Here is a 141263-nt window from a genome sequence, read left to right as displayed (position 1 = left end):
TAAGAGGTGGACTTGGAAAAAGGAAGGACAAACTTGCAGACAGGTTTACGCTAAGTAAAAAACAAAGCAGATTCATTTCAACAAGCCGAGGTCCTGCAGACGGGCATCTTAGGAGACTAAGCAAAGTCATCGCCAGCAATTTCAAACTCGACCGACAGACATGTATGGAATATCACTATTTTCACGGTGCTGGTGATTTCAGACACATCCCACTTTATCCTCACTACAGTGCCTTCCAGTAAGAATTCCTACCCCTCAACTCTAGGTAAAGAAACTGGGGGCAAAAGTCACATGACAGAAGTGGCACAGCTGGGCCTGAAGTCCTAGTGTGTCCTCCCCACGGCCGCCTTCCCAGGTGGGGAGAGACAAAACCCCGGGAGAGCCGGCCTAGACCCTGGGCCAGATTCAAGTTGGCAGATACTGGGGGGTAGGTAATATGTTAACTGCGGGCGGAGACAGTAAAGCTGAAAATTCACTGGGCCGTAAATCAGATGTAGGTCCTGCCCCAACTCTGCGGCCTACTAGGTTAGCTGTGTGACCTTGAGAAAGTGAATCTCCTGCTCTGGGCCTCGGTTTCTTACTAAAATGAGGAGATTGATCCAGATGGCTTTTTCCATTGCTTCAAATTCTAAGTCTATGATCCTGGCTAAGACTCAAAAATTCATAGACAGATTCTGAGAAAGTTTATCAAGCCTGAGAAAGACAATAGTTTTCCATTTATAGAGCAAATACATATTTATCTGGGTTTTGATGCTTTGTCCAGGATCCCCTTCATCTTCTTTCTGAGGATAACGCCCTGCTCTCACCTTCCTGTCCCTCCTCTGATGCGCTATCCTTCCCACGTTCCATAGGATTCTGAAAGGCTGCCATTCCCAGCCCTGAGCCCCACCCATAGACATAGTGACTGGCCCAAAGGTTGGGCTTCTGACCCAAGAAGACCAATCAGAATCGCTCCCTGAATGTTTATATGCGGGTACAAGGTGGAAAAGGCACTCCATTTGGGGGTTGTAGGACTGATATACACCTGGAAATACTTCCCCTCATCCTCATCCCTATACCACCACCCTTCCACTCGGGCATTTCCTCACTTTTCCACCTCATCGAGGAGGCTGTCCAGGGTAGAAGAGAGGAACAAAAGCAGGAGACAGCTGGCAGACGGGAGGGCAGGCACTGTGGGGCCACATTGCTTGAGCACCTCAGATGCCAGCTCCATTCAAGGCTCCTTATCACACGAACCCGCAAATTCTACACATTTGGGGGGATATTCATTTCCTATGGCTGCTGTAAAAAATTACCACAAATGTGTTGGCTTGAAACAACAAAAATGTATTCTCTTACAGTTATGGAAGCCGGAAGTCTGAACTCAGGGTCACTGGGTCAAAGTCACGGAGTCAGCAGGGCAGGGCTCCCTTGAGAGGCTCCAGGGGACAATCTGTGCCTTGCTCCTGCTGGCTCCTGGTGGCTGCCGGCGTTCCCTGACTGGTGGTCACATCACTCCAGTCTCTGCCTCTGCACTCACACTGCCCCCGCTTCTGTCTGCATCAGACCTGCCCCTGCCCTCTCTTAAAAGAACACTTACAACGGCAGTTAGGGCTCACCTGGACAATCTCCATCACGGGATCCTAAATTTAAGCACATCTGCAACGGCCCTTTTCCCAAATAAGGTAGCATTTATGAGTTCCAGAGATTAGGACCTGATACACTCAGGGGACCATTATTCAACGTTACCATTACTGGGTGAGCACACACAGAAGTCCTGGACCAGGTGGCTTCACAGGTGAATTCCACCAAACGGGCAAAGAAGAAATAACACCCGTCCTTTCCAAGCTATTCCAAAAAATTAAAGAGGAGAGAAACTTCCCCAACTCCTGTTATGAAGCCATCATCACCCTGATACCAAAACCAGACAAAGACACTACAAGAAAAGAAAATTATAGGCAAATATCCCCAATGAACATGGATGCAAAAATCCTCAAAAATATTAGCAAATACAATTCAGCAATACTTTAAAAAAAATCACACACCATGATCAACTGGGATTCATTCCAAAGATGCATGTTATTGGCTCAATATCTGCAAATTAATTAAAGTGATAGATCACATAAACAAAATGAAGGATAAAAATCATATAATCATGTCAATAAATGCAAAAAAGCATTTGACAAAATTCAACATCCATTTATGATAAAAACTCTCAGCAAAGTGGGACTAGAGGGACCATATCTCAACATAATAAAGGTCATATATGACAAGCCCACAGTTAACATCACACTCAGTGATGAAAAACTAAAAGTATTTTCTTAAGATCAGGAACAAGACAAAGATATCTACTCTCACCCCCTTTATTCTACATAGTATTGGAAGTCCTAACAACAGTAATCAAAAAAGAAACAGAGCCCTGGCTGGTGTGGCTCAGTGGATTGAGTGTCGGCCTATGAATCAGAGGATCACCAGTTCGATTCCCAGTGAGGGCACATGCCTGGGTTGCAGGCCAGGTCTCCAGTGGGGGGTGTGCAAGAGGCAACCACATACTGATGTTTCTCTCCCTCTCTTTCTCCCTCCCTTGCCCTCTCCCTAAAAATAAATTTTAAAAAAATTTTTAAAAAGAAAGAAAAAATAAGAAACAAGACACATCCAAATTGGAAAGACAGAAGTGAAACTGTCATTATTTGTAGATGATATAAAAGAAAACTCTAAAGATTCCACCAAAAGAAACCTATTAGAACTAATAAATGAACTCAGGAAAGAAGCAGGATACAAAATTAATATTCAGAAATTGGTTGCATTTTTATTCACCAATAACGAACTATCAGAACGACAAATTAAGAAGACAATCCCATTTACAACTGCACCAGAAAGAATAATGTTTGGAAAACTGTAAGACATTGAAGAAGGAAATGGAAGATGACAAAAATAAATGGAAGGATATACCATGCTCATGGATTGGAAAAACTAACATCACTAAAATGTTTGTACTACCCAAAGCAGTCCACAGATTCAATGCAATCTCTATCAAAATGCCAAAGGCATTTTTCACAGAACTAGAACAAATAATTCTAAACTTCATATGGGCCCACAAAAATCCCAAATAGCCAAAGCAATACTGAGAAAGAACGAAGCTGGAGGTATCACACTGCCTGATATCAAACTGTACCACAAGACTACAGCAACCAAAACAGTATGGTACTAGCATAAACGCATACACACAGGTCAATGAAACATAATCCAGAGCCTAGAAATAAACTCCTGCCTATATGGTCAATTAACCTATGACAAAGGAGATAAGAATACACAATTGGGTAAAGACAGCCTCTTCAATAAATGAGGTTGGGAAAACGGGACAGATACACACATTAAAAAAATGAAACTAGACCATATAGAAAAATAAACTCAAAATGGATGAAAGACTTAAATGTACGACTCCAAACCATAAAACTCCTAGAAGAAAACATAGGTAATAACCTCTTCGACACTGGTCTTAGCAATATTTTTTGGGATATGTCTTCTAGGGCAAAGACAACAAAGGCAAAAATAAACAAATGGGACTACATCAAACTAAAAAGCTCTTGTGCTGCAAAGAAAAAAATCAACAAAACAAAAAGGCAACCTACTGAATGGTAGGAGACATTTGCAAGTGATATGTCTGATAGACGGTTAATATCCAAAATATATAAAGAACGTATACAGTTCAATATAAAAAAAACAAAAAAGACAACAGCAGGTAGTGCTGAATGTGGGAGGTGGGGATGGGTCGGGCAAGGGAGAGTAATGGGAGGGGGAATGGGAACAACTGTAACTGAACAATAATTTTTAAAAATGGACAGAAAGCATGAACAGGCATTTCTCCAAAGAGGACATAGAGATGGCCATTAGACATGTGAAAAGATGCTCAACATCATTCATCAGCAGGGAAATGTAAATTAATACCACAACGAGATATCACCTCACACCTGTGGGAATGCCTATTATCAACCAATCAACAAACAAGTGTTGTCAAGGATATGGAGAAAAGGAAACCTCCATGCACTGTTGGTGGGACTGTAAATCGGTGCAGCCGCTGTGGAAAACAGCATAGCATTTCCTCAAAAAAATTAAAAATGGAACTACTATGGGATGCAGCAATTCCACTTCTGGGCCCTTTCCTGAATAAATCCAAAACACTAATTTAGAAAGATACACGCACCCCTATATTCACCACAGCACTAGTTACAACCGCCAAGATATGGAAGCTACCTCAGTGTTCATCAGCACACAAATGGATAAAGAAGATATCCACACACAATGGACTATTACTCCGCCATAAAAAAAGATGAAACCTTGCCATTTGCAACAACATGGATGAACGTGGAGGGTATTACGCTAACTGAAATGTGAGACAAACACCATATGATTTCACTTATATGTGTAAAATCTAAAAAGCAAAATAAACAAAAGTAACAAAGCAGAAACAAACTCCTAGATACAGAGAACAAACGGATGCTCTCCAGATGGGAGGAGCTTTGGGGGAGAGGGTGAAAGGTGAAAAGGATTAGGAAGTACCAATTGCAAGTTAAAAAACAGTCACAGGGATATAAAGTACAGCAAAGAAAACAGAGTCAGTAATATTGTAATAACTAGGTGTGGTGTCCAGTGGGTACCAGACTTAGCAGGATAATCACTTCGTAAGAGGTATAAATGTCTAACCCCTGNTATCCACACACAATGGACTATTACTCCGCCATAGAAAAAGATGAAACCTTGCCATTTGCAACAACATGGATGAACGTGGAGGGTATTACGCTAACTGAAATGTGAGACAAAGACAAACACCATACGATTTCACTTATATGTGTAAAATCTAAAAAGCAAAATATACAAAAGTAACAAAGCAGAAACAAACTCCTAGATACAGAGAACAAACAGATGCTCTCCAGATGGGAGGAGCTTTGGGGGAGAGGGTGAAAGGTGAAAAGGATTAGAAAGTACCAATTGCAAGTTAAAAAACAGTCACAGGGATATAAAGTACAGCAAAGAAAACAGAGTCAGTAATATTGTAATAACTAGGTGTGGTGTCCAGTGGGTACCAGACTTAGCAGGATAATCACTTCGTAAGAGGTATAAATGTCTAACCCCTGTGTTACATACCTGAAACTAATATCATATTGTGCATCAACTATAACTGAAAAATGCATTTCAAAAAATCCTGTAAAACAAAAAAGACTAGAAGGATTTAGACCAAAAGGTTAAAAATGGTAGTCTCGGTAAAGTAGGACTGTGGGCCATGTGGGAATGTGGGAACACGGCCTGTTTTTGTTTTTCACGTTTTCCAAATTTCCCCTGTGTGTGATGCAGTCGGTGGGTATGGGGAACTGAGGGGGAGATGTCTTTTTCTCAAATTCCCAATTCGGGAAATCATCAATGTGCACAGAGAATATTTTTAAAGTCTCAAAGGTGAGTATACAATGTGTTTATAGAGATAGCCATGTGGAACTTATTAAACTATCATAGCTGCCAATTAATTAATGGTAATAAAATAGATTTTAAAATTCATAATTAACAAGCGGGTGGCTTTGAAAAGAGTCCTTCTAAAATTCTTGAACTTCTTTCAGATGGACTAATCACTTCCCATATAATCCTGCTTATATTCCACACCGTGTTGCCGCTGCTTTCACAGCTCAAAAGGAAACCCCGCCCAGTCCTTACCTAAGTTATCACAAACCCACGGAACCCCCGCACACCTGGCCTGACTGAGCCCTCCACCCTGGCCTGTAGCAAAGAGGAGACTGCCTGGAAGGAAAAGGCCAGGAGGCTCTCACCCCAGCTGTCCCCGATTCCTTGGGACTTTGTTGGGGGTCAGTCCCCATCCTGACACAGTTTCCTGACCTGTAAAATGAGGAGTTCAGCCCAGAGGTATCAAAGGCCTCTCTCTCCGTGTCACTCATTCACTCATTTTTACTTAGTGGTGTTTGCTCCTCTTCCCACGCACAGGCAGCTCTGATCTCTAACCCCTGGAACAGGCCGGGCTGCTTTCTGCATGTAATCACACACCGCCTTGTGTCCTGTGAGTTTAACTGGCCTGCCAACCTGATTATGGGCCTCAGGGGAGCAGAGACCAGGACTGCCTCTACTCTATTACCTGAACCTTAACACAGCCCTAGGCATCCTGAACTTTTAGATAGGAAAGCGTAGTACCTACACACGGTGAGCACTTGGTGAATCTTTGTTGAGTGACTAATAAAGATCATACAATATGTGGGACATTTACAGACATTATCTACTATAATTTTCATAATAGTCCTAAAAGGTGGCAATTTACAAACCAGGAACAAGAGGTTAAGTGATCTGCCCAAGACACAAAGCTAAGAACTGGTGGATCCTGAATGCAAGCCCCAGTCTCTGCATTCGTGAAATGCAATGCAGTACAAAACAAGGCAGGTTCTGAGGCATGTCACACTCGAGGTGGGGACAGTGAGTTCTGCAGAGAAGGGGAGGATCTGTAAGGGCAGAGTGGGCAGGGGAGAAATTACGGCCGAAGTGGGGCCTCAGTTGGATGGACTTTGAAGGATGGAGGAGAGAAGGCTGGCAAAAATAACACAGCATGAATCCCCGAGGCTGACTCAAAGCGCCTTACCCAACCCATCAGTCTGACGCGTGTTTCTCTAACAGCTGGAAAGTGATGAGAAAATAATTGTTCAGTATGTGCAAAAGATCACTAGCCTAACCAAGCATGCGGACGAGCTTGAAAAGAAGCCAGATGCCCTTCCTGGCTCGAACTCCAGACTGCAGGGCTGAGCTGACGGTGCTGCGATGCTCGGGCCTGCCCCAGAGCCAGGTGCTATGGAGGGCCCAGGTCGCCCACACGGATTCTTCAGTGAGGTAAGGGGTCCCCTGCTTCTGCATGGCCTTGACCTCTGCTTCGTACCCTCTGACCCAGGAAGAGGTTATTTCACAGATGCCAAGGCACACCCACAGGCCTCGCAGGCTGACTTCCATTCTGGCGACAGGGCTCCCGAGCTGGCTCTGCCATGGATGCACATGTGACTTTGAACAATTCACACCACTGCTCGGGCCTCTCAGTAGCAGCCTGGAGCAGCGTAGCGCCTGCCTCATGGGGTGCAGGGCCCTCATCTGAGCTCAGACCAACTTGATGCATCGAGGTCAGTCCTCCTGGGAACAGTATGAAATAGAGCAGACTGAAAATATCTACCTGTATCGCCTGCTTGCTGAAACTGACATTTCCATTATGTACATGTAGTGGGCGGTCACATCAAAATTATCTCCCATTGTGTGCATTGCTCAAAAATTCTGAAAGCGCCTGGCACAGTTTGAGGGTGAAAGGTCAGAGCCTGAGATTGAATCTGGCTCAGCCACTTGCCAGCTGTGTGACTTCGGGTAAGTCATTTCATATCATTCAGCCTCTGTTTCAACACCTGTAAAATCAGGAAAACACTACTGCAACTTCCTAAGGTTGTAGGGAGAATGAGATCACTCATTCCATAAATCAATGTGTATAAAGTCCTTAGGTCAGTGACCAGCCTTCAGTAAGTGAACGCTGGCTGCTGCCATTTACATGTCTGTCACTGAGGCAGCTGGACCAGAAAACAACTAAGGCCCCTCAGTTCTAACCACGGGCCCTGCTTTGGGGAAGGAGAGAGGCCCCATTCAGCTGTTGCTCAGTTCAAAGAGCCCTGTGTCGCTTTCCTGAAGGCTTCACTGTGGTTGAGGCAGGCACGGCGGGCAGAGCAAGGAGGCATGTTTCTGAGAGGACTCCGGTTTCCTGGGTCGGAGCCCTGAGATTTCTCCCCAAACTGTCCTTCACTCAGAGGTGAGAAGCACTGGGCCGCTCTGACAGCAAGTGTGTGCTGGAGCTTCAAAACGAAGGAACTAAACTGGGACAGAATCTGGTGGGCGGCCCAAAACCACGCCCCAGGACCGGGGACCCCATGGTGGGAAGGAAGACGGCCAGCAGCCTGTGTTTTCATGTTTGCTTATCTGTTCCTTCGAGGTAACTCGCAGATTTTACAAAAAATAAAAACACAGATCACAGTGTATCAACAGTCTTATAGCATTGCTGTATATTGTTAAATTATTCTTCTAAAGGATAACACTCACTAGTGTATCATATGAACAGTATCAAATGCATATAAATATTCAGTACAAATGTGACATACATGAATTTGTAAGCACTGTGAGTAAACCTATTTCCTTACAGCTTTGCCAGCAATGGGTTTTACTATTTTACGTTTGCAAATGTAACAGGGATACCTACTCTGATTTACTTGTCCTTAAATCCAGTACAATGAAGCGGACCTTCCTGCTTTCCGCAGGTGTTTACCTCCCTCTCTTCTTGCTTCCTAACGTGTAATCCTGACCTTTCAGTCAGCGATGCTGATTAGAGAAACCAAGCCAACCAACACTTGGTCTCGGGCTTCTAGCATGCAGAACTATGAGAAAATAAATTTCTCTTGTTTAAGCACCACACCCAAGGCTGCCGTAGTTTGTTATGGCAGACTAACACACTGACCCAATGGGAAGCCAAGGTTTGGGGACCCCAAAGAATGGGCACCCGGAAAATAGAGTTTTGGGGTTCCCCCTCAATGCTTTCTCCACCCAAGATAGAACAGTCACTGGTCAGCTTCCTCCCTTCCAGCATCCTGTCCCCAGCAGCGAGAATACCTGCTCTGGACCAGCCCTGTGTGCGGCCGCGCACCGAGCCTATGAATCCTGAGGCCACTCCCTTCACACCCCTCAGGGTTCTGTGCCAACAGGGCATCACCCACCTCGGCCAGCCTTCTGTTCCGCATGCCATCCCATCATAAATGGTGGGTGGGGGAAGGACCCCCACCTGGCACCAGGCCATAGTGTCTCATGTTAGAGCATCGTACATTCCTCCCCTACCATCCTCAGCAGTTCTACCACACACAGACTATGGCAAGTTAAAATAGTTCACCGCTGTCCTTTCCACAGGCCTGCTAATCCAGGGACATGGCTCTGGGATGGTCATGACAAGAACCTGCCTTAATATAACTCTGTCACTTCTAACAAGGTCCAAGCCAGCCTACTTCTAACAATCACTTCGCCTACAGTTCCCCAGCCAGGAGGTCACCAAGGTCCTGAGAATCATCAGAGCCCTTCGCTCCAGGAGTCTAGGGCTCCCTGGAGCTGTGCTCCCTGAGCAGGCCTGGCCATCTCAGTACTCGCTCCACTCCTTCCATTTCTCTCTGGCTCCCTAGTTCAGCCCGCCATCCTCTGAGTCCAGAGTTATTACAGTGGCCTTCCAGCTGGCTTCCCTTTACCTCCCTCTTTCCCTTCCTGGGCCCTTGTGCAGTCTGGCCAGCACCCCACAGCCAGAGTGAGCTTTCACCCTGCAAGTCTGATCATGGCCCTCTCCATTCCCACTCTTCTGAGGGTAAAGGAACAAGCCTGTGCGAGCTGGCCCCTGCCTGCTCTCCCACTTCATCTCATCCACTCTCCGGCCCTCTCGGGAAGAGCCAACCAGCTTTCAGGTCCCTGGATGCATCTTGCCCCTTCCTGTCTCTGCAGTTTTTCACCCACTTTTGTTTTTGCCTGGGACTTCGCACACATGTGCACACGCACTGCACAAATACATTCTCTCTCTCTCTCTCTCTGGCTCTGTCTCTCTTTCTCTCTTTCTCCCTCCCTCCCTCCCTCCCTCTCTCCGTAACTCATATGTATCAATACTGCCATCAACTTCCCAGATGTATTTGTTGTTACAGTCTGTTGAATCAGCTCCAAGTCCTGGTGGCCCAGTGAGTGAGTGGGGGCCACAGTGTCCTGGCCTCACCAGCCCATCTCTGCTCCTGTGGTCTCCTGCTGATGGCTCCTTTCGTGGAGTCAATCCAGCTCATGTTTGCTCTTTTCCTGCTGCCTTCTGTTTTCCCTGAGAATTGCTGTCTTTTCCCAAAGACCCCTGCCTGCTCGTGATGTGCCCGAAGTGGGTCAGCTTCAGTTCTGCCACTCTCGCCTCCAGCGATGTTTCAGGTTTAGTTTGCTCTAGGACCGGCTTGTGTGTCTCCCTGGCGGTCCAGAGAATCCATAGAGCTCTCCTCCAACACCGTATTTCAAATGAATCATTTATTTTTCCTATCTGCCTTCTTCACTATACAGCTTTTACATTTGCACACGGTAATTGGGAATACGAGGGCGAACAATTTAGGCTTCGGCCCTAACGACACGTTTTTGCTCTCAGTGATCTTCCCTAATTCTTCTATGGCTGCCCTTCCGAGTCTCAGCCTTCTCTTGATTCCTCGGCTGCCGTGACCATTCAAACTGATGGCTGAGCCAACGGAAGAAAATCCGTAACAACTTCCATGTCTTCACTGTCTGGGTTAAAGTTGCGTATTTCTTCCGTAGCCATGACTTTTGTCTTCTTGATGTCCAAACGCGGTCCTGCTTCAGTACTTTGTTCTTTCACTTTCATCAGAAGTCCTTTCAAATCAGGTGTATACTGGGCACTGTCTTCATCTCTAGATTGTAACGTACCAGGGTAGCGACTGTGTGTTTCCACCACCCCAACCCCAGCACCCAGCACGGGGCCTGGCTTCTAGGAAATGCTCAATACTCATTTTAAGTTCATAATGAGTTGGATCAGTGGTGGTTATCAGCCTTTCATATTTCATAACTACCAATTCTTGTTTTCCCCTCCTAAGAGGTTAGGTGGACATAAAAGTGCCTTTCATTCTTATTTTAAAGAATATTTTTGGGGCGGGCACATCGTATTACAGGCTGGTTTCTTTCTAGTCACGCAGCTAGTGCCACACTCCTCAGTTTCCTGTAGGCTACCAGCCAGAAATAGGTCCTCTGCTCAGATTTTATCCCCTCCCCGATCCACCGCAGCCAGGCTAGTGTGGAGACACATGAAGGAGACATAGCTCTCCAGATGCACAGGACGTCCGAGCTGGTGCCCCAGTCTCTGCACTCACTCGGCTCCAGCAGCCCAGCCACTTCTTCCCTTGAAACCCAGCCCTCAGTGCTGCTCCCCGACTCTGACCCCCTCCCATGCCCAGAGCCTCTGCCCAGGCTTTTGTTCTTTATTGTATTGTACCTACTGAGTACACACACCCAAGCATCAATGAGCTGGGAGCACAGCACCAACAACCTCCCTTTTAAAGATATGCTGTAAGATAGAACTCCAGCTGGCATCTCTCCCTGGAGCCTGAAGTCTTGAGGCAGAGACAGTATGGGTGCTTACCATTGAGCCTTCCTGTTAGTCTGCCCAAGGGCACGCTGAGGGCATGGCAAAGTCTGCAAGGCAGAGGTTTGCAGCAATAAACTACGAATGCAAGGCACTTCCTCTCTCATGTGGTCAGCAGAACCACAAGTGTATTCATTTCACTCATCGTAATGTAACTAAGACAATGAAGTATTGCAACTGTGGCACAATTAGAACCCTTGTAATTAAGAAAGCTCAGCCTCAGGTTGAGCAAAAGAGCAATGTATACACATTCACCACTAGATGGCAGGCTTCCTGCTTTATTCTCTACAGGTTCAATTTTAAATCTAGAAATGATCCAAAGTACTCCAAAGTACTCAAACACAAAGAGGGTCACAGAATGTTAAGGGTGGACAAAAATTTGGTTAAAAACTATTTTTTGTGCCAAACTTCCATTTATGAAAAAAGAAAGAGAGCTTAAGAGGTCAGGAAACCCAGGTTGACACATTCTCCCAGGCAAGCTTATTTTCTATTTTTAATTATATTTTATTGATTATGCTGTTACAGTTGTCCTAATTTTCCCTCCTTTTCCCCCCTCTACCCAGTAACTCCCACACCCTCAGGCAATCCCCCCACCATTGTTCATGTCCGTGGGTCATGAATATAAGTTATTTGGCTTCTCCATTTCCTACGCTGTACTTTACATCCCCATGGCTATTCTGTAACTACCTATTTGTACTTCTTAGTCCCCTCACCTCTTCTCCCATTCCCCCACACCCTCTCCCCTCCAGCAACCACCCAAACCCTCACCACATCCATGATTCTGTCTCTGCTCTTCTTGTTTGCTTAGTTTGTTTTTTAGATTCAATTACTGACAGATATGTATTTATGGTATTTTAATATTCATAGTTTTTATCTTATTTTTCTTAAATAAGTCTCTTTAACATTTCATATAATAATGGTTTGGTGGTGATGAACTCCTTTAGTATTTTTCTTGTCTGGGAAACTCTTTATCTGAACTTCCATTCTAAGTGACAGCTTTACTGAGTTATCTTGGTTGTAAGCCCACACTTTTCATGACTTTGAATATTTTTTGCTAATCCCTGCTAGTCTGTAAAGTCTCTTTTAAGAAATCAGCTAACTGTTCTATGGGAACTCCCCTGTAGGTACCTAACAGCTTTTCTCTTGCTGCTTTTAAGATTCTCTCTTTGTCTTTAAACTTTGGCGTTTTAATCATGATGTGTCTTGGAGTGGGCCTTTTGCATCCATCTGGTTTGGGACTCCCTGTGCTTCTTGAACTTGCATGTCTATTTCCTTTGCCAAATTAAAGAAATTTTCTTGCATTATTTTTTGAAATAGATTTCCAATTTCTTGCTCTTTTTTTCTCTTTCTGGCACCCTGATGATGCAAATGTTGGAACATTTGAAGTTGTCCCAGAGGCTCCTCACACTATCTTTTTTGGGGAGGATTTTTCTTGTTGTTTTGACTGGTTGTTTTTTGCTTCCTTATGTCCCAAATCATTGATTTGATTCTTGGCTTCATCCACTCTACTGTTGTTTCCCTGTAAATTGTTCTTTATTTCAGTTAGTGAATCCTTCATTTCTAACTGGATCTTTTTTTATGATGCTGAGGTCCTCACTAAGTTCCTTGAGCAGCCTTATAACCAGTGTTTTGAACTCTGCATCTGACAGGTGGCTTATCTCCATTTCATTTAGCTCTTTTTCTGGAGCTTTGATCTGTCCCTTCATTTGGGTCATGTTTCTGTGTCTCCTCATTTTGGCAGCCTCCCTGTGTTGTTTCTATGTGTTAGGTAGAGCTGCCTTGACTCCCTATCTTGGTAATTGCCCTAATGTAGTAGGTGTCCTGTAGGGCCCAGTGGCACAGCCTCCTCTATCACCCAAGCTGGGTACTCGAGGTACACCCGTGGTGTGGGCTGAGTGCTCCCTCCTCTTGTAGTTGAGGCTTAATTACTGCTGTCAGGTGAGTGGGAAGGATTTATCCAGGCCAGTCAGCTAAAAGGATTGTCTGTGACCACTAACCACCAGCCTCCAGCCTCCGTGGACCATCAGCTGTGCAGGGGTGGAGTGGTGGTGCTCCGACATGTTCTGTAACTGTCCCCTGAGTGCACAAGCTCTGGGGTTTCCCAGGTGGTATAGGCCAAGGTCAGCCCCATCCTGTGTTTTGCCTGGGGCTGCATGAGCAATCTGAATGGATGTGGTTTCTTTAATGCCATAGCTGTCAAACTTCCATTCAATTCTATTTCTGATGGTTCTGAGTGATGGTTGTTTTATATTTTAGTTATAATTTTGATGTGGTTGTGTGGGAAGGCAAGATGTGTTTACCTATGCCACCATCTTGACCAGAAGTCCCCTTTTCACTTCAAAGTTAGTAGTAAATCTTGCTTTTGAGTCCAACTTGGTGTTCTCTCACAACCTAAAAGTACAATCCTGTTGATCCACCTCCTACATAAAAGTCTCAGAAATTCGGTTGTAATCAGTACTACAGGACATTCAGATTTGAAAGCGAACCGCTGGGCCCGGCCTCCTGGTGCCCCTGTGCCTCTGAGCCGTCTGCCCCTCGCCTTCCTTCTGCTCACTCGCTCATACACACACCGAACTCGCCCACAAAGTCGCGGGCTGGGGCAGCGCCACACTTGGCCATCCCATCCCCCTCCCCGCCCTGCTGCCTTCACAATCTCCTTCCCCCAGCTGATTTTCTATTATTCCACGTTGCCTCTGAACAAAAAGCCATTCAAAAGTCTCCTTAAAAAGAGATATGGTATGGGCACTTTCCTGTGTTTATATAATACTGAGAAATAGAGCGAGAATGACCGAAAAAGAAAGAGAAAGAACCACTCCACCACAAAAGGAGTAAGAGGTTTATCTCCTTTTGGATTTATAATTATTTGTGAGCTTGGCTAGTCCTTGGCTGGCGAGCAATCTACAATGGCAAAGAAAAAAAGAGAGAGAGACAAGCTGAATGGCTAATATCAGGGGACAGGTTTAACAGTAATAAATATGCTCCACTAACCCAACGGAATTCTATATTATAGGATTATATAACAACAAAATGACTATATGACATAATGTTTAGTAAAAAGATATAAATTGGTACTGCTACTAATTGTAAAATGTGAGATTAGGACCTATTAAAATGAAAACATTAAACACCTATTATATTATGTTTGGATGTGGAGATTATGGGTAGTGTTTGCCTTTCATTGAACTACATATTTTTTTAACCACTTCATTACATGCTTATTTTTAAAGATTTTATTTATTATTTTTAGAGAGAGGGGGAGGGAGGGATTAAGCCAGCTCGAGAAACATCAATGGATTGCCTCTCACACACCCCCAACTGGGAACCTGGCCCACAGCCGAAGCGCGTGCCCTAACCAAGTCGAACCAGTGACCTTTCGGTTTGCAGGATGACACCCAACCCACTGACCCACACCAGTCACTTTCAAAGCAGCATTTTTAAGTTAGCATTTTAGGACCTGGCTCCCCCAGGTCTCACACACTAGAGCCAAGAGGCCAAACTGTCTATTTCCATTCAACAAGCCAAAAAGCTTTCTGGTTTTGAAAGGCCAACTCCCTCCAGCAGACCCCCAACAAAAGTCATCATTTCACAGGTCTTGGGGAATAATTCCCTGCCAAAGGCAAATCTGCATAAACACAGGACCAGCACTTGAGAGAGCTGACACTGGTCAGCGCTTTCACCTTGTCAGCAAGTTCTAGGAGGCCTTTTGGGGGGGGAACAGAACTGCACCTCTCCCTGGTCAGGAGGACTTCAGGCACCCCACCTCCCCCCCACCCTGACCCTCCCCCCACACAAAGAGTGTGTGGGTTTACCTTTTGCTTCCTAGGCATATCATCAATTCACTCTTAGGCTAACTGCTTCTGAGGTTTTGAGGTGAAAAACACGGCCAGACGGAGGACGCATGCTTGAAGGACTCCTTACCTTCAGTCCATTACCTAGTCCTAAGGGCATCTTTCCCAGGACCGTACAGGGTAATCCCCTTTGTTGCTACACTTGATCTTGGCCAAAAGGCTGAGAAGGCATAGCTCCCCTTCTGGACTCCAAACACGCTATGGTACTGTTTCAGAGACCCCAGACGCACAACACAGTGTGAAAGAAACGCACTGGATAACTGGAGAGATGACTTTGTGCAGGCTGTTGCCACAGGGAGGACATTCGTTCGTGCGGAGGAACAGCTACACGGAAAGGAAGGGGGGCCTGGGGCTATAGCAGCAAGGAGCGTGGGCAAGTCTTATTTGAGAGTGGGATGGGTCTTGTTTGAAGCGGGGATAGGAGTACGTTGAATACGGGAAGGCAGGGTGTTCCTTTGCAGACTCAACCATCCCGGCTCTCCAGCTCTCTGGGAGCACAGGTCTTAGAAGAACTTCAATGTGGTCAACAGCACCAAAAATCTGGCCTCCCTTGTAGGTAAGACAGGAGGAAATCAGTGGCAAGAGTGAGGTCCCAGAAGCATCCAGAGGAGATGGGCGGGGCACTGTGGGCGGAGAATGAAGGGTGGCAGATACATGTCCGGGAGCTTAGGCTGGTGCAGCTGAATTTCGCAATTCCTCCAAATGAGAAATCCTCTCCCATGCAATTCTCTCCCTCTTTCCTTCTCAAATGGCAGGTGAGTAAGGATATTATTGAAAGAAAACCATTTCAATTCCTTTTTCCCCCCAAAACACACACACACACACACACACACACACACACACACACACACACGGAGAAAACTGGCCACCACCAGAAGATTCCAGCCAAGTCCTGGGATTCCTTAAGAAAATCTTTTGAAAATAAAAAAAAAAGTTGAGATGGTCAAATACCTACGGTCACATTGGAAAGCTATAATTTTCCTTGGCAGGAAGAATAGCCTTTTTCCTACCGTCTTCTTTGATAACACCCACCCCTCCCCAGCTCCTTTGCCCCAGCACCCTCATTTCCACCAAGCCAAGCAGATGCATGAATTTTTTCCATTCACAAAGCACAGGGTTTAAGCATGGAAGAAAAGATGAGCTGTTTCCCCCATTAACAGCTCTTTCCAGCTCTACAGAGACTGGGGAGGGTTCGTGCTGCTGGCTGTAGATAAAACAGTGGGGGTGGGGGCTGCCTTGGAAACAGGGGGAGGGCCGGGATTTTTCCATCTGGAATCACAAGGCTCTTGGTGGCAGGGCCAGATGGAACCACAGTCTGTCTATGGAGACAAAGCTTCCCTTTAAACTGGTTGTGCAAACAAGAACATGAGGTTTTGGACAACGTGATGGCCAAGAGATAGGAAACTGAGGTTGGGAATGAAATGCCAAGGGGAGATTGCTCCGATTCGGTGAGTTAAGCCCCGAATGTACTCAGGAAGGAGCTCCCTTGAGCTGATGAAAATGGGGATTGTAAAGCTTCGAGTTCAAACTGGATCGGTAGAAAAACAACTCACAGTCAGCCAGCCTTCGTCCTCCGAACTTAGGTCATCTTTCAGCTGGGAGCTTACGTGCTTCCTTAGCCCACCAGAACACTGTTGGGACTGTAAAGAACCTCATAAATGCTGAGTGTCCCTGTCAACACTATTAATGAACATCCTTCCCTAAGCTGCACTTGAGCCAAATTCCAAGGTGTAATTAGGGATATGGAACAATGACAGAATGGAGATTGCAAGTTTGCTGGAAGCTCCTGACACCCAATCAGAGGGATGGTACCAGATTTCCCAGAGTACGGGAGATGAAAACCATCTGTCGCAGCCTGCTCCCTATGTCCTTCCTTCCAGGAGAGCTCTTCATGTCACCTAATAACGCCAGAAGGACCGCCTTCTTGGTCCTCAAATCCCTTCCTGCTAGAGATACGGTACCAAGCTGGGTGCCCCAGAGCAGGTCCCTTCCCTGCTCTGAGCCTTAAGTTTCTCTTCCATAAAATGCAGCAGTTTGGACATGGATTGGTGGGTTTTGACTTTTTTTTAAGCAATGGAACCTTTCATTTTTCCCCAAACAAAAACTTTATAACGGCACCCAGTTTGTAAATCTCTTCTGTCACTTGGGGGAAGTGCAATCAACATGCCACTGATCAGACTGATGGAGGGAAATGGCTCAGCTCCTTGCATCTTCAATCCCTGAGCAGACTAGCAGTCCCCATGTACTGGATCACTCCCTGAAAATATTAAGTGCTTCATAAATATTGTGCAGGGAAAAAAGTGTGTGATTCAATGGCAAGCTATGCACCACTTAGAGCACACTCTTCCGGGGTACGTGACTGTGAGGTTATGGGGAGGGGCCAGCCTACTTTACAAAGGCTACTTCATTGCCTGTGACCTATGTTACAACTCTGTAAATCATAGAAAATGACAGCAGTACAAACTGTTCCTGGGTATAGACACACAAAATAAACATCTGACTCCTTTGCCCTCCACCCTTTTTAGCAGATCCATATTCGTTACCTTTACAAAGCGGTGGAAGGGCAGAAGGCTGAGAACAGTCTGTGAGAACTCCCAGTTTCCAATCGCTGGAGTTGAAACACATGAGAAGAGCAAGACTGAGGGATGACTCAGGAGTGACCCATAGGACCACATGCTTTGACACCATTAGGATCTTGGCACCATAAAACCCTGAAACTTAAAAAAAAAAAAAAAAAGGTGGAGCTTCCCATCAAGATGGCAGCATAGGCAGACATGGCTCACCTCTTCCCACAACCACATCAAAGTTACAACTAAGATATAGAACAACCATCACTCAGAAACCTCAGAAATTAAATTGAATGGAATGGAAATCTGACAACTATGGAATTAAAGAAACCACATCCATCCAGACTGGAAGAAGGGGTGCAAACACAGAATGCTGGTCTCTCACCCATGTGTGGTGGATAAAAATTCAGCAAGGATATCTCAGGAGTGAGGAGTCCCAGCTCCACACCAGACCCCCCAGCCCAGGGTTCCAGTGTCAGGAAGCTAAGTCCCCACAATTTCTGGCTGCAAAAATCAGTGGGGATTGAGTGGGTGGAAGGAAGTTCTGGAGTCCCAAGCAGTTCCTCTTTTAAAAACCCTCACAAGGACTCACCTACTCAGATTCATTCCCTCTGAGCTCCAGCGCCAAGGTGACAGCTTGAAAGCCACCAGTATCATACTTGGAGAGGCTGAAGTGTCTGGCATCGAGGCAAGCAGAGGCCATCATCCTTTTTCTGAGCCCTCACCTGCAGAGCTATGGAGCCAGCAGGCTGATGCCACATTTGAGACTCCATCAATCTGGATAACACTGTTTGACCACCTTGGAGATCTCTGCCCACCCACTTTATGATCCCACCCAAGCTGCTCTTTCATATGAATAACTGGTCTTGGCTCATGCTTCACAGCTTCCTAAATCTGATCAAACAAGCAACAGCTGGCCTCAGTGAGCTCCAGACCAGGTACTAGCAGCAGCCAGATTAGTTTCACAGCTTGGCTTCTCTTGGGAATCTCCAAGCCCAGCACCAGTAGCAGCCTTTATATCTTAGGAAGGGTGACCCCAGGCAAAACACAGGTTGGGGCTGACCTTGGCCTGTACCACCTTGGAAACCCCAGGGCCAGCACACCCAGTGGACAGCTACAGACTATATCAGAGTACCACCACCCTGCACCTGCACAGCTGATGGTCCACGAGGGTAGAGTGGTGATAAATTGAAACAGTCAATTCTTCCAGCTGACTGGCCTGGGTAAATCCCTCTCATTGATCTTCCAAGAGCATCCAAGGCTCAACTACAAGAGGTGGGTATAAGTTCACACAAAGGATGACCCTCAAATACCCAGCTTGGGTGATAGGGGAGGCTGTGCCACTGCACCCTACAGGACACCTACTACATTAGGGCAATTACCAAGATAGGGAGTCAAGGCAGCTCTACCTAATACACAGAAACAAACACAGGGAGGCTGCCAAAATGAGGAGACAAAGAAACATGGCCCAAATGAAAGGACAGATCAAAGCTCCAGAAAAAGAGCTAAATGAAATGGAGATAAGCCACCTGTCAGATGCAAAGTTCAAAACACTGGTTATAAGGCTGCTCAAGGAACTTAGTGAGGACCTCAGCATCATAAAAAAAAGATCCAGTCACAAACGAAGGATTCGCTAATTGAAATAAAGAACAATTTACAGGGAAACAACAGTAGAGTGGATGAAGCCAAGAATCAAATTAATGATTTGGGACATAAGGAAGAAAAAACAACCAGTCAGAACAACAAAAAGAAAAACGACCCCCTTCCCAAAATAAGGGTACTATAAACAGCTCTGGGACAACTTTAAGAGGTCCAACATTTGCATCATAGGAGTGCCAGAAGGAGAAGAGAAAGAGCAAGAAATTGGAAATTTATTTCAAAAAATAATGAAAAAAAATTCTTTAATTTGGCAGAGGAAATAGACATGCAAGTCCAGGAAACACAGAGTCCCTATCAAGTTGGATCCAAAGAGGACCACACCAAGACACATCATAATTAAAATGCCAAAGATTAAAAATGAAGAAATGACTTTAAATGAAGCATGCAGGAAGTTACCTGCAAAGGACTTCGTGTAAGACTATCAGCTGATTTTTTAAAAGAAACTTTGCAGGCTAGAAAGGTCTGGAAAGAAGTATTTGAAGTCATGAAAAGCAGTGACCTACAACCAAGATTACTCTATCCAGCAAAGCTATCATTTAGAATGGAAGGGCAGATAAAGTACTTCCCACAGAAGGTAAAGCTAAAGGAATTCATCATCACCAAGCCATTATTACATGAACTGTTAAAGGGATAAAGGGACTTATTTAAGAAAAAGTAGATCAAAACTATGAACCATAAAATGACAACAAACTCACAACGATCAACAACTGAATCTAAAACATAAAAACAAAAACAAACTAAGCAAACAACCAGAATAGGAACAGAATCATAGGTATGGGGATCATTTGGAGGGTTATCAGCAGGGGAGGGGGAGAGGGGAGAAAGGGGGACAGGGTATAGGGATCAAGAAGCATAACTGATAGGAACAAAATAGACAGGGGGGTATTAAGAAAAGTACAGGAAAGGGAGAAGCCAGAGAACTTACACACAGAATCCATGGACGTGAACTAAGGTGGGGACTGCTGGAGGAAAGGCGGTGTACTGGGCAGAGGGGGGCAAAGGGAAAAAACTGGGACAACTGTAACAGCATAACAATGAAATATACTTTTAAAAATGCAGAGTTGGTGCTGCAGGTAGAGGGACAGACACTCAGAGCTGAGGAAGTTGCAGGATTTCTCCCTGAAACTGGGACAAGAGGACAGTGTCTCTTCTGGCTTGACGGGGACCAATCAAACTCTGACCCGCACTGGGGCAGCCACTCCACAGGGGAAAGAATAAAGCACTTCCTGAACTGGGGTTGTAAGGAACTCCTCAACAGGGCGATCCTGATGGAAATGATGCTGGCATGATGCATGCCAGGTTGCTTTTAAAATAAGCCCCCGGTTCAGTGTTTTCTGAGTGTTACCTCAGCCCAGGACAGGGGCAGGAGGGGATGAGGTAGGGGGAAGTCTGCCTGGGACAGTCACGGAAGCACCTGCAGCCTCACTTCCTCTCTCTTGGATATATGACCTTGGTGTGACCTCACAGGTGTTCCCCTCCCCTTCTGGCTGCCAGCCAGCGCTCAGATTACAGCTTTTTCCCCACTGCTCTAGTGGACCAGACTTTTCAAAAGTGGAAAGGAAGGAAGGAAGGAAAGAAGAGGAGGGAAAGAATAGACCAGAAGATAATGGTGCGTTTAGGAGAGAGGGCGGGGCGGGGGGGCGGGCATTGGCAGGAAAGGGAAAATCAGATAGGTGGAGAGAAACAAGTAACTCATTGTGAAATTGTGGCACCTGAGTCCTCAGGCCCTCTGGGTGAACTCTTGTGCAGGGGTTATCACAGGGGGCTCAGAGGCTGTGTACTGGACCTCACTCATGCAGCACCTCAAATTTAGACTCACAAAGCCCTCCAAATGAAATACCCAGAGGCACAGACCTGCATTTTACAAAGACGATCCTCAGCACTCCCCTTGAAGCTTGTCTCCGTGCACCCAGGGTCACTCTAGTGGAAGTACGCTACATATGAGTCAGTCTCTTCACCAGTTCAGTGTTCATCGTGTCCAGCTGTATTGTGACGTTTCCTTTGCATTTAACGAGCTGATGATCTGTGGGAGGCACACATTTCAAATCAATCACAGTTTTTAGAATGCTGTTAGGGTTTGGCTCTTCATCTTTAGCTTCCATCTTTAAAGCCAGAGGGCACCCAAGTCTCCCTCAGTCTCTGAGAGGCCCCGATGCCACCTCCCACAGCCCGGTGCCTCTATGGGGCCAGAGATTCCCCTGGAGGACACCGACTCAGACCCGGAAAGTCCCACCAAAAGCTCAGGAAGGCAATAGTCATGGCATAGTAACTGTTATGGAAAAAAATCATTCTGAACCCTGTCAAAACCGTAAGGAAGACTTCGTTCAGGACTGTCACAATAAGGGTTGAGACGACTGCAATGGGAGAGAGAGATGGGGCTCAACTGCAAATACAAGAACCAAGTGGGATTTGCAGCCAAGAAGCAGGATTGGGTGAGGACCAGTGGGTGGAAAATTACTAAGAGGAAATATCCAGGGCAGAGGCGTTCTTGCTAACCTGACTTAACAGGATTCCTGCTGAAGGCAGCCAGGGCAATCAGACACCAGGGTGAGCGGATTCTCCCTAGACTGACTTAGGAGTCTTACTATAACTGCCCTGGGCAGGCCCAGCAAGGACGGGCCGAAGCCTAGAGGAGAAGAGGGCCCAGAGAAGCCCGGCTCGAGTTTGGTCAAGGAGACAGTCTCTGTCGGTCATGACCACTTTATCCCAGAGGGTCTCACAGCTATTGTGATACCACAAGAATTCGTTTTCCTTCATGAGAGACTAAGAGGAGGGGAGAAAGGAGATGATCTAGATACCAACTCAGGGAATATCTTTAGCCCTGGCTCCATGGCCCTGTGTGTTGGTGGCCCATCCAGCAGCCTTTCCCTGCCTCCTTCCACCCTTGAGATTGTTTCTCATGGCAGCAGGTGAAAATGCCAAAGACTCACCTTCCCAGACTCCTTTGCAGCTAGAAGTAGCCTTGAAAGTCAGTTCTGCCCACCAAGAGAGAAGGAAAATTCCCCCGAGTGACTTTTAGAAACTATTTTCCTTTCTGGAGGAGGCAAGGGGGTGGGAAGACAACATGTATGATAGGGAGGCAGTGATCCCCCCCGCTTCCATGCTGTGAGATGGCCCAAGGACAGGAAGCACGCAGCAGATGGAATGAGAGAAGGAACCTGGGTCCTCAGTGACATTGCTGCACTGTGGCCCCAACTCCTGAACTCTCTATACCTGGACTCCTTAATTACGTGAGGTAATTAAGTGGCTTTTTGACTTAAGCTACTCTTGTGCAGGTGTCCTATAGCTTGCAGCCAAAAGTGTATCTAATACCTAGGGCTGTGCAAGGATTCATGAAGGATACAAAGACATCCATGCCCCGCCTTCTCCTTCTAGACTAGAAGTTTATAGTCAATGTGGGGAACCTAGACGCATGTTCAATTGTTCAATGTCCTTCAAAATTAACTCAGAATGTAATCATTTTAAACTACGAGAAACAGCAGTTCCGCTCCTATGAATTTCCCCCAGAAGTGTTTTAAAGATAGCCACTGAATTGTAACATATAAAGAGAAAATGTAGACATACCCAAATGTCAATAATGGGGGTTGAAATTACAGCCCAGACATAGATATTATGAAGTCATTAAAGATGATGTTGATCCAGACTTAATGATGGGAATTCTTCAGACAATAATCAGAAAAAAATAGGTTATTAACTGTGTATTATATAAGTCTACATCTCTGAGTCTAGGTTAAATGTAACCTGCTGATTATTGTAATATGGTAGAATTACGATTGATTTTTATCTTCTCTACACTTTTCTGTACTTTTGCATTTGTTGCAATTACCACATACATTTTTATAATAGTCCCATTACAAATGTTTAGAGATACAACTGACTAGTAAGACTATATATGCTAATAGAGCAAAATAAAGGGCTCTAAAGAAAACCTATCATTCACAGAACAACATGGCATATGTGGGGACAAGGGGTGGAAAATACCAAAACTAAATCCACAGTCCATGGCCCAAAGAACCAAGTGCCTACTTGGGGAGCTAAGACACAGACGGGAGTTCCGTCCGGTGCCAGGAGCTGCAGAATGTCTGTGACGTGTCCCACCTCCCCAGTGACGTGCTGTACACTGAAGCAAAACTTAGGCCAGATGCTTAAATTGTAAGCATCTGGCTTTATGAACAAATTCCCAACAAAACTTTTTGTATTATATATAGTATAGACAAAGTACATGTAATTCAGGCATAGTGAATAGCTTCCAGGAAATGCTTTCAGGCTTTTTAAGTGTTGCCTGAAAATTGTTTGAGAAGTCTCAGTTGACACCCTGAGTGTAATGTAGAAACCTACTTCATGCCAACGCCCTTTGCATTTCTCAGAGGCATAAATACCCCAAAGGATCTCAATGTTTAGAATACTTCCAAATCATAAATAATGTCATCAGCTAAAACTGTGATGTTCTGTTAGGCTTATCACTTATTTGGTGTGCCTCTGATGCTGACGGCAGCATAGCTTACTTAGTTCCTGAGTTCGGGCCTCTTTCCCCATCTCCCAGTATATACTAGCAACATTCCTAAGACGAAGACAGTATTAAGACAGTTGTGACGACATTAACATTTGAGTACAGAAAAAGATAGTTGGGGGGGGCTGAATGCGTCACACCAAAATATGTCCTTGGCACAAGGACTGTTTTGAGCTAAAAACACTTGAAGAAGCAGAAGCAGGAATGTCATGCTGACCTCCGCTGTATTTCCTGAAAGCAGAAGTTAACACTCCCGCGTGAAAGACACCCTCCCTACCCCAGGAGGAGAGAAACATTATCGTCGCCAAAGTCAAGGAGTTGAGGCCGAGAGAAACCTGCACAAATAGGCCTTGTTAAGATAACTCTTACCTCCCTGTAGCCTCTCTATGCATCTTCATTACGTTTCCACAGTTGCAACGCTTTGTTCAACCTAGTATAGAGGCACTTGGGCCTGTCCGCTTTGGGGTCTTCATTTTCCTCTGGCAGCTCCCAAGTACATGTAAAAACCCGTAGGCTTTTCTCCTGTTAATCTGCCTTCCCAGAGACGCTAAAGGATCTACATTAATTTACTAAAATTATTGGCTGGACCTACTGAACCACCCAAGATCTAGACAGTATTTATCCATCCCACATTCTCACGGTCACTTCCAGTTCTGAGCTGCTTTCATGAAATTGTTTCAGTTCAGGAATCCTCTGGCCGTCCCCTCAGGTAGCTGCTGTTCTCCATACCGTGGACCCAGGCACTGGACTCAAATCACTTCCCCAGTTTACACAGGGCCAACCAAGTGTGCTTGCACGCGTGCGTGCGTGTGCATTGAAGGCTCCCCTAAACATCAGCGCACAGTCCTCTCAGCTCCTTCCTCCCACCCGCCAAGTGCAGAAGCTGCTTTGTCTCTCTTTTGTTGCTTAGGCACCTGCCAGCCAGTGCCTTCAGCATCTCAACGTCTTTATTCATTTAGTAACAAATATTTATCGAAGGCCTACTAGGTGCCAAACACTGTGCTAAGGGCTAGAAGGGAAACAGTCTCATGTCAAAAACAAGCCCAATTCAAACAATCACACAAAGAGTTCCTCTAAATGCTTTTTCTTAACTTCTTAATTTGAGAAAACTTCACATGCACAGAGAAATACTACAGAATTCCCATGTACCCTCTGCCCAACTTCCTTCAGTGATACCACCCTACACTACAGTGATCAAACCAGAAATTTTACGTGAATGCCATACTATTAAGGACTCTTACTGGATTTCTCCAAGTGCTTTTTATCACACTAATTCTTTGGTAAGTATTACAATTAAGGAAGTAAAGGCTATCAGCCCTGTTTGACCGATGGAGAAACCGAGACTCAGACCAGTCACGTTACGTGTCAAAGGTTCCAGCTTGCAAGTGGCGGAGTGAGGATGGCAAATCCTGGCTGCCAGGCATCTGCTCCTCACTGCTGAACGTGCTGCCCCCAAATAGTAGCCACACTAGCCAGGGCAGGTTTTCTTGTCTACACCCAAAGAACCTCCCTCTCGCAGCAGGACAGTAAGTGGCTGGGGAGCTATTCGAAGAAAGATTAGCGTTGGGATGCCACTTGAAGGTCAAAACATTTGCTTCCAGAGTCAACGTTTGTCTCAATGGCAAAGGCTCCCAAAGGAAATTCCTCTTTGAGTCGCTGGCGATGGAACAATGTTCTCAGGGCTGAGCTTTCAAACACTTCCCGCGGGTTGAAAATAACTTTAGCTGAAACATTTGCACTCTCAAAAGGAAGTTTCTTTGTAAGAAACTGCAAGAAATGCAGGTGCCGTTAAGGCGCACCCAAAACAAAAGTTTCGGAAAACACTGGCTTCCTCTCAAACTCATACCCTGTTCCAAGCATCACATTCCCACATAAGTCAAGCCACATGAAATCTGCAAGTACACATAAGTGGTTTGATCTGCTTTGCTTTAGGGAGTATCAATCCCAAGTTCAGTTGAAGATAAAGAGAAAAAATTGAACAAGCGTGCATCTGTGGCATGTGTAATATATCCAAGGAGCAGAAGTTACTTATGCTGAAGTTACTTACATTCACACCGGCTGCACATGCGTCCGCGTGTCCATTTGAGAACTGGTTCCTGAGCTTCCACCCTGAGCCATACACAGAGACAGGCCCTGAGGACACGGGTTCCCCAGGCTCCCAGTGGTCACGCACTCAGAGAAGTCTGTCCCAAACCAAGGAGAGGCTGCTGCAGAGTGGCCGACGGAGAGACAGGGCCCCAGGATACCTTGCAGCTGTCATCGTACGTGACCCATGTTGCAGTCAAACGCTTCACTGTTAAATTACATGCAATGGATCGATGGACTGAGTTTCAAAATTTTACATCCAGGAATTCATCCCACAGATAAATGCAACGATTTTGCTGGAAGAATGTTTACCTTACTATTGTTCCTAATAGCAAAACCCTGGAAACAGCAAAAATAGGTTAGTTAAATATACTACAATCTAGCCACTCACTGGAACACAATGCAGGCATTAAGAATGAGGCTGCTGCCCTGACCAGTGTGGCTCAGTTGGTTGGGCGTTGTCCCACAAACCGAAGGTCACCAGTTCGATTCTTGGTCAGGGCACAAGCCTGGGTTGCGGGTTCAGTCCTAGTTGAGATGTATACGAGAGACAACCAATTGTTTCTCTCCCTCTCTTTCTCCCTCCCTTCCCCTCTCTCTAAAAATAAATGTTTTAAATATTTTTAAAATAAAGAATGAGGCTGTATATATTACTTTTATAATAAAAAAGAAAACATTACAGAGAAATAGAAGAACACTGAATAACACAGAAAGGCATAAACAATATATCATTAAAAATTATAAAACTCTGAGTAAATCCAATCATATTTTTATAAAACGATATACATAGACACAAATACTTTTATAAAAATGGTATAAACATGTGTGCTATGTTCCCAGGATATAGGGGAATTGGAAGGATATACCACAAAATATTAAAAGTATGCATTTTGGCTAGGGTCAAATTACAACTTTTATGGGCAATAGGCACTTTTGCATTCATGGATCCCTTCCCCTTAAAAAAAAGTTGAAAATTATATTTTATGATGGCATTTGCAGGCTAAATTCAATGTTATATGTTCATTATTATTCTAATCACTTTTCCTTCTTATTTTAAGAGAAATTAAAACTAAAACATTTGTGAGACCTAGGCTCTGGGCCTCCTGGGCCTATTAGGTTTTTGGGTAATGAGATTACATGACTTTTATTTTCTTCTTTTTGTCCATATGCATTTTCTAAATTTTCAGTCCTGAGGATTTACTCATGTATCATAACAGAAAACTATTTGAACAAAGACACTGGTAAACACAAATTGATGGATGATTTTATGCAATGCCAACAACGCACAAAACTGAGGGCACATGCGGTCTCTGGAGGCGACGCCCTCCAGGGACTTGAAAGTACCCCCAAGGGGTACAGCTAGGCATCCATCCGGTGCTGCTGGTTGAACCCATCAGATGCCTTCCTGCTTCAACCAACCAACCAACAAAACCTCTGGCTTTCAGGACCAAGGAGCTGTCAGGCTTCCCAAAAAGAATGGGTCCATGCCCCGTCCTGCACACACAGAGATGTACACCACCGACCCACACTGGGCTTATTTCCCCAAGGATGGAGGAGCTCCAGACACTCTCTGGCCCAGTCTGATGGGCGTCCAGACAGGAAGGGGAGGCGCTAATAATGATGGAAGGGAACTCACTGGCCCTTCTAGAGTCTCACCTGTGGCACCAATGCATCATAAACGGTAGTCTTTGCCACGCTGTGAAGTTTGTCAAGACTTAACATGCTTGATTTTACAAAGTCAGCCTTTCGGGTATGGATTTTTAACTTATACACTCACTTATCTGCTGGTGTGTTTAATAAATATTGATTAAGTACCTACTCTGAGCCAGGCACTGTTCTAGGAGCAGGAAACACAGTGGTGAACAAGAAGGTCCTTGTTTCCATGGCACTGCAATGAGAGACGCTGAACAAGGCACCGAGTGCGTTAAAAATGGAAAAGCGACAGGAGCATTGATGTGTGTGGCGAGGGGACAGCACAGTCTAAGAAGTCAAGGATCCGGTCTCCTCAAGGAATGAAAGTTTAAACCCAGACAGGGAAGGTGAGTGGGAGTAGGCCACAAAGGGAAGAGGGACAATCGGGAGGAAGAAGAATGCACCAGGGAGCCCTAGCCAGATAGCCCAGTTGGTGAGAGTGTCGTCCTGATATACCAAGGTTGCAGGTTCAGTCCCCGGTCAGGGCACATACAAGAGTCAACCAATGAATGTGTGAATGGGTAAAGCAGTGGATCGCTGTTTCTCTCTTCAATCTCTCTCTCCCCCTTTCTCTCTAAAGTCAATATGTAAAAAATTTTTTAAATAATGCATGAGGTAGAAAAATATACTAACATGCAGAATTTGTGACTAGAGTCTGTGAGTCACGAAGAACTGAAGGCACCCCAAAAGGCTGGAAAGGCAGAGAGGAGCCAGAATGCGAAGGGCTGCAAGTCCAGCTAAGGTGCCGGGACCACTGCCCCTGCTCCAATGGGAAGCCGTCACCGAGTTTTAAGCCTTGCTCCTGTGTGAAGACTAGATGGCCTGACACTCCAGTAGTGGCCCTGAGTCACTGGGGATAGCTGTTGTGTAGCATAAACCCCGTGACAAGCCTGACTCCACCCTGCTTCGGACAACTATAAGAAAGCTGAGGTGTGCACTGGGATCTCCCCGTTTCCTAGACTCTCCAACCCAGCCTTCAGGACCATACAAACAAGTAAAATCGTGTAAAAGGGGCTGAAGGAGGAATACCATCTGTCCTCAGCACTACAGATGTAGAATACGTCCTGCTCCTTCAGGTACACATCTCCCAGCTTTCATCTTCTTCTTCCAGACGATCTTCACTCTTCCTGGCTTTTTTAATTTCCATAGGACTTTTAGAAACCATTTGTCAATTTCCACAAAGTAAAATCTGCTAGTATTTTGACATGCATTGTACCGAATTTAAAAATTAATTTGAGGAAAAACGACACCTTTTGCAGTACTGAAGTTTCAAATTTATGAATGTGGGCTAGTCCTCTATCTATTTAGGTTTTCTTTCATTTATTTCAATACTGACTCACTTTTGTCAGTGAAGAGGTCTTGCACATGTTTTGTTAAACTTATTCCTAAGATATGTGATGTTTTAGGTGATTTTAACAGGAAAACACTAAAGATATTGATTCAACGAAGTGGCATCTTGGGAAAGTATTTTACAACATGTAAAACTCGACACAAATTTGAGATCTTCTTTCTCACCCACACCACTGAACACATCATTTCAGAAAGCCAGTCTGCACATTCTTAAGGCATCTTTCCCCGTAGCTATTAATTAACCGAGATGCCGAAGCTACACAACCAGGACAGCCAAAACAGTGACGTCAGAGGTCAAGAGGAGAATTATGGCCTCAAGTAAACTCGAAGGAAAAAACAAGTTCTCACGCTAGTTTGAATTTTACCCAACAGCCACCAGATGGCCTCAGGAGGAAAAAAAGATCTCAAATGGCACATCATTGGGTCAAAACTCAGAGGCTTGATGAACTTGATACAAGCTCTCACTCGATCCTTGAGTTCCTGAAAGTGTTGATGAAAATTAGCCCGGACCTCAGTGGGAGCTGAGGCTGCACTTCAGCTTCTCTGCCCTCCCCCAGTCTCCACGGGATTCCCATCTGCACAACAGACTCAGACCAGATCTGGCATCTTCTGTTCTCCCAAGCTGGGAACAGTCCCTGGCCGCACTGATGCTCTCGCTCACAGCTGCCTCTGAGTCTGAACCCATGACTCACACCACCTTCTTGGAGCCCACCCTCCAGGCAGCCTCCTCCACCCGCCAAGCCTTGCTAGCCATGGACACAACTCAGCTTCCCACCTCCTTCCTCTTTTCACCAGTCTCGATAAGAAAATGGCCAAGGATAAAGCCTCTGGGACACTAAGATTACTTATAAAACACACACCAAATAAGGAGAAAGACCGCTGCACCCCACATGACTCCGTTCCAGTCTCTTGGTCAATGTAGTAATAGCCATTGTTCATCAAATCAAGAAATATTTGCTGGGACTTCTGGCCAAGATGGAGGCGTAGGCAGACACACTTTGCCTCCTTGCACAACAAAAAGAAGGACAACAATTTAGAAACAAACAACAACAACAACAACAAACAGTACTGACAAAAAATTGAACTGTATGGAAGCCTGACAACCAAGGAGTTAAAGTAGACACATTCAACCCAGGAGGGGTGGAGTCAGGGGCTGGGCAGAGAGGGGTCTCAGCAAAGTGGTGGCTGGCAGACCCCAGGCGCACAAGGCAGCAGGGAACGGATGGTGAGGCAGCAAATTGTGGAGGGGAGGGGCACAGCCCACAAGGAGGCTGGCAGACTGGGTGGTTCCACATTTGCGGGCAGATAAACCAGGCAAAACTGGGGTGGGGAGCAAGACAGACCACACAACTCAGGGCCCCAGGGTGGGGAAACAAAGCCTCAAAACACCGATTGAAAACACCTGTGGGGGTTGAGGTGCCAGAAGAAACTCCCAGCTTCACCGGAGAGTTCATTGGAGAGACTCACAGGGTCCTAGAATGTACACAAACCCATCTACCCAGGAACCAGCACCGGAAGGGCCCACTTTGCTTACGGGAAGCAGCAGAAGTGACTGAAATCCAGCAGAGAGTGGAGCAGCGCCATTGTTCCCTCTCTGACCCCACCCCCACATACAGCATCACAACCCAGCGACTTGGGTTGACCTGCCCTGGTGAACATCTAAGGCTTCGCCCCCCATATGTAACAGACATGTCAAGACCAAAAAAAAATGGCCCAAACAAAAGAATAAATCAAATCTCCAGAACAAATACAATGAAGCAACAAAGAGATAGCCAACTTATCAGATGTACAATTTAAAACACTGGTGATTAGGATGCTCACAGAACTGGTTGATTTTGATCACAAATTACATGAAAAATGAAGGCTATGCTAAATGAAATAAAGGAAAATATATAGGGAACCAACAGTGATGAGAAGGAAACTGGGACTCAAATCAAGGGAGTGGACCAGAAGGAAGAAAGAAACAATGAAACAGAAAAGAATGAAGAAACAAGAAGTCAAAAAAATGAGGACAGACTTAGGAACCTCCAGGACATCTTGAAATGTTCCAACTTCCAAATTATAAGGGTACCAGAAGGGGAAGAGGAAGAGCAACAAGTGGAAAATGTGTTTGACCAAATAATAAAGGAGAACTTCCCCAGTCTGGCAAAGGAAATAGACTTCCAGGAAGTCCAGGAAGCTCAGAGAGTCCCAAAGAAGTTGGACCCAAGAAAAAACACACCAAGGCACAGCATAACTACATTAGCCAAGATAAAATGAAAGAGAGAATCCTAGAAGCAGCAAGAGAGAAGGGGACAGTCACCTACAAAGGAGTGCCCATCAGACTGTCAGAGGATTTCTCAAAAGAGACCTTACAGGCAAGAAGGGGCTGGAAAGAAGTATTCCAAGTCATGAAATCCAAAGACCTATATCTAAGATTGCTCTATCCAGCAAAATTTTCATTTAGAATGGAAGGGCAGATAAAGTGCTTCTCAGATAAAGTCCAGTTCAAGGAGTTCACCATCACCAAGCCCTTATTATATGAAATGTTAAAGGAACTTATCTAAGAAAAAGAAGATAAAAAACATGTACAATAAAATGACAGCAAACTCACAATCATTAACAACCACACCTAAAACAAAAACAAAAGCAAACAACTAGAACAGGAACAGAACCACAGAAATGGAGATCACATGGAGGGTTAGCAACAGGGGAGTAGGAGGAGGAGAGAGGGGGAGAAGGTACAGAGAATAAGTAGCATAGATGGTAGGGAGAAAGTAGATGGGAGAGGGTAAGAATAGTATGGGAAATGTAGAAACTAAGGAACTTATAAGTATGACACACGGACATGAACTAAAGGGGGGAAATGTGGGTGGGAGAGGATGTGCAGGGTGGAAGAGAGTGAAGGGAGGAAATGGGACAACTGCAATAGCATAATCAATAAAATATATTAAAAATAAAGCTTGAAAAAAAAAGAAATACTTGCTGAGCACTTACCGTGAATCAACAAATACTTTAAGCACCTGAGATACGCAATGAACTGAACGGCACAATAAAAATCCCTTCCTTCCCATAGCTGACATTGTTGGCAGGAGAGGTGAGCATGCCCCTAGGGAAGGCAGAAAGGGGCAGGGAACAGGACCATCAGTCGTAAGTCAAAAGGATTTTAGAAGCCCAGGTCTTAGTTTGAGTTCCTCCAAAAGCAGTCACTAGGAGAATTTGAGTCGGTTGCTTATCGAGGAAGGGATCCCAGGACAGAGGTGAGCAAGTGGGGAAGTGCCAGGGGAGGAGGAAAGTCAGCAACAGTTCATTGATGAGAGGATTACCTCTGTAGGCAACTAAGGCTAAGATCTTGGGGGACCCTCAAGAGACTGTACATAATGTGCCTTAAGAGTACCCCACTGAAGGGCAAGGAAGCTCAGGGGTTTCCCCAGCAGCTCCCATCCCTCATTAGTAGAGAGTCACTCGTAGGGTCTTCACTCCCTGGCACCTTAGGCGGAAAGGGGCAGTACACCAGAGCAGGTGACCTCTGGGATGGATTACAGGGTTGCAGGTCGCACCGGCGGCATCTGGTAGTCACAATCACCTTGTTCTCTGTTACATGCCCAGCACCTAGTGGGGTGTCAGGTACATAGCAGGCACACAATATTTGTTGAGTAATTGGATGTCTTATCACTTGGAGATGTCTGTAAAGCTATTCCAGAGTCAGCAGGAGACAGAGCCCTGACTTTGGGCTTAGAAATAGTGGGTGCTAAGTTCACCAGGCTGTGTGACCTTGGGAAAGTCCCTTCCCTTCCCCGTCTCTGTCTTCATGGTCATGAAACAGAGACACCAACACCTGCCCTGCCTGCCTCATTGGATAGGATGAGGAGTCAGTGAGAGATACACGTGAAAGTGCTTTGGAACACTGGAACATGCTAGAACGATTTACTTGTGGAAAGAGCCTGGAAAATGAAATGTGATCTGAAAAAGTAGATTCTTGGTCAAGCCGATTTTCTGAGTCTGTTTCCTCACATGTAAAACAGGCACAATGCTAATCAGGCCACAACATGCCCCGGGGTGCTGCCCTGGGCTCCAAGGCAAGATAATGGATGGAGTGTGTGCGATGCCTCCCAAAGTGGGTTTTTGAAGGAGGAGTGTACACTCATGATGACAAAGCAACAGGAGAGGAAATGAGAGCAACAAAACGTTGGGCACCAGCAAAGAGGTGGCCAAGGAACAAGTGGCTTAGTTCGAAGAGAAAGTGAAATACTGAAATAATAGTGGGGCCAGCCTGGGAGAAATGGAACTTACTCCAAACATCAGCCACCAGGCACCTTCCGGTGTGAGGGTAAAGGTGGGACAAAGCACAGGAAGATTGTCTGAAAGTCCATTTAAGAAATTAGACTCCTCCCCCGTCAGCCTTGGCAGAAACTCTGAGGGCGGGACCCAGGAACCTGTGGTTCCCAAGCCCTCGCTGGGATCACCTGATGCCACAGGCTGGTATCAGATGGTATATGCCACAGTTGTCCTTCTGTGGATTAGGCTATTTTATATCCCTGTGAGGAGAGAAGTTTAGTTGTAGAAGAACCGAAGGTAATGCAAATTTTTCTTGTCCATGGAAATGCAAGTGAATTTTTCCAGGAGAGATGCATTGGTCTTTTAGAAAAGATAACCCCATTTCAGTTCACTGCCCTGCAGGGTATTAACCAGCTTCATATCCACTGGCCAATTCATTCCAGTGTTACTGATTATGTATGTCTGTTCAAATTGTCCCCATAACTGGTTTTAACAACTTCCTGGTTCCCTTGGTAATTAGGATGCTGAATAAATGCAATCATTAATACAAATGCACTTTACATAATATGTATGCAAGCCATCATTTTACCCCTTTAAGAAGTACACCCTAGCATGGTGGTTCTCACAATGAAGTCCTCCACCAGCTGCAGCATCACCTGGGAACTTGCCAGAGATGCAGGTTCTCAGACCTCACCCAGACCTGCAGAATCAGAAGCTCTGGGGCCGGGGCCCAGCCCTTCGTGCTGTAAGCAGCCCCCAGGTTCTCATGCACACTCAGGTTCGAGAAGTTCTGGTTTAGCCCATCCATCAAATGCTGTCAGGACGCTGCTTTACTCCTGACTTTCGTTGAAACCTTGGAACCCGACCATCCATGTGGTCTCTAACACAGCCTGTCTGTGATGGATGAGACAGCCCAGGCCACCCTCCCCTCTCATCTCCAGAGACGCCTCAGCTGTCCCATCACCCACTCTCTGTCTCTCCATGCAGAGTGAAGGGATGGAACAAGGTTTCTTTGTGAGCAGGACAGAACATGAATGTCCAGATATCCTTGAGGGCGTTCATCCAGGGCCCATTGCACCTGCTAGTCTGACTCCATGGCAACTAAAACCCCCAAGCCTCAGAACCAATGGTCCCAAAGGGGCCACGACCCCAGAGAGAAGTGAGGACAGAGAAAAAAAACCATCTCAGCACCCAGCCCCAAATGTGGTGTTTATTTATTCTCTGCCTCCTGCAATAACAGAGTGTTATTTCGTTGCTGGAAGATGCAAAATAACAAGCCCATTGTGCGCTGATCTGGAGCACACATGTCACCCATCTGTCTTGCAGCCTGACTGGGCACGCTGCCCCGTTCGCAGGAAGCCCTCCCTGATGGCTGACACCACACAAGCCTGACAACTGCCCTTCACCAGGGAGGATCTACCAGAAATACTGCCTTCCCTCCTTCCACACAACTGATAGGAGGGCCAGGCACTCCAGCCGCTCCTCACTCCCACAGCCTAACAACCCCCACCCGACCCGCACCCCTGCCAAGCTGGGCGCTGCACTTCACTCTCCTGGGAACTCATCACAGGGGTGTATGAAGCCCAGTGGGCAGCACAATGAGGGTGGGGCACCCTTGGGAGACCAGAGAGCACAATGATTGAGAGGAGACTCAGCACTCCATTGCTTAGCAGACGAGTGGATGCGGGGGTGCTGCCTCCCTTCTTCTAGCCCCCACCTCCCCCACAGAATGGGCATGATAGCACCTCTAGGGGAGCTGTGAGGACTAAATGAGTTCATGGTTATACCCACAGCCCTTCACAGAGAGCCACTCCCCCAGGAAGTACTGGGCATTTGTACTTGGTGGTGGTAGTGGTGGTTGATGATGAAATAGATTCCCTATAAGTTCCCTGGAAGGGGAATAGGGCCAAAGGATGAAAATAGCTATCAAGTGCAGGCTGAACTAAGAGGCCGGGAAGGAGCGGGTTACAGGGAGAACTCATAACCAATGAGAAGCCCCGTGCAGGCACCACAGGCCCATGGCAATTCTGTGTGGCTGTCATTGGCCTTGCATGGGGACACAAGCCACAGGGCCAGTGGAAAGACCAGCCTGGAAAATCTAAGTGAAAGCCCTTTGTCAAGGGAAAAAACACTAAACAAATGAATTTCTTCCCCCTTTCTTCAATTACCAAAATCCTTGTCTAGTCTGTAGTGATTGTCAGAATGGGGGACTTAACTATGAGTATCCAAGTGGGTAGAGGCTTAGATGCTGCTAAACAGCCCACAGTGCAGAGGACAGGCCCTGTCAATGAAGAACTGTATGACCTCGAATATCCACAGTTCCAAAAGCCAAATATCGTTGCTTGGGTTACAACAAACCTCTCCCTCCTATATGCTCTTCAGACACCTCATTTGAGCCGGTGTTGGGGCATCAGCCTGGCTCTGCCCGGTGCAGCAGATGGCCTCCTGGGCAGCATCACAGGCACAGGCTGAATCCCGGCTCAGCCAGGACTAGGAAAGCTAAACGACCCGGGAGAGCTAGGACCCAGAAACAGTCACTTAGCTTCTCTGAGGCCCTTTCTCATCTGAAAAATGGAAATTAGAATCCCTGTTTATGATAAGGATTGCATCAAACACTCTGTGCAGGGCACCGGGCCTTGGTACGTACTCAGTAAGTTACAGGGACATGTCTTACCAGACGCAGCCCGGAAGTCTGTAGTCTTGTCTTCACACCTTTGCGCCAGCTGCAGCATATTAGGCTGTTCCGTGCACACAGGAGGCACTCAGAAGCTGCTGTTGAACTCAAGTGAAGTCCTTCTGGGAAGCCCAGGCTTAAGGAATAAATCCAGCCCACTTCACGGACCCGCAGTCCTACAACTTCAAATGGTTCGGATCTGGTCTTCAGGATAAACCAACCTCAGCACAGCCTCTTCTCCTCCCTGCTTCCAAGTCTAGGGCCCTTCTGGGAGCAGGGAGACTGAGATTGGCCTTTTGGTTATTTCTGGGCTTGCCAGAGTCTTGGCCACTGCTTAGGAATATCTATTGTAGCCTGGGCCATTCCTGGCCGACTGACTTGACAATCCGCCACTAGCCAAACACCTGCTACTGTGCATGGAGAAAAAACAACAGCAATGGAAACGCCAGTTTCCTAGCAGGAGGGATGCAAGGCTGCATGAGTATGATTCACCTGGAAAATGAGAGGGGACATCACCCAGTCCTCCAGATGGAAGGGAACCTTCCTAAATACACACCCCGTCTACACCCACCCACTGACACACACAGCTTGGCCAGGCCCTGAAACTAACCCTGCAAAGCTTTCAGGGGCTTGTCTGCTACCCGCTTCTCCCCACCAGAGCAGGTGTCAGAGAAGGCACACTGGGCCAGCAGGGGACCTGTGTGCAAGGGTGATGCCTGCCTCTATCACCTCTCCGAGCCTTAGTATCCCATCTGTGAAATGGAACCTGGACAAGAAGGGTCCCTCAGGCTGTGATGATGACCTGTGTTCTTTTATGGCCAGTTGTGGCTTCGCTCCCACAAAGACCTGCTGAATGTCATACAGACAAGCCCTGATCCAATCCAAGTCCAGCCCTTATGCTCTCCAAGGCCTGGATCTCCTGTTAGGGCACAAGGTGGCCCCCAGAGAATGGCAGCGGACGGACTCCTCCCTAACGGTTAAAGTTCTTCGGGATGAACACAAAGAATCCTGCCCCTTCTCAGCCCGCCGAGGCCTGGCCAGGCTGCCCAGGAAGTATCAGGTGGGGACTCAGATTGCAGAGATACATGACGACACAGACACTCTGCCAGCCCACGGGAATCCAGGAAAGAATAGATAATGCTTATCCCGAGCACACACCATAATTGCTAGGTGTCTAAGAGCTAACTGCTCCAGGCACAACATTGCTCTCGGCTGCTTCCTCCAAATTCCGTAACAAAAGGAATCCCGGCACCACCGTGAACTAAAAGAACTCCACCCCAAATCCCCTCATCCTTCTTATACCCCCTGCCCCCTAGTCCCCCAGCACTATCACTGAGCACAGGGTCCAGGTCACATCAGCTCCGGGGCTTCCCCTGACACTTGCCTCCACAGAGCGTTCTCTCCTGTAAAGTCAAGAGCACAACGCAGCTGCCTGCCAGCGGTCCCGCGCTCTCCACCAAGGGGTAGGCACTGGGTGGCAAAGAGGAAACAACACAGGCGCTGCAGTGGGAACCCCAGCGGTGCCCACCTGGACAAGTTTAGAATCCTGCACCCCTCAGCACCTCAGTTTGTGCATCTGTGATCTAGTGTCGGCAAAACTCACCTTGTAAGAGTGTCGTCGGGGTGAAACCGAACTGTATGTGAAGTGTCTGACCTGTCACACTAGGTGCTCCAAAAAGGTACTATTTTTATAGGCATTTCACCCATTTGGCTGAATAATGAAGTTCCAGCCATGACGCACATGACCGGCTTGAGAAAGGCACAGTTCTAAACCAGAAGTTCTTTTGGCACTTTGTTCTTGGTGAATTGGACCCCCTTTGGATTAAGGAGTAGATGTGTTGTCCCCCAAGAATTGTGCACCCCATTCACATTGATGCCGACTCCATGGAGAACTCTGATTGTGTCGTAAGAACTCCAGATTAGAGGTTAGACCCATGCAGAGTCAGGTTTTCAGGTTATCTCAGGCAGATCACTTCACTGGCAGCCCAGACTGCAGTGGTTTTCAACCCCACTGTACGTCAGCATCGCCTGGGAGCTTTTCCAACCCATGGGGGTGCAAGCCCAACCCCAAACCAATTTCACCAGCATCTCTCCTGGGTGGGGCCCGGGTACCGGTACTTTTAAGAGCTCTCTAGATGATTACAATGTGAGACGCACTGAATAGAGGTCTCCAAGATCCCTCCCAGGCATCCTGGTGCCTACAACAATGTATGATTCAGAGAAGACACTTCTATGTGTGTTAAATAAATGAATAAAGATTCTGACTCAACTCATTTGCTATTTCCACAGTCACAAGTACAGGGTAAGAGAGGAAAAGTCAGAGTTAAATTCTAAGTAAGAATCCCACAGCAGTGCTGTCCAATAGAAATTTCTGCAACAATGGAAATGTTCCATAACCTACGCTGTTCTGTTGGGGACCACCCGGCCTGGTTTCAGAAGCTGTAACCCCCCGCCATAGCTAAGGCGGAGTGAGCGACCTTTGGACCACAAGCCACTAAGGAGACAAAGCTTATCTCCCTGGCAGGAGCACCACTTCTGCTCCTTTTACTTCATCCATAACTGCCCCCCAATGCTTGGTCGGTTAGCCAATGATGGGTAAGATTCCCTAAGGGGAGAACGACCTAAGACAGGCATGGTCATGGGGAGGCCCCAGGGAAGGACTTGGGGGGCTACAGCAAAAGGGGGTGATGGACCCTCACCCCTTGGCTTTGACATAGCCTGAGTCCTCCTTCTGTCTGTGAGAAGTCTCCTAATCTCTTGGCTGCCTTATTTTCCCTGCCTGACTTAAGCCTGAAACAATGACAGAGGGCGGTGCAGCCCTGTGCTGGAAGGGGCAGGTTCCCCAGGGTGATCAGGCCCAAGAAAGAATATGTAAAATCCTGTGACACCTGCTTTGCTAAGAGTGTTCTCAATTAAATGATAAGGGTCCGAGCAGGAAATGAGTTTGTTTCCTAAAGTTTTATAGCCTTTTAGCCAACAGACCCCAACTCAGAATAGGCCCTCGTAGTTCTTCATATACTATCTATTGTTTGATCCTTACTGCCTGACAATGATTAATAAACTTTACCTGAATTCCTGTGCAAACTGAAACGCAATAAAAACCTATCAAGGCAAGGCTCAGGGCACTCTCTCCTTGAGAGAGTAGTCATGCCGTCCCTTTCCCTCCACAGGACTCAGTAATCCCTGTGAATTTGTCTCGTGTCTCATCCATAATGCCGCAGACACTGCAGGCTGGTGTCCAGTGGAGGAAACTGGTGCAGGCTGGTGTCCACACACTCCTTTCCAGGTTCACCATTCTCTAATCTATTTGCATGCCGGGCCTGACTTGCTTGACAGTTCTCCCCTCCCGCTTGTATGAACTCCCCCCAGAAAACTCTCCCGCCTAGACCATGCTGGCATTGTGCAGCACTCATTCCTTCTTTCCCCAGCAGGCTGCCCGACTAGAGAGTTTCCCTGGACAAACACTCCCACAGCACCGTGAACCAAGCCTCTGGCAAAGCACCGGAGGGGAATGACGTTTAGCCATCTCCTGCACTGGCGGACGTCAGCCCTAGTGGGACAAAGAGCACATTCCTCAGGTTCACAACTGCATCCCCAGGGCTAGTGCAGAGCCAGGCATGTCAAACGCACTCAAGGTGCTCAAGAAGAACTTACTGATGCAATGACTATCCCTCATCTATTTTTTATTATTTGTCATTTGGGGAAACCCCTAGTATTAGTTACCTAATGCTGTGTAACGAAGTACCCCCAAATTTACTGACTTAAAATGACATTCTTATCTCTTAATTTTCACGGGAGGGAAATTCAGGCGGAGCGCTTGGCTTGCCTCTGCTCCACGTGAGGATCCTAGGCTGAAAGACTCAAAGGCTGGGGGCTGGACTCCTCCCAGATCCCCTGCCCCACCTTCCGGTGAGGGATGCTGGCCATCAGCTGAGAGCCCAGACAGGACACCTCATGTCACCTCTCCGTGTGGCTTGGGCGCCCTCACAGCACAGTGGGTGGGCGCCCAGAGTGGGTGTCCTGAGGAAGTAAGAATATGACAGGAGGAACGTCTATTTTTTATGACTCAGGCTCGCAGGGTACAACACTACATCACTTCCACCACATTCTATGTGTTAGAAGCCAGGTGCTCAGTCCAGCCCACATTCAAGGGGAGAGGAATTAGAACTCCATCTTTTGAAAGAAGTGGAAAGAACTTGCAAAGAATTTCGAACCACCGCAACCACTTTGCTAGCACAAGAGGCCGGGTGAGGGCGATAGCTAAGTACCCAAGGAGGTTAAGACTCCAGTTCAAATAATTAGCTGTGTGAGCTAGGGGAGATTGATTACTCAGGCTCAGGTTCCCCACCTACATCATGAACAGGTTGTGGTTGCCGGTCCCTGGTGGTTTTCGTACACTTGGAGTCTTCTTGCCTCCGTGAGCTTAAGAGGACCCCCTCCTAACTAGCTTTCTTGAAGTCCTGTGATCCTTCCCCTCACTGATCACCCTTGGTTTCTGACCCTGGAACAGCAAGAGGTTGCTACTGAAGCTCAGAGCACCCATGAAGTTGGGACACCAGGAACCACTTTAAGAAACAGCCAACCACTGAGGACTTCAGATTTTCCAAGGCCTTCCCTGTCCCAGCCCAAGGTCGTAACCTTAGCTTGTCAGTGAAGTGGATGGTAAGAAATGACCCTATCACAGACCTAAGGAAGCTGAATCTGCCTGCGGGGGCCCCAGAGTCCCCATGTACCCCACGAGACTCACACTAACTCTTGGTATGAAAAAGGGGAGGAGTTATGAAGAAGCCCTTGGGCTGTCTGTCAATTTAGAGGAGTTCCTTATTTAGATTCCCTGTTTTCAGCCTTTTCTGTCTTACAGTTCTGAGGAGGGGGAGGTGGCCCTGGGTCCCAAGGGGGGAGGTCGCCTTTCGTCCCAAGACTCTGGGGAGCAGCTTGCTCTCTGCCAGGGCACGGGGGCCCCAGAGCCGTGTCCAGACGGACTGAGGTCGAACCCTGTGCACCCCGCTCCTACTGCTGCAGGTCTTGGAGTGGAACAGAGCAGTTTCTGACCCTTTCGCTTCCAGAGAGTTACCATAACTCCCAGATACCTGCCTTTTAGGAAGGAGCGGGCCGGGAGGGCTCTACACGCACCCAGTGTGACAACCTCGGATGACTGGCTGGCAAACTGAGGCCCACGGAGGGAAGTGTCCTGTTAGATGGCCCACAGGAAGAAAATAGACGCTGAATCTGTCCAGAACCCCGGCCTTTCAGGCCTTGTTCTCGCTTCTACACCCAAAGGGTCCCCGCGAGGTACTCCCCTTAGGAAACTCCCGACCGTGTGTCCTCTGAGCCCGGAATCTCCCCGGAGTTTGCGCACAGTTTGTCATACTGTAAACTTCTTCCGCGGCTCCGCACCAGCTTCACGGAGCCAGGAGAGAGGGGTAGGAGGGGAGCGAACGCCCAGCCTCACCCTAGAAGTAACTTGGAGTCGAGGGACTGCAGTAAACGGCGGAGGACCCGCCGGGAACGCACTGGCCCTTTAAGGGGGGGACAGAGCGCATGCGCGCGCGGGGCTGAGCCCAGCCGGGTGGGCGGTGGGAGGGCGAGGGACGCGGCCGGTGGCGGCTGGGCCCGGGGGTGACTGGGACGCCGGCGACCCCAGCTTTGCCTAGTCGCGGAGCCGCGACCTGCGTGTGCACCCCGCGCTCTGCGGGCTGCTCTCTGGAGACTGGCGCAGCTCGCGCTCGCCGAGACTTTATCACTCGCATCCAGCTTCGTCCGCGGGGCCGGGGCTGCGCGAGCCCCCGGACTTCCCCTCCGCGCCGATCCTTCCTCCACCCTCATAGCTCGGGCCGCTGGAGCCCGAGCGGACAGCCGAGAAGCATCCTTCGCCCGCCTCGGCCGCGCCACCGCCCATGCTACAGCTAGTCCGGGGCGGCGACCCCGCAGCCGGAGCCAGCCGCTCGTTGACCTCAGACTGGCCCTTGCTCGCCGTCCGGGGCGACCCTGCTGAGCCCCGGGCTCCAGAGAGGGACCTGCGCCCCGCGATGGCTCGGCTGACGCAGCGCCGCGCCGGGTGCCGGCTTTCTGCCCGCTGAGACGCGCCCGACAGGGGACCGGCGGAGCCTAGGCTTCCCACGCCGCACCCTTCCCCCTTCTGGGGGCTCTGCTGCAGCTTCCCGGAAGCGAGGGGACAGGGGGCAGAGACAAAGCCCACTTTGTGCGGAGAGTTGGCTGCGGGCGTGGAATGTGCGCGTCGGCGCGTGCACCCTCCCCGCACCCCGCCAGCTGCGAGTCCTGGCTCCGGGACTGGCGGCGGTGAAGAAATCGCGTCCCCTAGCTGCCCCGGGTCGCGGTGGTCCAGGCTCAGAGCTGATGCAGCCTGAAGCCCCCTCGATACTCCCTCTCCTCCTAAGCGCGCAGGTGTGAGCGTGCGGTATTTTGTGGAGGAATCTGTTCTCTCCAAAACTAGGACCTGGGCAGCCCAGAGTAGGCACCCGTGCCTTGACCCTCTCTGTGGCCTCGGGTCTAAGCTGTCTGGCCTCAGTTGCACCTCCCAACCCCACCCCGACTTTTCTCCTCTTTGCAAACCCAGACTGCTTGCCGCCCGTTATTGTTCTCGCTGTCAAATGGGGGTGCTTTCTGAAGGCTGCCAATTTGGGGTGTGTTCTCTTTATCCCATTTTTCAAACGATGCAAGGCCTCCAAGGCTGACTGCAGACCACCAACCTACTCTGTATCCCCTCTTTCCATTGAGGCACTGATTTTTTTTTCTTACCGAATAGTATTTTATTGTACCGGAGCCACGCCCTGGTTTCTTAAAGGCGCCTTGCACTCTGTTTGGCCATGGGTTATCTCTGCAGCCGGTGTGTGGGAGGCCTCCTGTGAGCCACCTATTTTTTCCTGCCTCCCCATACTTCCTTCCGCCCCCATCAAGGATTCGGGGATGCCAGGAGGGAAGAAGGTGGTTGGGGGCGCTGCTGCCCCCACTACTGCCGCTGCAGCCTCCTCTGGGGTCAGGCATTTGGAGACCAACGAAGGAGCTTCGGCCCAGAGAGATGATGAGCCAGAGGAGGAAGGGGAAGAGGACCTGAGAGATGGAGGTGTCCCCTTCTTTGTTAACCGGGGTGGGCTGCCTGTGGACGAGGCCACCTGGGAAAGGATGTGGAAGCACGTGGCCAAGATCCACCCCGATGGAGAAAAGGTGGCCCAGCGGATCCGTGGAGCCACGGACCTGCCCAAGGTGAGTAGTTGGTGTGTGTTGGGGGCAGGGGTGGGGGGAATCTGGGGTTTTTATGATCTTGAGGTTGGGAGAGCGTTTTCATTGGTGGGGTGGGGGACCACTGGCTTAGTGAGATTTTTTTAAAGTTCTTCTGAACCTGTCCAGAAGAACTTTCTCAACTACAACTGAGGTGGTTCTGTGAGATCCACATGCCCTTTTTCCAAGAGGCCCTCTCTCAGGTCTTTTAAAATACCCACGCTTCCTGAGCAGGCAGCAGATTAACGAGTACACTAATGTGGCTTGACAACTCATTTGCTAAGCCGGAGAACTGTGGGCAGAGATTATGTATGACTAAGGTGGCTACAGGGGCTTCATGTATTGAGAAATTCTTTTCAGGTGTTATCTCACTGTATTGCCCAACAGCCTTGGGAAGTAAATACAGTTTGAGGACCCCTTTTCCAAATGGGAAGTAGGACAACTCAAGCCAGTACTCAGGGTCAAATAGCCAATGAGTGGTGGTCCCAGATGACCTGGAACCCAATCCAGAGTTTTTGGGACCCAGGACATCTGCTGCTGGATGCTGGATCGGGACGGTTAGAAGAGGGCCTGTGGAGAGGGGTAAAGCCAGATGAGTTTTCTGGGCACAGCTGGAACCCCTCCGTGACGGCTCTCTCTAGTCGTGCCTCATTTATCACTGTCTTTCCAAGGCTTCCTGTGTTTGCTCAGTGAAAGGGTGCTTGAGACTTTCTGTGCTGTACAATGGAAATACATGCCTGATTTTCTGCTCTAACGTGTGTGGGTAAACTGATGCAGTTAGTTAACTTATGGTTAAGCCAAAGGCAGAGGCCTACCATCCCCAGAGAGAAAAGGCCTTCAGACAGAGGTTGGGAGCCCAGTGCTCAGTGCTCAGTCCTCACTGCTCAAGCGAGAAGGAAGGGAGCTGGAAAGAGCGTCAGTTAAAGTGGTTAGAGAAGAGTGTTCTGTTTTGCTTTTACCAAGTTCTTTACCAAAATAGCCACAAGAAGCCATCTTCTGGGAAAAGGGAATTTGGAGGTTGAAATTTGAGCAAATGCCTAACATTTCTAGAGGAAATAAAATATGGGTTGATTTGGGTATGTATTTTTTTATTCTCACCTGAAGACATGCTTATTGACTTTAGAGAGAGGGGAAGTGGGGGAGAGAAACATCAGTTGGTTACCTCTTGTACTTGCTCCAACCAGGGGCTGAACCAGCAACCTAGGTATGTACTTGGACCTGGAATTGAACCCACAACCTTTCAGTTTATGGGACGATGCTCCAACCAACTGAGCCACATTGGCCAGAGCAAAAGTGGACTGATTTCAAAGCCTTCACATTTGCCCGCTATACTAATTTAGAATTTATTTAGCATATCACTATGGATGGACATTTTTTTTCAGTAATATATTCTTACAAATGGACACTATGAGGACATTTTAAAATGTAAACCGGGATCCATCTCCGGTTATTTCCTTGGGATAAATTCCTAGAGGAGAAAGTATTGAGTCAAAGGATGTGCCTGACCATGGGGTCCAGACGGCTCGCTTATCCAACTGACCTCAAGCAGGTCCCATGAACCTGTTTGAGCCACAGTTTTCCCATATGTAGGGTTGACTGTGGAAAAGATTACATGAGAGGGTATGTGTTAGAACATTTGGTAAACTGAAGCTTCAAGCCGAGGCTGGTTAATGGGTGTCCTTTCCTTTTTCATGCCCTTTGTCGGGAAGGGGGACTAGATCGCACTCAGCACGCGTGCCAGTGAGGCCAGAGCCACACGCTTCTCCATAGTTTCTCCCACGTGACCAAGCTGGCGTTTAACAGACAGCTCTCCTGCCATCGTGCTTATGTCTAAACCAGGCTATGGGAGGATGTGAATGGTTCTCCTGGAAACTAAAAAAAAAAAAAAATCAGTGAGTTTATTAGCAGCTGGTCTACCATGTCATCTTGCCATCCTCAACCTTCATGTACAGGAAAGACACTAATTAAGGATTGAAGCTATTGTCCGGGGAGCGTGTATCATGACTGACAGGAGTGTGGTAGTGTCGAAGGAATTCTGTGGGAGAATTGGGGAAATTCGGAACCTCCCCGCTTCAAACCACAAGAAAGAGAAAATGCACCCAAGTTTGTGTGGGGTTTCTCCTTGACCTTGGCCCAGGGTAGAAAGCAGCCCCTGAGACATCCGTGGTTGGGTCCCAGAGTGCCAGCAGCAGAGTGGACTGGCCCCTGGACAGGACCCTCCCCGAGTGGCCATGCCCTTGGGGCTGGGACGGAGGCATTCTCTGCAGGGGTCACACCAAGGTGGGCCCCGAGAGATGTATTGTTGGGACAGCACAATGTTTCAGAAGACCACTTGCAAATTTTCATTTGGGAGATTTCACATGAAAATCCAGGGGTTTTGGCACCTTTTCGGAACGTGAGAAGATCTGAGCTAGAGATTCCGCACTCTCACACGGCAGCGGCAGCTGGACCTGAGGAGCGGCGCCCTCCCTGAGCTGGCTGCGTCTCCACTCTCACCCCAGCCTGCCTTCCCCACTCGGCACCCTGAGTGGCCCTGCAGCTGGTTGAGTCTGGGATCCCTACTGTGCCGTGAGATATGAGGAGAGGTCTGCAGTCAGACCCGCCAGGTTAAAACCCCAATTCTCCCATGATAACTTATACGATGACTTCTGTAGGCTCCTGGTGCCTCGGTTTTCACAACTGTAAAATGGGGATAACAGCAATATCCATTTCCAAGGATGTTGGGAGGAATTGATGAAGTAAAAGCACATGAAACAGATGGGCACGTAATTCACACCCAACAAACGGAGCGAGAACTGAGGCGGCAGCCACTCCACAGGTGCTCTGGGGAAACCTTTAAAAGGCGGGTGCCGGTATGTTAAAGGACAGCCAATTCTAAGAGGATCCTAGACCCAGGAAGAGTTTGTCGTCCTTCATAAGAGTCTCACCTTGATGTCCCAAGCTTCCACCACCTTTAAAAGCTCAGGGGCCGCTCATCCCAGATCCAGCTGCTGAAGATCTTCCGACTGTGGCCCTGGCCACGAGGCTCCTACAGGATATGAATTCAGACGTCGGGTCCGCGCGTGCTGACCAGTAGCTTTGGCAGGCACTGGAGTAGCAGTGACAGGGAGCAGGAGCTGAGCTCTGCCTGGCCCTGCCTCGTTGACACTGTGAGGGCTTCTATCATGATGCTCCTTTTACAAAGGAGGCATCTGAGTCACAGAGATGCAGACAGTGCATGGCAGGGCTGGGATTTCGACACTGATGGTCTGGTTCTGGAGCCGCTGTCTCCACCTCTGGGCTGTGTGCTTATCGCCCACACACTCAGCTGTGAACAGCCCTGCCTTCCCCAGTGCTCCCTGTTGTGCTGGACTGAGACGGACTTCACCAGGTAGAATGACCGAACAGAACTCGGGACTTCCGCGGTTCCTGCAGCAAGGGTAACCCTTGGCCTTGGCAGTGGAGGAATTTGTCCCTAAAGAGATCTGGGAAGCCAATATCATTCACCCCCACTGTACTCTGACTCTCAACAGTGAGAAAGCATTTCCTGGCTCCGGGTTTAGACCGGGGGGCGGGGGGGGGGCAGTCCTGGCAAATCCAGGCTACCAGTCCTAAAGTGGGTCTGGGCACTTGGATGTACAGAAAGTCACTTGTTTCTGAGCGAGTGAATGCATGCTTGCACGAACATTTGGAAGAACACTGTCACGCTATCTGCAACAGGAGTTAGCCTGAGTCGTGGAGCTGGCCGAAAGGCTCCTTCCAGCTAGGTCTCAATGATGTGGCCTCTGAGGCCCTGCTCCCAGGTCTTNCTCTCAACAGTGAGAAAGCATTTCCTGGCTCCGGGTTTAGACCGGGGGGCGGTGGGGGGGGCAGTCCTGGCAAATCCAGGGTACCAGTCCTGAAGTGGGTCTGGGCACTTGGATGTACAGAAAGTCACTTGTTTCTGAGCGAGTGAGTGCATGCTTGCACGAACATTTGGAAGAACACTGTCACGCTATCTGCAACAGGAGTTAGCCTGAGTCGTGGAGCTGGCCGAAAGGCTCCTTCCAGCTAGGTCTCAATGATGTGGCCTCTGAGGCCCTGCTCCCAGGTCTTTATTTATTATTTATTATTTTTTAACTCTTTTGGAGTCATCTCCTCTTCCCAGAGCAGCCAGTGCCTGGGTCCTCTGTCTGGATGGCAGGGCATGTCTTCACGGGTGCTGCCGGGCCCTGGCCCAGGGCTGGGGTGAGCTCAGGCAGAGAACCCTTGCACAGCAGCTCCCTCCTTGTTCGGAGGATCTCGAGGGAGGGCAGCCTTAGTCTGAGGCCAAAGCTCCTGGAAATCACTGGACGCCTTCTCCTCACTGGAGAAGTGGAGGATGGTCTCTCAGGGTCCTTCCAAAGGAGGAGGTCAAATGTCACGCTGTTTATAGTAAAGTGCGAGTAATTCCTGTCCCTCCCCATATCCTCACACCAGGGAGGTCAAGCCAGGCCCTTGGAGAGTTCTGGTGCCCATTTGGTGCAGGGTGGTCAGGCAGGAAGAGGGAATTTCCCTGTTATCCTGGGACTTTTATCTCCTGGTGACTAAGTGGTAGCACCAGTTTGGGCAGCTGTGGATGGTGTGAAAGGGGAAATAGCTCCTTACAGACAGAGGTGTCCGCCTGGGGGACTGCCCAGGCGGGGAGGAGAGGACAGGGAGGGTGGGGGAGAGGAAGTGCCTGCAGAGCTGTCGCTTCTGGGCCTTCCCTCCTGCATCCGGGCCCTTGGAGGGAGTACGTATCTCTCACAGGCGGTCCCAAGCCCCTGGCCATCAGCAGCACCCCAGGCAGGAGTGTGCAGTGGTCACTGTGTGTCACTCCCTGTGTGTCAGAGCCCCGGCCACTGCAGCCATGTTCTTTAAAAGGCTGTGCCTGTGACACAGCATCTCACTACAGGGAGGGCCTCTCCCACCCCAGCCCTATCCCGAGCTCCCGCGGGGCTCCTGCTTTATCCCTTCACACCGGCCCTACCCACCAGACTTTGACCCTCTACAGCCCCAGCCTGCTAGGTGGGCTCCGTGGGAGGGGGAGCCGAACCAAAGGGTGGGACCTCTCAAAGGGTGTGAGGAACTTAAGGCCACTTGACTGCTGGCGGTGCTGGGAGTCAAGGGGGAGCCCAGAGGAGTGAGACTTGTTCCTGGAAATCTGGTTCTTCTGACCAAAGTAGTCTGTTCTGTAGCCCAGGGGAACTCTGGCTCACTGACTTGTTGCAGCCTTTCTAGGATTCAGGCTTTCTTGGCCCGAGGTGGGCCAGGGACCCCATGACCCACTCCCGCATGGTGGCCTCTTTCACTGGAGACTGCCTGGTTGTTGAGGGGACAGCCTCAGGGATCTGCAGCTTCTGACCCATTTCCTGGGAGGCCACACCTGTGCATCCCAGCCGCCAGGGCGTACCTGCCTGACACCCCCGTCTCTCTCCTCCCTGGGCAGGGCACTGCAAAGTCTCTTCGGGTGGGGAGGATGGCCTGGTGACCTGGTTACTCGTATTGCTTACAGGTATGGAGCCGGCAGGGAAGGGAGGTTTTGAAGGGGAACCAGGGCTCCTGTGCCTCCAAGAAACCCCTCCTAAGTGGCCAGACCATGGCCAGCAGGGCCACAGCAAGACCTGTCCCAAAACATGCCCATCTGGCCCACCTCCACTAACTCACTCCAGTTTGGGTTGGAGCTGGAAGGCCTGGTCAGTGTGCCGTGCAAGGCTTGAGTGACACCTTCTGCCAAGGGTGTGTCCATCCCTCACTGGAGGGCCCCCCCAGGGCACTGACCCCAGGTGAACCAGTTTGACCTAGCACTTGAACCAGAAGGAGCCCCACATTCAAATGAACTTAACCGAAATATTGACATTCTTGTTAAGCCTTTAAAGTTAGTGAATATTTGACATTCAAAACAGTCAGGGAGTCAACCTGTGTTTTTCTAAAATTACTGAAGAAACACAAATTGGAACATCAGCATAAGCTCCAAACTAGGAATGCTGTCAAGGGCTGGGCAGGAGAGGACTGGCTGTGGGGGCGGTGTGACTAGAGCCTTCCTAAAGGTCGCCAAGGAGAGGGGCTCGGGGTAGGAGGGAAGTGGGGACGCCCCCTCGCATGTGGCTTCTCTGTGGGATAATTGACTGGGGCTCTTTCTCTGTCCCCAGATTCCCATACCGACTGTGCCTACGTTCCAGCCCTCCACGCCCATCCCTGAGCGCCTGGAAGCCGTGCAGCGCTACATCAGGGAGCTGCAGTATCCTCCCAGGCCCAGGGTCATGGCCACTGGCTGCCCTGCATGCTGGTCCAAAGGCTGAATGGGGCTGGTTTTCAGACTGGGCTGGAGAGGGGCAGTAGAGCGGCCTTGCCCCACAGCCTCAGGGCCGCCGTACACAGGGAGCCTCTGTGCCCCAGAGCTGCGCCAGCCCAGCGTGAGTGCGTGTGGGTGTGGGGGCGACTTTGATGAGTGCCAGACCCACTGTCTTCCACCACTTCTTCTCCTCAGTGTGATGGGCAAATGTCTCCTGAGTGGCCTGCTGGTGGGTGGCCATCAGCCCGGACCTCGTCTGCCGTCCATCTAGCCCAGCAGAAAGAGAGGGGAGGGCCCCATAGGGGTGTTTAAAAACTAGTAGTTTTAAAGGCAGTGGGGGGTCAAGGATGGGGTGCAGATGGAAGAGGAAAATGATTTTGTGCTCTGGGAGGGAACTTCCATATCTTGGAATGTTCTCCCAGTTTTTTGCCTTTCTTACCTGGCAGGGGGCCAGTTGCCCAGCATGGAAAGAGCTGGACCCACCCCCCACGCCCTGGACACCATGGTGTCCCTGCTCTGGGCCCCTCTACCCTCTGCTCTCCACCCTGTATGTCCTCGGGTCTCTCCCTCAGCCTTCCAGCTGAAGGGGAGGCAGCAATGGAAGGTTCGGGTCCTGGGCCAGAGAAAAGCCAGGCTGATGACTGAAAGTTGGATCCAGCCCTTCCTTTGTCGGTGGGGACATTCTGGCCTGGAGAGGGGAGAGGTTTGGTTCAGGAGCAGCACCCATCAATGTAGCCGGGCTGGACACCCTCCCCACGCCGACTTCTCTGGGTTCATGTGGCCTCTCCGAGCTGTCTGGAGCTCTGCCACTTTCTCAGCGCTGTCTGGCCTGGCTGTCTGCTCCACAGCCCCGTCCTGAGGGGGGCGGCCAGGGGAGAGCAAGGGTGGAAGCCAGAGAGGGTTGGAGAGACAGAGAGGGACCGTGTGCAGAAGGAGAAGCACATGAGCTGTGCCCTGCTCTCCCCTCGAGACATCAGGTTTTGACAGGCATCCTCCCAGGTGCCTCTAGGAGGCTGCACCCCCGGGAGTGCTGGCCCCTGGGGCTGGGGGACAGATTCTGCGAGTGGGACACACCTCTTCCACACCAAGCCAGGAAGCCCTTAACCAGCACTGCAGATACAATCACACAGGGACCCAGTTCTTTGAAATTAAGAAGAGCAGGCCCCTCACAGGGTAAGTGTGGGCACACCCTGTCCCCCTGCACCAAGGCTGACAGTGCCCCTCGACAGGTTGGAGCCATTCGGGGGGCCTTTGGGTGGGAGCTCGTGAGGCAGGCAGGGCCTCTCCCAAGGGAGCGTGCCAGCAGGGGCAAGCGTCCCACCGTACCGCCCGTCTCACTGCCCGTCTCCTCCTCTGCGCACCCCAGGGGCCCTAAGGATGCCAGAAAGCGGGGACTCTGGCCGAGATGAACACAAGGGCTCCCCTGACGAAAAGGGAGCTTCAACATCATGCTGAGCTGGGAGGATGACAGGCAGCCCCCAGCCTTGGCAATGACAGAGGGTGGTCCTAGGTAGATGTCTGTATATAAGCCTTATTATGTTTTTAAAGAGTTTATTTATTTATCTTTAGAGGGGAAGGGAGGAGAGAGGGAGAGAAACATCAATGTATGGTTGCCTCCCGTGCGTCCCCTGCTGGGAACTGGCCTGCAACCCAGGCATGTGCCCTGACTGGGAATCAAACCGCGATCATGTGGTTTGCAGGCCCGCGCCCAATCCACTGAGCTACACCAGCCAGGGCTTATTATTATTATTATTTTTTTTTAATGAGATGTGGGCCTAGCAACAAAGAGTGCTGCCCGTTGCAGGGAACCTGTATCACCCCAGCTGCCTTACTGGACTCTCTTCTGGTCATTTAATACAAGGCCCAGTGTCTGAGCAACAGGGGCCCCAGTACAGCTCTTACTTCCTAATCCACCATCCAACGTGTAGGTCCCTGGCTGGGTTCACCCCGAAGAAGCCCTGAGGGCAGAGGAGAGTGAGGAGTGACTGGGCCTGGAGGCTCAGCCCAAAGCCATCCACAGGCTCAAAACCCCATGTTCTAGAAATTGACGTGAAGTTTACATCTTGCTCCACATAATCTGTCCATATTCGCTTTCTCACAAAAAATTATTGAGGTGGTTTATTAGCTACATAACTTAATTACCCCTGTCCCCTTCAAGCCCCTGGGCGGAATCCAGCCTCCCACATCCCCAAAGCTTTGCTCTTGTCCTCTGGCTGCTGTGTGCTGGGGCCGAGCTCCACCCTGCGTGGTGTGGAGGAGTCCAGCATCCTCCTGGGCGAAGCCAGCGGCCAGGCTGCATTCCTAGACCTGGAGGCAGTAGTCAGTAAGGAGGGCAAAAGGACGCCTTAGGAATTGGCTGTCTTCAAGTGTCCTGAATTCCAAGTTCAGGCGCAGGCTGGGGAGTCACTCGGCTAACTGCCTGAGATGCCGTGTCCTGGACCCGGGCAGCTGGCCAGCTGTGGGGGACAGCAGCAATCAATTACAAGCTCTTTGGAAATGCCATGGTTGAATCAGGGGTACCCACTGTGCTCCAGAAGGAACAACTTCAATGCCGAGGTTCCCGGCATCTGTGGCTTGCTTTCCCACGGCCCCGTACCACCACTGCAGAAAGCTCCCAGCCCAGGGCTGTCCAAGAGCTGCCTGTGACTGCATGCCCTCCATTCACACTCCCCGCCCCCAGAGGTCTTTGGAGCAGGAGCCTGGACTGTCCAGGAGGAAGTGAAAGGAGGGAAGGGAAGGGGCCTCCTTCCTTATCTTCAGTGACTGCCTCTGCATCCACCCTCTCTAGCTCAGGATGGGCATGGGGGAGGGGAGGAAGGTGCTGGGCCTGCGCTGAGGCAGCTTAGAAGGGACCTGGGGTCTTTGTTCTGGCATTTCTAGTCTACCTGCGCCCTCGCTGGAAAGTGCTAGGGGCTCTGTACTCATGTGCCTGCCTTCCTGCCCCCCAGGCTGATGGACCTGGCCAAGGAAATGACCAAAGAGGCTCTGCCAATCAAATGCCTGGAAGCTGTGATCTTGGGAATGTATCCTTCCTTAGCCCCAGGAAGCCTGGGAGGGGGCAGGCATGTGCTTAGCACCCTGGGCCCCAGCTTCCTCCTCTGGAAGGGGAGGACTGATGGGTCCCAGGGCCATCCCAGCGCTGTCTCCCAGAAGTCATGAACTTGGCTCCAAAGTGAAGGGGCTTAAGGGGGTCTCAGTACCCCATGCCTCAGATGCCAACTTCCTGGGCTCACTGGCAAGCTCCTCTTTGAGTCATGTGGACACAGTGACCCTGTTCTCTGAACCCCAAATCAGGGCGCATCATCCCACAAAGGCCGTTGCACCATTTCCAAGAACCAAACAGTCTGGGGAAAGCAGGTTCAGTGCCCAAATGTTGCCATTTCCAGAGCATATTGATTTGTGGAGATATTGGATAGAATATTTGAAACAACTGCCTGCCTTAAAAGAAAAAGGCAAGCAGGGTTTCTCAGTCACTTCCACCCAAAAGGCAGAACTGAAACCTCCAGCTGGGCCTCGGAGTGGACAGACGAGCCCCCAGTTGGGGCAGGGTAGGGAGGAAGGTGTATATGGCCGGCTCTCCGACCTAATTGGCTCGTGCAGAGCCTTGCCCTTTTTTGTTTTTACTAGAGAAAGTTTTAAGTTTGTATGAACATATAGGCCAATATGATCAATTCCATGTGCCCAGCACTCAGTTTTACCCCTTCAAGGCCCATGTTGATTCATCTCTGTGTATCCCTCCCATCTCCCCCTTCCCCCTAGTGCCACGGGCTTTTAAATATTCTGTCTGCCACTTCTGGTGCAGGCGCCAGGCTCTGTGCAGAGAGGACGAGGGGAGGGTACCTTACAGCACAAGGAGTCCCTGCTAGAACAGATTGGGGAGACGGAACTGGGAGAGGGAGGCAGTCCCAGGAGATCTGTGAGGGCCACTCCCCCTGCCCCGTAGACAGCGCCACTGTAAATTATACCTGTGGAGACTGTGGAGATGGGAGGGGCTAGTTCCCCTTCCCCGGAGGTCCTGGGAGCTCAGTCTTTGGGGGCCATTGTTTCCCCATTTCCAAGAGCCTGACAAGCATTGCCCTGTCTGAAGGGTTCTGTGCGGGTCAGGCATGAGGCCAGCCTGAGCACTTGGGGCCTCTGCCAGCACCCCCTCCATGAGCCCACGTTGCTTCTCCTTCAGGGGTCGCACACTTAACATGGGGCTCCCACACACACGGGAGGAGGAAGGCTGCTCCCCTCCCCCCAGACACACAGAAGGATCACGCAGGATCACGTCATCTCAGAGGCCTTTCGGGAGCTACCTGGTGTCTTGTGGGTGGGAAGAAGACAGGACAGCCCCCATCTGGAGGAAGGGCCCCCCGGGGCCCCCACTGCACACACGCTGGCCACCGTGCTGAGTCTGTCCCTGTGTCTCATCCTCTGCACCCGAGGCTGCACCTTCCTCACCTCTGTATCCTCAGTCACTTGCGAGGAGTCAGGCTCAGTAAGGGTTGTGCTGACTGAGGGCACAGACTTTGGGGCCCTGAGTCCTAGTTTGGCCACCTACTGACTGTGTGACCCCTAGCAAGTTCCTTAACGTCTCTGAGCCTTGGCAGCATCCCCTGCAAAAGGGGATGATGGTAGTGCCTGTCACACAGGTTGCCAGGACAGTGCAGTGAGTGGGTACGTACAGGACACGAGCCACAGTGTCTGTACGCAAAACCTCTTCTGAGCTTTTATCTCGGTCATCTTCCATCCACCCGTTCAAGCGGAGTTTTTACTGAGTAACTGTTGTGTCCCTGCCTCCAAGCCGGGCCCCAGAGATACAGCAAAGGATGTGACAGATGGGGTGACCGAAAGTAAACAAGTAATTACAGATTGTGGCGAGTGTGTGTGGGGAAAATGAAGAGTAGAGCAGAGCTGATTTAGAAGGGGAGGTCAGCGGTGACGGCCAAACCTACGGCATGAGAAGGAGAGGTCAACAGCTGGGCGGGGCGGGCGTGGGCGGGGGGGTGGGGGGGGGCGGGTGCGCAGCCTTCTGGGAAAAGCTGGCGCAGAAGATCCTCAGGGGAAATCCAGGTGGGCTGCGAGTGAGGGCAGGAGTTGGAGCGAGCGTGGGCCACGCTTTATTTGCAGGTCAGTGTGCAGTAAATGTATGTGGGGAGGGAGGCGGAAGAGAACAGAATTGTCTGCATCTGTGAGCACACGAGTGCATGAGAGGGAACGAATGTGAGAACGTGTCTGAGAGAGAACGTGGGGGTGAGAAGTGTGTGTGTGCCCGACAGAAGGAAAGAGGGAGGCGGGGTGGCAGCCAGCAGGCCTCTCCTGCCTCCTACAGCCACAGGGACTTCGGGGAGCCTGAAGTTTGGAGTGAGGGACTCACTGTTAGCTGTTACTTTGTGAGCTGTGCCTGATGGCATAGCGGCAGCCACTAACCACTGAGACCCTGCTCCCTAGAGATTCGGTGCATTGAGCACCTGCTGTATGCCAGGTTCAAGGCTAGACAACAGGGTATGGAGGTGAGCAGGGCATGGTGCTAGGAGCCAGGGGCCGAGGGGCCGCTCACACGGGCTGTGCCCTGGGGAGGGGGTCGCGGGGTCCCAGTGCTGCCCCTACATGCCGGCCCAGCACCTCCCCCTGGCTGGTTCCTTAGCTGGACTGCCAATGCCAGTTACCTCACCAACAGCATGCCAACCCTGGAACGCTTCCCCATCAGCTTCAAGACCCACTTCTCAGGGAACTACTTCCGCCACATTGTGCTGGGGGTGAACTTCGGGGGCCGCTATGGGGCGCTGGGCATGAGCCGGCGCGAGGACCTGATGTACAAGCCGCCAGCCTTCCGCACGCTCAGCGAGCTGGTGCTGGACTACGAGGCCGCCTACGGCCGCTGCTGGCACGAGCTGAAGAAGGTGAAGCTGGGCCAGTGCGTGTCCCACGACCCGCACAGCGTGGAGCAGATCGAGTGGAAGCACTCCGTCCTGGATGTGGACAAGCTGGGCCGCGAGGATTTACGCAAGGAGCTGGAGCGGCACGCCCGCGACATGCGGCTAAAGGTCATTGTCAGCGTCAGCCCTGCCCATGCGCAGAAGGTTCTGTGCCGCGGGGTGGAATGGGACACGCTGCCGCTCCCTGGGGGGAACGCCATCAGCCCCTCGGCCCACCCCCACTGCTACTCCACGGGGGATAGTGGGTGGAAAATTTTGACAGTGTCTTCGCTCAGAGGCCACTGTGTTGAAACAGTCTCCTCCGATGGGTGGGCCAGGGAGGGCTCCGGAAGGAGATGGCAAGTGAGCTGGGTTTGGGGAGTGGGCAGGCCCGGAACGTTTGGGAGGGCAGGGGTGCCACAGTCCAGGTGAAGGGTGAAGGTCTGTGAGTAGAGATCCATCCGCGGGAAGTCACGTGTCTGCAGGGAGTGGTAGGTTTGGGTGGGGTGGCCTCCACCACCCTGCGTGTATCCTGACCCCTGACCTCCAAACACCGCTCTGGGCCAATGAAAGACTAGGAAGAAGTCAGAAAAAGGAAGGAAGGAAGGAAGACCGTGGGAAGACAAGGAGATAGTAGTTCCTTCTGCTTTCCTACCCCAAAGAGCAGGAGGGGAAGGGGCTGCTGTCCCCTGAGCAGTGGGCTGAGCTGTTGAGGGGTTTTCCCCTCCACCTTCACAGTGTGCAGAATCTTAGCCTCTCCCTGGGTCCCCCTGGACTGAGGGTGCCTCCCTTGGGGCCTGCCAGGTCCTTCCTGGACGCCCAGCCCCTCCCCATTTCTCAGGCACTACTCGGCAGTGACTCTGCCCTCCCAGAAAGCGTGGTGCTGAAACCAGACCTTGGCACCTTCACATCCACTGGGGCTCCCCACTGCCCCGCCCCAGGAGGCCCTGCCCTGCCAGCCCTTAGGCCATGACTTTATGGGGTGACAGCACCTGCCCCCAGGGCAGAAGCCAGCTGCAGGCCACCTGCCGTTTTCAGGGGCTGCCCTTCTCCACGCTGAGCTGACCCTCCCTCTGTAGCTCTGGTTGGCCAGCTCCCTGGCTCCTGCTCCTGAAGTATTTTGCATCTTCAAGGGAGCAGTTTGGACCTTGAGTTGAGGCCAGTGGACGCCTAGTCTTCCTTTAGTGCTGTGTGATTCCCAGTCTGTTTGGTGCTAAGGACTCCCCATATTATTTGCCACTCTTCAACATCCCCGCAGTATACCCCGTGTTTTCAAAATTCAGATCACGCTTACTGTGCTACATAAAGGGTAATTCATTTTCTCAACGGTTTCTTACTAGCTACCAGTCTGAGCTTCTAATTGGCTAGAGATACCCAGTATCATCCGTGGAGCTGGGAACACCCCAGCCCAACCCCCAGAAATGGGCAGGCTGCCTCCCCAGCAGGCATGTTTGTCTGGTGGGGATAAATGGCCATTTTTTCAAGGACCTCTTACAGTTTCACGAAATCGCAGGGACTTGCCCCCACCTCCACACTGTTGTAGGGGCCAACTGGGATACACTGCCCTGAGGGACCTGGTCCCCAGCCTGCTGAGGGACCCCTGCCCTGGCAGCTTCAGTGCCTAGAAAACAGGTTGGGGAAGACCTGGAGACAGGGCAGAGCAGCCGCTCGAGCTTCCTGGGTCCTGCCTGGGGCAGCCTCAGGGGCCTGCAGCAAGTCTGTCTTTGTTTCTTCCTCCCCGCCAAGATCGGCAAAGGGACTGGCCCTCCCTCCCCAACCAAGGACCGGAAGAAGGATGTGTCCTCTCCACAGCGGGGCCAGTCCAGCCCCCACCGCAGGAACAGCCGCAGTGAAAGGCGGTGAGTGATGGGTCCAGCCTGGGAGGCTGAGAAAAGGCTCTTTCCTTTCCTCTCATCTTCTAGATTGCTGCTTTTTTTTCACCCCACGGTTCTCATTCCCACTGTTCTCTTTCTCCCCCACTGGAGGGAGGTGGTTTGAGATGATAGGTTTGTGTGTTTGCACCTTCCAGCAGCAAGGTGGTCCCATTTCCCCAGAGAAGGCAACACTCACGGCCCGCCAGTTACATGCCCCCCCTCCCCCCACCCCCGGGTGCTGGGCAAGAGGTCTGAGGCCAGCACTTGTGGGAGGGAGAAGTGGAGGGTGGGCCCCTTCCAGAGGGTGTGTTCTCCCAGGAATATCGTTGGGAAAGGTGAGTATCGCATGGCAGCTGGTGGACGGCTTTAAATGTACCTTTTACCCCTGCGAGTCTGTGGTTTTGGCCCCCATCTAGATGACAGACCCATCCCATTATAATGCCCAGCCATTTGGTTTGTCTTCTTCTGATTTGTCTTCCGCCTGTGGATCTGGTTCTTGCTCTCAGTGTCGTTGTCATTCAGCAGCCACCTGTGTGGTATGATTCAGGGACTCCAAGCAGGTCTCCGATACTCAGCATCAGTCACTGGTCTAGGAGAACTTTGTAGAGAACAGGTTCCCTTACAGCCAACTGCGCCCTGATTAGCTGACCCCTGGCAAAGAGCCTGTAAGAGAGCGCTGGACCACCCTCAGGACCGTACAGGCAAGCAGGCACTGCTCGCGTACTCTGCTGCCCCTTGGAGAATGGAGGCGGGGCAGATACCAGGGGCAGCCACCACTGCTGCTGCCTCCGCCACCACCCTGAGGGGCCGCTCATCCTTCTCCCCTCCTCTGCTCTCTCCTCCCTGCAGGCCTTCAGGTGAGAAGAAGCCTTCCGAGCCCAAAGCCATGCCAGACCTCAATGGGTACCAGATCCGGGTGTGAGGCAGCACCCCAGCCTCACCCACTTCTTGGGGCCAGGATCACTTGCCAGAACCAGCCTGGCCCATGGACGAAGGGCTGGTGATGGGGCTGGTGATGGGGCCGGTGAGAGGCTGCAGGAAGAGTGTGTTCCAGCTCAGGCACTCAAGCTGCTGCCCCTCCCGCTGGGCCAAGCCTCATAGCTTTGGATCAAGAAGCAGTTAGTATTTTATTTAGAGTTTTTAACTTGACAACTAAAGTTTACGGTTTTTGGAGAAAACTAAAAATGGAATAGATCTGCCAGTGGCTGGCAGGCCAGTGCTTAGGAGATCTAACTGCCCCAGGGCTGGGCGAGGAGGGCCGCTGGCTACGAGGGTCCCCCTGCGCCTGGCCACTGTTTGGGATTTGGGCCCATCCCTGTACGGGAGCTCTCCCGGCCCACTGTGTGGTGGGACACAAAGCAATGGGGGTGTTTCTCAGCTTGCACCTGCCCCGGTAGCAGCTTGACACAGGGAAGACGAAGCAGGGCAGAAAGCATCCTGAGAGAGGTCTGCATGGCCTGTATGGGGTGGCACAGGTGACACCTCCCCCAAGTGTGGAAGGCCGCGACCCAGGAGCCCTGCGGACAAATGGTGCCGCTGTGTAGATCCTGCCTACTGGCACACCCCGTGCTGGGCGCCGTCGGAGTGCCCGGGAGAGAACCACAGTGGGCAGGGTTCCAGGACCCCAGCCCCTTTTGCTCAGGCCAGCTATATCTGCTGCTGAACCTGGGGCTCCCTGCAGAGGTGCTACGCTTTGCTGAGGGCTCTGCCTTGCACTGGGCTCAGCGTGATTGTGGGGACTGAGCAGAGCAGGTGGGTCCAGGAACGGTGGCCGGAGACAGGGTGGTATGCTCAGGCCTGGGTCTGTGCCCAGTGGGTGGGCCCTGCTCCCCGCTTTCTGTCTTCTCAGCCCTTGCTGGGTGAATGACAACCAGACCGGAATGCTTATGCCCCGGGCCCAGCTCCCCTCAGTTAGCAGCCTGTTTAGGTTTGGGGGTCCCAGTGACCATTAGGCCTGTTGTCAGGGACGAACCTGAACAGCCAGCATCTGCACAGCCTTCCTGTCTGGCATGAGGGAACTGGCAGGCAGTGGAGAGGCTGTGGAAAGTGGTTGATGGGGCAATGAGGAGGAGTAGGGAAAGGGGACAGTGTGGCCCCCGAGGAGGGGCAGAGCCTGAAAGCTGGGAGGGGTAAGTGAGAAAAGGATGTGGGGGGATTTTAGAGTTGGCTGCCTTGGAAAGTGGTGAGTTCCTGTTGCTGGAGGTATTTAAGCAATGACTAGATGGCTACTTGTCAGGAAGCTGTTGAGAGGACTCGGGTTGTGGAAGGGTAGCTGGATGGTTCCTTTTTACTGAGGGGCTATGATTCAGCCAGAGGCAGCCAGCACTAAGGCTGCAGAGGGGCTGGGAGCCTGGGAAGGGGAAGATCAGAACTACAGTTAAAAACTCAAATGCCTTACAGGGCCAGGCAGGTGGTTAAAAGGAGGACTGCAGGGCTGGGTGGGGCCTGTGGCAAACTAAAGAGGATGTTAACCCCATTAAAGCAGCGACTGCTGCTCAGTTTTTCTCAGAGTGCAGGCCCTGCATTGCCAGATTTTCTGATTTCTTTAGAGGCCAGAACTCTGAATTTTTATGAGATATCCTGATTTTTAAATGTTGGCAATCAGTTCAGGAAATTTAAAAAACATGAAAGAGCATGTAGGTCTGTAATCTGTGCCGTAGAGAGGGTTGTGCTGGAGAGTGGGACGTATGAAAGTTCCAGGCTCGCCAGGGCAGGCTGGGCCAGGGAAGGGCCTTGCTGCTGAGGCTCCCAGAGTGGGCAGCTGTCCCATGTCCATTCATCTCACTCCCTGCAGACCAGAGACACACCGGAGACCTCATGGCTGCCCTGTCACCAGAGCGGGTAGAGTGGAGAGAATGCACCTTTCGGCTTGCCCAGGGCACGGATGGTGCCCTGGAAGCAAGGAGAGGAGGGAGGGAGACAGACTTCCTTTGCTGATGTGAGTGCCCGTCAGGGAAGGCACCAGGGGCTGGCAGCTCTGCAAACCAGCAGCTGCTAGCCCTGAGCCCGGCTCAGCAAGGGGGCCAGCCGGCCAGTCCCTTGGGTTCCTCATGGATCCCTGAGGAAGTATTTAACCTGCCCTCTTGGGCTACGCTGCAGCCATTGTGACCGCTGATTCACCATCCATCCCAGCTTTGCCATCAGGGAGTGGGGGGGCCGTCCCAGTATTGCCACATTCATCTGAGGCAGACGTGGCTCACTTTGGGGAGGCATGAGGTCAACAAGGAGGCTGTGCCTGGGTCTGTATCTGAGTGCCTGTGCAGGCCGCTCATCAGAGGACGTGGCCCTGGAGGCCCCACTGGACCACAGGGCTTGAGGGCAAGAGAGGTAAGAGGGAGCTGGGAGCTTGGGTCAGAGGCACACAGGGAGCTGCTCCTGGCACAGGAGCCTAGAAGGATGCTCCGAGCTGCAGGCTCTGGGGAGCAGGGAGCTGACCAGCCCACGCTGGTAACCCTTGTGTACTCCCCACTCCTAGCTGAGACCTTGGGCCTATGGAGACCACCACAGGGCACACTGGTGCTTTTTAATTTATTTTTAACTGTTTCTCATATGTAGCAACCCCGATGCCCCTCCAGGCGTGTTTACACAGGCTCTGCTCCCTGCGGGCAGCCCGGCTGCAGAGTTCTGGGGAGGCAGGGACTTTGGGGCCTTAGTCACCGTCCTCAGTGTCACCTCATCACACTTCCTGTGAGGAGCAAGGAGCCTGGCTCCTCCTGCTAACTCAGGACTGCCTTTTGGCCCTCGGCCTGGGCTCTGCTGCTCCCCAGAGAGCGGGCTGCTGGCTGAGGGAAGGTCAAGGTGAGGTTGGAGAAAGCTGCCAGATGAAGTTGGATGGATCGGGTGGGGCTGGGCTCCTTGTGCTTGGTGCAAGGAAACTGGGTTTAATAGCCAACCCATCCACCTCACTGACAGTCCTCTCCCTCCCCTGGCCTCAACAGAGTCACCTTCACCCATCCCACCAGCCACCCCACCCTTCCTGGGCCTGGTCAAGTGAGGAGAGGGGTAGCCTCAGCCCTGGGTCTGACAGGGAAGCCTAGGGCCAGGGTTCTGAGCAGCAGAGCCCAGAGGGAAGCCTAGGGCCAGGGTTCTGAGCAGCAGAGCCCAGAGGGCTGTGTCTGGCTTCAGCCCTGCCATCTCACACCCCATACCTTCCAGCTGGGGCTTGACTTCCCGTCTCTGGGTCTCTGGCACAGGTCTGATTCTGGCCAGTGGTCAGAGCAGCAGCCTGTGCGCCCCCTGGGCCTCCTGTCTGGGTGGCTGTCAGGCTTTGCTGCAGGAGCATCCCCCCTAGCCCATCTCTGGCCTCAGAGCACAGGGTGGTGAGAGCTGAGTCAGCCTGCTGACTGCAGTCCTTGTGTCGGAGCTGCCCCACGGTGACATTCCCCTTTCCTCCTTCCCTTCCCAGGGAGAAGCCCGAGGGAAGGGCAGGGACGGGCCATGGGTGTGGGGAGGTCCGCTCCGGGCCAGGCAGGGCCGTGGCAGTGCTGGCTGCAGCCCTTCAGTGTCAGCCCCTGGCTCGGTCTCAGTGCTCCAAGTCCCACGTTTCCCCTTTTCTTCAAATATGACACGAGAAGAGACCGGGCGTGCTTGACCCCAGGCCTGGCGATGTTGGGCTGCGTGTTGTACTACATTGTGTTCTTCCCCTTCTCATACAGTATTGCGCCTCCTCTTCCACCTTCACACTTCGTCTCCTTCCTGTTCTCATCCCCACCCCCCACCCCCCTGCCAAAATGAATAAAGTCTCCCCAGCTCTGGTTGTGTGGGCTGGGCGGAAACCACGACACACAGCCTTGTCTCCTTTCCTCTGGGAGCTGGGGCTGGAGCCCACCCGGCCACCACTGTCGGCCTCGGTGTCTCCAGCGGAGGCGCCAGGAAGAGCCTGACCAGAGGCGAGGGGGCCCCACACCAGTCCGCGAAGAACCCCGCAGGCCTGCAGTCGAGGTGAAGCTCCTGGGTTCCCAGTCTGCCCCCCTCAGCCTGCTGTGGCCACGCGGCTCTCGTGAATCTGGGAGATCTTTCCTGCCGACTGTAACTGAACCCCTGCGCCCTCACAGTCAGTTTGGCCCCACAGGGAGGCTGGAGTCTGCTCCCAGGATACGAAACATTCCAGAGCCCTGCTTTTCCTACCCTAATCCCTAGCAGTCCCTCCGAAACGGGAGGAAGGGTGAGTGTTCTCTTGGGGGATGAGATTATTTCAGGAAACCATAGCAACAGGGATCTGAAGTCCCTTTGTGTCCGTCGCCTGTGCAGGATCTGTGGTAGGTGAAGCCACAGCTCTGGAACCATGTCTGGGTCCATCTGTCACCTGCCCCTCGGCTTCATTCCTCCAGCTCTGGACCTCTTCCCAGGCTCAAAGACCAGCCCCAACAGTTGGATGCAGCTTGCACAGAAATAACTTTCAGACCCCAAAGCATTTTTGCCTTTCACCCCTCCTCCCCTCTCCCTGCTGTCCTTCCACTCAGCTTGAGAGTAAAACCGAGCCTTAGGAGGTAGGAGACTTCCTACTTCTCTCCCAGCCCATCCCCATGGCGTCCTAACTGGAAGTGCTGTACGTGGTGAGGCATGGCAGCTGGGGACAGGAGAGGCAGTGCACTGAACCCACGGATGTCTCGGACTCCACACCACCCATCAGAGGCAATTTTGTTGCTTACAGACTCATTTAAATCCAAGTTAATACCAAAAAGGGCTTTTCAATAGAGGTAACCAGAATATGGGACTAGCTGGGATTATACACCTTTACACAAAGGTATTGTTACAATTTACACATTCAATTCCAGCTAAAATACCAAGTAAAAGGGCTTGTGGGTGGCCTTCAGTGAGGTGGACTCAGTGGGCCCCTAGGCTGCCCTCTGCAAACAGAAGCTGGGTGAGAGCTGGGGCGAGAATCGGTCAGGAGTCAAGCAGGCCATCATGGAGACATCTGACCACTTTCTCCAACCAGATGCGAAGGCGCATGTCACGGTGGACTTTGGGAGGACCGGAGCCCGACTTGCTGGGGGTTGCCTCCTCTCCTGCTGCCCTGGCCCTTTCCGGCTCACCGCACATGATAGGCATGTGACTAATTTAGGGTCGGACCTTTGGGTGCAGGTAGCACTTTTCAGAGCCCGGAATACAAGGAGGTGGAAGCCCTGCCACCCTACCTTGCCAAGATCTGATGTCTCGACCGCTATGTCGACAGCAGTGATGACAGGCAGTGGTAGTCACATCAAAGTCTTGCCTGGATGCAGGCGGCCTGGTGATCATGTTTGCCAAGGGGGTGAGGGGACGTGATGCTGAGGCTTGGGCCACCTCAGGTCAGCGGCAGGGGCAGATGTGCCCTCTTGGCACCTGCAGCCAGAGAGGACTTGTTCCCGGGAAAGACCAAGAGTGTAACTACAGAGACGCCACTGCTCTCCGCAGCCTTAGGAGCACAGGGACTGGTTACAGACGGGGCAGAAGACAGAGTTCCCTTCGAAACGCATTTGGTTTACATTCTCCTTCCCCAGGCGAGCCCTGCACCCCTAAGCTCTTACATAGCAGGCACTTGCCTGGAACAATTCGTTCTGACATTTGCTCAGGAGGGGAAACAGGGAGGAGGTACACCAGGATGAGTCTAGACCTGCAGGGCTACAGGTCAGCTCTCTGCCCCTGGTGGAACCTAGAAGAGGTGGGTCCCACCTACACCTGGGGGGCATTATGTAACCAATCCAAAAACAATCCTCTAGTAGCTACCCCGGGGCAAGAACTGGAGAGAACATAAAAGTATGAAAAGAAAACCCAGCAGCAGCCTGACCAGCAGTCTTCCTCCCGGCCAGTGTGCTGCCCCATGAGCCAGCGTGCCTGTCCCCCTGGGAGGGCCATACTCTGTGGAGTGTGGGGCCGCAAGAAGCAAAACAGAGGAGATTCTCAGTTCGCCTCTTTGGAATTTGTTTCCTCGGATGTAAAGGTAATACATGAACAGCTGAACTGCCCACACAGGGCTAGTATCTACTCATGGCGGCAGCAGACACTGTGTAAACTCGATGAGTCCTGCACAAATGTTATGTGACTCGGGTGGCTAGTAGAAAACCCTCCAGGCCGGGAAGGGGGTCTCTGGGCATATACCCCAAAGCTCAGGAGCTACAAAACAATTCCCAGCCCGTGGGCCCATTGCCCAGCCAGGCTGGGGAGAACGGCCCACCCTCGACTCCCACCAACACTGTGGAATTCTTAGCATCCCGTGCTTGCCCAAGCTCACAATTTCGGGTCTGAAAATCCCTCACAAGTGGAAAAGATTACTACTTTAATTTCCATTTCACCAAGCTATGTGAAATGAAACACAGGGTTAACCCACCCACCGTCACCACGTGTCTAGGCCAAGGTGACAAATGGTGGTCCTAATCCCAGCTCTTCTCTTTCCACTGAATTCCAACCCAGGAGGGGCAACAGAAGCACCCAGGGAGCTTCGCGCAGCTCGGTCTCAGAGACTGACACAAAGGTGTGGGGCTTGGGGTTCTGTTCGGTAAGACAGGACACTGCCCCCAGTTTCAGGGCTTCCCGTGGCCATGTGGGCTTGGGGGACTCGCTGCTTAAGGAGGCGGGGAGAAGACAAAAGTACCAGCAGAGTGAGGCCTGGGAAGAAGAGAAACCTTTCCAGCAACAGATGGCTCACAGCTCAGCACTGGCTCCAGAATGCAAACGAGATGATCAGAAATAGATGCTCAGCAAGAGGCATCTGCTGCACACGCCACTGCCTCGTGCAAGCTTTGACCAGGAAAACACTTCACATCCCACTCTCCACACAGACCCTCCTGAAATGCAGTGTGAGCTGGGGGGAGGGGCGGCAGATGGAGCAAGAACAAAAGCAGCTGAGAGAGCTGTTCTCCTCTGAGGATGGAAAAGAGAGCTGCCCCCCAGCAAAAGTCGGGGCAGGAGGCCTCGCCCAAGCCCTCCTCCCCCAGGCCGCAGAACAGTGGGCACCTGCCTCCACGATCAGAGGGAGATCCCAGCACTTCTCTGGTCCAGGTTTAGAACTTGAGGCCCCAGCACCGGACCAGTCCCTTCCTCTCTGCCCACCTCATTCTCCAGGCCTCCTCTCCCCCACACCCTTCAGAATCCTAATAAAATGACCAGCAGTAGGGGGGAATGGTAAACCTTTATTTGGAAGAGGGAATTTAAAGAACCACTTAAAACCCCGATTTCATTTCCAAAACAGAAACAAATAAGAAAACAAAAGCAAAAAGATAATCAGGCTACCTGCCCTCTGCCACCTTCAGCCATTTTTTAATTCATTCCCTGGCAAAGGAGAACAGTGATGGGCCACAGTCTTAGAAAACAGTCCGGCGCTGTCTTGCGTTCATCTCAGGAGGTGCCCAGAGAGAGGCAAACAGAATGAGCGGTGGGGTATGGACAGGCCTGGGGCTCAGCCAGGCATGCCCAGTACCCAGGAAACAATGTTTAAAAACATATACACATAGATAAATTCCCCAGAACCTAGGTGTGGAAAGTCTATAACCACGAACGCAGAGGAGTTCAACTGGGTCTTCGGCTTTCAAATATATACAGAGGGGACCATTAACCACACAGGCTGTTTCTCCAGGCTCTCAGCTACTCCCCAGCAGCTCCTCCAGCTCTGTGATGGAGGCCGAGAGGGCCAACAGCAAGTCCAATCAGGCAGGGCCAGCAGGTACTCCCAGTAAGGGGTCCGAGGAGCAGCTGGCCCAGGACCGCCTGAGGCCACCAGCAGCAGAGGATTAAGGCATGCCGGTGACGCGTGTGGGCACGGAAGCCCCTGCACTAGGGGAGGGGAGCAGAGGCGCCCAGCAGCCGGGGCCCTGCTGGTCTGAGCAGCTCCTCAGGCACTTTTGCCCAAGGTCACCTTTGTGCTGAGAAGATTTGGCCTAAGCTAAATAGCAGGCTTTCCTAGGGAAAAAATGGAAGGGAAGAAGGGAGGCAGCAAAGAGTGAAAAGTGGTGAGGAAAAGAGAACAAATAATCCCTGAGGTCCCGAATCCCAGCTGAGGCAGCCACAGAGCCTGCCTGCTCTTTCCCCTCCTGGGGCTACCCCCCTCACCCCAGTTCTGCGGGCTGCAGAACCCAGTGAGACAACTGTTTCCGGAAGGTTCTCTCTCCTCACCCTCACAGAGTTTTAAACCGCAAACCACTCTCCCAGCCCACTGACCCCACACAAACGTTTGCTCTCCTCGGGGCGGCCTGGGGAAAGGGACCAGCCCAGACAGAGCACACGGGGCCTGCGGGGAGTTTGGGTCAGAGGCTCAGGCGGTACCTCCCCAAACTTGCTGCTCCAGGCCGTGGGGCCCATTTGCCCCAGAGCTCAGGGGGTGTGTGTGCCCTGGCTGGCACAATGAAGGCCTAATGAAACACAGAGGCTAAAAGGAGGAGGGTCCATGCCCCTGCCGCTGCCTGGCAGCACACAGATTCGGGTCACGCTCTCAGCCTGCCCCTCAGCCAACAGCCGCAGGGTGGAAAGCAGGCTGACCAGGCGCAGGTGTAGCCACGCAGAGCGGCCCCACCCTGACAGGACACACACCAACTACACATACCTCACAAGTGTGTGCCTGGCAAGAGGTCTGGGCCCAGAGTTGTGAGGCAGGGAGAAGGTCGGATCAGAAGGCACCACCAGGAAATAGCCTGAAAGCAAATAACCATTGAGATCAATAGCTCCCACAACCCTGGTAATCAAAAATCAAGGGGGAGCGCTGGGTACATGGCAGGAAGGGGAACCACTCGTCCAGCTCTCCCAGGGCCACCAAGGACGTGGCCCAGGGTTAGGAAGAGGCTGGGGCAGGGAAGGGGCCATAGGCAGAGAACCGGGCCAGGCCCAGAGAAAATCTAACCATGGGAAGGAGGGAAGGAGGAGGGGAGCGGAGGGGGTGTAAGTTAGTTGGATCTAAGTTTCCACAGTCTCTGGTCCTGTGAGCTCTTCTGGAAGCGACGCTCTCTTCCCCTGGGAGCCCTGTCATGGGGCGGTGGCTTCCATCCCAAAGCTGGCCAGCAGGCAGAGGTGGTCTGAGGAGCAGAAGGGGTTGGGCAAGCCGTTGGCAGCCCAGAGAATCTCTTCGGAGAGGAGGGAGAGACGGCCCAGGAGCGTGAGCGTTCCATCCTGATGCCTGCGGCCTAGGACACAAAGCGGAAGCCAGCAGGTAAAGCGGTCATCCCACTGCAGGGGTGGGTGGGGCCTATGGGAGCTGCGCCTTCTGGAGGCCGCACCCCTTGGCTGCCCCCCCTTCTCAGCTCCTCCCACTGCTTCTGGGTGAAGCCTCACTTCCTCAGAGACTCCATGACATATCAATCAGTGAATGAGGCAGGCTGGGTTCCGGGAGATTGTGACAAAGAGGAGTGTGTGTGCCCAGGCCCAACATTACAAGATCTGCTGACTTGTTCCAAGAGAAACTGGAAACCCAGACTTTCTATAAAAAACTTGAGTTTTAAACATAGGCAATCAACCTAAACATTTTTAAAGACTTGCTTTAAACACACAAGCAGGGGCTGCTAGACTGCTACACTGTGAGCACCAGTATGGGTGGGAGACGGCAAACGGGGTCTCTAACCTAACCAAGCTCCTCACTAAGCAGCCCTTGCTGAACAAACCCGGTAACCCCGGAATGCTCTATTTCACCTCCCAAATAGGGCGGAGGGGCATTGCTCTGCCCACTTCTCTCTGACGCTACAACGGTAAAAAGAGAAGGTGAACAGGGGCTCTAAGGGAAGGACGATGAGAATGATCACTGCTGGGTAGGCATGAAAGCCGCTCTCGTGCTGGTCAAGTCCCAGCAGCCAGGCCCTGCCACCAGATGCCTGACTACCCTCAGCTGTTAGAGACTCATGGGGGTGGTTTCTAGGAACCCAGGACTCATCAGGCTTACCAGTCCTGTCCCCACCTTGACCGGACTCAGATGAGAAGAAGATGTAATCCACCGTCGTCCCAAGACCCAAAGGCATCGTGGTGACTTCTGGACGGCCTTGCTGGGGCAGGAAATGAGTGTACACCGAGGTCAGGTGGAGGCTGTGCTGGATGGCACCTACAGCCCTGCAGGGACGGAGGGGACGACTTCAATCAGCAAGCACCACTGAACTTGTCTCAGGGTTACTTTCCCTGTGGGTTTTTGAAGTATTTCTCATGAATGAGCTCAAATAACTCAGTCTCAACAAAAATTCCTCCCCATGCCAATAAGAGGCTTAAAGTTAGCTGAGAAATGGACACATTTATACTCAGTCCCCTGGCGTTCCTCACCCCCACCCTCCCCCACCCGCTGATTAAGCACACCTAACAGACCCCTGTCCGTGGATCGGCATGCTCTCCTGCAAGGCCTTACTCCCACGAGGAAGAGCGCGTGGGCTCTTCCTCTGCAGGAACCTGGCTGGGCCAACTCTGGCCTCTGCACACCTGTGTGCCCCTGCAGGAGCTCAGCAGGTCTGGGGGGTGAGAGAGCTCAGCAAAACCTATCCCCCCAAATTAGACTCAGGAATCTCTCTCATATGCCTAGACAGGCTGGAAGGCAAGCTGAAGGGAACTGGAAGGACACTTACCTGGGGACGATAGGCTCTGGCTCAGATGCATCTTCCTCGAGAACGGACTCGGCCCAGCCCGCAGGTTGTTCTGCAGAAGATGGGGAGAGAGATGCTTTACCGTTGGCAGATGGGGAAGGAGGCCCAGCACCAGGTGCCCGAATCCTCCTCAGACCCACAGGCTGCTCCAGGTGGAAAGGAGGAAAAAGAAAAGGGAGGGGAGGAAGAAAACAGGGGACCAAAGTCAAGAACCTCAGGAAGGCGAATAGACAGAGGTCTCTAACATAGACATGCTCTTCCTTGACTCAGCAGCACCTTCCGTTAAAACCTAAATTTATTTTAAAAAGGTCATATAGTCACATGGTACAAAAATCAAACTGTGGAGAAAAAAGTATCAGTGAGAAGTCTCCCTTTCACTCCAGGTCCCTTGCTACACAATTCCAGAGGCAACTCCAGAGGGTAGCAGATTTCTGGTACGTATTCCTCCAGAGATTTCCCATCACACACCATTCTCTCTGTGTGTGCATGCACACACATACATACTATGCACACATGCACACATACACACACGTGCAAAGAAAAAAGATACATATCACTCATATCAGGAGAGAGGGGGTGTTATTACAGATCCCACTGATGTGCTGCTCTTTAGTGTGCTGCTACGTTCTGTTTCCTAACCTATTTAAAATTTTTTGCATTAATATCATAAGGGAGAATGCTAGTCTGTAGCCTTCTTTTTGTGTGTCAGCTGTTGGTGTCAAAACACTTTCTCCGTAAAAAGGACCCGGCCCCGCTCTTCCTCTGTGCTCTAGAGCAATCTGAACGCTTGTGGCATTACGGAAGTTCTTTGCAAGGTTTGATGACAACCTGCCATCAGTCTGAGCCTGGTGCTTACCTGGGGCTGCATCTCTGAGAACTTAAAAAGAATTTCCCCTGTGGTAGTCTCTTTAAATTACCTCTGTCTTCTGCAATTGTTTTTAGTAAATTACATTGTCTAAAATTAATATATGCAACTAAGTTTTCCATTTTTTTGCACATTCTTGTGCATCTGAATACTTTTGCTTACTCCTTAAATAGGTTAAGGTTGACAGCTGCTTTTTCTCCCAAACCACCGACTCTTATTAGAGTTGATTAGTTCTACTATTACTGTTTTCTAAATTATTTTCATCTTCTTTCCTTCTGCTTTTTCAGTTTGTTGTTTTCTCTAACTTCATTTGGATGCCTAATGTACTTTCATCTTTCTTATTAATACAATTCTATGATTCTAAATATTCTATATAATGCTGATTTTTTCACTGAATACTGTTCTAGCTTTTATCCCACTAATATATGGTGTTTTCTTTATTGTTATGTTTTAGATCTTCTGCAGTTCGTTTAAATTTCACCTCTGACCCAGAAATTGTTTGAAATTTTTTAAACGTCCAAATGAAGATATTTTAATTTGGGGACTTTTGTGTTTGTTTGTTTTTAAGGGTTATTTTATTCTCATTCTAGAGAGAGGGGAAAAAGAGAGAGAGTGAGAATCATCGATGTAAGACACAAACACTGATCAGCTGCCTCCTCCTGCATGTGCCCCAGTGGGGGATCGAGCTGGCAACCTGGGCATGTGTCCTGACAGGGAATCGAACCAGCAACCTTGCAGTTACGGGGCGATGCTCAAACCAACTGAGCCACGCTGGCCAGGGCGGTGTTTTGTTTTTAATTTCTATCTTACCGTATGTGTGATCAGAGAAAGTTGACAATACCACTTCTACTGTTTAATATTTACTGAGGTTTTTTAGGTGGTCTGATATCTAGTTAATTCTTAAGAATCTCCTATGGACACTTAAGATGCCTTTGTTCTGCTTTCAGTGTCCAGAGTTTCATATGTATCAATCGGTTTACCTTACGTTACTTAAGTCTTCTACATTCTTAGTTATCTTTACCTGCTTGATCTATTGCAGAGTAAGAAAGATGAATTAAAACCTTCTACCATTAGTTATTTTCTGACTATCATTCCTTGTTAAATCCTGAAGTTTCACTTCGTGATGGTTGGTGTAATGTTATTTGGAGCATGAATATTCATAATACTAATATCTATATTTTGAGTCACAGCCTTTACCATTATTGTATGCCAGAAAAGCCACAGTGACCACCAGCAGGACATTAAAAATGGCTTCCTTCACTCCCAGGATCTGCCCATGCCCGCCGCGCACAGACACCACTGTACACAGACAGCACTGGTACATGGGCCACAGCTGCCTGTCTGAGCTGCAACCTCTGTCTGGGCCCACTCAGCACCCAAGGAGGCAAGTGGAAGCCAAGCAAGTTCGGTTCTTCTGCAAGTACTAGGGAAGGGGTAATAAGTGGTGTCGTGCACGGGCTAGCGGAGAAGCTAGATTCGGGACTTTCCTCGTGCGAAAACTGATTGGACAGCCTTTGCTCTACAGACATCTGGTCGGTTTGTAAATAGCGGTTTATAAAAATCATCTATTAGCAATTGTTTTTTCCTGTAATGCACTTAATTGGGCCCATAGTCTGTGGTTAAGTGTCAAAAGAGCTGAAGAGTTCAATGTAAGTTCAAAGCTCCAGACTTTGTGTAAACGTGCAAGCACTCGTGAGGAAGAAAACACAGTAACCTTTCTTGGTGTCTGTATGAACCACACCGAAAAGATAAATAATTAATAACTGAAAAAACACAAGGGGAACTTAAAATTTGGAGTTCCTTCTTGTTAATTCCCCCCTTGAAAGGGAGCTGGGGAGAAGGGGAACCACGATGTTTGGCGACACACAGCTTGGGCGACACAGAGCCCTGCAGTGCCACTAACTCTTCCTAGCAATGCCGTTCCCATGCGACTCAGAGGCTTCACATTCAGTCACTGTCACAGTCAAGATGCAAGTTTTTATTTTTATTATTTTCTTAATCCTTACCCAAGGATGTGCTTATTCTTGATTTGAGAGGGAGAGAGAAATAAACACACCAATGAGAGAAACACCAATCACTGATTGGCTGCCCCCTGTACATGCCCCAACAGGGGATAGAACCTGCAGCCTGAGTATGTGCCCTGACCGGGGATCAAACCCACAACCTTTGGACGTATGAGACGATGCTCCAACCAACCGATTCACCCGGCCAAGGCCAAGGTGACAAGTTTCGGTGTGCGCAGTGGGTTGGCTGAGTCTGGTACAGGACTGGAAATACTATTTGGTAGCACCCCTAAACATACCCTCCAGAAAAAAGGTCCCACCCTGTGATCTCATCATACTGCACACAAGTCTTTCTGCTCGAAGTCTCAAAGTGATGGTAGCATTTTAGATTTCGAGTCTAAAGGTGATTCATCAAGAGCCTGTTCAGCCCTAGGTGGGGGGTACTGAACAAATGGAAGGGCATGTTCACAGTATGTAGTGAATGGGTGTGTTTACTCAAGTCTAATTTCTATTTTGAAAATACTGCTGTTATTTTGCATTATTAGTGAACAGGGTATTTTCCCCAATATAATGATTCTACTTACAAAGTGACCGTCAGTGTGTATTTTAAAGGTTCTTGGGCTTAATTTTGTTATTAAACTGAAATGCTTATTACATGTTTCAAGTATAGCACTGATTTTTTAAAAAAATAACCTATTCTTCCTGGCTGGTGTAGCTCAATGGATTGAGCGCAGGCCTGCGAACCAAAGCATCGCCAGTTCGATTCCCAGTTAGGGCACATGCCTGGGTTGCAGGCCAGTTCCCAGCATGGGGTGTGCTAGAGGCAACCACATATTGATATTTCACTCCCTCTCTTTCTCCCTCCCTTCCCCATCTCTCTAAAACAAATAAAATCTTAAAAAAAAAAGAGCAGACAGTAAATAGAATTTAAAAAATAAAAATTAAAAAAACTATTCTTAACATGAAATTACCTCTGTGGGATCTCACTAGTGTTTAACTTCGGGGTTTTCTAATCTTAAAACACCGAGGCACTGCTTCCCCACCTGAGCCCAACTAATAAAAGCATCACCCCAGGTGCAGGCCCATGCTAGTTGCTCAAGGCACGGGAGCCATCACCATTATTGTTATTACTATTGCCACAGTTATAATAATACATCTACCTTTACAATTAAAAAAACCCGAGCCATTGAAATGTTCGCTGCTTTGTCCAAAATGCCAATTTAAATTATATTCCTACAAGAAAAAACAAATTTGTGCTTACCACCAGCCCTTTCTCTGTAGTTTCTTCCAGTTATTGTTTAGTTGTCTTAAGTTAGTCTTCCAGCATCTCTTCACGAAAGGCTTTTGGTTGAGTGTAAAACTCTTGAGCCACACCCCCTTTCCTTAAAGCCGTGCTCCCATGTCTTCCAGAGTTGGACGTTAATGTGAACAAGTCTGATGCCGACCTAATCTGGCATTTACCCATAAGAGTAGCCTGATCTTTTTGGTCCAACTGCCCAAAGGATCCTTGTACCTTAGACTTCTCGTAACTTCCCTAGGATGTCTGAGTGTCCCGCCTCCTGCATTGCTTTTACTGAGACGTGGCATACCCTCTCAATCTGAAGATTCCGACCTTCACATCTTCAGGACATCGTCCCTGAAACAGCCCTTTAAGTGTTTCCTTTGTGCCCCTGGAGCGGTTTTCTTTCCTGTGGGCTCCAGTTACACGCTGAATGGCCTTCCGTCCTCTTCTCTCTCGCCCTCTTATCCTTTTACTTCTTTTTTGTTTTGCTCTTTCCCCTCCTTGGTCTGTCTCTCGTTTTCAGCTATATCTATTCTTTCTTGTGCTGTATCCAATTTTGTCTTCATTTTGTGGGGTTTTTTAAGTTTTTCTTCCATTTCTTGCCTCAGCTCTGCAGCTTACATTCCAACTTCTGATGTCTTGCCATGTGCCTGAACTTACTTTTAAAAGGCGATGATTTTATTTTTGTGCTCTTATTTTACAAAGGCAATTGCTTCATTTTTTTTATTCATGGAAAAACCACTGTGATTTTCATATGCAAGAATTTTTATCTTTTAATAAGTATTCTTTATCCGCCTTTTATTTCTCCTGTTCCTGCCCCCTTTTCTTGCAGTATTTTAGCACAGACTTCCTGCTGGTTTCTTTTGGGTAGCTCAGCTTTGAATTAGTCGAGGTTTCTCCACCTTTTATTTGTACAAAGTTTACATAAGAGAAGAATTAAATACGCTTTCCAAGCAACAGAAATTCTCCTTACGACACAGGGTCTGCATGAGCCCTTCCAGTCTCTGCTTCTCCCAGCCAAACAACACGCTGCTCTTTACGTGCTGCTCTCGCAGCCACGTAGAATGCGTAAGGCAGATACACCTTGAATTCCTTGCTCAGTCTTTCATCTGCTGCCTCTAGGACTAAAACAGGTTGAGACAACGTCCTATCACAACCTGTGCGTCCTTTTCTTATTGATGAAACGAGGTTTCCTCTTCTGTGCCTCACCGTGGAGGAATGGACCCTGCTGGTTCTTCTGGAGATCCGCACAGCCTCAGGGCTCCGCCAGCACCCTCGCATGTCTCCAGCGCCTCTCACAGCCACTCCGCTTGTGCTGTGGTTTATGGTTTCAGAAATCTTTACACTCCTCATTTTCTCCAAAATGAAGTTTATGTTTCTTTTCCATTTTCTTGTTGCTTTGGAGTGGTTTCAGAGACAAGAAGGGTACAAGGTCAAGTATACTCTGCCACACTTGATCTGGAAGTTCTCGGTGGGACTTTTTTTATTACATCCAGGCCCACTGTCACTTGTTGAGTTTCAAAGCCCCACCACGTGTAACTTCTCTCCCTTATATGCTGTCCACATGCTAGTTCGTAGCAACTTAAACCTAAAAAGGTTAAATGGCTAATTCAAGGTCTCAGAGCTGTTGGAACCCAGGTCTCAGTTTCTGGTCCACGTCCTGATGACACTGCACGTCCATACATGTATACGGCTGCTAACCCTCTTAAGCACACTTATTACCAGCAGGTGACCTCTAAGATTCACACCCAGGAGAGACTAAGGAATCAAATTAACTGACAAATATCGGACTAAACAGGAAAAAAGACCAAGGAAACAAGCTCAGATCCCATTACCTGGCTCGCTATCCGTCACTCCTTCCATAAGAACCAGTCCTGCTGGTCGCTGACAGGCCACGCTGCAGAAGCGGAAACGTAGCAGGAAGTCTCGGCTGTACCTACGTCTCTCTGTGAACCAGCAAAAGCCATACAGTGAGACAAAGGAAGAAGAGCCACGTGCTAGGACCTCCTTAATATCAAGAGGTCTCCAGCACAGGGACATAGTGGAGGTCTGGCTTAGAGGACAAGGAGCTTCTCCGACAGCTGATTTAAAGTTTTCCATACCACTGGGCACCCACGCGAACAGTGAGAACAAAGGAACTTGCTCAGGGAGTTGAGGGGGTTGTACTTTCCCGGCACTGAAGTGCCGGCTTTCTCCCACAATGGGCATGGAGGCACAGGCAACCAAGAACATGACACACACTCACCTGTTCTCTTGGGACGACAGGTGACATACTGACAGCAATCAGTGATGCCCAGGGTGCTGGGCCACAGCGGGGCCTGCAGCTTCTTCTGGTAGAGCTGATGGGAGAAGTCTTCCTGACCAGACACCTACAAGGAAAGAGCAGATGCGACTGAGAAAACCAAGGCGGAAAAAGGAAAGAGCCCATTTTGGAGGCTATGCAGGCAAACATACACACATACTATCGTATACTGTATACATAGTAGAAGGAAAACACGTGAGTCTTAGGGGAAGGTTAAAAACAAGGAGCTAATTAAGACCCTTTTTTTTTTGCCAGAAGTACTGAAATGCCCCTGAGACAGGAATTAAGGGTAAGAGAGTGAGGTGTGAGTCAAAGAGAACAGAACTGTATGTACATGTGACCCCCTAACTTTCCCCTCAGACAAATCCTCACAATTATCCACAGAGAATATCAGCTCTCAGGGGCTTTAGTGTGCACTGGGAAAGGTTTGTCCTAATTTTTGGATCTTCGGGAGCAAGGTCTAGCATCTGAGGCCCATTATCGGGAAACCACAGGGCGGAAGCAATGGGAAATGCGTCAAAGCACTTTACCGTATGTATCTACGTCACCATCCTCGGTCAAAGCCCACGAGCAGCCTGGGAACGGACAGAACGTAGTAGGGGAAACATTCGGTAACATCAGTCATCTGCATATCTCCCACATACACAGCAAAATTCCCTTTATTTCATTTCACAACAACAAATATTCGAGTGCCACTGTGTGCAAGACACTAGCTAAGTGCTGAGAAGAGAGCAGTGACAGGCACGACCTCTGCCCTGAGAGGACAGAATGTCCGATATGCCATCTGAAATGAAACAGACCTGAAATTCAACGGCCATCTGACAGCTGTGTGACTTTGGACCAGTTAGTTAACTCTCTTGGGTTCAATATCCTCTACTATAAAATGGAATAATAATACCGCATAGAATTAGGAATCTTGATAATAGTAACCACTACCAAATTAGTGACTGCTTCCTTTGAAGGAGGAACTGGAAAACACTTTATGTGCATAATTTGATTTAATCCACTAAACAAATAAACAAACAAACAAAAACCCTGTAAAGTAGGTCCCACTATGTCTTCAGCGTACAGATGAGGCAAAGGGAGCTTAAGGACTTGCCCAAGGTGGCTGAGAAGGGATTTGAACTCAAGACTGTCTGGCTTTAAAATGGTTGCTCTTAATCACTATGCTAACAGGGCCTTTCACGAGGTCAGTACTTAGTCAATTCTTTTGCCTATTTCCCGAGCTCCTTGATTACAGCAACTTTCTGGCAGGACAATGCCCTTCTCTGCACACATGGCAACTAGGACATTGCTGGCCCTTGAGTAACCTCATTAAAATAAAAGTCCAAAGTGCTCAACAATTCAGTCACTTTGTGTCCTTTCTCCACTGTGACTTGCCAAAGGTTAAGCAGTAAATTGGATGGATCAGTAGAAGCAAAACAGCGGAACAGGGAGATTAAGTGACATAAAAAATTAGCACAAGCTGAATGCCCATCAGCACAGCTAAATAAACTATGATATACTATGAAATTTCTATGCTCTTAACATTCAGCGGTTAAAAGAAATGAGATTCATATATACATTGTTGAGTAAAAAAAAAAAAGCACGCTACAAACTGAAATATACAGGGTTACATCATGTTTATAAACACCTATCAGCTGCGAGAAGCAACCACAGCAGAGTATCAGAGGGTGAGAGCTTTGGGGCCAGGCCACCTCCTTACAAATCCTGGCTCCACCGCTACTGACCTGCAGAAGCTGTAGAGTAAGCAAACCACTAATTCCTCTGTGCCTTAGTTTCCTTATTTATAAAACAGAGGCAATGATAGAAATTGTGAAAATTAATGAGTTAATACATGTAAAGTGCTTAAAATAGCACCTGGCACATAGTAACTGCTTCATAAATGTGATGATTACATTATCACAGGGACATCGATATCACTATAAATGCATAGAAAACGATCTGGAAAAATACCACCAAACTTCAAGCAGTTATTAATTTAAGGGGAAAGGTAGGAAATGTAGGTAATAGAAAGGTCTTTGGCCCCTTTTTGATATTTAAATTCCTGTGCAAGGATGTACTTCTGGATTACTTATAAACTAAATAAATTAATGATAAAAGCTGAAAGAATCCCAACATGTGAGAGGCACTCAAGAGTACCGAACTCCCAGGCTTTGGGCACCAGAAAGCAGGAGGGAGCCGGAAGAGGTGGGACTGAGGCCCTGCCCCAGAAGCAGCGCTGGGCACCAACACCCACCGTGCTCCCCAGGCCAGGCCCCACCCTGCAGCAGCGGCCCCAGGTCACCTTCCAGGCCGGCATCCCGTGGTACTGGAGCTCTCCATCCCTGATGAAGTTGTAGAGAGGGGAGTCAGGGACGGAGTTCAGGTCCCCACACAAGATGATGGGGCAGTGGCTGCCATCTGACAACCTAGCCACCTTGTCCACTTCAGCCAAGAGAATGGCCATTTGGGCCAGCTTGATATCACCCCGGCGTGGGTTGTACAGCACATGGGTATTTGCCACACATAATGGGGCCACTGAGACTTGCCCCAGGCCTTCTGGAACCAGTGGCTGCAGCAGCAACACTAAGCCCACGTTATCCCGATTGAGGAGCTCCAAGCCAGGCCGGAAGTACTCCACAGGGCTGGCACAGAGCAGACGAAATCTCGTGGGCTTGTAGCAGACAGCACAGCCATCCGTCTTGCACCCCGTCCTCCTCTTGTAGAAACAGGTAAAGCCTGCAAGGAACACCCCACCAAGGAGATGGATTAGAGCCCTCGAACCCTGAGTTCCTCCAACCAGCGGCAGTAACCCCGGTGCGTACACATAAGGCATTGCTCCTGCTGCTCAATAATGGGAGTCCTTGCCCTCGCCGACTCCCTGGTTCTGTAGTGGTTCCCTTACAGTTTCAACTGGGTGACTAAGAGGCTCTAAGGGGAAGGAAGGAGAGAAGGGAATGAAGCCATATAAATGGACTAGAAAAGCATGGAATCCAGTCAGACAGGTTGGAGTCCTAGCTCCACAGACTACCAGCTTTGTAGCTTTGCAACCCTGAGCAAGTCACAGAGATTTTGAGAAATTCGGTTTCTTCACTATAAACTAGGGATAATAATTCTCAGCCTCATACAGTTGGTTACCTCAAGGATTGAATGGCAACATAGGTCACCATCACTTTACAACTGCAGAACTCAACTTCCTTTCTCACCAATGTAAAGGAGGAGCTAGCGCACAGGTGAGACTAAACTCCCAACTAGCCCAAAGGGGGGTTACTGAGACAGAAGAAAAAGATGGTGTCTTCAGGAGACAGCAGACGGGGCTGCAGGAACAGAGACTGGCACAGATGCCAGGGAGCTGCATTACCCATCATTCGCAGAGAGGGCTCCAGCTGCTCCCAGTAATGGTCTTCCTGGACTTCCTGGAGACACAGGATCTAAGACATTGACAGGGAAACCCATCACTCCCGAGTGCCCACAGTGCTGACTGTGATCCTGCCCTAGCATCAGGCACTGCGGCCAGGTGGGAAGAAGCTGCTGTGGGTCTCAGGCAGGGTCACACAGAAACTTCTCACAGGGCTGACTCTTCCCAGGTGGTCTTCCCCCGCAAGAACAGGCCCAGAGTTAAGCTGGAAAGACCAGACACGTACACCAGGTTCTCCCGCTCCGTGAGTCTCTCCAGTCTCTCTCCCCCTGCACAAAGGTGCTGGAAGCACACCTCGGGAGCGTCTTCTCAGCATCTGCCCACTCTCGTTTACTTCGGCAGGCAGGCTCCAGCCCCAGGAAGGACTCCAATCATACCAATAACCATGGGAACAAACTAACTTCCTATAAGCACTGGGAAACAGCCAGGTCCCAAGCAAATGCAAGATGGCACTGCCCATCCGCCCCCCCTTTTACTCACATCAGGGTCCCAGTGCTGGAACTCCTGCATGAGGTTCGCAAAGCGATAGTTCCAACTGAGGATGTCCGGGTGGCAATGCAGGTAGAGCTCGGAGCTCTGCTGCATCAGGTCCTGGGCCAGGATGTTATAGGACATCAGGGTGAACTGGAACTGAGGGCCATCCCCTGCCTCCAGGCCCTGAGGGTCCAGCTGAGAGGAGAGGTCCTCCCACTCTCGCCACAGGATTTCTGCAACGGGGTTGGGAAGAAGAGGTCCACGACCAGTATGTGTTATCCAGGGTCCCCACCATCTCCATTCCTGACTCAGTGGTATTCCCCCAAGTTCTTTTTCACCGTCCGTGTCACCCATCCCTCTCTGTGGCAACCTGAGCAGAACTCCAAGGGCATTCTCAGATGAGAGAGTAAGCTCCACAAAGCCAGAGACACTCTTAGCCTGTTCACCACTATATGCCCGATACCTAGCAAAGTCCCTGGCACCTAGGACATGCTCAATAAATACAGGCTAACAATTTCGCACTTCTGACAAATCCACTCATCTCTGGGGAATCACTCAGATGAATGTGCTTAATAGTCACCTGAGGTTAAAGAGACTTCTAGAGTAATCTCAGCCTTGGGTGTTTTCTAACCTTTAAATCTGGAAAAGTCTGTAGGGCTAGAAACAATGTGTCCCCCACGTCCCTTAAAGCAGGGAGCTGCACACTGGATTTCAAACCCACTGGAGCCACAGAAGTCATTCTTTGATTTCAGTGGAAGCCCAATATGCATGACAGATAAAACCGGACTATTCTGGTTGAGGCAGAGTGGAGGTCCCAAGGGCTCTTCACTCCTCTTCCCAGGAGGCCCTTGGATCACAGCATGGAGCATCAGAAATAGGATCCGCTTTGTTTGCCACCACCTATATATATATGCTTATATATATAAGCATATATATAAGCATATATAAGTATATATATGCTTATAAGCACCACCTAGCTGTGTGACCCTGGGCATGCCCCGCTACCTCTCTGCACGGGAGTTATTTCAACTGAAGACCATGGGGCTAGATGAGATCATTTCTGAGGCCCCTCTACATCCGGCACTGCACGAGTCTCAGGAAAACGGGACGCAGCAGCAGAGCTCCCTTCTTTAGCAATGGCCCTGCCCACACCCACAACCTGCCACCCCGGCTCGCTCAGCCAGGTGTCAGACTCACCATGATACGGAATCTCCATCGGGGGAAGCTGCAACTGCCCCAGGCCCTCGAAGGACCACAGGGGAGCCTCTTCCTGGGGCACAGGCTCAGGTGTTACGCTCCAGGCTACCACTGTGGGGTCCTCTTCCCACTGCTCTGCAGCCAGGGCACCCACTGGGAGAACAGCACAGTCTGCATACCGAGGGTCTGTCTGCATGGGGACAGCTGCCCACATCGGGCCCTCCACCTCTGGCGGTGGTTCCTCTCCCAGGACCTCAAAGGAAGGCTCCTCCACGTTTTCTGCTGCCTGCAGGTCACTCAGCTGCCTGCTGGACCACTTGTCCTCTGGAGCAGCATCCTGTTCTCCAGGATTATCCATCAGGAGTGCCAGGCTGCTCTGGGCTAGTCCCTTATCTAACAGGGGACCCTCGCTCACAGTCGGAAGCACCTGGCTCGACCCTTCTTCTCGCCACTGCTGCAGCAGGCCCTCACATTCTTCCTGGGCCGGGCCCTGGGGAGCCATGGCAAAATCGCCCTCTACCTGGGAGGACGAACTCTTCGCCGGGAGGGCATTTTTTTGAAATGTGAAGAAAGCATCTAACAAGAAAGCCAAAATACCATGTTATAGGATGACAGCGACACCCCACCCACACTCTTCTCCCTCCTGGAATGTGAAGCCCATACAAGTCAGAACCACGTTCACCTTGTTCATCATCGTTCATCACTGAGCCAACCCATTTTAGTGCCTGGAACTTCTCATTAGAGCAAAGTGCTCACTATCACTGGCAGGCACGGTTCTAAGGGCTTTACAAATGTTAACTACTTTATATGGTAGGGATCTGATAAATATTCTGTGCGGAAATAAAAGAATGACTGTCCCACATAATCTAGTGCAGAGGTGGTCACATACAACCACACCTTTTTATCTAGAAGTTAGGACTCCTATGAAACATCAGCTTTCTGGTAAGAGCCACGTAGGAATCAGAAACTGACCATGAATTAGAACTGTGTGTTACCGCAGAGTACTGAAATTAACAAACTATGTGGCCTTGGACAACACCCCTAGTGAGGTGAACTCATCCTTGACTGTAAAATGGGGACAAGGGAAGTTTGAACTGGACAATCTCCAAAAGCTTTCCTAGTTCTGTAAGTCCCCTAATCTGCGAATGCTTTCCAAAGGAAAAAGTCCTAAGGTAGACAAGAAAGGTGTCTCAAAGTCTACACAATTTATTTCTTAACAAAGGCCTTTGGTCCTCTTCTCAAAGCTCCTCCTGTCTCCACAGACTTCATTATTAGCTTGCTCATTCCATAACACATCAGAGGCTATAAATCAGAAGGTGACAAGTGGTAGCTGTCATTTTCTACTACAGCAAGACAAAAGGCAAGAGAGTAGGTGGGATAACTCTACAGTTAGAGCCCCCAAACTCCATGCACGGCACTCTGGTGCACGCAAACACTCCCTACACACAAAACCACTTACTTACGGCACAAGACAAGTGGCATGTGTGATGCTGGTCCTGAGTCACCAGATTCATTTTATCAGCTCCATTTTTTTTAGGCAAGAAAAACGTCAGAATGATTCAAATGTTGACACTATCTTATGGTCTATGTGGATTTAACAGTGGTTTTCAACCAGTAGTGATTTTGTTCTTAGGGTACATTTGGCCTTGTCTAGACACACTGATTGTCACAGCTATGGTGATGGAGTCACACCTGTGCCATTGTCATCTAGTGGTTAGAGGATAAGGATACTGCTGAACATCTTACAGAGCAAAGGACAGTCCCACAAAAAATTATCCAGGCCCAAATGTCAATCGTGCTGAGATGGGAAAACCCTGCTTTAAACCCATGCCCTCGGTTGCTGGCTTTAGTCCAGGGACTTGCTAATTCCCTGTCAGTTAGAACATCCTCTGTGTATATCAGACGGCAGAGGTTCTTTGATTTACACGTGTGCAGTTACTAGTTTCCCAATTTCGTAGGTGTCTGTTGCTGGCAGTCGTGTTTTTCAGCAGATTTCTTTTATTAAAAAAAAATCCGTAGAAACCAAACATAAAAAGTTAATATATGTAGGACTACTTTAATGGATGTAGGGGCAAGGTGGGCAGGAGATGGTCCCTACTCTGAGATCCCTAAATTACTAGTCTAGAAACCTCCGGACAGTATTCATCACAACAGCCACCATTCCGGACACCACAAGAGCAACATGGCTAAAGGAGTATGCTTTAGTTCTCAAAAAAACGACTTCTGTGGGGTTCCTCATTCCTCAGAAGTGTGCACACACTCCTGAACTGAGCGCCCCCTCCATTCTGAATAGTGAGCCAGCACTAGAGACACAGTAAGAAAACAGACATGGCCCTGCCCTCCTGGAGCTTGCATTCTGGGAACAGATAGAAACAAACATTTTATATGAAATACATATATAAGCATAAAGCACACACACACATGTTGTGTCTAAAAGTTCCAGAAAAGCACAGAATGCACAGCTGGACCCCTTATTACTAAGGGCCTCTGTCCTGTCCCCTACAGTGCAGGGCAAGTGGGCGAGGTCCGCAGGATCTGAGAGGACCTGTCTCCTGAGAGCCTCCGGAATGAGACCAGGAACGAAAAGGGCAGGCAGATGGTGAAGTGGAAGAGTAACTCTTCTCTAACGCAGCAGCTGGGCACTGCTCCATCCCACTACACCTCTAAGCGCAAGGGAGGGAGGCTGCTCCAAAGCTGAGGTTTAAACGCGGCTCTCCCTCCCGAGCCTGCTTTTCAACCAAGCCTCCACCGACGGAAAGGGCAGAGCGGAGAGGTGGCTGGGAAGGTGAGTGTGGCATTCACCCCAAAGGAAGACAGGTACAGGTCTTCAGCCCACGGACCCCAGGGCCTCCCCGCCGAGAATTCGGGCATTCGCCTTGGCCCAGAGCTGCCAGCCCTCTCCGACCCCCACGCGGGCCAGTGACTCGGCGGGCATCTGACCCTCTCTGCACCCCCGGGGCCGGCAAGGGGCGGCTTTTGCCTCTTTCCCAGGTCCCTCCGCGTTAGGTGTGGCCCAACGCCACCGGCGTGGGCAGGGGGCCGCCCACGAGGGTCGTCGGCCAGGCCCTGGCCCCCTGGAGTTCCTGGAGCCCAGGACCGGTAGGGGGTCGAGGACCGCCCTCTCACACCTTGGCACTGCCAGGGGAAGGTGGTGGTGAGGCTCGACGCGCCGCACGCTGCCCCAGCTCCACGGGGCCGGCCCGGGCCTGGCTCCCGCCTGTCCGGACGCGGGGCCAGTACCTGCGAGGGCGCGGAAAAGGCGCGCGGCCGGCAGCAGCAGGTAACACAGGCACGACGCGATCATGGCCAACCGCGCCTGCGCTCCCCTTCTTCGCCGCAGCCCGCGGGATCGCCCTCGGCTCGGCCCCGCCCCAGGCTCGCCCCGCCTCCAACTCCGCCCCCGGGGAGGCTCACGTGGTCCCGCTGAGCCTCAACAACAACTTTATTGGGAGCGTAGCACCCGCGGGACCGAGGACAGGCTCCCAGAAGCCTTCGAAGTGCAGCAGTTTAAAATTAAGCGCCTTGCTGGAGGCTCCATAGTATAATACAAAAGACACTGTTTTATTCCAGCTTCTCTGTAATCTCTCCTCCCTTCAGTTTCTCATGCGAACAGTGAGGGGCTGGGCGTTTAGGGAACTTAAAGCCTCACCCAGCGCTGGCGTCTATAATCTCACCCTTCTCAGTCCAGAGAGAGAGGAAAGAGCAAGTTATCCATTTTTCTGGTTTTCTTATCTTCCTTAACTCAGATTTTAGGTCACGAATTGAGCCTACAGCCTTGTCTTCTTCCTCATCCTGTTCCAAATGGGCCCTTTTTACAGCAGGTTTAGAAAAAGGGGGTGTCCCACTGGTAAGGGAGTCAAGAAAAAGAGGGGAACAAAACTTCCACGGGGAAAGGGACCAAATTTGCTTGGTTGGTGCTTTGGTTTTCACCGAGGTACTTTCTCTAGTGCCTGCAACAGTGTCAGGACTAAATAAGTGTTGACTGAGCAAAACATACGTCGCCAAGTGAAGAGCAGGCCTTGAGCAATTCTGTGCTACCTGAAGGAAGGCCTCTTTGAGTCTCCCGTCCCCACCCCTCACCAGCAATCTTCTTCCCCAACCACACTCTGGGGAAGGGAGGGCTACATGTACTACCAGTTTCAGTACCCAGTGCCTGTGCTGTGTAATTTCCAATCTGTGGCTGGAGCCTCGGCTGTTCAGGGAAGCCTTCTGGGGAGTCACCAGATCCAGGACCGGCTGCGTACATCATCACCCTGAAAGGCTGAAAGGAGGAAGAACGGAAGAGTCAGTCCGGTGGCCTTCCCACTGTTTTCCCTCAGTCTGCCTTCGGGCAACAGCGCTCAGACCTTGGCCTCAGATGAAGCAGAGGTCCCAGGGAAACCATCTGGAAACAAGGGCACAAGTGTTAGCTAAGGATCCCCCAAAGTCAGGCCCACTCCTTGGATGTGGCTTAAATATACCTTCCTCCCATTTTGTCCGAATAGTTACCCAGAGGCCCAAGTTCCAAATCAGATCCTAAATGAAAGTATTTAGATAGAGACTGTTTTTATCATTTTGTGAAATTAGGGTTTCCTTATTCACTTGGAAAATATATAAAAAATTAAAATTCCTAGGCCCTATTCCTGGGGTCCTGATTTATCAGGTCTGGCGTACAGCTTGGGAACCTCTGCTAAAGGACCTAGCCTCAACTGGGCTATTCATTGCATGTGGGAGTAAAATGTGTCAGGCTAACTGATGCCATGTTCTTTCAGAGGCCATTCTAGAGGTCAACTGAGTGAGGCTGCCCTCTTTCTGTTTCCTGGCCCATAATCCACTCTGCTGGAAAGTGCAGGGTGATGTGAGGATCACGAGCTTTGGAGTTAGATCACTCCGGTCCAGATCCTGGCTCCGCCCCTTTCTACCCATGGACCTTCTCGGCTTACCTAACCTCTTGGAGATTCAGTTACCTCACCACACCTAGCCAAGGGTATGCTCTTGGTGTTTACCATGACTTTTTTTTTTTTAAATTTAAGCCCAGAACAGTTCTGACTATGGATAATGTAGGGTCAGCCATCTTCTACAATCCCTGGCAGAAATAAGGGCCCTTCGAACTGTAACGTGACATTGCTAAGCAAGGCATAACTGCAGATTCCAAGGAGACTTGGCCTACAGAAGGGTAGCCTCAGGCTTTCACAGTCAAAGGAAAATTACAAGTATAATCTGCACCATCTGTAGCCCCATGATGCCAGAAACAGTCTAAAAAGAGAGACCAGATGAGCCCCTCAATTCACGCCAACTGTGATAGTAGAGGAAGCAATGATAAACACCTGTAGTGTGATAATCCACCGCCACTGAGTAGTTTTGAGGTGTGCAGACCTAGCTAACGGGGCAAGTGGGAAGTTTTGCAATACTTTGAGGAATTTAAAATCACCCTCAAATTTAATATTGAGGCAAGATCCATCAAAATAGAGGCTAAAATTAGTGGGCAAAACTTTAAGCAGAAATAAGATATTTGCATAGTCTTAAAGCATCTTCTCCAAAATATAGATTGATCACAAAGGGGAAAATAGTAACTTCACAGTAGAGAAACCTAGCCATCAATGAAAAACATATTGATATTCTGTATCCCCAACATGCACCAAGAAAGGCGCATCAACTCTGGTGCTCTTCCCAATAATCATGCCAAGAAGTCAGACAAACCCAGACAGAGGGAGATTCTACAAAATATCTGACCAGTACCCTTCAAAAGCATTGAGGTTGAGAGAGACAAAGACTGAAGAAATGTAACAGATTAGAAGAGACTAACGGAGACGGGATTAACGATCCAATGTGGGATCCTGGCCTGGATCCTGGAACAAAGAACAGACATTGGTGGGGAAAGCGGTAAAAAACAAAGACAGTTCGTAGTTCAATTAATAGCATTCATTTTGATCATTTTTCTGTGGTTATGTAAGATCTTCTAAGGGGAAGCTGGGTGAAGAGTGTGTAAGAGCTCGACTATTTTTGCAAGTGTTCTGTAATCTAAAATTATTTCAAAGTAAAACTATTTTTAAAAGATACCCTTTTAGTAAGAGCAAAAACTTTTAAATAATAATATATAAAAAGTCACAGATATTACATTTTATGACTTTTAAGCACATATAAAAATTTTTAATTATGCTTCTTGAACATTTTTATTTCTCCAGCGTTGACGAATGCAGAAAAATGCAAATATTGCTGCCCGTTATTGTAAAGGAAAGTTCTGATTAAGCCATACTCCCAGTCAAAAATCTTCAGTGGCCCCCTGTTGCCTTTTAACTGCATTTGAATCTACCCCAGAAATTGCTGTGGTCCTCGCAGCCCCCCATTTCCCCACTAGTACTTGCGTACCTTTACTCTCGCAGACCCACCCCAAGCTCTGCTGCCTTTCTTTATTCTGCATTCCCAGAACCGTCTTCCCCCCAGACTCTTCTTGCCCAGAGTCTATGAATGCTCCCCAGTACAAAGAAACCTCGCCCTCCCTTGAACCCCCAGAGGATCTCCCTCATGACCCTTACCAACGTCTAGCACTGCCCTTAGACCCAGGCTAACAGTGCCTGTGCCAAGTGGCCATTTGGGGCACCTTCCTCCAAGTTTCCTACTTCACCTGTTGTAGCCGAGACCACACGGTCCTGACCAGGAGGAGCACCCAGAGTTGAGACCAAGACCTATATACTCTCTGGTCCCTGTTTCTCTCCTTTAAGGATAATTTCTTATCCCCTGATCAATGTGTGCTTGACCAGATGATCTGAGAGTCTCCAGGACATGTGTCTACCAAATTAAGCCAAAAATTGATCACTCCCTTGGCAAGTTTGATATTTCTTTCAAGGAACCACAGGATATTGGATTCACTAGAATGGTGTTACCACTAGAATGGTGTTACAACTTGGAGTTAGGGTAACTCAAATTGTTTGCATGAACAGGAGCTCTGCCTAGGACCCCCGCATTGTAGGGGAGGCCCTGTCCATTTCTATCTTGTCACCTGTAGCCAACCCAGGGAGACTCCTGTCTTGGTCACGCCTGCACCCCTCCCAACAGCGGTGCCTACCTTAGTGCCCTAGTGCCTGGTAGATACTCTACAAACACTTTTCAGAATGAATGCCTAAAGAAATGCGTAACATCTCAGATTTACATTTTTATCTAAGGTTCTACGTTTCCCCTATACAATTTCTTAGATCTTCATCATTCTTCTGAGTGGCAAAGAGGGGTTGTCATGTCCCCGAGCCCCCTAGTCACTGACCTGACCGTCGATGTGCGGAAAGCTTATCAAGAAGGAACAAACATGCCTCCAGATTCTCTTGACAGTAAACTGCAAGTGAACTTCACCTCCAAGACATGTGAAAACAGCCAAGCGTGGGAATGATGGTGGAGAGGATTCAAGTTAGGCGGCCCAGTAGTTTGGGTTGGACAATGGTTTGGCTGCAACAAATTGTAGTGCTAGAACATATGTTTGCTGTGCTTTGCTTTTGATCTTCCACTTCGAGGTTGAGGCCACCTCTCCCAAGGGGGGGAAGAAAAAAGGAAGGAAAACTGGGTAGAAGAAAATGGACTTCACCCATCATTGAAATGTTTGGTACCTGAAGCACAACCACCTTGAGAGAAGAACATGGTGGCGGCTCTTCACAGTCACCTGGTTAAGGGACTTGGGTTTAGTCCTGAATCAAAGGGAAATACAGCGCCACTGAGAGGCGCCCCCCACAGCACCTGCGTAATCCCAGCCAAGCCTTAGCTTGGCCACAGCGGACATATGAAACAAGATGACTGTCCGGGCCACCAAAAGGGTGGCAAGCTTGCTGTTGCCAGGTCCACTCACATGGATCACAATGTCTGCATGAGGTCATGGAATGTTGCAGATGAAATGAGAGTGGCCCCGTTGTCACAAAGTTGCAGGCGGGTAGGCATCCTTTCGACAGGGCTCTTAGGAATCGAGCCGTACCTCTCTCCCTGATGATTCCGGGAAGTAACTCCCTCTCCCAGACTCGGGGTCAGATCCATACACTCCCAATTCCCACCAAAGACCACTCTCCCCAGGGCTTGCTGGGATAGAAGGATAAGACACCCCCTCTCCAACAAATCCAAGATTTGTCTATGTGAGGGCAGAGTGCACAGAATTTGAGACAGGGGAATGGACAGGTGTGCTTCTTAGAGAAGCTGTGGAAAGGTGGCAAGAAGCGGGCAGCAGCTCCTGAGAGGGCCCTGGCACCATGGACAGTGATGAAGCTCTTGAGTCTGAGACAACAGGTGAAAAGGCACCCCACCTCTCACCACCCAGGCCCTTCCAGGCCACCTCAGCATAACACACAGTGGTCCCCTGGACTCAGAGCCCTCGAGACTTGGGATGACGTGTTGCGTTACCTTGGCTGCAGGGCTTGCCAGGCAGCGAGCGAGAGAGTTGAATGTATGTTGTGCTGAAACTGGCCCCTACCAGTTCTAGCCAACTTTAAACTTCATTTTTTGATCTGGTCGATGCCCTGTTGGTAGTTTGAAATGTCCCCGTGTTGGGAAAGTTTACATCTCTGGAATCGACTACTGCGACACATCAGGATTTTTTTTCCCCCCCGGAGAGCCAGTTAAACATTTACCAGCATTCCACTGGTTGGATGGAACTCTGAGATTGTTTGACTAATGAAGAAATAAGACTCAGAAAGTCGTCATTTCTCAGTAGTTCAAGTTGCTGAATAAGCTGCTGCATGTCTTCTAACTGTCGGGCCACTGGCTATTTCCACCCCATATCACACAGACCTTGTCTCACCACCTAGAAAATAGATGTTGGGGCCTGGGTCTGTGGACAAGGACTAAGAAAGACACAGACCTGTGTGGTCTCACTGGGAACCCCCGTCTTAGAACCTAGGTGGTCAAAACTCGGGACCCCTGCCATGAATGCTCAGCCCACCCACGGAATAAGTTGGCTGAGCTCTGTCGGCTCCCCCGGCAGTGCAGCCTGTCTTTTCTCAACCGCTGCTTCCTGCGGATGTAGGAGGATGAGCTCTAGACATTGGTGTGTGGCTTTTGGGAGCCCGTGGCTGGTCCCAGATCAGTGGCCCGGTGGCAGAGAAGCCACATCTAATGAGTGAGGGAAGCTCAGGACACATGTATTTAATCAGAGCAGCGAATTTCAACCCCAAGGAGAATTTTGCAAGCTCTTCCTTCTTTGTGGTCGTAAAATAGATGCTGGCTTAAAAGGAGGAGAAGCTAGGTCAAATCCTTAGCAGTCCAGTTATCGGTCTTGATTCCTGGGACTGCCCCTGCTCCAGTTTATTTTATATTTGAAGGAGCCACCCGCCTGTCCTCTTCAGCATCGATTGTGCCTGCCAGTGAGGGAGCCCAGGCATTGGCATTGGCATGCCTTCTTTCCCCCAAAAGAGTAAAGCAACTCTGAACCCCACCCAAGCCACTAAGAAGGAAAAGAGGGAGCAAGAAACCAATGTCAAAGGCAGGCCCCAAACCGGAAATAGGGTAGCAAGTCTCCAGAGGACACAAGGGAGGGTAGCACAAGACCCCGCAGACCACTGGGCTGGGAGGCAGCCGTGATGGGGAGGGAGGGCTTGCAGAATGGAGTTCCCTGGCATCCTGAGCCATGTGGAGCTGGGGGACAAAGGCTGCTGCCAGGACCCGGGACACAGAGGAGGCGAACAGGGATGGAGGGAAGCCGGTGGTGGGTCCGCCTGAAAGGCTGGCAGGTTTCCTTTCCAGAATCAAGGAGATGTGTTTTCCTTCCAGAGGAGAATGGAGCCCAGCCAGCACCACAGAGCAGTGAAGAAATGCTCTACTGTGAGGCCGAACCACCCCCACCCGTCGATAAAGAGAAACCGGCCCGGGAGAGTTCAGAAACAGACCTCGAGATTGAAGGTGAGAGTGGGCATTTGGACGGTGAGGGGCACTCACCTCCTTCCTCAGAAGCTGCCGACATCTGGCTTCCCCAGCTGGCCGTGGCTCTGCCTGGCAGGCTGTTTTGCGGGAGGAGGAAAGTGGTAAAAAAGTATGTACTCGATTTTGTGCCACGTCCTCCTCAAGGCTGGAAGCAGTGGCTGCTGGTGGCAGTGGTGACAGCTGCCCATGCTTGTGGTCTGGCTCATGAGCGGAGTTGTCACGTCAGCTTGTTGAAAGCTGAACCAGTAAATGAACAGGGATTTCAGGCATTCCATGTGTTTCCACATGTGGCATCTTGTGTCACCACCTTTGCCATAGTCCCAGGAGGTAGGCATTATTACCTGCCTTAACAGAGGAGGGAGCCGAGGCTCAAGCAGATTGTATGAGTACCAATGTTTGCTGACTCCAAGTCTGCCTTGCCCTGCCCATCTCCCTCCTGCATTCCATGTTCTAGGGGCCCCTGGAGTGTCTGTGGCCCCACCTAGGAATAGCAAGGTGGTGTGAGGGTACAAAAGAGGCAGAGAAGGGAGTGGAAGTTCCTCACCTACCTCATGCTACTTCTTCTACACAATCATGGTTCTCGCTCAGCGTTTATTTTGTACCCCAGGGGCCATTTGGCAAACTGGGGTGGGGGTTGCTACTGGCATCTCATGGGCAGAGGCTAGGCATTCTGCTAAATCCCCTACATGGTACCTGACAGCCTCTCAGAACAGAGAATTGTCCAACACCAAAAGTCAACCCGTAGTGCCGAGTTTGAGAAACCCTGTTCTACAACCATTGCAAAGAGAAGGCCAATTTATAGCTGTGCCGTCAAAATTGACTTCCTTGTCAAGCTCTTGTCCTATCACCAAGAGAGCTCCCATTGTCTGTCTCAGAAATGTTTGGGGTGGCTTGGCCAAAGGCCCTGGGACCCAAAGGAAAATAGATGCAGGCTTGGACCCCAGCTGGCCATGGGAAAGCTTGCCATCAGCGAGCCTCACCTAATGAAGAAACAGCTGCGGGGGCTTCCACGGTCCAGGCAGGCCCGCGGCCCGCTGCCTACCAGCCAGGCTGGTCTACAGCCTGCAAAACAAAGGCTCTGAGAGGTTGAAATCAAGAAGTGAAAGCTTTAGTTCTGGCGCTGGCTTTAGTGCCCATCGGCTGTGTGTGATTTGGGGCTAGAGTTGTCACTGGTAGAGATGACAGTCCTTCTTGGAGAAAAAATGACATGCGAGTCTTGGAAAGAAGAGAGCCCACTCACATGAAAGTTTCTTTGTTTCTGGCCGATGTGGGGGCCTCTCCAGCTGGCACTGATTTGCTGCTTTGAGAAGCCCACTCTGTCCTTCTTCACGCTTCTCTAAATCTTTAGTAATGCTTTAGTTATGGCTCACACTTTAACAGTCGTGGCAAAATTAAAACTGAAATGGAGACTCCCTCAACCATCGCAGGGTGCCAGTTCTTTGTCTGTTTGGCCTTTTGGAGCTGCCCCAAGGTGAGCAGGAGACCTAGGCCTTCACATACTCTTTGTGGCCGGTCACCAAGGAAGGTAGGGGTGGGGGGCTCTTTCTCTTAGGAAAGCTTGAAGCCTAAACCCGTGGACCTTGCCTCTCCCCCAAAGGAAAACGTCCATTGGAGGCTTTCTGGACTTGTCTCTCCCTCCCCACCACCGGTTCACTTTCCAATTGAAGTTGCCTTCTAAGCACTGTCCACTTAGTGCTTAGTGCATGGGGACAGATCCTCAGAAGTGAACAGGACTGGGGTTAGAAGAGAGATAAGGCAAAGGCAGAAGAGAAACCCCACTCCATCCATTTGCATCTTTTTCTGCAGATGCTGAGAAACTGTTCACCACCGGACAAAGGGAGCTGTACACAGAGGCCTGCAAACTGGTGGGCGTGGTGCCTGTCTCCTACTTCCTCCAGAACATGGACGAGGCCTTCCTGAACCTCAACCACCATGGTCTGGGCCCCAATGGTACCAAGGCTATTGCTATAGCCCTGGTGGTGAGCATGCCAGTGGAGGCACATGAAGCCTGGCAGCGGCGGGGGGTTGACAGGGTGGGGGCCCAAGAGTCAGAGAGACCCTCGTGGAACCTTATATTGCATCCTTTATGCCCATCCTGCCATAGACTTCTGCTTGACTGCCAGTTTCCCCAACAGGCATGAACTCTCTATTAGGTCCTGGGAAGGAGACTGTTATAGACCTGGGTCTTGGAGGTGTATAGTCTTTTCTCTTCAAGAAACAAAGGCACCAGCCCGTGGGCCCCCCAAAAGTGGCGGGTCTATGTGTTAACTCAAGGGCAAAATACAAAATGTCATCCTGGGTCACAATTCCAAAGCTCACCTTTGCTATAAATGGGTTCACTACTGAGCCGTTCCATTCAATGTCTATCTTTTGGAAAGTTATAATTCTTAAGGATCACACTGTAGAGTGGATCATGTTTCCCCATAGGAGTAATGTTCTCTCTTGGCTTGGCATGGGTGAACAAGGACTTGACCTTGAATTCATCATAGCCTTATATAATTCTAATTGATTATATACAGAATGGATTCCTATCCCAGAAAAACAAAGTTTAACAATTTTATGTCAGAACTACATGTTTTGTGCACTTAGGATAGTAAAGAGAAAGTTCCATTTTAAAAAAACCAAAAGCACTCAGTCATTTTTGGAAATGTAACAGCATTTGCATTTAGCTCACACCCATTAAGAAGTTATATAAAATCTGAGAGTGCACTGCTTTCTGGGGAGGGGGAGAAAAGGAAGGGAAGAGCAGAGGAAGAACAAAGCCATCTTGAAATGTATTGAGCATTGAAAGACTGATTAATGAAGTATTAGGAATGCACCATTACCTCCCGAGTTTCGTGGAATAAAAAGGATGATAATGAAATCCTCCCAGGACTTGGGGCTCCTGTTTCTTAGTGACAGCAGCTCCTGTTTGGGGGCAGTTTTTTCTTCCTGGGTTCTCTGTATCACTCATTTGACAATGAACTACTGTGACATTCTGGTGGACTCAGTTTTATTTATGTTTTGTACTGTTTAACTTTCCATGTGTTGCATTTACCTGTCATAGAGGAGAAGCACTCTGAAAGGAGGAATCGTATTTCTCTCGTCTTCATGTCTATTCCTCAGCTGCCTGTCTCCATGCCCTTGCACTTGGTGCAGTGCAGGCCCCGCAGAGCAGCGATGTTCTCTGGTCATCTTGTCTCCCCAGCAGTCAGTGCACAGGGTGACCAGTACATACTCGCCCGTGTGAGATGCATGTAAATGGACTCTGTGATTGGCTGCCTAATGCACCACCCACTGTACTTGGTCCCCAGGGTGACTCTGAAAGTGGTGATTTAACCCATTTCTGGACACCACTAAGCAACACCTGGACTTGAGACACCTGAGTTATCTCTCTTGACTTTGAGCAGAGTGGAATTTTTCTCATCCTAGACAGCTGAGGCCAGAAGACATTTCATGAAGGCCCTGGGCAGATTGTCCCCCATTGCAGTAACTCACGCTATTTCATTCTCCGTTTTTCTGACGCTAGGGCTCCTTACTGCTTGTTACTGCCCTCACTGTGTGATGTGCTTTGAAAATGCTCACGTGCAAAGATGTGTTTGTTCTCTGTGCTTTTCTGCCCGGGGAACAAGGCAGGGAAGGGAAGAACCCAAGTTCTGGTTAGCGCTAACCCCAGTCCCTCAGGCGTTAAGGCCGGCCATTTCCTCTTTGTGGGAATGCAGACTAGCTTGGCTCCAGATATTTAAGATTTAAGTCCAGCTCCTTCCAAACAACCTGAGGCAACGTCCTAATGAAAAGAGGGTACCTGATATGCCTGAAGCCTAAACTAGAAGAAAGGCTTCTGATGGAAGCCAGTGCAGCAAATGCTTTATGTCTGAAGCCTTATGTTTAAATACTCTTATTAAATGTGTCAAGTTCTCCTTAATCTTGGAGTAGGTCACAGGCCTCTCTCCTCAAGGCTAAATCAATAATTAAAATATGTTCTGCTCACCCTTTTACCTCTTACTTTCAGGGCTTTGCTCGAATGTTCCTCTCCTAAGTTCCCCCGCAGAGCCCTTTTGGGGGGAGGTGCCCAGAATAAGCATATTGCCCTAGAAAATATGCATCTAAAATATAAAATATAGGCACACAGGGGTGGGCAAAAGTAGGTTCTCAGTTGTAATACTCTACAAAGAAATAATATAATGATTAATAAATAACAATGATGCAAGAATAAACTGTGTTTCATGGACTCACAGCCGAAACCCAGTTTTGCCCACCCTGGACTGTCCTAGCCATTGTGGGACGGCTCAGTTCCTGCTCCTCATTCTCCTGTCCCTATCTACTCTTCCAAAATTGCTAGCCTGCATCCCCATACCCCTTGACGTGGCTGGGATAATCAGGAGAGGAGACAGGTTCTGGGCAAGGTCAAGGAACTGATTAGGTCACCAACCACCTCTGTCTTTCTCTCCACCCTCACCCCACCCCACCCCCACTTTGTGGCTGCAGTCCAACACGACTGTGATCTCCCTGGAGCTGGAAGACAATTGTATCATGGAGGAGGGCGTCCTGAGCCTGGTGGAGATGCTACAAGAGAACTACTATGTCCAGGAGCTGGTACTGTGCCTGCCCTGCTGGCTCCTGCCACCACACCCGGGGTCTCAGAGCCCACTGCAAACAACCCAGAGGCCCCAGCCTGGGCCCGGGCCAGCCTCCAGGCTTTCTGCCATAAGTCCAGGGACCCCTCTCCTCTAGAACCGACTTCTCAGAGGCTGGCCAGGGGTACCATGTTCCCCGTGGCTGCAAGGAACCCTAAAAAACCACTTCTGTTTGGACCTCATAAACCCCGAAATAGATTAAGTTACTTCTGTGCACTTGCCTTAAAGTAAAATTTTAAAAATAAACACATGAAACAATTATAAGAAATACAATGTGCCTGGAGACAGGTGATGGTGATGGTCCTGTGATATGAATATACTAAAGACCACTGAACTGCACATTTAAACTGGTTATGGTGGTGCATGCTGTACCGTGTCTATTTCACCACTATAAGAAAGCAAGATAATAATGGCCGATTTATATAAAGTCCCTCCTGCTAGCCTTCCCACCACAGTGATTCCGTTCTCGAATCAGTGAATGGAATTTGCAAGTGATGATTTACTCTAAACTCACTTTTTAATTGTTTTGTGCCAAACTCTTCAAATATAGCTGACTTGGGTTTTAAAAAAAGTTATAGTGGGCTGATCTAAAGTACCAGAGCTAAATGGGGGAAGTGGGGCATCATGGAAGCTAACTGTGGAGGAAACTAGGACCAGCCCGAGGGCCTCACAGGGAGCCAGTGGAAAAGCCGTGTTCCTATCATCCTTCTCCCTCTGGACCGCACTAATCCTCCCCACACTTTCACCCGAAGACTCCCTCCCCTTTGAGACCCTACTGCCTTAGTGTAGGTCTCAAGTCAGCCGTACCCTGGTGTCATGTGTTAATGAAGTCCCTTTGCTGGGATGTGTACACACATAACTGGTTTTTTTGCCCTTTAGAATATTTCCAACAATGCTCTGGGTTTGGAGGGAGCCAGAATCATCTCACAATTTCTCCAGAGAAATTCCTCTTCGCTCTTGAACCTTCAGCTCTCAGGTGAGCCTATGGAATAGGAGGGAGAGGATGCTGGGAATGAAAAGGAGAAAAGAAGAAGGTGAAGAGCAGAGAGAATCAAAGCTGAACTGAGCCAGATCTGGCCCTTCTGATGTTAGAGACCAGAACACTGCGCCTGTACCCTGCTGAGCCCTCCCAGTCATGCTTGGCCCAGCTCCACCACCAGCCTGGCCTCCAGGATTTCCTCGATGACGACACTCTTGATTCAAGTTGCAGCATCCCTACCTCCGATTTAAAGTCTCTTCCCCCAGATATCTCTGCATGACTCAGAGACTCCCCATTCACACCTCAGCTCAGATGCCATCTTTATCCTGTTTTCCTGCTTGGTTTTCCTTAATGGCATTTATGTCTACCTGACCCCCTGTTGTACACCTGTTTTTAGTTAGTTTATTATCTGTCTCACAGAAAACAAAAAGTCGGTTGAGAATGCTGGTCCCTACAGGCCTGCCCTCTCTCAGGTCTGTGGTTTCAGTTTCTACTACCTGCAGGGCCCTGGAATCCCTGAGACAAGAAATCAGATACAAAGTGATGCTCCTTTTCTGGTAATACCTGGAAGCATGCAACAAAAGCCAACATAACACCCCTTTGAAGGAGCAACCCCTCGACCCAGCTCCATGCTGCTTGGGATCCTCACAGATAAAGCTGTCCTAAGGATGGGCTTACAGTCCAAAATTGCAAAACGAGAAACAAAACACTGTGAGGGGTATCAGATTCAAGTGACAACATCGGGCTCTCAAGGACCTCGGGAAATAAATGACCAGATACACACTCCACACCGAGTGACCATACACCTTATCCCCCCAAAGCACAGAAGCACTTTTAATTAGGCCAAATGGCAAGCAAACAGGTATCTTGCACCCAACTACAAACTACGTTTAACAGATTAAGAAAACACAAATAAAATATATAGCTTTTTAAAAAGATCTCCCCAAATAATACTTAGAGAAATGACAAATCTATAACCCTTGAAATTAGAGACTCAATGGATAAATTCAACAGCATATGAGATATAGGTGAATAAAATTGGTGACCTACCTGGAAGACAGGCAAAAGGATGTTTTATCTAATTTCTCAGCATAGAAGATAAAGAGAGAATATAAAAGACAAAAGAATATTAAAAAATGAATAGGCTCAATGTAGCTAATGAGAGTTCCAGAGGGAGAAGAGAACAAGTGAGCAACGGTATTTGAACAAATTGCAGCTGATGTGTTTCCTGAATGAGCTGAATTCTAAAATTACCTAATTTTATACATTGACTAGCTTTTTATGTCATTTTATTGCACTGGTACCAGATACAACCGAAGAAGTATTTGTATTTCAGTGGATATATTCATTCATTCATTCAGCATTTATTGAGCACCTGTTACGTGCCAAGCCCTGTTTATGCTAGAGATACAAAGGTTTTTAAAGGTTCAAAGGAGAATTTTGGCGATAAGTCTCTGTGTCAGGGATTTCCCAGAAAGCTTTGCGACTGCTCGGCGGGGGCTGGGGTAAGATAAGGGAGGCGTGCACCTCAGGCCTGGCCCTGAAATTATACAATTTCAGGGGCACCCAAAAGCTCAGTAACTAAATAAAATATATCTTGATGCAATATTTTTAAAGTCAAAACTGGTACAAAAATTCTCTGCGAGGAATAAAATATCAACACTTTAAAAACACGCTCCAGAAGGGACAGGTTGGGCCGACCCGAGTGAGGCTGAGCGGCCCAAGGGCCGGGTCGGATCCTGCCCTTGTTTAAAACTTGAAAATGCTGTTCATCGTGAGGATTTTTGCACTGATTTTGGGTTTTTAAATGTTAGGATATTACTCATTGAGATTACTGAGCTTTTTGGCGCCTCTTAGATCTTTGCACACAAAGGCGAGCAGGGCACTTGTCCCCTCTGGTCTGCCTCTGCTGCTTAGACGGCAATGGCATTTTTGTGAGGTCACAGGCTTTAGGCCCTAGGTCCGAGGTCTGACGCTGCCAGTGATGCCCAGGGTACCAACTCCTGGAACTCCCTGGACAGCCATTGCAGAGCAAGAAGGGAACGCTAAAGGGGCCGGTAAATAGTGGCCCTTTTTCCTCCCGTCTCCCTCCAGATTTTTGCTTTCAGTACTTGTCACCTTCTCTACATGTGATGCTTGCAAAGGGAAGGGACAGGTGCAGCTGGGCTATGGGAGGGCAAGGGAGCCCTAGCCTGGAGAAAATTCCTAACTCCCTCCTTCATTACAGGAAATGACTTCACGGACGAATCGGCAGAGCTGCTATGCCTGGCCCTTTCGGTGAGAAGCAGGGCGCGGGGACAGCCTAGCCATGCGGGAGATGTCCGTGGAGATCCAGGGGACCTGGGGGAACTGCTGGCTAGAGGGAAATGAGGCCCCTTGCATGTTTTGGGGAGCTGGGGAGTGTTGGGACTCTGCTGATCCTGGCCAAAGCTACAGCAAATAGTAGGACTGTTTTTGATGGCAATAAAGTCTCCCAGGTGTCAGCAACAGTAACCAGAAAATGAGCAAGAAATTGTCTGCAGGGAAAGAACCCTAGTTGTCCTGACTTCGGGTGTGTGGGAGCACTCCATCACACTGACCTGGGGTGCGTGAGGCATTTGCAGTCGTGTAGAAGACCCTCATCACCTCTCTCCCCACTGGTTTTTCCTCAGGCCAATTACCGAATTCGGGAGATGGACCTCAGTCACAACCAATTCTCTGATAAGGGAGGGGAGCTCCTGGGACAGATGCTGGGTGAGTGGCCATGGAGGGAGGGGCCGCGAAGGAGGGGAACTTGGCGAACAATCACTGGTCCGGGCTGCATCTCCTGTTTTTATTGTTATTGAGTGTTCTAATTTCGAAAGTGATGTAAACCACACCCAAAATATATTTTAAATGTGGCAAGTAAAACTTTTAAATGATTAGGAGAACACATAGAATGAAATAATTTGCTGACCTCAGGGAGGCTAATGGTTATCACATAGGCACAATGAGTATAAACTGCAACAAAAATGATTCGTGTATTTGACGACAATGGGTTTAAAACTGAGGATAATAAAAGATACTGTGTGGCAATGTTAAAAGACAACAACAGTTGGGGGTATGTATTTGCAACATTTGTATAATAGAAAAGATCTGTGTTCAGAATGTTGATAAAAGATCCTCCAGATCAGTTAGATAATGACACTGAAAAAAAAAAAAAACCCACCTCACAATGGCCAAGGCATACGGACAGTGAGGAAAACAAAAGTCAAATGCCAACTCTCATTGGTAATTAGAAAAATGCCATTACTAAAACAACAAAAAGACCCTCCTCGTCCTCTACCAAAACTGTAAAATTTTTGAGTCAGAGAATATACAGTGCAGTAAACACAGGGGAGAAATAACATTCAGAAGCTGCTAGGTAAAGGCACTTCAGAGTGCAATTTGACAGTGTTTAGTAAAATTGAAAATGTATGTTTTCTAGGATGCGGCAATTCACCTCTACACGTCTCAGAGATGCTGTCTCTCTTTCTCTCTCTCTCTCTCTCTCTCTCTCACACACACACACATGTCTAAAGAGGTTCATTGGAAAACGTATTTGAACAAATAATAAAGGAGAACTTCCCCAGTCTGGCAAAGGAAATAGACTTCCAGGAAATCCAGGAAGCTCAGAGAGTGCCAAAGAAGTTGGACCCAAGAAGGAACACACCAAGACACATCATAATTACATTAGCCAAGGCTAAAATGAAGGAGAGAATCCTAGAAGCAGCAAGGGATAAGGGGATAGTCACCTACAAAGGAGTACCTATCAGACTGTCAGCAGATTTCTCAAAAGAGACCTTACAGGCAAGAAGGGGCTGGAAAGAAGTATTCCAAGTCATGAACTCCAAAGACCTACAGCCAAGATTGCTTTATCCAGCAAAACTTTCATTTAGAATGGAAGGACAGATAAAGTGCTTCTCAGATAAGGTCAAGTTCAAGGAGTTCATCATCACCAAGCCCTTATTATATGAAATGCTAAAGGGACTTATATAAGAAAAAGATGATGAAAAATATGAACAGTGAAAGGACAGCAAACACACAGTTATTAACAACCACACCTAAAACAAAAGCAAACCAAGAGGACAGCTAGATCAGGAGTGGAATCATAGAAATGAAGAACACATGGAGGGTTAGCAACAGGGGGGTGGGAGGAGGAGAAGGGGGGAGAAGGCACAGAAGATAGCATAGATGGTAGGTAGAAAATAGATAGGGGGAGGACGAGAATAGTGGGGGAAATATAGAATCTAAAGAAATTGAGACACGTGGTTATAAACTAAGGGGGGGAGAATGGTGGGGGAGGGAGGGTGCGGGTGGAGGGGAATGAAGGGGGGGAATAGAACAACTGTAATGGTATAATCGATAAAATATATTTAAAAAAAAAGAATAAAAAATAGAAAGAACCTAAATGTTCATGTCTTGAGAAACAAGTAGACAGAGGCAGGACATTCTTAGTGGTGGGGAGGGGGTGCTAATTTAGGTGGGGTGGTGAGAAAAAGCCCCCCCGGGGAGGAGGCTTTCTGCCGAAACCTCACTGTGACCGCTGACACAGCCGTGCCAGGGTCCGGGTGCTCAGCACCGCAAGCAGGAGCATGGAGGCTGGTGGGCGTGAGGAGCCTCCCACCCTCAGCGGGGAGGTGGGAGCAATGCGGCTGCAGCACAGGGCACAGGGGTGGAGAGTGGACGGAGGAGAGGTCATGTGGGGCCTGCGGCCAGCCGTGTCCGTCCAAGTGGACTCGGACACGCACAAAGTCTGGGCTTTATTCATCATGTGGCGAGGAGTCATTGAAGGTGGTGTAGGTGGGAAATGACATGGTTTGGTCTGTAGTTCCAGAACTTCTGCCTGAAGAATGCAATGGAGGAGAACAAAAACGGAAGGAGGGAGGTCGATGAGGAGGTTCTAGTGGTCATCCAGACAAAGTAATAACTTAGGCTACGAGGGCCGTGGTAACGGGGCAGAGTGGATGGATTCAGAGTGTTTTGGAAGTAGTCATACCTCGGAACTCACCATCTTCAGACTCATCAAACCCTGTACTTGTTACATTTTGATGAGAAAAAAAATGTTTCAGCACTGGGTGCTTGCTCGGGACTTGTTGAACTTGCTAGGACCTGTACGAGCCATGGCGCTGCCCCACAAGAGAAAATGCTTTGTCACATGTCTCATCGCTTCCTTGGTGCTCACTGGTTTCGGTGCTCATCACCAGCTCCAGAACACCTTGATGACGAGTACCGAGGCCCCGCTGTCAAGCCAAAAGGACTTGTTGACGTGAAGAGTGAGGAAAGCGGAAGAGAAGGAGAGACTTGTGGTCATCCTGTTTCAGATCCTGGTTGGATGGTGGTGTCATTTATTGAGACAGGAAAAACTCGGGGAGTCAAGGGTCCAGAGGAGCAGGATTTAGGAGCCAAGAGTTCCTCTTGGGCCATGTCATGTGTGTGATGCCGTGGAACACACTCATGGAGATGTCCGGTAGGCGGTTTGCTGTGCGAGTTTCGAGCCCGGTCAGGGCTGGACAGACACATCTGGGAGCCAAAGGCACATGGTGTGTTTAAACCCATGGGGCGTGGTGAGGTCGTCCAGGCAGCAGTGTGGGCAGAGCTGAGCAGGCGGCCATTGCACTGATTCCAGGTCACTCCCACAGTGTAGGTGCGGCAGAAGGGAAGGAAGAGCCTGAGAAGGCGTGGTCAGTCGAATAGCAGGGGCCACGTAAGGGAGCATTGCGAGAAGGGGAGAGTGCTCCTCGGGGTCCAGCCCGTGTTGGTGAAATGGGTGAGTAGGAAGCCCGACCGAGTGGGCCGAGCGGGCTGAGCTGCACACGGGAGGCAGAGAAGGGGGAGCGGCAGCATCGGCCCCTCCGGAAGCTCCAATGGGACGAGGCTGGAACGGAAGGAGGAGGCGGCAGGGAGGACGGGACAGTCGTTAAGGATGGAAAATGCTGAGAGGGGAGAAGAAAGAGCTGATGGTGCAAAAGGAGGAGACACTTAAAGGAGCAAAGCCCTTGAAAAGCCTGGAACGCAGGATAAAGATGGCAGGGTCGCCTCAGAGAGCGGTAGGGACCGTTCATCCACCCACCCAAGGAGCGAGGAGGCCGAGAGTGGGTGCCGACGCGGCCGTGGGGCCGAGGCCGGCAGGACGCAGCTCTCCCATCCCACCGATGCCTGAAGAGCGAGGCCAGATGTCCCGCTGAGAGGGGCTCCGGCCCACAGGTGTGAGGAGAGGGGAGCAGGTACACAGTTGCGTGTAGGAGGGGAGGAACAACGTGTAAAAGAATTGTGGGCAGTCTGCGTCTCCACTGGAAAACTTTCCAACATTTTAAAACTCCTGATTTTTAAAACAAAATCAAAGGAAGACAACATTCTGTTTTAAGTGCTAATCATCACACCATATACACAGCTTCTAAAATTTTTATATTAGAGTTACCAAATAGCAAGCGATTACCACGGGACAAGCATCATGCTTGACATTGCACACCAGTCCTTACACCAACCCTTGCACGGGCTGACACCTCCATGTCACCAGTAAGAAAAGAGAAGTCTGGGAAGGGTGAGCAAGCACCTAACTAAGGTTACATGATGAGAGAGTTGTAAGAACAGAATTAAAGTGTCAATTTTGTGATCATCTAAGAAACGCTGGTGTGCAAGGTATAACTAAATGAGGGAATTGGCAGAGAAGAGGAAATAAGGGTAAAAAGAAGACAAGAGAGAGAGAAAGGGAGAAAGTCTGTCCTCAAAATAGGACAAGGTGTCGTGCGCTTTACCGAAAGTACACCCTGGTGGCTGACACAGAGAGAGACCCGATCAGTGCACAATGCACTGTCCACTTAAAAACAAAATGGAAAAAAAAACAAGATAGAGCAAGGCGTCTTCCTGGGCCCGAGGCCCGAAGGCAGTTCCTGCCCCTCCGCAAAGCATCAGTAGTGGGCCCTCCGCGTCCGTGGGTCCGCAGCATACCCGCCCTCGCCCAGTCAAAATAACAACCATCCATTTCAGTGGGGTGTACTGCCACCCCATGCAGCGTGTAAACAAAAGCACCGTTACATTGTTTTAAATGCAACATCTGTGCTGACCTGGCTTCTAGACAAGCCTGATGCCTCACTACTTCCAGTGGATTGTGTCCCTAAAGCTCTCGGGGACAGACGTTCTGGAGCCACCGAGGCTCCTGTAGGTCTCCATGGAAACAACATCAGGTGGCGCCAGGTGCTATGTCCATCACGACCTCCCTGTGTCGATACAACCCCTGTTTCCAGGCCACCTCCATCTGCTTTCACAGTTGCAGAACATTCCACCCAACGGCTACTTACGACGTACCTTACCCGTCCCCTGTGAGTCACAAGCCTTACTTTTCTAAGCGATGCCACAGCAAACGTCTACAAGCATGTAGCTCTTCTCACATCCTGTCTCCTTAGGAAGAGGGTCAGAGGTGACAGTGCTGTGTGATAGGGTTACACACATTTGAACAGGAAGGTATCTGTGACCAGAGGATATTTGCCAAATAAACAATATTAATTCGCTTGCCACCTCCAATATACGAGTACGATTATTTAACTTCATCGTTACCATCGCTGGAAATCATCCTATGATTTGGTATGTGGGTGATTTTGTGTTTGTGATAAGCGCTCCCTCAGTGTTTTGCTCTTCATGAGCATCGCTGAGCGGTCCACACCCCCACGGCGTGGGCTCTGCCGGCCCTGAGAGCGGGTTTCCTGGGATGCAAGGGAGGCTCAGCTGGCCCCGCTTCTCCTCCAGCCCTCAATGTAGGCCTCGTGTCACTGGATCTGAGCTGGAATCACTTCTGCTCCCCGGCAGCAGTGGCCTTGTGCAACGGTCTCCGGGTAAGGCGCTCCCCAGGAGGGATGTGTTGAGCCCTGGGGCGGAGGTGCAGGGAGAGGTCCCACCCCGCCCTCCAGAACCTCTTCCTCCTGGTCACCACTGGTGGGGGTTTACTGAGCTCTCATTGAGTGCTCTTCATATAGGTGGTCTCACTCTCACAATGCCTGGATGCATGTTATTTTTTGGTATAAATCTTATCTAGGAAAACTCACCCTGCTAGGTCCTATGTGGCATCTTTGGGGTCTTTCAAGAGAGAAGTTTAATTATGGGGTAAGGAAGGATTAGACCCCAAAAGGAATGAGTCTCAAGAATACTTTGCCTCTGAGCCCAGCTGAGAGGAATCTGGAAAGATCTGGCAAAGACCCCTCTCCCCAGGACCACCAAGCCCCCAGTGGCTGCCAGCAGGGGGGAGAATGCAGCCTTGATGCTGGTGTTCTTCTCCCCTTGCCCTGGAGGCTAACGTGACCCTGAAGACACTGGACCTCTCCATGAATGGCTTTGGGAACGAGGGGGCTGCAGCCCTCGGGGAGACCCTCAGATTCAACAGCTCCCTGGCGTACATAGACGTCAGCGCCAATAACATAAGCAATGAAGGGGTCTCCAAGATCAGCAGGGGGCTGGAGATCAATGAGACCCTCCAAGTTCTGAAGGTAAAGTCTTCACATAGCTAGGAACGGGCTGTTTGTTTGGCGTGTGCATATGTGCCCATGCATCTGTGTGTGTCCATGTGTGTGCATTGCGTGTGTGTTGGTCAGGATGGCGGCAGCAGGGTGATGGCCGTGCTGGGTGTTGCTAGAGAAAATCACTGGGAAAACCCTCCTGGTGCTCCACCTGTACCCGGAGTCTCTCGACTGTCTTGTGCTGTAAACCCAGTGCCACCCTCTGCTCTCACCAGTGCACACACAGTAGCATCTCCTAACTAACTGGTCTTCCTTTCTGCTCTTGGAATCTCCTTCAGGCCCTTGAGCATCATCAGCCTGACCCCCCCTTCCCCCATCAACTCTCCTCCAGCTCAGACCCTCCCCCATGAGCACCTGCTGTTCGACTCCAGTGCTCTCAGCCCTGTGTGCTTCTCTGACCTCAGTTTACCCCAAGCTTCCCCTCTCTCCCACCCAAGGCCTCAGGGCCTCCTGTCACCTCCCTTGACCTCGTCCACCAGAGACTCGCTTGCGCCTGCCCTGCCCTGCCCTGCAGTGCTCTCCCTCCCCGGCTGCTGCCCTCGCTGGCTGTAATTGCTCCCTGCCACCCAGCGCAGTGCCAGCAACAATTCCTCGGGGACCCCTGCCGGAGCCACAGAGCCTTGTGTACCCAGCACGGGGAACTGGCCAGAATTTCTCCTGACACTCTCATGTAAATGACTGTCTGTCTTTGACTAGTGTGAGAGCACCATGAGAACAGAGACTGTGTTGAGTGTTGCCTATTATTATGCCCCTTGCGCCCAGTAAGTAGTGTGCTGGGCATATGGTAGGTGCCCAGTGAAATTTTATTAAGTGAAGGAATGCATATTTCATTTCAAATTAGTTTGCTTATAAATGTGAATTTGTAACATAGAAGCCTCTGGGAAGCTGGAAAAGGGATGAAAGATGAGGCTCCCCTTCGCCCCCCGCGCCCCCCATGAGCCAGGTCCCGTGCCAGGTGATTTGCCTCCTTCCTCACAGCCCACCCCTCTGAAGTGGGCTCCGCTTGCCAGAAGGGAAGCCTGGGGCTCAGTGATTTGCTGGGGCCCCACGGCCGACAGTGGGCAGAGGGAAGCCCATGAGACCTGGCTTTTCCACAGCAGCTCCGACTCCTGCGAGATGTGGGGGTGGCTCAGAGGGACCCACAGCAGCTCCGGGGGCCCTGGTGTAGAAGACTGGCAGTGGGAATCAGTGAAGATGAGCTGCCATCGGAGAGGACAACCGTCTTAGAGCTGCTCGGGTGACAAGAGGAGGTCAGCTTCTGACCAGGAGAGGGACCGTGTCGACTGGAGACCAGCCCAGCCCAGTCCAGCTGGCCCTCTAGTGACCGGGAGAGCGGAGGCTCCATCCTGGCAGGGCTGGGACCCAGTGGAACTCAGAGAAGAGAGATGGATCCCACCTCCATGGCCAGTGAAGCTGAGGAAAGTTCAGAGACCCTGAATTTTAAAGACTGAAAAGTCACCACGACAGAAGGGCGGCAAAGGCTGTTCCCGGTCACGAGGAGATGGGGAAATTTAACATGTTTTGGACCCACTTTAATTTTTTTCTACAATAACCAAGTATAGTAAATATATTTTTTAATGCTTTAAAAAGTGAGAAAGAAAAAAGCTTAAATTATAACCCAGTTGCATCACAGGTGGAGGCCACATCAATTTGGCTACTGGAATGATTACTCTCTGCACCCTGCCCCTGCCATCCTTTCCCTAATCTTGGAAAAATAATCCCCCCCGGAAGTGAGGCACACAAAGGAAGGTAGACGCTGAGCCCGATGAGGGCAGGGCAAAGCCTGTCTCATCTCACTGGAATACACCATCAGAGCCTGGGAGACCGCCGACACGTGGCGGATGCTCCTTAGAAACATCGGCCTGTCTCATCATGAAGCCACCCAGGCCGAGAGCCTTCAATAACAATAATTAACGGTCATTGGCTGCTTACTATCTGCCATGTGCTGTTTCGAACACTTTGCTGGAATTGATTTCTTGAATCCTCAGAGCAGCCCGAGGCGATAGGTCCACAGTGGCCAGGGAACTCATGCAAGGCCAGAAAGCTAGTAAGCAGAGCCACTGGGCTCCATGTTCCCGGCGTTAGCCTCCACGCCACGCCTCGGCGGCTCCTGGCACCACTGGGATAATAATGCCCTGAGTCCTTAGCTGGGCCCACAGGGCCCTCTGTGATCCCGCCCGCCCTGCGGCCTCCCTTCCTCAGCTCCTGCTCACAGAACCCTGGCTGCAGCCCTGACAGCTCTGCTGCATGGCGCTTGCACGCCCCAGTCTCCTCTGCCGCATCTGTTCTCTCCTCTGGCCCTGCCCTCGCCCCCACCCCTTCTTCATACCTCACTAACCCCCATGTATCCCGCAAGTCTTTGTGCGGCTGTCCTCTCCTCTGTACCAGATGCCCTTTCCCTGGTCCTACAAATACCAGTGTGTGCCCCTGCCACTGTCATGGTTGTACTTCTGATGCCATTTGCTTGTTTGCCGGTGTCCGTGTCTAGAACACAAGCTACCCAAGGGCAGAGACCTCCTCCTTGTTTCTACCTTCGCCTCACTCTGCACTTAACCCAGCAACCGGCACTCAGCAGGCCCCAGTGAATGTCTGTCGGGTAGATGGGTGGATGGGCAGTGAGATGGACGTGAATGGATGAATGGGTGCGTGGGTGCCTGAACAGTAAGGTGGATGGGCAGATGGACGATTGGACAAACAGACAGACAGGGTGCCAGGTGCTTCCTGAGAAGTCTGGGTGGGAGAAAGAAGTTGTCATTTGATGGAGAGAAATGGAAGCCGTGCTCTCAGCCAGCCTCTCCGGTCCCCAGCTCAGCCTCTCCCTGTCTTGCCCCTCTTCCCACAGCTGTTTCTGAACCCAATTAGCACAGACGGCGCTATCATCCTCATCCTGTCCATCAAGAGGAACTCCAGATCCAGGATGGAAAAGCTTGACATTTCCGTAAGTAACTGCTTGCGAAGTTGCCATGGCCACACTCAGAGGCCCTCAGGCAAATGCTCCAGGAAAAGGTCACTCCTTTCTGAGCACGACTCTGCTTCCTCCGGGGGCCCTTTCCATAAGAGTAGCCCCACAGCCAGTAACAGCAAAGTGTGAAATCACTGACCAGGTCCTGGGAACCCAGGGCCTGAGCGCAGAGAGGGGGAAACGCACGAAAAAGGCAGGAGAACCCCAGGACAGAGTCAAGTCAGCTTTGCTGATGGACGGCCCTGAACCCCAGAATGGTTCCAGAGTCATGGGACTTCCTGAATCTGAGTAGTAAAACACAGTAAAACACAGAACTTGTGTTTTCACTTCATAACCTAGCCTGCTCTACTTAGAGCAGTATTTCAGAGTAAAAGAAAAAAATCCCTTGACCGATGAAAAAACCCTGCGGAAGTGACGTCAGGCTGCCAGGTACTCTTGCCCAAACCATCCTGAAGGGCGTAGCGGACGGCAACTCTGCCCTGTGCTTGTCTACCCTCTCCTACTCTTTTACTCCCCCAAAGTGATTTTGTATCTACAGGCTCCTCCGGTTCTACTCTGGGAGGCAGGTTCCCCGGCTGCTGTAGCCCCGTACCACAAGCTGGGTGGATTAAACACAGGCATTTATTGTCTTACGGTTCTTGCAGCTAGAAATCCAAGAGAAGGTGTGGGCAGGGTCGGTTCCTCCTGAGGGTTACGTGGGAGAGCCTGTCCCCTGCCTCTCTCCTAACGTCTGGCACTTATTGGCCGTGCTGGCCCTTCTCAGCCAGTGATGCGTCCACCCCAGCCTCCGCCTCCGTGCTCACCTGGCATTCTCCCCGGGTGCCTGTCTGTCTTCACGTGCAAATGTCCCCTTTTTATGAGGATACCAGTCCTATCAGAGTAGACCCACCCGAAAGACCTCATCTTAACTCAAAGACCCTGTTTCCAAATAAGGTGACATTCACAGGTACAGGGGGGTTAGCACTTCAACATCTTTTTTTAGATGGGGACACAGTTCAATCCATAAGAAGAACTTTTCCTCATTTTCCCATTTTCCATGTAATGAGGCTGAAACAGAGGTTAGGTCACTTCCTCGCCCAGGAAGGACCACACAGCCAGTGAGGACCACAGCAGGGAGCAGACCCAGGGCGTCTGCCTCCCACTCTGGAGTTCTAAAAAGGCGCAGTGGCCCATTTTTAAATGCCACACAGATGTGATGTTTTGCTAAGATGTTAACGCCTTGCAATGATACCAGTTATGATATTTGCAATATTTAAACCCAAGCTTCTTGGAATTGAAACCCAAGAAAATTTTTGACTCAGTGTTTGCCACAGGGTATCAAACATTGTCAACACCTACTGTCTTTTCACTGTGTCCGCCTCACCTCTCCCTCCCCACCCCGGGCTCCTGGTGCTCATGAGTCTTTATCTTCCGAAGAGACCTCTCACTGACCCCCTCCTACAGCCCCGCCCTTGCACCCACAAGGCTCCCTTCGCTCCCCCCACCCCCCAGCCCTGCCTCTGAATCTCAACCACGGTCCAGGTTTTGCGGATATTTGGTCTGCCCTCCCACAGAGCTGGTTGGAAGGTACGGACCCAGGCACTGCCTCGGTGTGTCCGGGCCCCAGCAGCACACACACCGTGCGAGGCGATTGCATGGCTACTCAACCACCTGCCAGAAGGACTGGGTTGGAATCAGCCTTCGTCAGTTATGCTGCCATAACTCTAAAGGGTGCGGAAATGCCATCATTGTAGGTGCTTCTAGAACTTTCTCTAGAATATCTCCAGAGGCGAGGGGTAAGTCTTCAGCCCTTAGGCATGGGTTTGATCCTTTGAAAGGCAGGACATACCCAGAATCACATCTGAGGAACGGAGCAGGTCGATCAAAGCCGTGAGATCAGGTTTGATCAAACGCTATTTCATAAAACACATCTTCTCCTGAGGCCTGTAGCCCAGCGCCCTCTGACCCAGTGCCCTCTGACCCAGCGCCAAGGGCACTGCATGCGGAAGCCCCCAGGGCGTTTTGAGCCCACCCAAGGTCGGAGCCAGGGGTTTTCTTCCGGGCCCCTGCTCTGAAGTCCAGCACTGGTGTGAAATGAACATGTCACAGGGCCACTTGCCACCCCACTGCCGTGTCTCATCTGTCAAACACAGACACTTACACTTGCCATCAGGGAGTGGCCTTGAGGTGGCAGTACGTGACAAGCCCCCAGCACTCAACTAGAATATCTGATGGATCAGCTGGGAAACCCACAGGTTAAACCACGAGCTCTAAGACCCGGTCTGGGAGCAGCCCTGCAGGGCAAACAGCTTTGGCTGGGATGGGACAGTGTCTGGGCTGGGTGATGGCAGTGCCGGCGCTCTCACCATGATGGGTCCCCTCTCCCCACCCCCCACCCCGCCTCAGAACGTGACGGTGTCTGAGCAGTTTGTGAAAACATTAGATGGAGTATACGCCATGCACCCCCAGCTGGATGTGACCTACAAGGCGGTCCAAGGCCTCTCTGTCAAGAGCAGCTTCTTCCTGTGGCCAAACCCCATGAAACTGATCCAGGTAAGCCCCCGCTTCCCTCTCAGACCCCTGGGGGACCCCTGGAGACAGCTGCCCTTCGGCTCCCATCAGCGACCTGGAGTCTCCCCTCCTGAGAAGTGCACAGCCCTCTCCAACAAGGAGCGGCTCGGACGTGGGTTAGTCCCCATGGATTTCAGCTCCCTAGAAGAAAGGAACCCCTGAGAACCGGCTGGTGGGGGAGGGGCTTGGAACAGGGCAGTTTCTAGCAGCCAGGCTCTGCCCCTTGCTGTTGTAGGACCAAAGGCAAATCCCTGAAGCTTTCAGTGCCTCTGCCTCTTCCCCTGTAAGATGGGCCGCTGTGGAGATCAATTCTGTAATGTGCGTGAATTGATTAGAACAATGCCTGGCATATAACAAACACCCAGTGAATGTGGGTTCTTTCCAATAGCTGGTAAGAGTGCCAAGCAGACACCCCTGGGGTCAGGACAGGACAGCTTTTTAGTGGCTTCAGCGAAAGAGGGACCCTCGGCCTAAGGTGGCTCAGTTGGTTCAATATCATCCAACATGGCAAAAGGTTGCTGGTTTGATTCCTGGTCAGGGCACGTACCTGGGTTGGGGGTTCAGTTCCCAGTTGGGGTGCAGACAAGAAGCAACTGATCAGTGTTTTTCTCCCTCTCTTTCTCCCTCCCTAACCCCCTCTTTAAAAATAAATAAATAACCCTGGCTGGTGTGGCTCAGTGGATTGAGTGCCAGCCTGAGAACTAAAGGGTCACTGGTTTGATTCCCAGTCAGGACACATGCCTGGGTTGTGGGCCAGGTCCCGGGTAAGGGGATGCATGAGAGGCAACCACACATTGGTATTTCTCTCCTTCTCTTTCTCCTTCCCTTCCCCCTCTCTAAAAATAAATACATTTTTTTCTTTTAAAAAGGTGTTACCTATGGATGGTGGGATTGGATGCATGGATTACTTTTCATTTCCTTCTTTCTACTAATCTGAAATTACCTTACAGTATGAGTGGGTAATATTTTTGAAATGAAGACAGTGACATATTATTTTTACAATACTCTGACACAGTATATCTCCCCAAGTGTATAAAATGATGAGAATTCAAAGAATTCTGAGAGCCAGTCCTGCCCACCGCACAACACGTTTGCAGTTTGGTCTTCTAGACTCAGAGCAAAGGACAGCCCACCCACCATCCACGGCGCACCATCCGTGGGATCTTAGCAGAGGCAATGTCAAAACTGAGTAACACACATGAGCGTGATCACAGCCCTATTCCCTCCGTGCCAGGGGACCTTCTCAGCATCAGCCTGTATGGGACTCTTGGTCCTAAGTGACTTGAACATCCAGCACACTCTAGCTCCTGGGTCCACCTTGTCACACTCACCCTCAGCCTACCAAGTCTGGGTCCAGGCCGCCCTGTGATGGGAGGGGAGAGGGGGGAAAATTGTTACACATGTTATCAAGCCTTTGCCCTTGGTGTCTCCTGCTTCTCTCAGAGCTATGCAGAACAGCACAAAATCACGATATTGGACTTCTTCAAGAGCTTGAACCCTGCTAGGATGACGAAGATGCCAATGGGCGAATTCTGGAAAACCATGATACAGGTGTGCTGATCTCTAGCAGCTGTGGGCACTGTGTGTGTGTGTGCGCGTGTAGTGGGGTGGGGGTTGGCAGGGAGCAGATGGGCTGAGACCTCCATTAACCTCGTATGTTCCATTCACCTCTTCAGCAGGACAAGGTCCCCCTAAACCGGTTCCAGCTGAGGGAGCTGACAAAGCGGCTGGATAACAAGAAAGGCATGGTAGACTTCAGGTCAGCACAGGCCCAGTGGCCGACACCCCCCCACCTTCTGTCCCAGGCAGGCCCTCAGTTCCCTATAAGGCACCCTGGCTAGGTCGGCCTGAGCTCTTGGGGCCACTCTGTCTGCATTCTATGTTCCTCGCATAGCAGGCTGCCTTTGCCCCATCCCAGAGCTGGCCCCACCGTTTGCCCTCCTGCTCATCTTCCATTGGCTCACTCAGCCACGCTTCAGCCTCCACTGCATGCTACTGGATTCGGGCCAGATTCTGGGGATGCAGTGCTCACAGCAGATAGGAAGTGACACAAAGGGGCACATGGTTACACCCTGGCATGGGGAAAGGAGTTTGGGAGTGTGTACCAGGTCCCATGGTAGCCCAAAGAGGAGGTGTCATTCAGGCAGAGCGTGTCACCTAGACAAAGACAAGAGGGCAGAGGGATGTCAAGTACCAAGTCCTGAAGTGTGAGCCATGCACGGCACGCTGGGGACCGCAGGTCATCCAAGTCTGCTGTAGCTTAGGGAATGAGGCAGGTTGTGACTTAGGCTGAAGTCCTTGAGGCAGAAAGGAAAGGACTATGATAATAATAATTACAATGATACCCAACACCCGTGAATCCTCACCATGTGCCAAGGACTCCGCCAGTCACCAAACAGGCACAGGTGCTGGGTTCTCTCCAGACCCAGTGGGTGCTGGTGTCAGCCCTGTGCTATGAACGATGAACTCGAGCTTTAGAGGAGGAAAGCCCCAGAGTTAAGTGCTCACCGCCGGAAAGGACGGCGGTGGCCATCGAGCCCAGGTCTGTGTGCTTCCAGAACCCGCTCCACCATGCTAGACCTCCTCGCTGAGGCCACAGGACCCCGCCGGGTCTGCGGGCTGGGGCAGCCACCAGGCCCCACACTTCGCGTCTGGCAGTGTCCTTAAGGAGCTCCATCAGAGGATCCCCCTCTGGTCCTACCCCCAAAGACGTACCCAATACCTTGGTCCTGTGCCTCCCTTAGCACCGCCCTCGGGGGCAGAGCCACGGCACAGACAGGAAGGGTGGTCTGGCCCACCTGCAAACACAGCTCTTAGGAAGGGCGTGGCCATTCGCAGGGCTCTCAGTCTCCAAGTCTTTAGAGTGGGGTGATAACCAGAGCATCCAAGAGGGTTTTGTGAGGATCGAGTGGGGACATTGCACATCAGGAGCTGTCATTCAGCAAGGGGGCCCCTCACGGATGGCTCGGGCCTGTACACCACCCCTTCAGCCGTCCCTCTGTCCCGAACCTCTCCCCCTGCCCTCCGGGAAGTGGAGCCTTGGGGTCCTTGGGATGCCGGTGGACAGCGCCCAGGTTCCAGGTCCAGCAGACCCTCCAGCTTTGCAGACAAGGCCACACGGCCGTCAAGAAGCAGTACCAAGGTCACACCCTGCGGCTCTGTGAGCTTTGCCTGAAGGGCGGGGTTGTGATTTCCACTGTTGCATGAGTTTTTATTTCCACTCACTGCTATGAGGGACACCTACACATAAAAACTCTAAATCCACAGAAGTAGAGTAAGAAGAAAGCACAGGCCCTCTTTTTCGCACCCCTCCCCCGGTTCATCGGACCTCCCAGCGTGCCCTCATGGATTATTTTAGTGCGTGTTTCCCGAACGTCTCCCACATACTTGCAACCAAGTGTGTGTGTGATATAACCGTTAAGGACACGGGCTTTGGGGCCAGACCACCTGAGTCCAATCCCAGCTCCACCCCTGGGGAGACTTAGGCCAGTTCCCCGATCTCCCTGGGACTTGGTTCACCCGTCTGCACAGTGGTGCTGATAGTGGTGCCCACGACACAGGGGTTATTATCGGGGACTGAATGAATTCATGCTTACAAAGGCATTTCGAGCTTTCCCTGGCATGTCACCACATGCGTTTTATCCTGTATCAGAGAGCACGCATGTGCTTTACCATATGTGGTATCCCACAGACCGCACGCTACTTCTCATTTATCACAAATGGAGTCACACTGCCATGTTCCTCTGAACGTGCTCTGCCTCGCAGTGTGTCTGCCCATCTTTCCAGGTGAGTACGGTAAGAGCCGTCTCAGTCTTTTCAGCTGCCACGTGGTATTTCACAGTCCAGGAGTCTTGCAATTTAATCTCATTTTGATGGACGTTTATTCTCTCTGTTTTGCTACTACAAATAATACTGCCACTGAGACCCTTTTGTGTACAGTATTTGCACACGCGTGTTCTCTAACAAGGGCTCGGCGGGGCAACCCCAGCGTGATTGTGGGCCGAAGGGCGTGTGCATTGTGAACCTAACCCTGCTGCCGAGCCCTTGACCACAACGTAACCCAGCCCTCTGCTCCTTCTCCGGGCCGACGCCAAACCCTACCCACATTCGGCGCTCTGCCAGGCCGAGAGACACGTTTACAAACGGTCTCACTTGGAGTTGAGCCTGTCTAAACATTCTCGTCCATCGGCCATGAGGCTGCCCTGGCGCTCAACATTATCCCCTTACCTTTCACACCAGCTTCTTGTAAGTGGTGAAGCCATAGCAACGAGTCTGGCCTGGAAAGAAGTTTCTGCGACAGAAGAGTCCTGGCAGGTCGGATGGTGGCAAGGAGGAAGCAAAGAGCTGGCTGCAACTTCAGTGGCCAACACCAAGGTCAGGACTGCGAGAGAGCCAATAAAGTCTGGCTTGGTCTCAGCATCTCTGGGCTACTGGTGGTGTGCCCTTCACCAGCGCAGCACCCTCCGGTTTTAGGGACCACCAGGGAATGCGTCCTTGGCGGCCTCTTTAAGAGCCAGGAAGGCAAATTGGAAATGCGATGGGGTTGCTTGGCGGCAGGGAAAGAGCAGTGGGGAGGAGGTCAGTGCACAAAGCGGTCGTCATAGTAATTGTAAACTCTGTTAAAGGGAGAGATTTTGAGATGCAGGAGGCAGTGACAGAGGGAACAGACACTTACAAAATGAGGTCAGGGGCCTTTAGAAGCAAATGCCAAGGGGTCACATGGAGAGAACCAAGGATGGGAGACAGGGAGACCTGGCTCCTACTTCAGGCCCCAGCACTACCTGGCCACCTGGCCACCTGACCCTGGAGCTTCATGGTTCCACCTGAAAGTGGGGCAGCTTTAAAAGCTTCCCAATCTGTTGTAGGGACCTACCATTCTGCATTTCTTTTTAAAAGTCCTTGGGAAACTGGGGAGACATGAGGAGCTTAGCAAAGGAAAAGCAGGAACAGCCGAGAACAGCACACAGAGAGTGTGGAAAGTGGGCGTGGGATAAGTGAAAGGGTTTGGGTTAAGCTCTCCAGCCATCTTTGTGGATAAAGGAGGGCAGGACTGTCTTATACATCTCTGAGACACCACTTGGTGCCTGGCATGTAGTAGATGCTCAATAAATACCTATGGAATAAACAAATACGTTCATCTGGCAATTGTTGTGGGCAGGCGGTGGAAAACTGGGAAAGTTTGTGGGCACCCAGGAACTGACCCTTTAGAGCACCAGTGCTGTGGTATGGTAGGTGGCCCGTAGGAGGAATCGAGTCACCAGCCCATTGTCGTCATCCTGCTGCACCAGGGCTGGGGGCGGTGCCGCAGCTTCTCTGCACACGTGGCAGAATCGTTATTTGAAATAAGGTATGTCCCCCTTCCCACAGCATATTTTCCCCCTTTTCCCCTTTATTGAAGGTCTCAGCCTGAAGTTGAATTTCCACTGAGTGGGTGGTATACAGGTTCAGAGTCCAAATTAGGATGATGAAGAGAAAAAAGACCCCTGTCTGGTGTGGCTCAGTGGATTGATCTCTGCTCTGGGAACCAAAGGGTTACTCGTTTGATTCCCAATCAGGGCATATGCCTGGGTTGAGGGTCAAGTTCCCAGGTGTGGGGTTCGCAGGTGGCAACCACACATTGATGTTTCTCTCCCTCTCATTCTCTCTCCCCTGCCCTCTGTCTAAATATAAATAAAACGGACTTCCGCCAAGATGGAGGCATAGGTGGAAACACTGTGCCTTCTCCCACAACCAAGTTTGAATACAACAAAGGTTTGGAGAAACAAAGACACAACCAAAGGACAGAAAATTGAATTATACGGAAGTCCGACTACGTCTAACCGTTCAACGGGGATGGTAAGAGGGGTGGAGCCAGCAGCGAGCAGGGTCAGGCAGGACAGGGCCCCCGATCCAGGCACGCAGGCAGACGGGAACCAGTTGGGGTGCGGGGCAGACCGCGGGCGCATATTCGCGCACAGTGAGACAGACCACGAAGGCCCCAGGGGGCGAGGGCTGACGGCGGTGGTACACTCGCGTGCAGTGGGACGAAACGCGTGGGCCCGGTGATGGCAGCAACTGCGGCATCGGTGAGGGCCGGGGCGGCAGGCGGCAGACGGGACGCCAGAGTCCCTCTTTGACCCAGCCCCCACACACAGCGTCACAACCCAGCGACTTAGTTGCCCTGTTCTAGTGAACACTTTAGGGCTCTGATCCTGCTATGGAACAGGCATGAACAACCCGAAAGATGGCGCAAGAAGAACTCAAAGTCCCAGAGCCAATAACTCTAAGCGACCAAGAAATTGCCAGCCTCTCAGAAGCACAATTCAAGACACTATTTATCAGAATGCTCACAGAACTGGTAGATTATAGTCACAAATTAGAGGAACAAAGTCACAAATTAGAGGAACATATGAAGGCTAAACTAATTGAAATGAAGGGAGATGCACAGGAAACCAATAGTGGTGGAAAGGAAACGGGGACTCAAATCAGTGGAATGGACCAGAAGGAAGAACAAAACATCCCACCAGAAAGGAATGAAGAAATGAGAATTCAAAAAAATGAGGAGAGGCTTAGGAACCTCCAGGACATCTTTAAACGTTCCAACATCCGAATTATAGGGGTACCAGAAGGAGGAAAGAAACAGCCACGAGTGGAAAACTTATTTGAACAAATCATAAAGGAGAACTTCCCCAGTCTGGCAAAGGACATACACTTCCAGGAAATCCAGGAAGCTCAGAGAGTGCCAAAGAAGTTGGACCCAAGAAGGAACACACCAAGGCACATCATAATTACATTAGCCAAGACCAAAATGAAGGAGAGAATCCTAGAAGCAGCAAGGGATAAGGGGACAGTCACCTACAAAGGAGTACCCATCAGACTGTCAGCGGATTTCTCAAAAGAGACCTTACAGGCAAGAAGGGGCTGGAAAGAAGTATTCCAAGTCATGAAATCCAAAGACCTACAGCCAAGATTGCTTTATCCAGCAAAACTTTCATTTAGAATGGAAGGACAGATAAAGTGCTTCTCAGATAAGGTCAAGTTCAAGGAGTTCATCATCACCAAGCCCTTATTATATGAAATGCTAAAGGGACTTATATAAGAAAAAGAAGATGAAAAATATGAACAGTGAAAGGACAGCAAACACACAGTTATTAACAACCACACCTAAAACAAAAGCAAACCAAGAGGACAACTAGATCAGGAGTGGAACCATAGAAATGAAGAACACATGGAGGGTTAGAAACAGGGGGGTGGGAGGGGGAGAAGGGGGGAGAAGGCACAGAAAATAGCATAGATGGTAGGCAGAAAATAGATAGGGGGGAGGGCGAGAATAGCGGGGGAAATATAGAATCTAAAGAACTTGAGACACGTGGTTATAAACTAAGGGGGGCAGAATGGTGGGGGAGGGAGGGTGTGGGTGGAGGGAATGAAGGGGGGAATAGAACAACTGTAATGGTATAATCAATAAAATATATTTTAAAAATAAATAAATAAATAAATATAAATAAAACATTTTTTTTAAAAAGAAAGAAATGTGATAAGGAGTTTGAGACCTGAAGCTCATGCCCTCCATGCCCGTTGGGATGTGTAGAAGTTTTCCCCCTGCTCCCCCAGTGAATCAAATCTGCTTGAAGTCAGGGACCAGGTCTTTTAAGTCTATTATAATCCACAAAATTCTCCAACAAGCTTCCTACCTGTAAGTGAGCATCCAATCACTGTTGGTGTCTGGGTGGAGCCCTGAGGACAAGGAGGCCATGAAAGTATCAAAATCTGTTATGAAATGAAGTTTATAGAGCAATAAAAACTGCAGTTTTCTCAAGATGCTTTTACTCATCCTTCGCACAAAAATCAAAAGGCAGCAATTTTTTAATCGTTATTTTTCACTTGAGTAGCTATTGGGGAATTATGGAGATACAAGGAAGCTGAAATCCGGCCCCCTCAGCCCCGGCTTCTCAGGCCACCCCTTGACACAGCCAATCCCAAGTAAGTGAAGGGCTACCCAGCCCCAAACCGGCCTGCAACAGCCCTGGAGCCTTCCCAATGGTGGAGTAGTTCCTACTGGTAGCCACTAGGTGTCAGGTCAGCTCCAAAAGTCCCCTTGAGCACTATAGTCTGAGCTCACAGCTTTGCCCTCTGTGCCATGCATTTTCTCTGATCTCTCAAACTTCTGCTCCTGAGGAGCTTGGCATGAAACCTAAGCCCCAAAGGCCCAGCAGATGGACCTATGGGCAGACCTCTTCAAGGCTCAGGGTGGATCAAGTTTACTAACAGTTACCCTGCACCTTTGTAGGAAGAAAGAGACTCAGGCAACCTGTTAAAGCTCCATAAACATTCCCCTCCCCTAGTCAGCCCACCCTGGAGCAGGGCCACAGAGGAGGCCATGTGAGGTGGACTGCCCAAGGCAGCGCCCTCTGGTGATGGCCTGACGCCACTTACTCAGCCTGCCAAGTGAGGACTTTCCGACAGAAGGACCCCAACAGGAGCTCAAGACCAAGGTGCTGGTAGAGGGGCCTCGCAGCAGTAGGAGAGGCCACCAGGGGGCCAAAGGTGGCCTGGAGGCACTGGCTCACATGTTCACGCTGAAAGGGGCCAGCTGCAGCCTGGGAAACAGCACCCTGGGCGTGCCCCTCCTCCCGTGCCAGGTTCAGGGTCGCTTCCTGCACTCACTCTTCGCATCCTCGATGCGCCCCTGTGCCATGAAGTCTGTCACCCCCATTTCACATCTGGGAAAATGGAGGCACAGAGAAATGGAGCATCATGACCAAGGTCTCCAGTTAGCAAGCGGCAAGGCTGAGATTCAGACTCTAGAAATATGGTTCTTTTTCCTTGAGGTGGGAAGCACTGCACTTCCCGCCCCTCTAGCTTTCACACAGCTTCGTGTCAACGAGGGGAGATTGGAATGCACTTGCTCTGTTTACACGCTTTCTGAAACAAAGTATGGGGAGTAACTCGGTTGATAAACATGCATGGTCTCCGGGCCAGGCTGGACTGGCCAGCGGGAAGGCAGATGGTGATACTCTATTGTGGCCAGTTTCTCAAGGTCAAGTTGATATGCCCTGCCTGGCCCCTGCATTACTCAGAAATTGTACCCAGGAGGGGGGTGGGAGAAGAGAAGGAAGCATGTGGAATATCTCTGTGTTCCAGAATCATAAAGAGGTTAAGCATGCGAATTCTGGCATTTGACAGTTCTGGGTTCAAATTCTGCCAGGCTTCACCCATCGCCAGCTTTGTGACTTGAGCAAGTCCCTCCGCCTCTCTGAATCGCCATCTCCTCATCTGTCAGTAGAGATAACAACGGCACTCCCTCCCGCACACGGTTGCTGTGACCATTTAATGAAATCATGCATGTGAAACCCTGAGCCCAAGGCCTGGCACACAGTAAGTGCTTAATGTAAGCACGACCTCATGACAGAGGGAGGGGGGCAGGGAGCTGTCGGTCCAGCAGGGCACATTCAGGGCCAAACTGAGCAGCCACTTTTGAAACATCCAAGTACTAGGGTCTTTGAAAACAATGTTCCAATCTCAGGCTTTGATCTAAGGCTTGCATAAAAGCAAGAGTTTGCTCAGAACCCTTAGCACTGGAGGGAGGTGAGAGGACCAGGGACCAGCAGTGCTATGTGGACATGCAGGGGACACACTGGACATCTGGCATTTTTCTTGGCTGCTGAGGTCCGAACTCGCTTCCTGGGTTAGGGAAACCTCACCTCACAGGCCCTAGGAGGGCCAGCAGTGACTTGCAGCCAGGCCTCAGGACCATGCCTACAGACTCCAAGTCTCTGGGCCACACTTGGAACCAAGGCCCACAGAGAAGCCCCTCTGTCAGCTGTGTCCCTGCCACGGGATGGAGCCTGGGAGCAGGCGATGCTGGCTGTGGAGGTGGCGATGCCCATGGGCTCCTTCAGGTCCAGGGCCTGCGGGTCAGTGGGTTAGCGGAGCAAGCCGCAGCCTCTGCTGTGTGGCCACAGTGGGAGCTGCCGTGCCCAGGCTGCCTTGTCAAGCAGGGGGCTTGGGACTGTTTAAAACAATCCCAAGGATGTCAGGAAGCAGACATCCTGGCCGGGGCAGTGGGGAGGGGCACCTTGGGCCACATGGTGCCTTTTAAGGAGTTGTTTTGCCACCACTTTAGGGAGGCCTTGGTGAACTGGCATGGGGCGGGCCAGCTGCTGCTGCTGCTGCTGCTGCTGCGGTGGCCACCGGATGAATGAGACAGAGCCCTGGGTCTGTGCGTGCGCACATTGTTGTGGCAGCATCGGGAACATAACGGGCTCCCCGCCTCCCCCCCAACCCAGTTCCTGGCATAAGCTTCAAAACCCCTTGGAATTTCCTGAGTGAGAGGTTAAGTATCTGTTATGCTAATGAGGTGATGGGGTAGGGGTGGGGCAGATAGCTTCAGGACAGGGCTGGCCACCAGAAAGACCAACCGCAGGAGGAGAGGTTGAGACTTTCAGCCAACAGGAGAGGGGGCATGGAAAGTGGGTTCAGTCATGCAGCCCCTGTTCAAATCACACCCCCTAAGGAAACCCCAATGAAACTGTGAACACAGCCGCTTCGTAGGGCTTCCGGGGGAGTGAGCAGCCCAGTGTGCTGGGAGGGCGGTACCCTGAACTCCACAGCAGGAGGGGGGTGGCACAGAGAAACTGCACTCCTTGCCAGAACTTTCCTGAATCATATCCTTTATAATAAAACTGTAGTCACAGCACTTCCCTTGAGTTCTGAGTCATTCCAGAGAATTAGAGACATTGAGGGGGGTCACGGGAGCCCCCTAGTTTGGAGCGGGCCAGTCAGAAGTGCAGGTGTCCTGGGGACCCCACTTACAGCTGGTGTCTGGAACGGGATGGGTGGCGTTGGGGGCGGGGGTGGAGTCTGTGGGGGACTGAGCCCTTAACCTGTGTAGTCTGCCACTAACTCTGGGTGGTTAGCGTGAGAGCCGAACTACAGGACACCCGAGGTGATGTTACCTCAGGCGCAGTGGAAATGGAACTCGTATGTGCAAAAGCGTGCTCACACTCGAATTAGAGACACATGGCGTGTATGTACTCAAACACACCCATGTCCAACTAGGGGGCAGCGGGCTTCCCAACAGCTGGGCCTGGCGGCAGTCACTCTGGGCTGGTGTGCGCTCCTGGTGGTACCCCTGTCTTCCCAGCAGAGTGCGCTCCAACCTCACAGGTCCTCCAACCCCGCAGCACGGCCTCAGCTAGTCCAAGGCAGGGATGGAGGACTCAAAACAAGAAAATAGAACCCCTGGCTGGCTCCGGGAAATTAAATTCTCGTTGGGTGCCTGCAAAAGGCAACTGTGTTAGTGGCTTCAGCACCACAGATCACGCCCGGGGAGAACTGCCTGGGCCAGAAATCTCAGCCGGTCTGGAGGGCAGGTTTCTCCCCTCAGGCGCTGACCCAGGTTCTGTGTGGCTGAGCTTAAGCAATTTGGGGCCCCTGTTTGAAAAATACAAATTTACAATGTTAGGCATAGAAAGTCGTGTTCATTTAGAATGAGGGAAACGTCAGAACAAATAAGAAATGGTTAAAAAGCTGACAATAGCATAAACCTCAGACCTAATCGAGATGCCCGGGGCGTCCTTGAGTGAGGGTCCCTGCAGCTGGAACCTGCCTGCTTGGTGAGCCCACCACCAGCATCGCCGCAGCCCCTTCCCTCCCTGCCTACCCCCCCCCCCCCCAGCAACCACACACTTTCCTAGTACGACTCCAGGTGGCTTCCCGAGCCTGTCCTGCTGCAGAAACAGGCTGAGAGGACTCAGCTCCGGGGGTTCTGCCCGTGGGAAGCTGCTTGTCCACTTTCCCACACTCGCCCTTCACTGCTGTCCTTGAGGCAGCCAGTCGTAGCCACGCTGTGAACATGTGGGGACACATGTCATGTGCCACTGTCATGCCAGAGGCTGCTGCTTCTGTCCCGTCTGCCCTTTGGGGGGCTCTAGAAAGTTCTCAGGTCTTCTTCCTTTAGTCCTGGCTCCACACTGGCTCCTCAATCCGCTTAAAGTTATTTCAAGACTATAAAACTCACAGCCCCCAAATGCCTTTCCCCAGGGTACCGTGATTGTGAATCAGGAAATAGTCCCTTCTTGCAATTAGTGGGAAAAATTGTAGAATGCAAGTCAGAGAGAGACACACACAGGGAAAGATCATGTACATTTATTTCTACTAAAGTGTGACTTCAGTTAAATTCAACGCACATTTATTAAGGGCTCGATGTGTGTCCGGCGTTACTGTGGGTGTGTTTGGGATACATGAGAAGGCAAAAGTGACAGAACCCATCCCCTACACAGAGTTTACGTTCTGGCAGAAAGAGACTGACCACGGAGAAGTACACTTAGTAAGTGAATCACACATACAGCGTGTTAGGAGACAAGAAATGCTGTTAGGAAATGGTGCAGCTGGGAAAGGAGGTTCGAGAAAGTCATTGCTGGGAGGGGGTGGGGGCTGTCATTTCAAACAAGTGGGGAGGGATATTTGAGCATCGACTTGAAGGTGGCCGGTAGACCGTAAGGCTCTCTGGCTGAAGGGCTCTCCAGGCTGAGCCAAGGCCCCAAGAGGGGAGCGAGTCTGGTGCCTCCGAGGATCAGTACAGCGGCCAGTGGCTGGAGCAGTGAGGGAAGGCGAGTGTGGTGGGAGGGCGGTCACAGGGAGCAGGCCAGATCAGGTTCAGTCTTGATGGCCATCATGGAATGTGGGGCCTAGTTGGCAGGTGCCCTTACAGGAGGCTGGACAGAGAAGCGGCACATGCCAACATCTTTTCAAAGGGGACTCTGGCTGCTGCGTTGAGAACAGGCTTTAGGGACTCAGGGGAAGAACAGGAAGACCACTTGAGAGGCTATTGCAACAGCCCAGGCAGGAGCTGAGGGTGGAAGCAGCGGGTGCAGATGGGCCCCTGGGTGTAATTAGGGTGGCACTGGCAGTATTTCCCCACAGGTAGGATACAGGCTGTTCAAGAAAGAGAGGAGTCAAGGATGACCCCAAGGTTGGGGCTGAGCAACTGGAAGAAGGAAGTCTCCAACCGTGAGATGGGGAAGACTCTCGTGGAGCAGGTATGGGGTTTAGGGGTGAGAGGAAGAAAATCGGGAATTAATTTAGGACTGTCTATTCCACCTTGTAAAGAAGAATTGAGTGGGCATTGGACAGCCAAGAACAGGCTTAGGGGGAGGGTGTGGGCTGGGCATGTGTTTAGTGTAGACAGGACCCATAAGTGGTGCTTAATGCCATGAGGCCAATGAGGCCCCTGAGGGTCTGAGTGTGGACAGAGTGGGAAGGACCGAGGCCTGAGACCTGGGGGACCTCAGCAGGGCCATTGAAGAGGAGGAAGTGTCCTCAGAAGGCAGGAATTCTGGAAGGCAGCTGAGAATGTGGCCAAGCAAACAAGCCTCACCCAGAGCCTTCCCCCAGAAAGGTGTGCGCAGGGTGAGGACAGCAGAGCACAGGTAAGATTAGGGCAAAGGTGACAGAGGAAGAAAGGGACGGGGAGGTTCCACTAAGTTATCAGGTCTCCCAACAGGGCGCCGCTCCGTCACGTGCAGCCCAGGGTGTCCTGGCAGGTGCAGCCACCCTCCCTGCGCCCCCAGCACATGGCACCACTGTGTATCTGGTGGCACACGGCCCTCCTCGGCTGGGCTGGGAGCCCCGTGAGTCGGGGGCTGTGTTCCTGTTCATGGGTGTCCAAGTTTAGCAGCACACCTGGGACAGAGTAGGACTCGGAGACATGGGTGAATTCATTTCAAGGAGGGGAGCAAGGGTGAGTGGATCCCTGCTGTCAGCAACCCCACTGTGGGGTCCCCTGAGAACCGCTCCAGCAGACACACGGCCCAGCAGCCGGGCGGTGCTGGCACAGACACACCTGGGGTGAGCGCCCACAGGTGCCTGAGACTCCAGAGGCTAAGGCTCCAGCGAAACTCTGAGAGCAAATGGTCTAAGTGCCCCCGGGAAGGCTGAGGGCTGAATCACTCCATGGCCCAGAATGGAAGCACGCTGTAAACCCAGACGTTTCTTCCAGAAGAGGCCTCCTGTTGACGCATTCCAGCTACCCAACCCACACAGGGACAGATCCTTCCAGCTTCTGGGCCCCCTGCCGTACAGGCCCGGGGAAGGAGTAAGTCAGCCATGGCCCAACTGGACCAGTGGGGTCTCCATGAAAGAGAGGCTGCCCTGAAATGAAGCCTCACTGTTGGGGACCCCGAATGGGGGTGGGGAGGGTGGCAGGACCTTGTTGGCCTCTCCCTGAATTCCTTCCATGAAGCCATGGCCTGTTCAGCTCCCCCTCAGCTTAAGCTGAGTGCAGAGCTCCACTGGGGTTTGCTACAGGGACCTGCACTGGTCTGGCAACAGTTTGTCCAGGGTGAAAGGGAGGCAGTGTGGTCCAGTGGTTAGGGCCATGGGCTCAGCCTCAGGATGCCCTGTGTTGGAATCCTGGCCCAAGCACCTCCTTCTTTCCTCCTTCCTTCTTTCTCTTCTTCTTCCTCCGCTCCTTCCCTTCCTTCCTTCCCATATTATTTATGGAGGACCTACTATGTGCCAGGCACCGCGTGTGGCACCGGGGTTACAGCCTCGAGCATTGCAATCGGCCAGAGGTGAATTCACAGGGCAGCTTGACTCCAAGATGTGACCTTCAGCCTGAAGGCATACGGTCAACAAATAGCCGGGCAAACATTGCCACTGTAACAACTTCTCGGAAGGAAGGACACAGTGCAGGGGACAACGTGGCAGCCACGCGAACTGGAACCACTTTCCTCAGTTAATCTGACTCTCATTATGTAATAACAGGCTCCACTGCCTCTGGCTTTGTGCAAACCAATGGGACACTGCACGGAGACCGCTCCAGGGCGAGCCAGGCCCTGCCCAAGTGCTGCTGGCCAGGAGGGAGGGATGGTGGGCATTGCTGTCCCTGTAGCTGGTGGCAGGCCTGGAGCCTGGGGATGACGCTATGGCTGCAGAAAGAGTGTCTTGCACCAGCTGTGGCCTGAGGGGTCAGCCGGGGCAGAGCCATGGCTAGTCTCTGTCTGACCCCTGTCCGACCCACCTTCCCTCTGGCCTGGCATTGCCCAGCAAGTGGAGGGATCATTTCCAGTTCCTAGACAGGCCCTGATGGCCCAGCCACCACTGCCAGGGGCAAGCAAAATTCCCAGATCATTCCTAGACCCAGGCCCCAACGCTCCCCCTGGCTCAGGGGACTGAACACCCCACCACGTGGGGGCAGAGCCAGCTGCTGGGCAGCAGAGACAAAGAACAAAGTCATGAGACTTGGCTGCGTGGAGGTCTGGTCTGGAGCTGGCAAAGCAGCCCTGAATGTCCCTTCTCCCTCCCCTTAGGGAGAATGACACTAATGGGGAACAGAGACCAGAGCAGGAATGTCTCCACCACCCCCCACCCACCCAGAGCACCAGGGTTAGCACACCGTGGCCCCCTGAGGGGAGCCTGGACCCCGTGGCCACCCTTGGCCCTCCCCTGGTTGTCTAGGATGGGTGGTACTAAACAGGATGGAGAGACCCCAGGCTCCCCTGCTGCCTCAGTTTCTCTGGGAGGAAGGTCAGGGTGGGTCATCAGACACAGGCCACTGAGGACAGGGAGACGTGAGAGAGCAGAGCGGGTGGACGTCCTCCCAAACCCTCCCTCCACCCAAAGTCTCGAAGACTTTCTGTGGTCCAAGAGAGGGATGGGTGGGGTGGAGGAGCACCAGGGTTTTCCGGGAGCGAGGTGGTTTTGTGGGCACAAGCTGTGCAGTCACGCAGGCCCCATACAGAGAGGGGCCTGGGTCTTGGCTTCATGTTCTCTTGTCACTGTCTTAAAGTTCATGACAATTTTTAGCAGGTTGTGCGGCTGGGCCCGTCTGAGGGTGTGGACACGCGTCTGTGCAGGGCCTTCCTGTCTGGGAAGTGGAGTCGCAGGCGTTGGAGCGCCAACATGCCCTCTTCCCCCAGCGACGACTGCCATGCCGGAGAACAGGCCTTCCCTGGGCTTCAGCCAAGGGGAGTCTGGGTTTCAGGAAGAGAGAAAGAACAGCCCCGACTTCCACAGGCTGCAGGTAAAGCCAGGAGGAAAGAAAGGCCGGGGGGCCAAAGGAGAATGTGCCTCTTCCACAGATGGGGTCCTGCGGAGGTGCAACTCGCCACCGGAGGAGGCTGTGGTATGAGGCTAGTGGGCAGAGGGGGACGGAGTGGAGGGTGGAGGTGGTGAGGCCTCAGAGCCAGGAGAAAGGCTCCTCCAGGGCCTCAGCCAGCAGCACCGGCCCAGGCCCGCTCTGGCCTCTGGTCTCTAGCCAGGAGGTAATTCAGAAATTTCTCCAGATGCTGCTGGGGCCTGCTGGCCTTGCTCCCCAGCCTGAGCCAGCCTGCAGGGGCTGGGCAGACTCCTGGGCCCCGCCCCCAGATGCAGGCCAGCTGCTCCTCCCCCTCACTCACAGCTGATCCAGGGTCAGGCCGTGCTGGGAAAGGAGCTGGCAGGAGGGCACCCAGCGCTGGGGAGGTTCCAGGCTTCATGGAAGAGGATGGAGAGGGGGGCTTCACCTTATGTGGGAGTGGGGTGGGGGGAGAGGAGAAATTTAGCCTTGGGAGGGTCTGCCTGGGGCCTAGCCTGGAACCTGGCCAGCTCTCCAAAAGCAGGCCTGGCAGAGTCTGCCCTCCTTGGCAGAAACCAGCCGGACCAGGCAGGAGCCAGGAGCCCCGGGGGCCGGACATGTCTCAACACCCCCACCTTCCGAGCCTGAGGCTGAGACCTGGCCACAGCAGACTCCATCCCGAGCATCTGTCTTCTAGGCTCTGGGCCTGCTACTCCAGCCTAAAATGCAAATGTTCCCTGGAGCCTCGCTCCCTGGGCAGCTCTTCAGCTTTCGCTCTTCACATCGTGGGGAGTTTGTGGCTGGCCAACCTATGGAAGACCCAGGGAAAAGGGCGAGGGAGGGAATTCGGTGAAACTGGCCGGGAAGACTCACTTCTTTGGGGAGGACAGAAGTGGGCAAAGGGCAAAGTAGATGAACTTCCCAGTTTCGAAATGTGTCCCCGCGCAGGCTTCCCTGCTGTGGCCCCAGCTCACAAGCACTTGCCAATCTCCGCCTCCCTCCTCCTTCTTCCCCTTCCTTCCACTCCCTGCTCAGGCGGGCATGGTGGCTTTCTTGGGCCCCCTTACACTTCTGAGGCCTCTACGGTTTCAAAGGTTTGCCAAGGCCACTTCTGTTTTGCCTCTCCCCTTTCCTGTTTCCTCCCATTACNGACTCACTTCTGTTGGGGAGGACAGAAGTGGGCAAAGGGCAAAGTAGATGAACTTCCCAGTTTCGAAATGTGTCCCCGCGTAGGCTTCCCTGCTGTGGCCCCAGCTCACAAGCACTTGCCAATCTCCGCCTCCCTCCTCCTTCTTCCCCTTCCTTCCACTCCCTGCTCAGGCGGGCATGGTGGCTTTCTTGGGCCCCCTTACACTTCTGAGGCCTCTACGGTTTCAAAGGTTTGCCAAGGCCGCTTCTGTTTTGCCTCTCCCCTTTCCTGTTTCCTCCCATTACTGCAGACAGGGAAACTGAGGCTACGTTAGGCGAGGTCAACAGCTCAATGACAATGACAACCAGCTTCAGAGCTGCCACCTTCGAAGATGCCCTTCCTGGACAGGGCGGCAGAGCTCTGGAGCCAGACCCCAGCCTTGCCATTCAATGGCCACAGGGCCTTGGACCGAACACGGGATGCCTCCCAGCTGCGGCTTCTCACTGTAAAGGGGGGAACTGAGAGTCCCCTCCCAGGGTCACTGAGTGCAGACTTCACTGGGGATGGTGAGGGGCTTATTTCGTGCCTGGCTCCAAGTTGTCACTCAGCTGACACTGTCCACCCCTGACCCAAGCCATACCCCGACGTACCCGCTGCTCCGTGGCAATTCCAAGCCCAGTTCTCAGGCTCAGGGTGCTATAAGGCTGAGAAGGGACCAGGGCACACCGCTGGATTGGCTTCCCAGGCCCCCGCTGGAGCCCCGGCCCCCGACACGGTGCAGCCAGTGTTGTGCTCTGTTGCCGATCCTCAGGCCCAAGGCCAGCCCGGTGAACTGTCTCTGAACTCTGAAGGCCCTTTTGAGTTGCCTTCCATGGCGGAAGGAATCCAAGAGTATCTTGACCCACCTCCAGGTCTACCAAATCTACAAAAACGGCAGGACGCAAATGTTCATTCATGATGTTGTTTAAGAATAAGAAGGTCCTAGGACAGGTCTCTATATTCAGGGCCTTAGAGGGACCCCTCTGGTTACCCTGGAGGGCAACTCTGCCAGCTACTCCCTCCTGACTAGCCGACCTTCCATAACCCACCGCCACCTGCTGTTTCTCTGCCCACCTGACCCGGTTTTTCCCTAAGCAGAGCCTTAATCCTCATTGTGCCCCTCTCCTGTCTTCACCTGTTCCTGCCTGAGGCCTGACCCTTGGCCCTGACCTCCAGCCACGAGCTCTACGTAGCAGGGAACTCTGGCTGTGAGAGGACCCGTGGTCCTCACTGTTGTGAATTGCCTGTGGTTAAGGGGGATGGGGACACAGAAGGGCTCAGAGCACAGGCTCCAGACCCCATAAGTTCAGGGACCATCAGGCATTTGCCCTGGGGCAAGGATCACCTCATTTTGCAGCCTGAAGGTGTGGAAGGAAGCTTGTGTAGAGGAGGGGAGGGGGAGGAGGGGAGGAGGCAAGAGAAGACAGTACAAACCAAATGACATGGACCAGCCTGACGCCTGGCCAGGTCACCAGAATAGTGGGTGACCCGAGCCCTGGCCTGCCTTTCCCTGTGGCCAGCAGTATCGACTATGGTGTTAAGCGCAGAAACGGGTGATAAAATGGATATTCTCATCCTCTGTGCAGTCATGGCATTCACGCTGGGCTACAGGGGGGTTGGTGGGGGGGCTGTGAGACCACACTGGCTCTGCAGGGTGCCCCAAGGCTGGGGTGAGGCCGGAACTGGATCAGCGTCCGGAGGTCCTGGGGGTCCGTGATCCAGCACAGTGCAGACACCTGGGAGGGTGCGGGTCTCCAGTCCCACTCAGTACGAGACACAGAGAGACTGGGCAGGAGACTTGGACCCTCGACGAGTGAGCTAAGAAAGGACAGAGGGCACGGGTTTTGTCCTCCGACAGCTGGGTCCAAACCCTGACTCAGACACTCCCTGGCTTCCGTGACCTTGACCTCACTGCGTTTCCATTTTTGTCATCTGTAAAATGGCAACCTATGGGCCTCTCAGGCGGAGGTGAGGAGTAAATGCTGCATGTGGTCATCTGTCAGACTTCACAGCGTTTCTCTGGACGTGGCATACATGATTTGTTCGTGTAGAGCTGCATACGTTTCTAACAAAGTTGTGAAACGTAGTAGGTGTTCAACACATGTTAGGTGTCTCTCCAATGGGGTCTCTGAGGGACATGTGTATTGCAGCGTCCCCCGTGGTCTTGCACGCTCTCCCTTCCTGAGACAGATCCCTGCACTTTTCAGGAAAGAACCATGGGGGTGAATCTTGGCTTGTCACCTCATAAAGTCCCTTTGCTTCAAGAGATCCATGGGGGTCCCAGGTGGTCATCCTGGGATGGGCAGAAAAGCTCAGCCTGCTGGGATCCCCAGTGCAGAAATTCCTGGGGAGGCCTGGCCTCAATTTTCCAGGGACATGGTTCCACATTCCTACGTTCCGTGGAAGCCTCCCAGCTGGCCTCCAGGAGCTACAGCCAGAAGGCAGGGCGCCGGTCCTCTGCTCTTAGTTACTCAAACATAACTGGGGCCTCTGGTGTCTGCCCTGCTAAGGATTCAGCCCAGCTAGTGGGGAGGTGAGACAGTCCAGGTATAGTTCTCCGCCCCCCAACTTTCTTCCTCTCTGACCTGGAGACCATCTCCATCCTGGGGGTTGGTGGGAAAGGGGGCAAAAAAAATGGATAATTAGTTGTGCCTGATTATACTGGTATCTTCTATATCATTCCATATTTAACTTTTTAAAAAATTAAGAAAAAGCCACAAGCTTGGCACCTTTATTCATCGTCTTGCCGCCCAATGGCTGAGGAGTGTCCTAGGGTTAAATCATCAGCTAGTACGTGCCGTCAGCTGACAGTCCCAGGGAGAGGGCTGAGCAGCCCCAGGAGCCTGTGCTGAGCAGTCAGACTCACCACTGGCTGCGATCTGGGACCCAGAGCCCACTCGGGAGCCTCTAAGGGGAGACGCTGAGGGCTGCCGCCTTCCTCTTCCAAGGACACGGAGAAGATGATGGTCACGCTCCGTTCCACCTTGGGTCTGTCAGCTTTCTGTACCATCCCGGCCCAGCTCCTGCTCTGGGCTCTTGCTCTCACTCCTCAGGGACCTCCACACCCCGGTCCAGAACATGAGCTTAGAGCTGCAGAGACTTGGCTTCACCTGCTTCTGCCCTGACCACCCACGTGACCTTGACAGGTTGCTTAAAGCTGTGAGCTGCAGTTTGCTTGTCTGTAAAAGGGGAGCACCACACACGCCCCCCTTAGGGCTATGAGAGTAGACAGATAATGCGTGTCAAGGGCTGAGCGCAGGGCCTGCCTCAGAGTCCAAAGAGGCTAGCTCTCCTTCCTCTTATTACCATTGTCCCCATCGCTGCAAGGAAACAAGTCAGTAAGCGGCTCCCCAACGGAGCCATTTTAGGGAGGCCTGCGGGGCAGTGGGCCAGACCCTTGCCCGGGAGGAGGCTCAAACATCCGGCGCTAAAACACCGCTGGGCCCGGAGCAGGACGGAGACAGCCGCGTTCTCCAGCACCGCCCCAGGAAGAGGACCCGCTCCCACGGCTGTTCCTGTTCGGGAGCGGGGACAGCCCCTCGCCAAGGAGGAGGCTCAGCGTCTGAGGAGGACGCGTGCTCACTAGCAGGGGGTTCGCTGGTGGAAGGAGGTCAGCGACTTGGGGCAGAGCCTAACTAACTGCCAAGGAGGAACTGAGGCTGCCATGGGCCTCACGCAGGGCTCGGCCTCCCCCGCAAACAAATGTTGAACAAGGACTTAAATAGCACCGTGGGAAGGCATCTGCACTATGAACATTCCAGGACACCCCAAGTCCCAGCCTGGTCCCCTGCCTCGCAGGGCCTGCTCCCAGCAGGAATCCAGACACCGAGATGGGCGGGGCTGGGAAGTGGGTAGGGGCGGGGCCGGGAAGCAGTGTTTTCAAGCCCCAGCCTTTGGTCACCTTCCCAGAACGGCTCGCCCTCTTGCTGTCTGGGGTTTGCCGGGAGCGGGGCTACTCAAAGTGCCGTCTGGCTCCTCTGTGAACTCCTCTCTCGGCTCCAGGATGAGATCAGCACAGAGATTGTCAGCAGGCATTTAGGTCCTTTTGGAACAATTCAGCAGAGTCATTTTATGTCCATTGAATCTAATAATAAAAAAGTTTGGCCTGTGTTTTTTATGTCTCTTTGTTCCTTTCATTTTTTCCCAGCCATTTTTTTGTGTTATATTTTACAAAAGAAATGGCTTGTCATTAATGAGAAATTAAAAAGAAAACAATTGGGCCTCGACCACAGAGAGCTGGAGAAACTCAGCTCCAGATGTCTTTTCATCTTGGTCTTAGAGACCTTTATGTCAACATATTAACATGTGCTGCTCAGGAAGGTGGGGCGGGGGCGGGGGCGGGGGTGGGGTGTGTGTGAAGGGCCCATCCCCCACCTTCCCCCCCAAACACCCGAACCTAGTCAGCTNTGGGGTGTGTGTGAAGGGCCCATCCCCCACCTTCCCCCCAAACACCCGAACCTAGTCAGCTCCCTCCCCCTTCCTGCTCACGACCCTCTCCTCTCCCCAAAACCCATAGGACTTTCTGTCTTCATCATTCATTTGGCCATTTACCTAATTAAAAAGCAATAATGACTGAGTGCAAGGCTTTGTGCTATGGAATTAGACATGCATGTCCTCAAGCTGGCTTCTACGGCTGCTTTCAGCCTCTGTTGCCGACCGCTTGTGTGTGTGAAATCTCCACTCTCAGCTTTGAGGCTGCCTGGCACGGAACACCCCCCCTCCTCAGCACCCACCCCCTGCTGAGCGCAGGGCGGATGCAGAAGGCAGATGCGCAGATACACAAGCAGACCCAGCAGTGGAACTGCCGGGGGCTTGGCAGAGGGTGGGGAGAGGGAGGGGCAGAGAAACTGGTCTTCCACATTCAGTTAGTTCCAAGTACCAGGGCTTTTTTGTTTGTGTTAAAACATACTGATTTTTTTTAAGTCATACACGTAGAAGATAAGACATTCAAAACCAGCAGAGAGCAGACAGTGGAAAAGGGGGTGTGGCAGAACCCCCCTTTGAAAGTAGCCAGTCCTACCCTCCCTTCGAAGATGTTGGCTGCGTCTGGGGCGCCGCTGGGCAGCCCCAGCCCCTGTTTGCCACATCAGTGAGAATGCAGCGCCCCTTCCCCTGTCCCCTCTGCTCCGAGTCTGTCCTGTTTTCTCCATAGCTCCTGCAGCCCGTTCTCACCTGCTGCCCTTGGAACCTTCTTTCTCATGGGTCCAGAGCTAGAAGGTTCCCCTGAAACCCGCTCTTCCTGGGGTGCCCCAACGGGGCCTCAAGTACAGGTACCTGCCTGCTGTGTTAGAGTCACTTGAGACAGATGTGGGGCCACACCCCTGGCCAGGGGTTAGCAGAGGGTACCTGCAATCTGTCTATCTTGAAAACTTTGCAGCCTGGGAACCTCAGGTGAGCCGCACACACTGCCAGACTTAGCACTGGCTGTGTATCCACTCCTTTCTAGTTAAAGTGAAGAAACTGAGGCTCGGGGAGGGGAACTGATCGCTCAGGTCTTCTCACAGGAAGTTAGCGGCAGGCAGGCACCTAGCCTGGGGTGGTGTGTGCTCCATGCACCAGGCCTTGAGGCCCGCATTAGCTCCCTAGGGTTGCCGTAACTAATTAACACAAATAACTGATTACCACAAACTGGGTGACTTAGGACAACAGAAATGTCTTCTCCCAGTTCAGCAAGCCAGAAGTCCGAAATCAAAGGGCTGGCAGGGTCTCATTCCTTCTGAAGGCTCCAGGGGAGGGTCTCTCCTGATCCCTTCCAGTTGCTGGTGGCTCCAGGCACTCCTTGACTTGGAGATGCATCCCCCCAGACTCTGCCTTCGCCACAAGGTGGCTTTCCTCCCTGTGTGTCCTTGTGTGTCCTCTCATCTTCTTACAAGGACACTAGTCACTGGATTTTGGGCCTACCCTAAATACAGGATGATTATACCTCCAGATCCTTAACATTACATCTGCAAAGACCCTGTCCCCAAATACGATCACATTCTGAGGTTCCAGGTGGACATAAATTTGGGGGAGACATTATTCACTGCAGGGCCTGTCTTCATAAACAGCTCCATGGGCAGGCTGGAGGCCTGGATTGAGCTCCAAACACCCAGCTTCAGAGGTTCCTTAAATGCTGGGTGCAATGGGCCCAGAAGGCAGCTTCTGGCCAGGCAGAGCAAACCCCTGGGCCAGGTTAGCCCCCAGCTACTGTAACCCCGCTTCTGAGAATGGCCCCAGCCTATTGGAGCTGCCTGGCCTGAGGTAGACAGAGGCAATGACCAAACGACATGGGGGCACACAAGCCAGTCTCCTTGCTTCCGGAGGGGACAGACTCGGTGGTACCATTCATAGTCCAGAGCTTTCTGTGGGGTGGGTTAGGAGAGACCTCAGCTGAAACCACCTGTTTACCAAGCATCCTCCCTGTCCCCTCCTGCTTCCCTCACTCCTTACAAGTTCGCCTGAGAGCCTCCCTCAGAAACGCACTTGCATAAGAATCCTCCTCTCAGACTCTGCATCGAGGCGACCTGCCCTAAAGCAGTGGAGGGCGAAGCCCCTGTGGGAGAGGTAGGGGAGCAGAGGTGCTGGGTCTCCCTCCTGAACCAGCAACCCACCCAGCCCTCCTCCTCACTCAGCCCGCCCTCTGCATTCACTAGGTGAGCATGCCTCGGGCACCAGGCCCACTGGAAGAGGAGAGGGTGGCGTGATGTGGCAGAGGAGGGAAGAATAAAATAAACAGATATCACCATGGAGCCTGTATTATGGAAAAAGATGCACAGACGTGAGCCAACTTGAGAGGGATGTGTCAGTATGCCAAAAGCAACCATCATTTCTTGGTTATCTCTAGGACAAGTCACAAAGGGTTTCTGAGCAGGAATTTGTTTCACTTACCCTCCCCCATACCCTTGGCCGTGTTCTCTTTGCTAGAGTGCGAGGAGATGAGGGTCAAGGCCAGCTAGAGTCTGTCTGCCTAGACCCCAAGCGTTGGCAGGGCTCAGGATCCACCAGAGCCTACGCTATTCTTGTTTGTTAATTGGTTGGTTGGTTAGTTAGTTAGTTAGTTAAAGGAAAGGGGAATTTGGGGGGTAATCCAGGCAGACTGAACAACTTGGACAAGAGCCGAAGGGAGCGTGCCTGGTGAAGGCGGTGCCTGGAGTTCTGCATGAAGGGTTGTGCAGGGGACTGCTGCAACTAAGTCTCAAATCCCGCAGAGAGACCATGTGCAACATGAAGGGCCTTGTCTGCTAAGTGAAGGAGTTGGGGCTCCACCTTGAAAGTTGCGGGTAGCCACAGAAGGATTTTAGAAGGAAAATTACTTGATTGGATTTTCATTTTAGAAAGATTACTTTGTCAGTTGTTTGGAGGGTATTAGTTATTAATGTATGCTATTTGTTGCTGTATAACACATTACTCGAAACTCAGCAGCTTAAAATAATGAACATTTATGACCCGACCTGGTTTCTGCGGGTCAGGAGTCTGGGAGCAGCCTGGCTGAGAGGTTCTGGCTCGGGGCCTCTCCCAAGGTCACAGCCAAGCTGTCTGAAGGCTTGACTGGGGCTGGACTATCTGCTTCTGAGGTGGCTCACTCAGCGCTGTTGGCAGAAGGCTCCAGCTCCTCCCCACACGGGCCGCTCCTTAGGGCCGTCGCAATATGGCAGCTACGGCAGAGCGGCCATCCCACAGAAGCCACAATGTTTTTATGACGTAATCACAGTCACTTCCACCATAGTCTCTTTCTTAGAAGTGTAAGTTCCATCTACACTCAAGGGGAGAGAAATCAGGCCCCCTCTTTTGGAAGGAGGAATGTCCATGACCGCAGACAAGTTCTAATGCTCCCATACGGGGCTGGTTAGCCTATAGGCCGAGAGACCCAGTAGGAAGCTATAGGAGAACCTCAGAAGAGAGGAGTCTTGGCCTAAACCAAGGCAAAGACAGCAGGAATGTAGAGGAGGGGGCATCTGGAAGAGTTATGATGACAGCAGTGGCTTATGAAGGGCAGGGAACTGCGATGGATCAAGAGCCAGTTGGCAGGAGCAACATGTGGAGCTTACCTCCTTGGAGGCAGGACTCCTAGGTTTTGGAGGTGGGGGCTGAATGCGGTTTTGGTGAGTTTCTGTAGCAGCTTCGGGGACGAAAGCAGCATTATCCAGGCTGAAGGCTTCCTGGAGTTCGTGCAGGGTTCCCCTCCACCAGGATTCACGGGGGAGCTCATGACCCAGGCCTCGCTGGTGTGAGTACTGTGTGTCCTTGACCACCACGCTTGATGAGAAGTGGGCATTTCTGCTGAATGATTGGAGAAAAAGTACCACTTCGCTGCTGTGATGCAAGTCCAAAGCTGCCGATAGCCATATGGCCACCGTTCAGTGAAAACATGCCTGCGAATGAAACCTGTTCAGGGAAAAGCAGCACGGCAAGATGGAAGGAAAGTGGCTCCTGATGACATTCTCTGTGCACCTGGATCCAGCCATGCCTGAAAACAATACCCCTAAGACTTTTAGTTTATTGAGTCAATCAATTCCCTTTGGGGGATTTTATGCCACTTATAACTGAGAGAGTTTTGACTGACGCACGTCCTTGGAGACAACACGGGGGAAGTGGAAGACACAGCCAGACAGCCAGGCTATCTGATCCAGCCAGGACGCCTCAGCCTCTGGGATTCTCTTCCCAGTGCTAGTCTAGAGCAGGTAGTTGTCTTATCAAAGGAGGCTTGTTCCCTTAATGTGCGTCTGGAGAAAGGCCCGTTGCACAGTCCTGCAGACTCATAACTACAAAGGCCGTGTGATGATGACACAGCTGAGCCTTGCCGGTGCTCAGATATGTGTGTGTCATCTAGTGTGGGGGGATCTGCCCACAGGGTCCCCCCACCCTACCCCCCTGCCCCACCGCCATGGATGAGAATAAGTCCACCAAGACATGATCTGCTTGGGGAGGAAAGGTGGCCGATCTCTCAAAGGAGAAGGGCCAAGAGCCTTTTCCTCAGTGGGCTTTTTTGGGGGTTAATTTGCACAGGAATACAGGGTGTATATGTAAAGTAAAGCTCATCAGTCACTGTCAAGCAGAAATGATTAAACAACAGATAACATTCAAAGAACTATGAGGGCTTATATAGAGTCAGGGTCAGATAGCTAAAGAGACATAAAACTTTGGAGAAACAAACTCACTTCATGTTTGGACCCTTATTTAAATTGAGGATATTAGCAAAGGTTTCATAGGGTTTTATGCATTCTTTTCTTAGGCCTGATCACCCTAGGGAACCCACCCTTTCCAGAACAGAGCTGTACCCACCTCTGGCATTGTTTCAGGCTTAAGGCATGGTTTCAGGCTTAAGTTAGGTAGGGGAAGTAAAGCAGGCAAAAGATTAGGAGACTTCTTACAGACAGAATGAGGACTCAGGCTATGTCAAAGCCAAGGGGCGAAGGTCCATCACCCCCTTTCTCTATAGCCCCCCAAGTCCTTCCCTGAGGGACCCCCTCATGATTGTGCCTGTCTTAAGTCGTTCTTCCCTTGAGGAATCTTACTCGTCATTGGCTAACCAGTCATGCACTGGGGGCCAGGCAGAGTGAAGTAAAGTACACTGAGGCAGTGCTCCTGCCTGGGAGATAAGCTTTGCCTCTTTAGTGGCTTAGGGTCTCAAGGTCTCTTATTCAGCCTTAGCCATAGGGGGGGGTTACAGCTTCTGAAACCAGGCAGGGGGGTTCCCAACAATCTAGTTCAGCCTTTATCTGATCCAAACACAGTCTCCCTTCAGCCCCAGTTAGGGCTATCCAGTCCCTGCTCAAACTCTGTCATGGGGGAGGACACACAGTGCTCACACTGGCTCGCTGTCAACTTCTCCACTGAGCTAAGAACCAACAGCATAGCTAGAAGGTTCTTCCTCCATCTGACTGGGCCAGTGTCTGTTTCTCCAAAGCTTCTACAGTCCCTAGCAACATAGGAAAAGCCCAAACCCACTTTCAAAGGTGGTCCTTCAGGCCTTTAAGGAGAGATGTCATATCCCTTTTTATCACTAGAGATTGAGTTCAGATGCATGAATCAGAAGCCAGACTTCAGTGACTTGACCAAATGCAGTGGCAGATCTTCTTGCCATTACACTAGGCCAGGACTGGGCAGCCCAGAGCTGGTGTGACGGCTCCATGAGATCTTCAGCGTCCTGGTTCCTTTCTATCTTCCTGCTCCACCATCCTTAATAGGAAGCTTTCATCCTTACGGTTGCCTCACAGTTGCAAGGTGGCTGCTCCTCCTCCAGACTGCAGTCCGCACTCCAAGCAGGAAGAAAAAGGAAAGCTGCCAGGAAACGAAACTTCCCCCGGAACACACAGCAGAACTTCTGTTTATGTCACACAGGCCAGAATGGTGTTCATGGCCTCCACTATGTTGCAGAGAATCACATCTACTATTTGTTTGTTTAAATCTGGACTCATGCTGCCTCGAGTAAAATAATGGTGTTAGTGATTTAAAAAAGAGAGAGAGAGAGAATGGGGATTGGGTAGGCAAGGAGCAGTTGTGTCAAAAGCTTTCTACAAAGTTCTCACATGGAAAGGCTGCATCGTAGCAAGGCTGAAGCCTTATTGACTTTGGGGGAGGAAGCTAGACCCCACATCCAGCCCCACTCCTTTCTTACCTGTGTGACTTCAGGAGACATCATTAAGCTCTTTGAGCTCCTGTACGTTCATCTGTTTAAAGAGGACACATGTCTTTTTCTGGAATGATTAGAGCACCTCGGTGCAAAGTATCTTAACATTTAGATATTCGACAAACGTGAATTCTCTTCTTACTTCCTGTAATTGCTAATCATCATGTGACATGTTTCTCATCTCCTCCCCTCCCGAAAAATGCCCCCAGGACCTGCTATAATGTCCCTTTTGAAATGCAGTCCCCAGTGGAACCCAGATCTCCATTGTGTCTCCTTAGCACGGAGGACATGGGGCTGGTTAGCTCCCTTGCCCTGGGCACTGTACTCCCTGTGAATTTATTGCTTTGCCTGGCAAAACAGACTTTGCTGGATCTTGAGGTAAGAAGATTACCCTGGATGACCCAGGGACACTGTGTGATCACAGGGGTCTTTATAGGAGGGAAACAGCAAGGTCAAAGACAGAAGAGAAGATGAGGTGAGGGAAGCAGAGATTGGAGTGAGGCACTTTGAAGACGGAGGGCGGAGCCATGAGCCGAGGAAGGCAGGTGGCCCCTAGACCCCGGAGAGGCAAGGAAACAGACACTCCTGGGGCCCAATGGATTCCCTCCATTGATTTGAGCCCTGGTAGACTCATTTTGATAGGGGGCTTAAGAGTTGGGAAGTTTTAGTTTATGTAATAGCTAATAAGCTTAGTAATCAATGCATGTAAAAGCTTTTGTTCCAGGAACTGAAGGTGTGACCCACCCTGACTCCAGGACACCATAAGCAGTCCCACCTTTGTGCCTCAGGAGGACTGCAAGCAATTCAAGATGGTATTTGAGCCATTGTGCTCCAGGGTGAGGTGACCACCGCCCAGGACACAGCTAAAGACCACCTCCCGGAGTGAAAATGCCAAAGCTGTTTTTTTAATCCAGTTAACTTTTCCCTGAATTCCAAACCCCTTACCTATACTTTGTTCTCCTTATGAAAATCGCCATTTTAAAATGGAACTTAAGGTGGTCCGTTAGGGTATGAACCCACCATCTTCTCAGATCACCAGCCATCTGAATAAAGTGCTCAGAAAGATTCAATCTCTGTCTCTGCTTGTTGGATGTGGTAGGTGACAGGCAGCCTGAACTCCAGTGTCTTTTCAGGTTTCAGTTTTGGACTTCTGGCCTCCGGAGCAGTAGGAGAATAAATTTGCATTGATCGAAGCCGCTCAGTTGGCAATTTGTTACAGCAGCGATAGGAGACTACCAGAGGAGCTGTGCCGAAAGGGGACTGTGAGAAAAGGGGAAGGAGACATGCTCCCACGGTTGTTGGACTTGCAGCTACCCAAGGCTCCCAGGGCTCCCCATGAGCTCAGGCATGGCCTCCTTCCCTGGGCCAGCCAACCAGAGGTTTCCTCCATCCTTCAAGGCTCAGTTCAAATGCTGCCCCCTCCTCTAGCTGTGCCTGAGCTCCTGTGACCTGGCAGTTAGCCACGCCGTCTCCCCAGCACGCACGGGGCAGTCTGTCTATGCCACGGTTCTGGACATCCCGACTTAGTATTGCGGTTTTCTGTCTGACCCCCTCCTCACGGGGGCAGCTCCCTGGGGACTGGAGCTATAGGAGTTTCTCCTAAAAGTGTGTTGGACGGAGGAGAGTTTATCCAGGCCGTCTCCATCGCAGACTGGCCCTACAGAGTCCCTCTGCTTTCCTTTCCACCCATCCCAGCCATTCGTAGCTCCTCATCCTCTGCATCTTCGACAAGCTCACTTTCAGGGTCCTGTCTTGGCCATCAAGATGAATGTCACCATGGATCCCTAGTGTTTTATTTGCAGATTTATAGTTAAAGTCTTTTCCCAGGAATCTGAATTGGAAGAAAGAGGTTTCAGCCTAAGCTGGTTGCTCCTTTGAATTTTTCTTCCTCACTAGAGGATGTGTTTATTGATTTTAGAGAGAGAGAGAAAAAAAACCACATCAATTTGTTGCCTCCCATACATGCCCCAATTGGGGATTGAACATGTGATCAAACCCGCAGCCCAGGTATGTACCCTGACTGGGAATCAAACCCGTGATCTCTTGGTGCATGGAACAAGGCTTCAACCAGCTGAGCAGGGCCCGGTTGCTCCTTTGAACAGAGGATATATAAACCCATAAGCTGCTGTTGTTTTTACTGGGTTTTCTACCCCAAGTTCTGTATGTGCCAGAAAGCAGGGCTACAGATGGGGAGGGAGAAGCAGGAAGCAGAGGGCAGAAGGGAGGAAGGACTCTGCTCCCACAGGGCCCTGTCCCTGGTTTCAGTGCATCCTTGAGGCCCAGTGACAGCCTGTCCTGGAATTCTTGAGATACCTCTGGGGTCTTTCCAATAGAAATGGATTTCCTGTTTTGCTTAGCTCAGCCAGAGTTCATTTCCATCACTCACAACCAAAGAAGTCCTTAAAATTTTGGAATGAGCAAGCCCGAGCCAAGAGCAGAGTGTTGGCACATCACACATACAGTGCATTCCCAAACCAAATATGGTGAAGCCCTGCCGACCCCGAGGTCACCAATGCGACCCCCGTGCCTTTCCACACTGTGGAAGACCTGGAAGGAGAAAAGAAGCCTATTGTTCCATCTGCCTGGCTGCCTGGTCGGGGCCAGAAGGAGCCAAATCTCGGAGCGCAGCGAGGCCTGGGGGTGGCTCTGCATTGGAACATTGGGGAACAAAAGCCAAAGATTCCAGGATCCAGTGGCCAGACAGAGGAGGCAGAAACCAAAGAAGAGAAGCAGGCCAGAGTCCAACGAGGAAGGAGGACGCCACCCTTCAGGCACCAGAGCCCTCTGGGAGGCCCAGGACCCCTGTCACTGGCACCTCCCTGCCTTTGTTAGAGCCACTGAGCCCCACCCCGCCCAAGTCAGGCTCACAAAGCTCATGCACTTTACCCGTTGTAGCCCATGGGGCTGGATTCTACACCTCTTCTCTCTTAGGTGGGAACCAGCGCTGGTGAGCTTGAGTAGCAAGCTCCTCGGCCCACAGTGGAGAAGGGAAGCGATGCCACCGGAGGAACCACAATAGTAGCAGCCAGAGCTGAGCAGCTCCAGGAGAGTTTTCCTACCTTAGTGAGATAACATCCGGGGCCAGGTAATCCTTCGTTGCCAGGAGCTGTCCTGGGCATTGCAGGGTGTTTCCCAGCACCCCCTCCACCGCCACGTCCACCAAAAATGTCCTTAACGTTGCCACATGTCCCTGATGGACAAAATCACCCCAGGTGCAGAACCAGTGTGCTACAACCAGACAGTGGGAAACAGTTAAAAAATATTCACAAGAAGCAGAAAAAGGACAAGAGCCTAGACCCCTTAGTTAAGGGACAGAGCTCAGCATCTGCCGGTGCCCCTGCAGGGTGAGTCACGCTGAGCTGCCAGCTGAACCGCAGCTTCCCGGCTCGCTCTCTTGCCCCTTCTCCAGATTGATGGGTTCTCCCCAGAGGCGCTGAGTGTTGCTGACCGCGCCACTTAAGAAGGCCTGTCTCAGAGAGAGGGTGGGGGAATGTACCCCCAAAGGGGGACAGTGCTGCCCTGTAGGGGATGGACGCAGGGCCTATGTCTTCTCTCTAGCACCCTCTGACAGTGCCCAGCACCTAGTAGGCCCACCCTACTTGAGTCAAATTCAATAGTAAGGATTTCTACACTGATTCTGCACTGTTTCTGAACTTGCTGGGGGACGGATGTTTGTGCCTCGTCTGGTGAGGTCCTCCCATGACCTGGAGGCCCACCTGCCAACCGACCTCCTTTGCAAGGCCACACCTGCCTCCCCGTCCATCTGTCCATCCGGGTCATCGCTCCCATGGCCCC

The 141263-nt window shown here is 50.9% G+C and overlaps 3 protein-coding genes and 1 long non-coding RNA gene across 7 annotated transcripts; 3 read left to right on the top strand and 1 right to left on the bottom strand.

The window, feature by feature from the left end:
- Positions 1–41312: 41312 nt before the first annotated feature.
- Positions 41313–58476, top strand: VASH1 (vasohibin 1). The gene is made up of 7 exons (XM_037031274.1): positions 41313–43060; positions 49207–49295; positions 50466–50522; positions 52298–52372; positions 54997–55378; positions 56996–57108; positions 57973–58476. The coding sequence occupies exons 1-7, from the start codon at positions 42764–42766 to the stop codon at positions 58043–58045; spliced, it is 1086 nt and encodes a 361-aa protein (XP_036887169.1). The 5' UTR covers positions 41313–42763; the 3' UTR covers positions 58046–58476.
- A 2498-nt stretch (positions 58477–60974) lies between these two features.
- On the top strand, positions 60975–61906 carry LOC118976666 (uncharacterized). Its single transcript, XR_005064327.1, has 2 exons — positions 60975–61167; positions 61207–61906. It is a non-coding gene; the product is annotated as an uncharacterized LOC118976666 (long non-coding RNA).
- Positions 61907–65219: 3313 nt separating this feature from the next.
- On the bottom strand, positions 65220–114150 carry ANGEL1 (angel homolog 1). 4 transcript variants are annotated; one of them, XM_037031271.1, is made up of 11 exons: positions 113880–114150; positions 84318–84432; positions 80172–80747; positions 78981–79207; positions 78444–78513; positions 77388–77821; positions 75044–75167; positions 74634–74744; positions 68631–68700; positions 67982–68130; positions 65220–67217 (listed from the first exon to the last, which is right to left on the bottom strand). In XM_037031271.1, the coding sequence occupies exons 2-11, from the start codon at positions 84418–84420 to the stop codon at positions 67060–67062; spliced, it is 2022 nt and encodes a 673-aa protein (XP_036887166.1). In that variant the 5' UTR covers positions 84421–84432; positions 113880–114150; the 3' UTR covers positions 65220–67059. The 4 variants fall into 4 exon arrangements, with proteins under 4 accessions (XP_036887166.1, XP_036887165.1, XP_036887167.1 ...); XM_037031270.1 differs by having other exon boundaries at positions 67967–68130; positions 113880–114149; XM_037031272.1 differs by lacking the exons at positions 84318–84432; positions 113880–114150 and adding an exon at positions 83412–83530 and having other exon boundaries at positions 67967–68130.
- LRRC74A (leucine rich repeat containing 74A) lies at positions 88373–112319 on the top strand. The gene is made up of 14 exons (XM_037031336.1): positions 88373–88409; positions 89889–90017; positions 91845–92017; positions 94506–94613; positions 95534–95630; positions 97861–97910; positions 98285–98366; positions 103377–103462; positions 103916–104110; positions 106983–107078; positions 109488–109634; positions 111096–111203; positions 111329–111411; positions 112211–112319. The coding sequence occupies exons 1-14, from the start codon at positions 88373–88375 to the stop codon at positions 112317–112319; spliced, it is 1500 nt and encodes a 499-aa protein (XP_036887231.1).
- Positions 114151–141263: the final 27113 nt, after the last annotated feature.

This window comes from Sturnira hondurensis, unplaced genomic scaffold (assembly GCF_014824575.4).
Source record: "Sturnira hondurensis isolate 20B ecotype Veracruz unplaced genomic scaffold, ASM1482457v3 Scaffold0021143, whole genome shotgun sequence".
In the NCBI taxonomy this organism is placed as follows: domain Eukaryota; kingdom Metazoa; phylum Chordata; class Mammalia; order Chiroptera; family Phyllostomidae; genus Sturnira; species Sturnira hondurensis.
The sequence above is the reverse complement of the archived record's forward strand: the minus strand, read 5'-3'. Positions and strand labels throughout refer to the sequence as shown.

Excerpts from the sequence above, each read along its gene's own strand:
- VASH1 (XM_037031274.1), top strand. The coding sequence starts at position 42,764 with ATGCCAGGAGGGAAGAAGGTGGTTGGGGGCGCTGCTGCCCCCACTACT. Across the intron at positions 49,296-50,465 it reads CGCTACATCAGGGAGCTGCA|ATACAATCACACAGGGACCC; the intron begins GTATCCTCCCAG and ends CCAGCACTGCAG. Across the intron at positions 50,523-52,297 it reads AAGAGCAGGCCCCTCACAGG|GCTGATGGACCTGGCCAAGG; the intron begins GTAAGTGTGGGC and ends CCTGCCCCCCAG.
- ANGEL1 (XM_037031270.1), bottom strand. The coding sequence starts at position 84,420 with ATGATGTACGCAGCCGGTCCTGGATCTGGTGACTCCCCAGAAGGCTTC. Across the intron at positions 79,208-80,171 it reads GATGGAGATTCCGTATCATG|AAATCCTGTGGCGAGAGTGG; the intron begins GTGAGTCTGACA and ends ACCCCGTTGCAG. Across the intron at positions 75,168-77,387 it reads ACGGGATGCCGGCCTGGAAG|GTGTCTGGTCAGGAAGACTT; the intron begins GTGACCTGGGGC and ends CTTTCCTTGTAG.
- LRRC74A (XM_037031336.1), top strand. The coding sequence starts at position 88,373 with ATGGACAGTGATGAAGCTCTTGAGTCTGAGACAACAG. Across the intron at positions 88,410-89,888 it reads TCTTGAGTCTGAGACAACAG|AGGAGAATGGAGCCCAGCCA; the intron begins GTGAAAAGGCAC and ends TTTTCCTTCCAG. Across the intron at positions 103,463-103,915 it reads CCTTGTGCAACGGTCTCCGG|GCTAACGTGACCCTGAAGAC; the intron begins GTAAGGCGCTCC and ends CTTGCCCTGGAG.